The 136,940-nt window shown below is 31.6% G+C and overlaps 15 protein-coding genes and 2 non-coding genes across 24 annotated transcripts; 7 read left to right on the top strand and 10 right to left on the bottom strand.

The window, feature by feature from the left end:
• Positions 1-7,976: 7,976 nt before the first annotated feature.
• LOC112743390 (protein GLUTAMINE DUMPER 6-like) lies at positions 7,977-8,387 on the top strand. The gene has a single exon (XM_025792603.1). The coding sequence runs from the start codon at positions 7,977-7,979 to the stop codon at positions 8,385-8,387; it is 411 nt and encodes a 136-aa protein (XP_025648388.1).
• A 13,706-nt stretch (positions 8,388-22,093) lies between these two features.
• TRNAL-CAG (transfer RNA leucine (anticodon CAG)) lies at positions 22,094-22,174 on the bottom strand. Its single transcript has one exon. It is a non-coding gene; the product is annotated as a tRNA-Leu (tRNA).
• Positions 22,175-22,489: 315 nt separating this feature from the next.
• LOC112744678 (light-harvesting complex-like protein OHP1, chloroplastic) lies at positions 22,490-26,253 on the top strand. 2 transcript variants are annotated; one of them, XM_025794378.2, is made up of 3 exons: positions 22,490-22,928; positions 23,075-23,197; positions 25,861-26,253. In XM_025794378.2, exons 1-3 carry the CDS (start codon positions 22,758-22,760, stop codon positions 25,867-25,869), a joined length of 303 nt encoding a protein of 100 aa, XP_025650163.1. In that variant the 5' UTR covers positions 22,490-22,757; the 3' UTR covers positions 25,870-26,253. The 2 variants fall into 2 exon arrangements, with proteins under 2 accessions (XP_025650163.1, XP_025650162.1); XM_025794377.2 differs by lacking the exon at positions 25,861-26,253 and adding an exon at positions 24,129-24,329.
• A 2,966-nt stretch (positions 26,254-29,219) lies between these two features.
• On the top strand, positions 29,220-30,008 carry LOC112744677 (uncharacterized). Its single transcript, XR_011871517.1, has 2 exons — positions 29,220-29,316; positions 29,407-30,008. It is a non-coding gene; the product is annotated as an uncharacterized protein (transcript).
• Positions 30,009-33,021: 3,013 nt separating this feature from the next.
• On the bottom strand, positions 33,022-36,073 carry LOC112744673 (6-phosphogluconate dehydrogenase, decarboxylating 2). The gene is made up of 2 exons (XM_025794372.3): positions 35,761-36,073; positions 33,022-34,760 (listed from the first exon to the last, which is right to left on the bottom strand). Exon 2 carries the CDS (start codon positions 34,748-34,750, stop codon positions 33,290-33,292), a length of 1,461 nt encoding a protein of 486 aa, XP_025650157.1. The 5' UTR covers positions 34,751-34,760; positions 35,761-36,073; the 3' UTR covers positions 33,022-33,289.
• An 8,099-nt stretch (positions 36,074-44,172) lies between these two features.
• LOC112744676 (uncharacterized) lies at positions 44,173-45,154 on the bottom strand. The gene has a single exon (XM_025794374.3). The coding sequence runs from the start codon at positions 45,036-45,038 to the stop codon at positions 44,364-44,366; it is 675 nt and encodes a 224-aa protein (XP_025650159.2). The 5' UTR covers positions 45,039-45,154; the 3' UTR covers positions 44,173-44,363.
• A 20,771-nt stretch (positions 45,155-65,925) lies between these two features.
• LOC112744672 (pentatricopeptide repeat-containing protein At3g02330, mitochondrial) lies at positions 65,926-72,873 on the top strand. Of its 6 annotated transcripts, none has more exons than XM_025794368.2 (3): positions 65,926-67,561; positions 69,155-72,159; positions 72,291-72,873. In XM_025794368.2, the coding sequence occupies exon 2, from the start codon at positions 69,384-69,386 to the stop codon at positions 71,946-71,948; it is 2,565 nt and encodes an 854-aa protein (XP_025650153.1). In that variant the 5' UTR covers positions 65,926-67,561; positions 69,155-69,383; the 3' UTR covers positions 71,949-72,159; positions 72,291-72,873. The 6 variants fall into 6 exon arrangements, with proteins under 6 accessions (XP_025650153.1, XP_025650154.1, XP_072071355.1 ...); XM_025794369.2 differs by having other exon boundaries at positions 68,710-72,159; XM_072215254.1 differs by having other exon boundaries at positions 68,215-72,159.
• Positions 72,874-73,490: 617 nt separating this feature from the next.
• On the bottom strand, positions 73,491-75,334 carry LOC112744671 (F-box/kelch-repeat protein At3g23880-like). Its single transcript, XM_025794365.2, has 2 exons — positions 74,035-75,334; positions 73,491-73,814 (listed from the first exon to the last, which is right to left on the bottom strand). Exons 1-2 carry the CDS (start codon positions 75,143-75,145, stop codon positions 73,741-73,743), a joined length of 1,185 nt encoding a protein of 394 aa, XP_025650150.1. The 5' UTR covers positions 75,146-75,334; the 3' UTR covers positions 73,491-73,740.
• A 3,898-nt stretch (positions 75,335-79,232) lies between these two features.
• On the top strand, positions 79,233-81,399 carry LOC112744670 (F-box protein At5g49610). The gene is made up of 2 exons (XM_025794363.2): positions 79,233-79,413; positions 80,176-81,399. The coding sequence occupies exons 1-2, from the start codon at positions 79,252-79,254 to the stop codon at positions 81,259-81,261; spliced, it is 1,248 nt and encodes a 415-aa protein (XP_025650148.1). The 5' UTR covers positions 79,233-79,251; the 3' UTR covers positions 81,262-81,399.
• A 456-nt stretch (positions 81,400-81,855) lies between these two features.
• Positions 81,856-85,763, bottom strand: LOC112744669 (WPP domain-interacting tail-anchored protein 1). Of its 2 annotated transcripts, none has more exons than XM_025794361.3 (5): positions 85,600-85,763; positions 84,923-85,439; positions 83,445-84,508; positions 82,701-82,805; positions 81,856-82,200 (listed from the first exon to the last, which is right to left on the bottom strand). In XM_025794361.3, the coding sequence occupies exons 2-5, from the start codon at positions 85,389-85,391 to the stop codon at positions 82,000-82,002; spliced, it is 1,839 nt and encodes a 612-aa protein (XP_025650146.1). In that variant the 5' UTR covers positions 85,392-85,439; positions 85,600-85,763; the 3' UTR covers positions 81,856-81,999. The 2 variants fall into 2 exon arrangements, with proteins under 2 accessions (XP_025650146.1, XP_025650147.1); XM_025794362.3 differs by having other exon boundaries at positions 84,923-85,450; positions 85,600-85,746.
• Positions 85,764-89,035: 3,272 nt separating this feature from the next.
• On the bottom strand, positions 89,036-92,679 carry LOC112744667 (ATP sulfurylase 2). Its single transcript, XM_025794359.3, has 5 exons — positions 91,882-92,679; positions 91,187-91,592; positions 90,643-90,903; positions 90,441-90,527; positions 89,036-89,353 (listed from the first exon to the last, which is right to left on the bottom strand). The coding sequence occupies exons 1-5, from the start codon at positions 92,433-92,435 to the stop codon at positions 89,216-89,218; spliced, it is 1,446 nt and encodes a 481-aa protein (XP_025650144.1). The 5' UTR covers positions 92,436-92,679; the 3' UTR covers positions 89,036-89,215.
• A 1,431-nt stretch (positions 92,680-94,110) lies between these two features.
• LOC112743388 (putative UPF0481 protein At3g02645) lies at positions 94,111-95,794 on the bottom strand. The gene has a single exon (XM_025792601.3). The coding sequence runs from the start codon at positions 95,792-95,794 to the stop codon at positions 94,130-94,132; it is 1,665 nt and encodes a 554-aa protein (XP_025648386.1). The 3' UTR covers positions 94,111-94,129.
• Positions 95,795-96,412: 618 nt separating this feature from the next.
• Positions 96,413-100,193, top strand: LOC112744666 (pentatricopeptide repeat-containing protein At3g29290). Its single transcript, XM_072215253.1, has 5 exons — positions 96,413-96,557; positions 96,824-98,478; positions 98,680-98,929; positions 99,108-99,313; positions 99,782-100,193. Exons 2-3 carry the CDS (start codon positions 96,859-96,861, stop codon positions 98,839-98,841), a joined length of 1,782 nt encoding a protein of 593 aa, XP_072071354.1. The 5' UTR covers positions 96,413-96,557; positions 96,824-96,858; the 3' UTR covers positions 98,842-98,929; positions 99,108-99,313; positions 99,782-100,193.
• Positions 100,194-100,363: 170 nt separating this feature from the next.
• On the bottom strand, positions 100,364-104,199 carry LOC112744665 (uncharacterized). Its single transcript, XM_025794357.3, has 4 exons — positions 101,749-104,199; positions 101,439-101,655; positions 101,114-101,298; positions 100,364-101,014 (listed from the first exon to the last, which is right to left on the bottom strand). Exons 1-4 carry the CDS (start codon positions 103,794-103,796, stop codon positions 100,756-100,758), a joined length of 2,709 nt encoding a protein of 902 aa, XP_025650142.1. The 5' UTR covers positions 103,797-104,199; the 3' UTR covers positions 100,364-100,755.
• Positions 104,200-105,364: 1,165 nt separating this feature from the next.
• LOC112744663 (uncharacterized) lies at positions 105,365-110,992 on the top strand. Its single transcript, XM_025794354.3, has 12 exons — positions 105,365-105,856; positions 106,101-106,186; positions 106,817-106,896; positions 106,996-107,051; positions 107,572-107,620; positions 107,801-107,947; positions 108,104-108,199; positions 108,354-108,467; positions 108,637-108,767; positions 109,030-109,274; positions 109,492-110,328; positions 110,417-110,992. Exons 1-12 carry the CDS (start codon positions 105,480-105,482, stop codon positions 110,464-110,466), a joined length of 2,268 nt encoding a protein of 755 aa, XP_025650139.1. The 5' UTR covers positions 105,365-105,479; the 3' UTR covers positions 110,467-110,992.
• Positions 110,993-111,006: 14 nt separating this feature from the next.
• On the bottom strand, positions 111,007-121,810 carry LOC112744662 (DNA-directed RNA polymerase 2B, chloroplastic/mitochondrial). Its single transcript, XM_025794353.3, has 19 exons — positions 120,568-121,810; positions 119,897-120,115; positions 119,670-119,803; positions 119,506-119,572; positions 118,376-118,434; positions 117,883-118,000; positions 117,618-117,731; positions 117,384-117,515; positions 116,880-117,296; positions 116,391-116,441; positions 116,198-116,268; positions 113,815-113,899; positions 113,460-113,612; positions 113,297-113,371; positions 113,090-113,179; positions 112,718-112,765; positions 112,327-112,441; positions 112,136-112,239; positions 111,007-111,758 (listed from the first exon to the last, which is right to left on the bottom strand). Exons 1-19 carry the CDS (start codon positions 121,465-121,467, stop codon positions 111,648-111,650), a joined length of 3,063 nt encoding a protein of 1,020 aa, XP_025650138.1. The 5' UTR covers positions 121,468-121,810; the 3' UTR covers positions 111,007-111,647.
• Positions 121,811-124,479: 2,669 nt separating this feature from the next.
• On the bottom strand, positions 124,480-128,693 carry LOC112744664 (uncharacterized). The gene is made up of 6 exons (XM_025794356.3): positions 128,024-128,693; positions 127,654-127,690; positions 126,766-127,002; positions 126,628-126,675; positions 125,002-125,444; positions 124,480-124,910 (listed from the first exon to the last, which is right to left on the bottom strand). Exons 1-6 carry the CDS (start codon positions 128,323-128,325, stop codon positions 124,838-124,840), a joined length of 1,140 nt encoding a protein of 379 aa, XP_025650141.1. The 5' UTR covers positions 128,326-128,693; the 3' UTR covers positions 124,480-124,837.
• Between the last annotated feature and the right edge of the window lie 8,247 nt (positions 128,694-136,940).

Raw genomic sequence — 136,940 nt, 5'->3', positions numbered from 1 at the left:
TTATTAATCTTTAAATCATAATACACAATTTTTTGACAGATCATATACCAATTAATAAAATTTATGTGTTATATGTGCAATTTTTTTTTATGTTATATTAATAAATTTTTATATTATCTAGCAAAATTTTATGTACTACAAAAAATACGTAATGCATACACATTAACTTTTATTAAATTTATATCAATTTAATTAAATTTAATTATTAAAAATATTTATACTTGTAACATCACCGTAATATATATATATATATATATATATATATATATATATATATATATATATATATATATATATATATATATATATATATATATATGCTGTTACTTTCCCAATTTATAATGACAAACCAATTTAATTTCTTAACCAAATTAACCGGTTTATCTAACATGTATACATAGGTTAAAATATAATAGAATTAGATTAAGTGTAAAAGAAAATAAAATAAATAAAAGTATTTATAAATTATAATTGATTGATCATATTATTAAATAATATTATTTAAATTATTTTTTATTAATTTAATATTAATAATAATTAATTGTGATAGAAGTAGTAGAATACATAAAGAGTATATAAAATTAACCACAAAATATGAAGAAGGGGAAGTTAATTATTGATTTTGAAAAATCTTGTAAGCAAACATGGTTACCAAACATAACAATAATAGTAGGTAGTTAGTCAAGTTATTAGTTCGTTACCAAATATGATAACTTGTTAAGAAAAGTCTAGGGGCCAGTAACTTTGTTAAATTCTAGCCAGCATGTAATCAGCAAAGAAAAGTGAACCATTGGATGAAATCTCACACTAATCTCACACCATTAAAATCATTATTGATGGCTATTTAATGGCTACAAATCACAAAAGTTGCTGACCCTCTAGCATTCCTCAATTTACTATTAGCGTAAGGGGATGCTTCATACCATACGGCTAGAGAGCTATTTGATTTGGTTCCTGATAAGGTGAAAACTACGTGTTAGAATACCATGATTGCTGGTTATGGGAAGAAGGGTCACTTCCGGGAGGCTGAGGAAGTGTTTGAGCGGACACCGATAAAGGATTTGGTTTCTTACGATGTTAGCCGGGTATACCCAGAATGGTAAAATGCATCAAGCATTGCAGTTTTTTGAGAGGATGACCAACAAGAATGCAGTTTCATGGAACTTAATGATTGCTGGGTTTGTTAACTGTGGTGATCCTAGTTCTGCTGGCCAGTTGTTTGAAAAGATTCCAAATCCTAGTACTGTTAATTCTCGGGTTACGATGTTGTGTGGATTTGCAAGACACGATGTACCTTATCCGCGGGTACTCAATCCGACCTTACTCAATCCGCAACGGATAGGGTAGGGTGCGGGTAGGGTTCTCATGCAGGTCGGGTAGGGTGCGGGTTGAGTCTCAACTCTATCCGACCAACCCGCACTCTATATATGTTTATATTATATACTTATACAAAAACATGTTTTAAGTGGATATTGAATTAAATACCTCTCACTAAATGTAAAAGATCTTTAATCACTAAAAGAAAATTATTAATTGATAATTTAATATTCTTTTTTACATAAAAATCAGTTCTATTTTAAATTATCATCAAGTTATATAATAATATTGTATATTTTTTGTAACCCGCGGGTAGGATCGGGTACCCTCGGGTTAAGAGCGGGTAGGGTTAGGGTTGGGATATTCTCAACCCGCGGGTAGGATAGGGTTGAGTTTATATAAAAATCTCAACCCGCGGGTAGGGTTAGGGTTAGATCCAAACCCTACCCATTGCCACCCCTAATAAAATTATGTGTTAGGTACCAGATAAATGACACAACAAAATATAAAGATGAAAAATTAGAAATTTGTATAAAATATGAAAACAATTAAATAACTTTCTTTGAAAATTACAACTTCTTTCTATCACAAAGAGATTATAATAACACTCTCTCTTGACAAAAGAGAACACACTTATCTCTATCATATATAGGAAAAAACTACTCAAAAAAATATTATGTTATTCTATCTGGATGACTTGATTGAAATAAATTAAAAAAAAAACTCAATTTATAGGTGAGTCTCTTCAATATGAATAATTTGTCAATTAGAGGTATATAATTTTTTGCTTTTTCAACCATTAAAATTCTAAAATTATAAATAAAATTATTTATTACCTATCATTTTGTTTAGTTTTTATTTATTTATTTATTTTCTAAAATTAGATTTATTAAGTTTTTTCGCATTATGGAGGCTAGGAAGCTTTTTAATAGTATACCTGGTAAAAACGTGGTCTCGTGGAATGTAATGATTGCAGCCTATCTCCAAGACTTGCAAATTAGTGAAGCTGTAAAGCTGTTCAAGGAAATGCCAGATAAAGATTTGTGTCATAGACTACAATAATTAATGGGTACAAATGCCCATCAAGAATGTAGTTTCGTGGAATACCATGATTTCCGGGTGTACTCTGGCAGGGAAGATGGATCGAGCAGCAGAGATCTTTCATTCCATGGAAGCAAGGAATATAGTTTCTTTGGAATTCTCTTATTGCAGGTTTTCTACAAAATAGCTTAGCTTATACTTGGAGAGTTTTGTTCTCACGATAGTTATTTTGAATAGTATGAATGATGTTCATTTTTTAACTCATAACCCATTGTATACATTGTACAAATATTCCATTAGCTCCCTAACGGGATTCGACCGAATTTATTAAGTTCTCGTCTCTCTAATTACTTTTTCTCTCCCTCTCTCTGTATATCGTCTCTTATCATTTGTGGTTTGTTTGAACTCTGAATTTAACGAAAACTGATCAAAATTGCTTAAATTATTGATGAGACCATTCTATTGAGAAAAAAAAAAATGCATAATGTATGTACAGACAAACTTAGAAATCAAGCGATCATGCATGCAATAGCCGTTACATCATACTTTCAGCTAGATCATTATTATTACTTAGAGCTAAAGAAGTGTTGAAAAAATTATTGATCAATAGAAAATAGTTTATTGGCTAGTTCATTGTTTATCATATATTAAATAATCATATATATAACATACACGTATCAACTTAAATACATATAAAATATTTAAAAAAAAAAAAAACTCTCATTATCTATTTATCTTATCACTGATTGATGATGTATCTTTCTACTAGCTAGAATGATATATAAAGTCATCATTTAATCCCCTCTTGAGTCAAAATCTTAAACCTCTTTCATAATGAAAAGAGTATATGTATTCTCTGGCAAGAGAGATTTATATGGAATGAAGAAAGGGAAAATTTTGCAACGACACGTTTATTGGGGCCCAACTATTGAATGAGCATTAATTAAGGATGCCCTTAAATATTAGTATATTTGATTTATGTTGGTTGCTTCATTCATATAACATGAATGGTTTCACATGTTGCCACCATCACACAATAAAATGTGATGCTTAAACAGTGAATACCAAACCACAAGTTATTTGTATGAAATGAGATCTACTGACCAAATTGGTATACTGGTATGTATGGTTTTGAAGGAGGGAGATGTAGTGGAGCTGAATTTTATTTTAGATAAGTTTGGTTTACCTGAATAGATAGTTTAAGATTTAAACATAGATATGTTATTGTATAGTTTTTTTTTTTTTTTTTTTTTTTTTTTTTTTTTTTTTTTTTTGAGTTTGAGTCCAATCTGTTTAAAAGTCCGAACTCATAAGTCACGAGTTTATTTAAAAAATATGTTTCATAAATTATAATTTAAAATAATAAATTTAAAAAAATTTAAATTAATCTTAAATGTATTTTAGACGTTATAATTCATAATTTATAAAGCATAATTATTTATATCAATCTTTAATCGCATATCATAACTATATTTATATTTTATAATAATAAATATTTCTTTTTAAAAAATTTTTTTGACTAATTTTGATTATTAATTTTTTTTTTGTATAAGTGAATATTAAAAGTTCAATCTAAGAATAATTTATTTTTACAAAAAAAATATTTTGACGAATTTGTCTAACAAAATTCGTAGACTTTTTTAAAGCCTATGACTTAGTATTTTTAAGTTTTAACTAATAAGTTTTACAAAAAATTTAAGACATAATAAAATGAATCGAGTCAAACCGAACCGATCCTTAAACATATTTTAATTTATTGAACCAGCCACCCCACAAACTTTTATTGGGTAGTCCAATTCGCTTCCTTCCCCTAATGGTGTGTTACGAAATATTTGCCTGCTTCAAATCATATTTTAATTTATCAAAATTCAGTTTTAATTTAAAAAATAAATAAAAATAAATAGAAGAGAGAGTATTTTTAATAATTTATCTTGTTGTCGAAAACTCAACAATATTTTTAACAACCAATAATTGTTAAAAATTCACTATCAGACATATGATGTCAATTTTATTTCTTATATAATTATCAAGAACAAAAGTTAAGTTACTTTAATCAATGTTGTGGTTTTCATATATATATATATATATATATATATATATATATATATATATATAATCTTTCGGAGACCACCTTCCCTGAATCCTCCACTCGACACAAAAAATATATATAAAAAATTAAACCTTCAAAAAATGTCCAAGAAACTTTCATGGAAATATGCCAAGAAATATGATGGTCTATAACCACAAGAAAAAAAAAAACAAATTTTATATTCAATCATACTTCAGGTTTAAGGCACCTTTACATATATACGCTAAAAATATAATTATTATATATTTTTTTTATCTTTTTAAAATTATAGAATAAATAATTTCATTATATAATATTAACTTTTATAACCAAAAGATATTTAGAAAAAAATTATGACTCAATTAGAGAATAGTAATTAATGTAATATTCCAAATTTTTAAAAATTAAATAATTAATTATTTATGAGATAATATATTATATTAAAATTTAATCTAATTATTATTTATTCTATTAAATTTAAATTATTTTTCAAAAAATAATTTAATAAAACAAAAATTAAATTGATTTTTATTGTTGTTATTATTATTACTATTATTATTATTATTATTATTAGGGTAAAGTATATTTTTTGTCCCCAAAGTTTGATAAAAATTTTAAAAATACCTCTAAGTTTTATTTTGTTTCAATTTTGTTCCAAAAGTTTTCGATTTGCATCAAATATACCCTCAGAGGCTAAATTTTCAAAAAATTTAAGACTAATATAAGAATAATGCATGAAAATTATGCTTGATTTATTTGTGTTGATGGGTTGTTCTTATGAAATTGTTGTTGAATCGATCTTAAATTTTTTGAAAAATTATTCGTCAGGGGTATATTTGATGCAAATCGAAAACTTCTAGGACAAAATTGAAACAAAATAAAACTTAGGGATATTTTTAAAACTTTTGTCAAACTTTAAGAACAAAAAAATACTTTATCCTTATTATTATTATTAAAGTTTAAAAAAAAAAAGAAAGAGAGCCGAGAGAGGGGAACGAAACCGTGACCCCACCAAGAGTTTTCGACTTCAATTTTTTGCGATCCGTAACTCAAATAAAAAATCTAATTCGGTAAAAGTGTCCGTATCCTCCTCTTTTATACGTTGGTGTTACTTTTGTCCGGTAGAAGTTGGCAGTGACGTAGCTCCTCTTCCTCTTGAGTTCGGCCAATTGGAGTTCTAGGAGGCACATATGTTTTTTTCTTTAGCAGCTCGGTCAGAAAATTTCTCCAAAATTTTTGTTGATTCTGATTTCATACGAAGGTAGGGATTTCATGTTGAAATTAACTGTTTTTAATTTATGAATGACATGGAAGTCTAGTGGATATTTGTAAATAATTTGCGATTGTTTGGAATGACTGGATGATAAGTTTGAATTGCATTTGTGACTGAATGTGATGAATATGTATTTGATTTGTTGGTATTGAACTAAGATTTGAAAATGATTTTTGATTTTGGAAATGTTTGAAAAGAGGTTGAGAATGGTTCGGTTGGGACCCGAAAATGGTGGCAAAGTTCGAGTTTTAGGGGAGATGCTGTCGAAATTTTATTATGAAACTTAAGACTTTGTTTGAAAAATTTAGAAAAAGGCTAGACTTGAAAAATTGTATTATTTGGCTTTTGATTTATTAAGAAAAGATTTACGTATGTGTTTGATTTATTAAGAAAAACTTTATGTTTTGAGTTTGACTGTCGTCCTCCTTAAAGTCTCGAGACCCTACCTTGAGATTTACTTAATAAATGATTCTTTTAAAGAGGTTTAAATCTGAAATGGTTTTGAAGTTGGGTTGGGAAAATCATGGTTAAGAAAGAACTGATTTTTGTATGAAAGAAGAACTTGTTGTAAGTAAAGTGGTTTCGGAGGTTTGGAAAGGTTATAAAGAGAGGTGTTGGTTTTAAATAAAAATGACTTGAATTCGGTTTATTAAGTAAATGGACATCTGTCACAGAAGAGTAGAGAACAACGACTGAAAAGATATTGAGTGTTGTTGGACATTAGTGCCAAGTGTCTAGTAGGACGGCGATATGTAACGCTCACTTGACACAATAGAGACGGCTCAGTGAGGACGGCGATACGTAACGCTCATTGGAGGCCATGGGCTTTATGTGTGAATGATTGTGCGGGAATGCCAGTGTGTATGAAATGGCTTCCAGGAGAAAGTGGCACATGCTTCAGCCGGAGAATTAGCGCCTGCAAGTACTTGCAGAGGTCATGTTCGGCATATTTCAGCTGGAGAATCAGCACCTGCAAGAAGTAAAAATTTGCAGAGGTTATGCCACTGGAATTCCTTATCTGACTTGCAAGTCGGATTGCGTCGGGTGCAGATCGAAACCGACAAATGAGATCATTACCTGCGACAGGACTAGACATGCATCATCATTATTTGCACATTTGCATTTGATTGTGTTTGCTTATCTTGTCTCTATGTGATTGTGTTGTTTGTCTTATTGCTATTTGTTTGTCTATTGATCTGTTTTCTGTACTATTAATTGGTGTATTGAGGTGACTGAGAACTGAGGTTGTGATTGAGATTTGTCTTAAGTTCGAAAAATTTAAAGAAGGTAATTAATTATATAAAGTAATAGTAAAAAGTATTTTCAAAAGGTTTGATAAAAATATAGTTTTATTGAGTAAAGTTAATTATTTGCATTTTATTTCATTACTCTTACGGCATTCCCATCCCCTACTGAGAACACGTGGTTTGTTCTCCCCCCAAAATCTTCCACCCTTTCAGTGACACAGGTTCGAAAACTCAGTTTAAAACGCGGGCGATTATTAGTCTTATTTGAGTTAAGTTTATGTGTTTAGTCGCTTTCCTAGAATTCTCTCGCCTTTGTTAGTTAAGAGTTAAGATTTTATTTTATACGGAGGAATAGAAGTTGTATCTGAGTTTCATTTGAATTCTTTTGTATGATATTTATTATTAATAATAACTATGTGACTAGTATTACTTGGAGATCTTTGATATATGATTTTAATTAATAGAAACAAATTTTTTTGGCTTTTTCCTGAAAATTGAAACGCTATTAAATAGTAAATACGGAAAACAGGTCAGTAATACCTCACCTTTTATACGATCATGACGTGCTAAAAATTAAAGTGTTATGATTGACATATAAAAGTAGTATTATTTTCACTCCTATAAATTTCACCTATAAACTTCAAAAATATATTAGAGAAAGATTTAACCTTTTAAATAAAGATTAGAAACCAAAACTAATAACTTTTATTCTAAAATTTTTCTAGCTCAATTTATTTTTACATTCAACCAAACATAAGTTATTCTTAAGAGGGAAATAAATTCATTATTACAGGGTATTTAAGTAAATTAAGAATACATAGTCGCAATTCCATCGTTTACATATCTAATGTAGTATTACTGTTGTATTGTACGTAATTTGTACTCTATAAATCCCACACTATCTCTATCTTCCACCGCATCCAAAAAAACACAAACTAAAATCCATTCTCAAAAAACAAAGATTACAAAAAAAATATATACACAGAGAGATATCAAAATAATTTTGTGAGAAAATTCAATTATCAAGAACATGAGAACTACTCCATCATCATCATCAAACAACTCAACAACTTCGGCAGATTCAATAAATGATTTCAGAAACTTCCATTCTCCAACTCCTTACTTGTTTGGTGGGTTAGCCCTCATGCTGCTACTCATAGCGATATCGCTGCTCATCCTAGCTTGTTCTTTCAGAAAGAGATATTCTTCTTCTTCTAATAATTCTTCAGCTTCTGGTGGCGACGAAGAAAATAATAATAATAATAATAATAATATATCAACAAAAATAGTGATGGATTTGGAGCCTAACATTGTTGTGATTATGGCCGGTGAGACTAACCCTACTTATTTGGCTAAACCGATTATTTCATCAGTAGCTACAACCACAGTCACAGCTGTAACCACCGCGAGTCACTCGGAAAACCAAACTCCTTTAAACTAAGTACTAGTTAGTAGTTACATAGATTAAACGATACCATGTATTAGCCAGTATAAAAAAAATATCATAATTGTTATTCATCTTGTAGGCTTCTTGTATTATCCTTTATGGTGCACTCTAATTTCTAGTCCATTATCATATATGTAAATTAAATTTTATGGTGTACTCTAATTTTCTAGTCAATTATCATATATGTACACCATTTTTGTAGGCTTCTTGTTGTTCTCATCAACTATATTAAAGAGTAACAATGTTTAGATGTTATTAATTAATTTCTTATATGTTTTATTTGTATTTTTTTTTTCTTTCTACTATATTTTTTTCTTTTTGAATTTTGGCTATTTTTTCCAATTTTTTTTGGATCGGATGGGGTAAATTAAATTTTATGATTCGTAATGAAAGATTGGTTGGACCAAGCAAATTACATGAGTTTTTAATTAATTATCCTCGCTGAAATATATAATAAACACATACAAAGAATAATATAGCTAGATATTATTAAATAAAATACTAATAGTATTAGCTAACTAGTTATAGTGGAACTAATTAATTATCCGTTTTTTGTGTATAGGTCTCTGTTTTTTAACAAACTTTAATTTTTAGTTTGAAGTTAAACAAACTCACAAATACACAATTAATTAAAGCTTGATATATAAAACTACTTTACTTACAATGCAATCAGAACTAAGTCTTATTAGCTTATTATTAATTAAATTTTGTTTATTAAACAAATGTTAATTTAATTTATACAGGACTCTGATTTCTACATATATAGACTTAAATGTGAAGTAACGTAAGCAAAAACCTCACATAATGCTACATAGCCCGCATAGAAGTAAAATGAAATTGAAAAGGGCCTCAAATGCGGTGGAAGATACGAGGGAGTTGTAGCAAAAGGAAGATGGGAGCGTTCTACCATTCAATTGAATAAAATATTATTGGAGATTGGTACCCTAATTAACAAGAGAAGTTCAATAAAAATGGGTCAATCTAGATGTTTCATCACTGAAGCTATATTTGGAAAGGAAAGTGAAATTGAGAGAGAAAGATATATTATATTTGGTTTAAAAGATATAAAATTAAATTATATTTTAGTATTTTATTTAATTTAAAATAAATATAAAAATAAAATAAAAATATATATTAAAATATATATTTTTAATTATTAAAATTTTAATTTTAATTTTTTAAATTTTTAATTTTTATATTTTTACTTTTTAAAAATATTGAAAAGACTGAAATTTTGTATCACAAAATTAAAATTTTAGTTTCAATTTTTGATCATCTAAAAATTTGAAAATAATATCAAATTTTAATCTTTTTATCCGAGTTCTAATAACTGAAAACAATATTAAGGATAAGACAGAAAAAAATAAATTAAAAGACTCTTCATGCAAGTCTTTCCATATATTATAATATTTAACCATTTATAGAAAAAATTGAAATTAAGTTATATTAATACTACATGATAGAATAATGAAATAATAAATATAATTTTTCTTTTAACTAATGGTATCAGTTTTAAATCGTTTGCACAAATTAAATAACTGTGAGAAAAGAGTACTCATTCCGCCAGTAATTAGTTTTAAAGATTTGAACAATTATACAAATTAATTTTTAATTAATTAATATCAGTTATTTTTTATTATAAAATATATATTTTTATTTTTATGTTTTCAGAGAATTTAAAATTTAAAATACAAATTTTATGATTTAAAATTTAGAATTTAAGATTAAAAAAAATAAAAAAATGACTAATATTATACCAAAACAAAACACTAGTTGATGATGATGGCATGTAGAAGCTATGCTTGTTTGCATAAGCACTTCTGATGATGACGTGTGAATGGGATTTGATAGTGATCAATGCTTATTTTCTTCTAAGTAATAAGAATATAGAACCTAATTGTCATCATCTATTATATTGTGTTGGTTAAGAAGTTTGAGTGCATGACCAATATTATTTCCTAAATTAAAGTTGGATAGAAAAAGATGTAACTAGTTACATAATAAGCATATTTTTCAAATTAAGACAACATACTTTAACATATATTTTCTTCCTTTGGTTGAAAATTTATTTCATTTAGTAGATAGATTAGTACAACAAGACGTGGCGTCTCGGAAGTGTGTATTCAATATATATATTCATTTGGAATTATTTATTAATTAATTGATGCAAATTAGTCTAAGGAAAATTCAAATAGTAGCAACAAAACTAGCAATCAACTCCACAACAATCTACATCATCTTCTTTTCGTAGTGGGAGACAGATGAGAAACATTATTATATTATTTAAATTTAAATTCGTGATGATTTCATTTCCAATGGTGACCACTATTCCAACTAGGTTTCACATTTTTCTCGCTGAGTTTGACATTGGTATTAATTATTTGATAATTAATTTGATGCGTGGACACTAAATCAAAACCAAAGTTGGTTGGTTTCTTTCTTATTTTTGATTCATTTGTGGCCGCATATATATAGATAGCCCTCAATAATCAAATCCAATGGGCTAGCTTAGACAATCAATGCATAAAATGATGATAATATCAAATGATTGTTTTAGTTTGTTTAAAACAAACTTAATTTATTCAAAATAGAATCAAATTTGTTAATTAGGGTAAATAAGTTCATTTTAGTAGGATAATTTTGTTATTATTTGTTTATTTTTATAGTTTTCATCTAAAATATGCAATTATTTATATATACGGAGCACTTACACTGCTATTACATGTTATTTATTAGAAGGGAAAGTATGAGGAGCTAATGGAATATTTGTACAATGTGTACAATAGAAGTTTATGGAGTATTAGAGATATAATTATTAGTGTTACCTTTTTTTATTAGCTAAAACTTTTGGGATGAGTGGTATCATGACATGGTATTAGAGCGATAGATCCGAAAGGTCAGTTTTTGGGAAGATGTTTATTATCCCTAGTACTCATATAGTTATTCTAGATAGCATGGAGGATGTACACATTGTACAAATAATCCATTGTCTCCTAGCGGAATCTTTATTAGAATTGAGATTTGTCTTACATCTTAGTTTTTGAGTTAAACCAATTTAATCAATTTCAATTTTAATAATATTGTTAGGTCATTTATTTACTAATGTGAAAAAAAATTTAATAAATATATAATAATGTACCAAAAAAAAAGTTTTAAATGTGAGATTTTTATTCATTTTGTGAGGAGAGAGAAACATGTGGGGCTTTTCAATAAATTAAAAAAAAATTCATTACAAAAGATGTTACCCTTGAAACATTTTTTTATTAATTAATTTGGAATAATTGAGATAGTATATATTTAAATTAACATATATTATCACTTATTACAAAGAACATAACATGCACAAAGAATATATTTCTTGCAAGACAGAAAGCTGTTCCATAATAATCTCCACATTGTCCTTCTTCAAATGTTTCTTTCTCATGACAATACTTCTTGCAACAACATATATATATAATACAAATTAGATATTCCAAAACATCTTTAGTAGTTGAAGCAAATATCATCTTTAAACAATATCACCATTTATAACATATATGTTTTATTGAGTGTCTGAATGTTATTGTATAATAGAGTGTGATAAAAGAATGATTTCATTGTAATTTTTCAACTGCATTAGGAATAGCTCCTACCTTTTTTTCATGTTTTCAAAATTAATATACAGCTTAATTGGGAAAATATTTATTTAAAAATTACTAAAACTATAAAACATTATTTGCACATCAATTAAAACTGTTCAAAAGTTAATGTAACATCTTTTATATCACTTACAAACAACATAATGAAAAAGAATACATAGGTATATATCTTTTTTGTTTTCCACAATGATAATGACTAAATATATAAATTAAGCAAGCAATGAAAGATTGTTTGAAAGAGAGCAGCATGAGCATATATAAATATACACTGTACTCACATCGCAATCAAATACACGTTTGATTTCAATGAATGAATTCCTTTCAATCTCAGGTGACTCATTATTCATATTCTTTTTTGCCATTAACACTACTCTTATTAGCTAATAAATCAAGTAAATATAATAATCCTATATAATCCATAGTTAATTGTTAGCAGAGACTAGTAGGGAAAATAAAGCATTCGAAATTCGTTTCCAAATTGGTTTCTCTGTGGGTTGGTGGACGCGACAACCGGGGTTCGCAAATTATAAATGTTGACATTACTACTTTTTTTTATTATTATTATGAGAAAAATTTAAAATAGTCTCTGACAATTACTTCGAAAGATGGCGAAGTTCTTGATAAAAAAAAAATCAACCCGACTCTTGGCAATTACTTCAAAGGGACAACCAGGCCTCTGTGCTAAAAAAAAGTCAATATTTTTTTTTTGCACAAGAGCTAATCAGTCCCAAAAAAAGATCAAAAGCCGAATTAGGTATTTTTTTTTTCTTAAAGGTCTCGTTGTCCTTTCGAGATAATTATCAGGGTCGGATAGAGTATTCACTCTATTATTATTTGGTGGCTACTCCAATGAAGATTTAATGATTGTCATCATGTGAAGATATATCATTTTGACCATTGGATGATAGATTGTAGGGCTTGATTTTATTTGAAGTAAAAGTGTTACCTTTATTTAAAGTGTTGCAAAATAAATAAGTTACACTTTTTAAACAAGAATCATCATGAGAAGATGTTTTTGACATCTTCATGGGAGTAGCTGCCTTATTATTTTCCATACAATAATGATAATTATTTGACAAGCATGAATGACTCAGATCCTATATCAAGTGGTGGCTGTGATGCCCTTTCAGGACATTATTTTTCTTCACCCCTTTATTCAACAACAATAAAATAATTTCCCACTCAAAATGTTGGATTTTATGGTAAAATAAAGTGGCTTTTTGAGATATGAGAAATTATTTTTTTTTTTATTTCTCATGACCTCTTTTAAGTTAATGATTAATTTTTTACGAATTTAGACTCCGTTTAAGAGTTTGTCGTAAATTAATAAATTGTTACATATACAAGGCGAGATTCAAAATGTCGACACTTTCTTGAACGGACAAATAAATTAACAATTTGTTCGACCAACCCAAGTTAATTTATCTAGTAACTATTATTAGTAGTAAATAATAAATGAAGCACAGTCATTTTTAAAATTTTTGAAATTTTTGAAATATTAAAAATATTTATTTTAATTTAATTTCATACACTATAAATAATGATGTTTTTTAAAATAAAAATAAAAAAAATAAGGAATTCTATGTTATTACAAGTGATGGTTCTACTGATTTAATTTGCTAACTCTACATAGAAAGGATGATAAATTATATTTTAAAAAAATGAGATGGTAAATAGTCAATCTTTTAAGAAAATATAAAATTAAATGTTATCATAAGTCTTGCAAAGTAAATGAAATATACAATATATAAACATGATGACTAGATAGATGACAAGCATCTCATTCATGCACATACCTAGTCATACGTACGATATTATTGACCTAATTCAATATAATTTAATAGTAGGTTCTTATATATTGTATCGTTCATAATATAGTACCGATCCTAAGTTGTTCAAGTACATGTATCTGAATTTGAGAAGAAAAAGCAGTGCAAAAGAATAGAGAAAATATAACTATATAAGTAAGAAATGTAATGGATATTCCAAGGAATATTATTTCCAATAGTTACCATTTTATAAAAAATAAAAATAAATAAAAAAAATCTATACTCACTACTCACAGAGGGGCCAACCTCTACAGTTACTCAAAGCTAATTAAAGGGAGCAGCGAATACCATGTATGTTGGGATAGAGAATTTTCTTTTCTTTTTTTTTTTTATTTAAATATATTTTTATTTAATTTTACTTTTAAAATTGTATTGGTTTAATTTGGAGTTTGGATACTTGTTTGGTTTTGAGAATAAGATAAAAATAAAATATTGAGAATAAGACATAAAAGACAAAAATATAAAAATTAGAATTTTTATATTTTGTTTGGTTTTGAGAATAAAATAAATAATATTTTTATTTTTTATTTGGTGAATAAATTATGAAAATTTAATTTATTTTTATTTTTTTATAAAAATTAGAAAAAAATATAATAATAAAAAATATAATTATAAAAATAATAAAAAAATAAATTATATCTTTTATTAATATTTTTATATTATTTCAGTCAAAAAAATATAAAATATATAATTTAATATTTTAAATATAATATTTTTATTTATATTTTATCTATTAATTATAATTTTATGTCTTTATATCTGTATTTTAAATTTTTAATATCTCATATCTATAAATAAATGTAACAGACTCAAAGTAACCCTTAGCTTTATTCTAAAATTTAAAGGTTTAAGAATGACTTCAGCTCTATCATTCTTCATCAACAAACACCTAAATTTAAACTAATAATAAGTGCAGATATGACCTTAAATAATAATTATTATGAAGCTAGGGAACTGAGATGACAAGTATCTAATTCTTGTGTGTTCGTCTCAAGATAGAGAATGTATGTGTCATATATATGTATGTGTGTGTTCAGTAACCATTCGTGCGTGTAGATAATTTAATTTAAAGATATTTTGCTTTATTTCGTACTAAGAATCAAAGGGTTTTTATTTTAAAAATTATGAAAAATTAATATAAAAAAAACTTTATTTATTCTATCATAAACTAAATCAAGCTCAAGCATTTGCTTTTTTAAAAAAAACCCTGGTCATCAAGAGATAGCTAGATATAATTATATTTTAAAGTTAAATTAGTCAAATTTTTAGTATATAATAAAATTGTAACATTAATAGTAAAATATTAATAATAATAATAAAATAAAATAAAATAAAAAGCAGCTCAGAAATTGATGAGTATACTAAACTCCAAATTAAAATAGTATAATGGGTTCATTTGTTTAAATTTTCAGAGAGAAAAAACTTTTTGTGAATAATAAGTACTTATATTTTTAGTTATATTTTTTGAGAAATATTATTTGTATACTAAAATCAGCCACTAAAATCAGTCACCAATGTATTTTTGTATAAATACATGTATAGTTTAATTTATTTTCATAATGTATTTGTATTCCAACATGTATTTTATACTGATGGCCGACTTTGGAGGCTGATTTTGGTGTACACATAACATAACCCATATTTTTTTTATTTCTAAAAAAATAGAAAAAGTTTCCATTTTATTTTATAACGTGATTCTCCTAAAGTTGAACCATGCACCTTATTATTATTATTATGGCAGTTAATAATTAGTGTTTTTTTTTATTTCTTAAACAAAGACAAATTTATACTTCAATTCCTATTTACACAAACTCATTTGCCAAAGATGAATATAGTGACAAATCGCTAGCAAGTTCTACTTATGTCAATTTGAGTTCCATGGTTGAGTTGACAATTTGATCATGACTCATATAAATTAAATCCTGTAGATTATGACTTATTATTAGTCTGAAAGTCACTCTTTTTGTAGCAAAATGATTGAAAAGTCCATTTTAATAATTAGATCAAACAAAAAATAGAGCAAGGTTTTTTAATTTCAATCTCTTTCTACCTACGAAGTACGGACATTTCGCTGAATTGTCGTATTCGGGTGTCGAACACATTTCGGACACGACACTCACCGACACTCGTCCGACAATCATGTCTTAATAAAAAATAAAAAATATTCTCCGGACACACTTGGACACACCTAAATACCATCACGTGTCAGTGTGTCCAGTCTTGTTCTTAACATATATTCTTAAAATAAATTTAGATATATATAGTATATATTATTATAAATTAAAATAAAAAAATATTTTAAATACTTAATATAATTAAAATAAGACATTAAAAATTATTAAAAAATTAATTTATATTTTAATATCAATAAAATATTAAAATATCATTACGATTTATCTAAAGATACTTTATATTTTATATGTATGCGTGTCTCCATATCTTATAAAATTTTAAAATGTACGTATCAACGTGTTCCGTGTCGTATCGTGTTCCGTGTCGTATCGTGTCCCGTGTCCGTGTGGGTGCCGGTGGATCGTAGCTTTCTACACTTCTCAATCCTGATATTGATTCCTGACCAATCTAGAGGCCTCTTTAACAAATAATAAGATTTTTATGCCTCGTGTCATATTTTGGTTAGATAAAATAACTGTTTCCAAATAGTGTTTAAATATATATTATGTTTTTTAATTAATGTAGTAATGGGATATGATGAAAAAGAAATAAGAGAATAGTAAGTACTATTTCATAGTGCATATCTAATGTTAGGCACTTTTTTTCCATTATTATTATTATTTCAAAACATTACAACGTGCACAAAATATCTTTGACACAAATAGTAAAAAAATAGACTCAAAATATACTTTAATTTTGGTTGAATGATTGATGCTTATCGTAAATAAGTGTTTTCTATTAAAAACAAAGGTCAATGGTTAATTAAAATATTTCTTAATCAAGAAAGAAATTATGTGCGAATCAATTCAGTGTATTCGAAAGATCAAATTAAAGTCTTAAATTAAATTATATTAAATTAATTATTTTGCAAATTAGATGATGACATGTCATAAAATAATTTAAGTAATCATGTGTCATTATCTAAATGACTAATCTTACTTAAATTGTGTTTTATAATGAGAGAGAAATTTCAATAAACATGTTTAAAATGTCTTTTTTTTTAAAATGTTTGTTATTAACTAAAATTTAATACATATAATTAATTAAACTATATTATTTTTGTCAAAATTAGATCAGACAAATTGATTTGTTAAAAAAATAAGTAAATCAAACCTTGAACCGATTTAAATTAATATTTTTTATAAAAAATGACTACAATAATATTAATATAAAAAATAATTAAAATATTTTTATTATATATTTTTTTAAATTTCAAAAATCTTAAATTTTAACCCTATAACGACACAAAAAAAAAGGGTTAGAATTTAAGATTCTTAAAATATATATATATATATATATATATAAAAGAATATTTTAGTCATTTTTTATAGTAAAAATATTATAATTATTTTTTATAAAAAAATATTAATTTAGACCGATTCAAGGTATAATTTATCGATTTTTTGGCCAAATCAATTTATCTGATCTAATTTTGATAAAAATAACATAATTTAATTAATTATATATATTGAATTTTAATTATTTAAAAATATCTTTAAAAAAAATGTTTTAAGCGTCTTTATCTAAGTGCCTTCCTTATAATTAAACCAATAATTATTTGAGACATATGAGTTTTCAAAAATTAAATCTTTCAAAAATTATTTTAAAGAAAGAAACAAGTACAATGTGTTGCAATTGACATCATTTGCATGAAGCATCTAGGCAAGCACAAAAAAGTATAATATAATCTTGCTTGAAAGCCAAAAGGGTACTTTTGTAAATCAAGGTGTATAAATTGCACTATAAATTCCCCCAACCACCACCTCACCCCATTTCAAAGCCACATAGAAAGAGAGATTAAGAAAGAAATTAAGAGAGAGATTAAGAGAGAAAGAAAGATATGAGGCCATTAAGGAGTGAATCATCATCATCATCAACATCATCACCACTAACCAATGGAATCAAAGTGTGGAAATCTCCAATTCCATATCTCTTTGGAGGCTTAGCTCTAATGCTACTTCTTATTTCTATAGCATTGGTCATCCTTGTTTGTTCTTATAGAAAGCATTCATCAAATTCTCAATCATCATCTGAAGAAGAAGAAGAAGAAAACAACAACATGAAACAACAATCAACAATGATGTCAAAGAACATGTCTGAGCCTGAGTTACTTGTCATCATGGCTGGCCAAAACAAACCAACCTACCTTGCCAAACCAATCATCTCTTCTTCTATTTCTTATTCTTTTTCTTTACCATTATGCACATGTGAATCTCAACCAACTTCAATTACCACAATTACCCCTTCTTCATCAAGTCCATCAAACTAGTCATGAACAACCAACTGCAATTGCAGTCGCAATATTATTGTCAGTATGATGTAGGACACATTATTATGTCTACATCGTGGTGACGATTGCGACTGTAATTGCAATTTAAAACCGTGTCAAAAGACAAAAAATCAATAGATTAATAATGTTCTTTTGATATAGGTAGAAGCTATAGTAAGAAAAATTTTGGTATATGTAGATAGAGAGTTATTAGTAGTTGATGAATTCCTTTTTTCATATTTCAGTGATTTTGTTGAGCACTGAATATGAATACCGGAATGATTATTATTATTATCATTTGTGATGAGTTGGTTCTTATAATTGATCACGGAAATGTTTGGTAACTAAAGAAAATCAGCTAAAAATAGTCATAACATAACTTGTCTTATTTAACATTCATTAATTGTTGCGATAATTAATTAATGCTAAATAAGGCAAGTTTTTGCTGTTTTTTTTTGTCTACCTAGCATTATCCAATTGATCACGGCTTGTTCGTTCTTCAACTAATTAATTAATTGATGCATTAATTAATTACAGATGTTGCTATGCTAATTATGCTTATTATTATTCATCTAAGTAACCTTGATTATGAAATATAGAATTGAATGGATGATAATATGGGAAATTAAACAAGAAATTAAATTAAGCAAAAGAACAAAGCAACACTACCTATTAGTACCTAACTACCAAAGCACTGTTTTTTTTTTTTATATTCTTTTTTTTTTCTTTGGATTTGCTATCTTTGAGTCATGGCATGGAATTTCATTCTGTTTAACATAGTCCGTGCATTATTAAAAAAGGGTATAAATTGGCATGTCACTCAAGAAAAAAAAAAAAGAAAGAAAAAGAAAGAGAGAAAGAAGAAGAAGGGTAATTTTATCTATTTCCTAAACTTGATTTCATTTCCACCTTCTACTTTTTTGTGTTTCGATTTAGCATATGATACCATTTGTTGTTCTTTTAGTTCGAGAGAATGTCATGACAAAAGACGAATCCATGAAAGCTAGAAAAACTATACTAATAATAATCTTAGAAAAATTTAATTTAAAATTGCAATTTAATAATCTATTATTATTATTATACTTTTGATTATCCTATTAGTTTTTCAACTTAGCACATCTTCACCAATGATAATTAAAAAAATATTATACACTAATTATATTATGTACATTAAAAAATAATTATCAAATTAATAATATATTTATATATGAATATATTTAAAAATAAATTAATTATAATGACTAATTTAATTACTAATTTTTAATATATGTATTTAATGTACGCCTCTAGTAAATAAAAAAAATAAATTAAGTCTGTAAAACGTAAAATTTTAATAAAATTTAAATTTTAAAATTGTTAGATCTAGTATAAATTTTGTAAAATTAATTAATTCATTTAAAATTATAATTTAAAATAGTGTAAGAGTTAAGTCGAGATTCTAACTATTATATTAACCAACAAAAATACAAATAATATTATAATGCTCCTTCATGGAAAGATGAACATGCTAAATATAAAATCAAGAGATAAAAAAGAGAGAATAAATATTAGGTGGTTGGATGAAGCAAAAAATAATAATAATAAATAATAATAATCACCGGCTACCATTTAAGCCAAAAGTTAAATGAAAGTGAGTAGGCACTAAAGAAAGTGGAATTGGATAGAAGGGCATCTAGGCATGTGAAGGTGGGAACCCTCTCTCCTTTTATGTTTTTAGGCAATGCTTTTTTACTTTCTAAGTGCCATCAAGTTTTTGACATTAATCTTCAAGTAGGGCAGCGGCGAAACGTAGTTGTTTTTCTTCCCCCTCATTTAAAAAAGTGCTTTTTAGTACCAAAAAAAAATAAAGTGCTTAATTTTTTTTTCTTTTTTAGGTTAATTACCTGATTTCTGGTTGTTAATTTGTGAAATGTGATGCGGCGGGTTGGAGTAGCATTAAAAGGAGCCACTATATATTAGGTCAATGGATGGTCCACTACACTTGAAGCCTAATATTTATAGAAAAGTATAGGTAAACGATGAAAATATTAAACAATGTAAACAATAGATATATTGGATGTTTATTTTATTAGTGTACGGATGATTATTTTAATATTAAAATTTAGAGGATTAATTTGGAGGTGTAGTATATTTTTATTTGATTGTTCAACAAAATTATTGTCTCCCTAGTATTTTCCAATATTTATATGTGAGGTTAGTTTTAAACTAATCTCTAAAATTAATTGTATGTATTAAAATAATTTTTAAGATTTTAATTATTATATTAATATTGTATTTTAGATTGAAAAAAATATATCATGTTAATTTCTAATAGTATGATGATCAGTTAATAAAAAGTACCAAAGAATTAATATAATATATTTTTGTCAATTTTAAAAATATAATTAATATAATTAAAATTTTAAAAGTTATTTTATGTATGTGAACAATTTTTTAGAACTTAATTCATTTATATCTGTATTTTTATATTATATATTTTTCTTAATATATCTTTCATTATATATAATTCATAAAAAATAATTGTTTTTATTATTTCTAAAATTTGAATTCAAAACTTCTTAGTTAAATTATAAGTTGCTTGTTATCTCAACAAACTTCTTTTTATTACTTTTACATATTAATGAATCAATAGACATGTCAATATGATTTGTAAAGGAATGAAATTAGGTTAATTATTATTAAATTTATAACTTCTATTGTATGTAAAGTCCACAATTTTAATTTAAAAATTAAGGTAATTACACCGTTTTTTTCTCATTTTACTAATATTTTTCATTTTAGAGGAATTTAAATGAATATAAATAGTCAAATACACAAGTTGCTTTGGATTATTAAATTATTCTAAATACTTAATTTAAAATGTTTAAATGCTAATGAAATTTATAAAGACTTATTCGTTTTAATTGGATTTTTGCCCCACTAAAATATATTCATATTTTTTATTTTTACATTTAATTAATTAATATATAGTCACAAAATTTATCCCTGTTAACCGTTTAACTTCTTTTGAGTAGACTTTTTTTGAATTTAAGAAGGATTTATTAACAAAATAGTTCTGAAATGATTAATATTCTAAGCTTATATCTTTCTATGACTAAAATAGGATTTCGCTTAATAATAAATTAATAATATAAGGCAAACAATTAAAAAGCTATATACATTATTGTTTTAACTTTTAAGTGATTGAAAATTTTATTAGGTGCTAGTTTTTCAAGGTGCCTGTAGCTACTAGCTAGCTACGGTAACAATCAATATCAATAATCAATATATGCTAAAGAATATTCTAAGTATAATAAAACAGTTGTATAATTTCTAATTGAATTTTATCCAATTAATTATAATAATTGATTAGTAATTTAATGTTGTTATTAATCTTTCAGTTCTTACATACATGATGGGGAAAGTTTGTGAAGTAATTACTTTTCTGATAGAAGGAGAAAACTTTAGCAAACTATTTTAGTCAGTTCTAACATATAATTTAAAATGGGAAATCAAGAAAAAGGAGGAATTTAAAGTAAGCTAGCTAATTAGTAGATTAGAGAACCGGATCCCAGAATTTATATCTTTGAATTAGATTTAATTAAGCACCTTAGAATTGAAATCTTTTAGTTAAACGTATTTTAAAATAAAAACATAAGAACTAAACTGATAAATGATAATATCATAGAAGCACATTGCCATAGTTATGGGTAGATACATCATATGGAGGTGCAAATTGCCGTAGTTATGGTCTTATGGATAGATTCATAGATAGTTAGATACAAAAGCAAAATATGAATTGAAAAATTTGAATGTCAAGAATGGGATTCGAACCCATGCCCTTTCGGACCAGTACCTGAAACTGGCGCCTTAGACCAACTCGGCCATCTTGACCTTATTGATAGTGCGTTTTCACTTTATTTTATTTATAATATTATTATTAAAATGCATAATTTTTTGCCTTCAAAATTCAGTGAAAGCTATGACACGTAGTTATACAAAAAATATTCCTGTGTTGTGTCATAGGGTCATCATAGCTCTGTTACAAAATTATTCCTCTTTTTGATCCGTTACAAAATTATTCTTTATTCTATTTGGTATTGGAACGGGCCAAAAGCCCAACTCAAATGCCTGGATTTTTTCATATGCTGAATTTAATCGTATTTGGGCTCATTCTTAAAATGGTGCAAATGTGACCAAATTCCTCTCAGATAGAGTGGCATATAGCCTGACCAAAAAAACAAAAAAAAAAGAGTGGCATATAGGAACCGCTTCCATAGTATTGTATATTAAATAGATTATTATTAATTAACAAAAAAAAGGATTATTATTATTATTTTTATTAATACGACCCACTCCGAGACCCCCAGCGTGTTCTAATCTGAACCACACAAAAATAAATGGAAGTTGAAAAGCAGAGAGAAAGAGTAGATAAGCCCAAGGGTGAAGGAAATAGTGGTGGATTTCAACCATAATCATGGTCATGGCTTCTTCATCAACCATATTGCCGTCATCACTGATCGCGGGAACAACCCTTTCAATTAAATCACCAAACAAGCAACTGTTGTTCCTTCCAAATGGTTATAATAAGAGGTTACAAAAGAAGAGAGTTTCCTTCACTGTCACAGCAGCCAAGCCCCCTGCTGGTGTAAGCGCTTCTCTTTTTTTTTTTTTTTTATGTTTTTGTTAATTAGGTGATAAGAATACTCTTTAAAAATTGAATAAAAAGTTATCTATATTCAATGAAGCAGTTCTGTGTATTATGTGTGTTTATTTTATTTTTTATTTGTTCAGGTGGAATTTCCAAAAGTACAGCCACAGTTTCAGGCTCCATTTCTTGGGTTCACAAGGACAGCAGAGATATGGAACTCTAGAGCTTGCATGATTGGAATCATTGGAGTTTTCATTCTAGAATTTGTGAGTGTTTTTCACATCTTCATTTGCCATTATAGATATTGCTGTCACTCAAATAGTAACAGGATGACGCTTTATTATTGTTATTATTTGAAAATGGTTATGCTTAATCTACTCCAATATAAATTAAACTACAATATATTTATACATAAAAATATATTAATAACTGATTTTAGTGACTGATTTTAGGATACAAATACTATTTTTAATTTACAAATTATAATATTATTTCTATTTTTTATAACGTCACTCTGTAGAAGACTTTTTTTTTATATTGTATTTTGATTTTTAGAGAAAAAAAAAAGTTACATTATCATAATAGGACGATAATATAAATTATAGACTAAAGTACTCTTAATCTCTAATCTAAACTAAATTCTAATTCCTTTCCTAACATTTGCAATGTATAAGTCATGTTTTTGTTTTTAACATTTACAACGTCTTATTTTTATTTCACATTTTATTTTGTCCTGTTTTAGGACTATAATCAAAATTAAAAAAATTCTCTTCCAAAAATACTTTTTTTTCTCTATTGTTATCCTGTTTCTGTTATTATTTTGTCTCTTTTACTCTCAAATTACTACAATAGTCATTATGATCACTACAATTATAATTTTGTCGCTATCTAGTAAAAAATCATAATGGAAGAAGCGATATTTTCAAAAGAAAAAATTTTAAGTTTGACCAAAAAACTAAATTAGGTCGAAATAAAACGTTTGGAATAATAATAGGATGTTTCAAACATTATAAATAAAATTAGGATTTAGTTCAAATATTAGAAACTAAAACAATTTTTTATCCAAAATTATAATATATTTTTAGATTTTTTCTCTCACCTTTAACATTTTTCATTCTAACTACACTATTGATTGCATAACTAAAGCATTTTTGCTAAGTTGGATTATTATGAAATGTTGGTATATATATGTTGCAGATAATAAACAAGGGAATACTTCAAGTCATTGGAGTTGATGTTGGCAAAGGCCTTGATATTCCTCTCTGAACATTTATGAAAAACTTTTGTCAAAGTCAATTTTTTCACTTTATTTTCGTGTTCTCTACAATCAATTTTCATAGTGATTTGTTATTTGGTACTACACGTTTCAAAATTATGGGATAAAATATGAATTCAAAAGTAAGAATGTCAAGAATGAGATTTTTTTTTTTGTCAGTGAATTGGACAACCTCAATTCTAGGTATTTCAGGTAGATCGGACAACCTCCGATCCTAGGTACAACACACACCCACACGTTCTTCACATACTTACCATTTTTTCTTCTTGAATTGCTATTGGTAGAAGTTGAGCCCGAGACCTTTGAGATGGGGAGGAGACGAAATGCCATGTGAGTTAAGACTCGTTGGCGTAAGAATGGGATTCAAGCCCATGTTGTGTCATAGGGTTATCATAGCTTTGTTACAAAAAATTACTCTATTTTTTTGGTATTGGAACGGGCCAAAAGCCCAACTCAAATGCCTGGATTTTTTCATATCCTGAATTTAATCGTATTTGGGTTCATTCTTAAATAGTTTGGGATAATATTGGGCTTCAAAATCCACAACCCTAGAAATTGTAATTGAAAAAAAATGTGGTACTAATCCATCTGACCAAAAAAAAAGAAAAAAAATGTGGTAAAAAATGTGAAGAGTATGTGGATATGTTGTGTATCTAGGATTGGAGTTTGTCTAATCCATTAGGGTACCTAGAATTGGGGTTGTCCAATCCACTGATTAAAAAAAAAAAAAAACAAAAACAAAAACATATAAAGATTTTAATAGTAATTTAGCTTTTGTTACTACTAATTTGCTTCTGCTATGGTCAGTTAATTTTGTTTAAAGACTCAAGGGTTGACATTAATTAATGTAGAGAACGAGTTAAAGGTAAAAAAATTCATATCAACATCATATCGTCTAATTTCATTATTATTGTTGCTTGCATGAAAATATTTTGTTGTTGTTCAATTCGAATAATTCAAAGCAAAAAAGAGAAGCTATAAATTGATGTTGCCTTTTGAAATTTGAAGAATTATTGTTTAGGATAAATGGCCTTGACCAATTTTATTGTCGTTTATACTTTAAAAAACCACTTCTATCTTCTTCCTTTTTTGTCATGGTTTTGTTTGTATTGTTAATTTGTTATAATGCTATTAGTTGATTGATTCCATTGCAAAGTCGTTATTTATAGTTGTTCTTTACAGCTTTCATCAACTACTCAAATTAAAGTACTTCTGAAATAAACATTTCATGATTTTGGAAGCATTATTATAGTTGACTATTAGATGAGTTGTTAAACTTATTATACTCTTTTTAAGAGAGAATTGTCATTCAAACTTTGAAGAAAATAACTACTCAAACGTCGTTTTATTTTTATATAATCTAAAAAAATAAGTATAGAAAATTAACTTTGAATTAGTTAGTGATAACTAATTTTTTATTCTAAAATTATTTTTTAGCTCTTATTTTTTGGAAAATTTATGATTTAGAATTTAGGATTTAAAATTTAAGATTAAAAAAAATTTCCTGATATTGACTGAAAAAGATTTATTTTCTAATTGGACGCCATTAGCTTGTTTTAGTTTAATTAAATAAACGAACTCTTATATTATATACCATTGTATTTTTTTTTATTATTGATTTATTTATTTTTGAAATTTTGGCAAAATAAATAGGACAACTAACATGGTTTATGGGGTGAGGCAGCTTAATTGTCTAAGCAAGAATTGTGATTATTATTATTACATTCAAAGGATATGGAGCTAGGTACCTTATAAAGCCAAAAGATGGTTCAATTCAAGAAGAATAATGATTGATTACTCTTACATTGTGCTTGCTCAAAAGTTAAGGAAAAGGAAAATTATTGAGTCAAATCTAGTTGAGGACTACTTAATGCAAAGATCAAATCTTCAATTGCTTCGCCTATACTTTATTAACCTACATACATTCACCCTCTCTCTACTCCACTTCCTATATTATTACTTGTAACATAAATTAAATTTAATGCACTGCTCTTCTTATTACCGTTACTTGTCCAATAAAATAAATTAAAAAGGTTTCCTTTTGTATGTCTGTAATTCTATTAGTAGCAAGTTTAATTAAGTGATGTTAAAAATTTGAAACCAAGCTTATTTTGCTCATTGATTATTTTTAACTAAAAAATAATAAGTAAATGATCAAATTAATTTTCGAAAGATTATTTATTTTTTAAATTAGTCTTGGAAAGATATCAAATTCACCCTTTAAATATTTTAAATTAGTTATTTTAGTCATTTTGTCACTTCCGTTACTAATAGTGTCAAAATTTGTTGATATAACACGTTAAGTGACATCGCAATACACACCTAGTACTCTTAATTAGTGGCTAACATGATAAGTTTATGAAATTAGATCAAATCAACCACAAATTGAGGGAATCCAATACCTCAAGTTCTCTCTCCAATTAGGTTTTGATTTGATCTAATTTGAAATTAGATCAAATCAACCCCAAATTGAAGGATTCCAATACCTCAAGTTCTCCTCCCAATTAGGTTTTGATTTGATCTAATTTCAAATTAGATCAAATTAACTCCAAATTGAGGGATTCCAATGCCTCAAGTTTTTTCCCCAATTAGGTTTTGATTTGATCTAATTAATTTTATAAACTTATCATGCTAATAGTCAATTAAAATTTCTATTCGTGTTTTATAGTATCACTTAACGTGTCACATTAATAAATTTTGGTACCGTTAATAAAGAAAATGATAGAAGGACTAACGCGATTAATTTTAAACCTTTGAGGACGAATTTGATTAAAAAAAATCTTCTAGAGATTAATTTGAAGAACGAATGATCTTTCAGAGACAAATTAGGCCATTTATCCAAAAAATAACCTATGTCTCACTTATGAATTAGGGTTAAGTACGATTTTGGTCTCTAAGGTATAGGTAAAAAAAAATTTTGGTCCCTAACTTTTTTTGCATACAAAATCGTCCCTAAGGTTTAAAACCAAGTTTTAAAATCATACTTTTTACGTAAATATTAAAATTTTAAACCAAATTACCCATAACAAAAAAATTATAAAATAAAAAAAAGAGAAAGAGAGTGTTTCTGCTCCTGTGAAGGGGAAGAAAAGAAAAAGAAGGAGAAAGGGAAGAAGAAGAAGCTATTTACGATCCACCTTTACTTCCGCTTCTACTGCCACCTCCGTATGATTTTGGTCCTTAGGGTAAAGACGATTTTAAAACCAAGTTAAATCTTAAGGACGATTTTATATACAAAAAAAAAAGTTGGGAACAAAAAAAATTTTCAATCTATATTTTAGAGACCAAAATCGTACTTAACCATATGAATTATGATCAAAACTAAACCACAAAAAATATACCCAAATTATTTTTATGCTGACAAAAATGCTTCTAAATTTTATTGTTAAAACAAATATTTTTAAACTATTAAAAAATGTGATAAAAATGTTTTTTTTCTGTTAATATAAAACATCTTAGTTCACAAAGGGTGTATTTTTGACATATTTTTATTAATTATTTGAGAATATTTTTGTTAATAATAAAATTTAAAAAATTTTCTATCAATAATAAAATAATTCTGGTGTATTTTGGTAGTTTACCCTAATTATGTTCAAGCTAGGACTTATGATTAAATTATATAGTTGTTGAATAAAATAAATGTATTTATCCTTTTACAGGAAAAGGCACCAGAATAATTCACTAACCGGTAATTGATATTAAAAACAAAGAGGTTTTGTAAAACTCAGAGAAATAATACGAACTAATTAATATAATACATTAATGGTAGATTAGCAACTCAAGTTAACATACATGTGATTATAATAAATATTTGACAAAAAAAGATGCTTTATTTTGATGAATTTAGTTCCCTGTCTCATAGGATTAAATGCCAAACTTAGTAGGCTTTTCAAGGGTGGTCTAACTTTGTGGTTAGCATGATCACATCCCACCTAAACAAAGTTTAGCCAACAACCCTTTACCAACAATGACCTGCCATCATATAATAATATTCATATTAATTATCATTATCATTAACATATGTATACACACAAAGTTTGTAGACCAACCAATCTATATTATATTAAATTAAAAACAAAAAAGAATTATTTAATTTTTAACTAAATTATAAAAAAATATTTGTGTTGTTTAAATTAGTGAATAATTGAATAAGTGCATTCTTGTTTTTGTGATGATCAAGAAAATGAAATTAATTCATTAGGTTGATGAGTTTAATTTTGATTCTTGAACCTTCTCATCCAAGAAGATACTCCTTTATTTATTTATTTATTTTTATATTTAAGATACAGAGAATAGAACATACATTAATATTAACAAACACATGTACTTGAAAAAGAAATAGATTAGCCTGTTTACTATAGACAAGACAAAGAATTTTTTTTGATGCAATCATAGACACATGCATAACACAAAGTTAAAAATAAAAAAAAATAAAAAAAAGTGGCACTGCTATAATTAATAGCATATTCAAGGACCATGATTTTACATTCTTTTTCTAGTTGTCAACCTTGTGCAATGTCCAACTGTATTATATGCAAAATTAAATTAAGAGAATAGGACAAATAGATCCTGACCTTTTGTCCCGCGGATATTTTCGTCCTTGACCATTGAAAAATACTTTTAAGTTTCTAATCTTCACAAAACTTGGACGGATCAGTCCATCCGTCCAAATGCCTCCGTCAGAGACTGATCCGTCCAAATGTCTAATTTAAAAGTATTTTTCAATGGTCAAGAACAAAAATGTCTGCGGCACAAAAAATCAGGGACATATTTATTCTTTTCTCATAAATTAAATTAGAGAGTTTAATTTTGATATAAATATATTTTATTTTTCTAATTAACATGACAACGACAGAGGTTAAAAACAATTATTATTTATAGATACGTTTTATGACCAAAGACTGCAAGCCCCAACATTCCTTTTGTTTATTTCATGCTCCCAATTTTTTTTTTTTTTCATTTTTTATAATTTTCTTTTTATAAGGAACCTTCCTGGTTCCTCCCTTGAATTTAAGCCTTTTGGAGCAAAGTGCTATGCATCTACCACATTTTTTTTTTTTCATTACCACCCTTTTGGACCCTTTAACTTTTGAAGCTCTATCTATTAATGTAAGTTTATAGTTCTATCTTCATTATTCTTATTATGCTATAGTTCTATCTATCTATCTTCTCATATTCATATTTTTTTTTTCTATTTAGATATAATTATTATTATGGATTCATATAAACAAATATGGGGTGGTGGAGCTGAAGGATGTAGCAGTAGTGAATCTGGTTGGACTATGTATATTGAATCTCCAATGCAAGAAGATGAGGATTATGATGTTGGGTGCAGCAATGTTGAGAATGTTTATGATCATCATCATAATCATGATTATGTTAGTAATAGTAATAATAAAAATAATAATAATAATAGGAGAAAAGGAAAGAAAGTTGATGAAGAAGAGAGTGATGATTCAATGGCTTCAGATGCTTCCTCTGGTCCAATTCATTACAACAACAACAACAACAACACATTTTCCAAGAAAGATAAACATCAAGATCATCATCATCATCACCATGGAAGCAAGAAGAAGAATTCAAGCAAACAAGAGAAGAAACGTGTTGACAACAACAGAAGTAAAAAATGAGTATTCTTATTCTATTCTATTCTATTCTTTTTTTTTATTATTATTATTATCTTTTTTTTTTCTTTGTATATGATGCTGGGATTTTATTGAACCATGCATCCTCAAAATTTGAATTTGTTTGTATGGAAAAGAAGAAGAAAAGAAAAATTGAATTTGTTGATTTGTTACTTACTCACACATCTACCTCAAAAAATATTATCTTCTAACATTTTTAAGTTTTGTTATCATAAAGTTTTAGATTTTCAGTATTATTATTTGTAGTGAAAATAGGACATTTTCTAATGTTGTTCAAGAACATGATAACACTTTTCCAGCAATAGAATTGATGGTTTCAACTTGAAATATCAGAGTTCCAAGAATGATAGATGCTATGGATTAGGATAACTAGGCGAATTAGTTGGTTATTAAGATTAGTTAGTGATTACTTAAGATATAAATAAAGTCTAATAATCAATGTAACTTAAGTTGAGTTGAGTTGAATAGTTAATTTCAGGAATTTTTTGTAGAGTTAATAATCAAATTGGAGATATTGTATGATAAGAATAACCCTGAAAGATTTTGTTTAATCTTTTTAGTAACACCATCTTCAGATTTTTATTGAATCTTATTAGTTTGAAAATAATGGAAATGTTCATGCCAACTGTGAAGAGTATGTCATGTCATCCATCAAGAAAGTGACACGAAAATGACAGTTAATTCTTATTCGATTGTGTAGGGTTGGTTACATGAATCAAACGAATGTAAAATTTTTAAAACTATAGGGCTAGAAGTTTAAAAAAAAAAATCTATACAAAGTTAACTGCTGCTAGAATCTTCAACACAAGACTTCAAAATACATTTATTGATTAGTATACGTAAAGGTCTTATTGAGTTGGGAGATAGAAGGAACAAGAAAAATGACACATAAAAATAATTGTTTTCTTTTAAAAACAATTAAAAAAAGAAGTTAGAGATGTGGCCAAAAGATTCTGGATAACAAGAACACAAGGGAAGAAAAAACTTCAAAAGAAAAAATTGTATATTTTTCTATGAATAACTTAGGCAATAATAATTGGGGTGTGTCATGTGGTATTTGTGCTTCCAAATTGCAAATGGCATGAAATGGGGCATATGCTTTGCTGGAAAGAGGGTAAGTTTTTTTTATAATTAAAAAAAAAAGTTTCATGGGAATGACAACTATGTTATGCAATAAAAAGGTATTATGATTTGTTTCAGTGACAGGGCATTGGGGTGGTTTGGTTGGTTATGGTCTTTATGTTAATTTGTGAATGTGTTTGTGTGAGAGAGAAAGTGATAATAAAACTTTGTAATGTAAAGGAATGAATGAATGAAATGAATGAATGAATGAATGGGACAGAAGATGCAACAGCAAGGCATTGCTAAGTTTCAGGCTGTATGATTGACATAAAAACATGATGCCACCACATAGACTTTCAAAAGAATCATACAAAAAGGTCACACACTCCTCACTTCTATATATATATCTATATATAAAGTAAGCATCCAATTTTTTAAGTTCTTGAATGATCCATGTGATATTAACTTTCTTTCTGAAATTAATATCAGAGATGTTTTTGAAGATCTTTTTTATTTAAAAAAATGACAAATTCATCTGTCACCATTTGATTGAAAGCATGTAAATTATTAGATTACTGTCACTATTATTAGATTAATCACAGAAAATTTAATGGAAGTTTTGCTGGAATTAGGATTGAACTGCTTAGTTTCATTAGGTGTTATGGAAAATAGGTAGTCTTATGTAAAAAATTTTTTAATTTTATACAATATCTCCCAATCCGACAAGTTAATGAATAATCAGTCTAATCTGCTGCAAATATGAGTTTTATTTAAAGGTCTGTTGTTGGCTAATATGTTGCTACATACACAAGGCGAAATTTGAACCTTTTACAAGTGGACGAGTGAGTTGACCACTCGATCAACGCGAGTTCATTATCTTATAGGGATCTTAACAAAATGTCATGACAAGAAATTATTTGTTGAAGCAAAATGATATGAGCCAATGCCTTTAAGCCAAAAAAAGCAAACCATCATAGGCTTTTCTCAATTATTGAGCTCAAATAATTTGGCACTAGAAACCATTACAGGGCTTCTCAATCTTAATCATACAGCATATTATTGGCAATAAAAGATCTCAAAGAAAATTTAACAAATATCAAGTAGGTCAATACCAACAAAAAGATAACAGACAAGGATGTAAAGAAAGAAAATAAAGAAGGTGTGAAGATATTATTACATATGAAAGGAAAAAAACAAATCATAGTTTTGTTTTTCCTGAAAGAAAAGCTAACTCATACAGGGACTGAGTGACTTAAAACCTGTAGTGGTTGGTAGGGCCTGAAAATGATGCAACAGATTCACAAATAGCAAGGCTCAAACTAAGAAAAGAACAGATAAATTAATACTCTCTCTGTTCCAAAGTAACTGTAAATTTGGAATTTGGAGTTAGGACGAATTAGTAGATTAAGAAGTCAATATATTTAGACATGATATGTTGATTTTTCAATGGATTAACAGTTATTTTGATACAAATATAGTAAAAGAAAAGTATGTACTTTGTTTTCTTTAAAGAGCAACAGATTCCATAAGTTACTTTTGTTCTAACCAGAACTAACAAAAGGAGTTAAGTGGAGAAATTGGGAAACAAAAGTTGTTCATCTACTTTCTTACCTTAGCAAGGTACCAACAAAAAACAAAAAATGTTTGTCATCCTCCAATGAGAAGTTCCAACTTCCAAAATGTATGCAAGATGCAACTCCCATTACCAGTGAAAAATAAGGTGTAATCCTTTCATTCCTTGTTGATAGTTGTTTTGATATCTTTTAACTTTCATAAAACGATGTATCTACATACATTGAGTTATGAAAGCATAAAAAAAAAATATATCAAAACGACGATCAATGAGAAAGGAAGGCAGTAAAAATTGCACTGTCGATTCGTAAATTAATGAATGACAAATTTTTACCATTCACTTTCATCTGGGGTTGGGTGCAGATATGCAAAAGATGTTTGACTAAGAACTAAGAAATAGGCAGGGATAGAATGAAAACAATAAAAGTTTTTGATCCGCTGCTTTATAATATCTTCAACATATTTTGACTAAACTCTTTTACATTGTAAGCAAATCATAGATTAAATCCAAATAAGTAAATTGTTAAATGAAAAGTAACTTCCAACAGGGAACATCTTATTGAAATGTGAAAATTACAAAGGCACCATGAAATGGAAAATTTTGAACCAAGCTAACTGCATGATCAGCAAAGATGCAAGAATCTTTGGAAGACCAAAATCCAAGCAATTCATAAATGGATATATATAATTCGGGGGTAAAAAATCACCACATTGTAGCAGATATTTATGCTCAGCTCAGCACAAAGTCTTGAGCACAAAACAGTACATTTATTAGAAATTCCGATTGGTCCAAATACAGTAATCTAAATTTTTGATTGCTTGGCAAGCTTGAACCATTCGGTATGGTACGATCCCTCTATATCGATCCTTTCATACGTATGAGCACCAAAGTAGTCACGTTGGGCTTGCACCAAATTAGCCGGCAATCTTTCCCTTCTGTAAGTGTCAAAGTAAGCAAGACTAGCAGACATACCTGGGGTGCTGATACCAGAATTGATGGCAAGGCAAACAACTCTCCTCCAGGCAGATTGGCGATCAATTATTTCCTTTGCAAACTCAGGATCAACAAGAAGGTTTGCCAGATTGGGGTTCCTGTCGTAAGCCTTCTTGATTCTGTCAAGGAATATTGCTCTAATGATGCAACCTCCTTTCCAAATCCGGGCCAGTTCACCCAACTTCAAATCCCATCCTTTTTCGATACTCTTTGCACGAATCAAATTCATTCCCTGAGCATAGCTACAGATTTTGGCCGCATAAAGTGCTTTCCTAACATCATCGATCAACTGCTGCTTGTCTACGGATTGATCAGCCAAGATATCGCCAAAACCAGCTGATTTGAAGACCTTAGCAGCTTCAACTCTCTCTTCCTTTAACCCGCTAAGGAACCTAGCATCCAAAGAAGATTCAATAGTGGGAGCAGCTACTGATAACTCGGCAGCTTGCTGAACAGTCCACTTACCGGTACCCTTCATGCCGGTTTTGTCAAGAACCTTGTCAACAAGATATCCATCTCCTTTATCATCCTTAATTCCAAATATATCAGCAGTGATTTCGATAAGGAAACTCAGAAGTTCTCCCTTGTTCCATTCTGCAAAGACATTGTGTAGCTCCTCATTTGACAACTTTCCAACTGACTTCAGTACATCATAAGCCTCCGCAATCAGCTGCATGTCACCATACTCAATTCCATTATGGATCATCTTCACGAAATTTCCAGATCCACCTTTGCCAACATATGTAACACAAGGTCCACTGTCAGGGACTTGAGCTGCCACCTTGAGAAGAATGTCTTCTATGTATTTGAAAGCCTCAAACGAACCACCAGGCATCAAAGATGGACCATTGCGAGCACCCTCCTCACCACCTGAAACTCCCATCCCAAGATAAAGAAGTCCTAATTCAGCCACTGCTTTCTCTCTTCTTTCAGTGTTCTCGTACCACTCATTACCACCATCAATAATACAATCACCCTTTTCCAAATAGGTAGATAGAGTCTTAATGGTCTGGTCAACAGGTGCGCCGGCCTTAACAAGCATTATTATCACCCTTGGTTTTTGAATGGAGTTAACAAAAGCTTCAGGGTCATGGTATCCATAAACCGGAAGATTTCCTTCATGTTTTGCTCGTTCAACGGTCTCATCTACCTTCGATGTGGTTCGGTTGTAAACAGAGATGGGAAAGCCTTTCTCGGCAATATTGAGAGCAAGATTCTGGCCCATGACAGCCAGTCCAGCAAGACCTATTCTTGTTTTCGGTTGAGCCATAATGAACTTCCTGTTCAATGGTTGATAAGGATAATGCATATGAGAATTAAAGTAGGAAGGTTCTGGAGGAAAACAAAAAGCTGTAAACTACAATCACAGAATACTGCAAGCATATAAAAAACTTTCAGCTTTATGAATGTTGGACTCAAGATGCCATCAATAAGTAAAACTTCTACCAAGTTCAATAGGAAGTATAATGAACTTGAACATGTTCCAAGAATGAAGACTATGATACTGTCGAAATGTGATCACTAATCAAACAAGGAAGACCAATAAACTTGATCATCACACTATCTAAACATTGGAGTAATGTTACCCAACAGATTGAGTTCTTAGGTTTCCCAGTCGAATTCCCTGTCGAATGTCGATCAAATGTAAAATTAGCATCCCAACTACCAAACAAGATTTATAGTTTCCTAGATTTGCAGTTTCTGCCTCGAAATTCACAGGCATGCAACTTTTACAGGATCTCACATTCCAGTTATCTTATTTTTCCAAAAATGTTACAACACAAACAGCATAACCCCAAAACCATACTCCCTCTAGCTCAAATTAATTGTCAATTTTGTCTTTTGTACATTCATACATCAATATATCTGGATTGAATTTGTATCTAAAAACATTAATTAGATTTATGAATGTACCGAAGAAGGTTAAAATGACAGTTATTGTGAACCGAAACTACTATCAACTGTATTTACTACTACATGCAGAGCAGTATCAGCAAGATCAAGGTTCAACAAAATAATCTTCATCCCACAACTAAGTAGTGTTATCAATCAGTAAGAAAATACAGCACAGCACAGCACACAGTCCTAAATTATCATCAACACTATGATCAAAACCAAGAACAAGACCAATAAATTCGGTAATTCGGTAAAAGTAAGAAAAATTGCAAATTGAAATTCTGGGCAAGCAAATTAAGTCCATGATAAAGCACCAAAAGCAGAAAAATGGATCCCCAAATACAAGAAATAAGAACATAAAAAAGGGAACTTGAAAGTGCAGACCTGAAACTGGAGTCAAATTACAGAGAAAGAGAGATCTGGGTATGAAAAAGAACAGATTAAAAGAGAAGGGTAGGTGAACTATATATAAATATAAGAGAGGGAAAAGTTACCAATGAAAAAAAAATGATTTTTTTAATTTAATTTTAATAATTCGGAGGTTGAAATAGAATCGATGACGGCTTAAGAGAAGAGACCAACAACCACCAACCAACTTTTTAAGCGGGTCAAATTTGTTTTCTAACAAATGCGAAGGGAGGATTAGGTGAAATGTGATCAGAGGGAATGAACACCGTTGATTAATTGCTTTTTCTTTGTAATTTGATTAAATTATTATTTTTTATTGCTTCTATTTTTTTTAAGAAATAAACTTTGTGCTATATGAGAGAAAAATGTCTAACAATTTTTTTTTAAATATCTTTTAATCGAACAAGTCAAAAATAAATTCATCACAGATTAAAATTTTATTTAAAAGATATGCTATTCGTTAATGAGTTACTATATAAAAAATAATAAAATTTAAACTCTTTACATTTAATTAGGTAAACGAACAAATATTTTATTCTTTTAAATTAAATAATAAAAAATACACATAAAAGTGAAAAAGTTCAAAGGTGTAATTAAAATTTTAAAATATTTGTTACTCCTCCTAGATCATAATCATAGTGTTTTCTACTTTTTTTTTATTTTTAGAGAAAATATCACCTGAAACCAAGATTTTTGTTTTATAAGCAATTTGAGTTAAATTAATAATTATATTACTAGTTTATTTAAGTAAATCTCGAAAATTTAAATACTAATTTATTTAAATAAATATCAAGAATTTAAATTTTATTTTGTGTATATAATAATTCATTGGTTCTTAGCCAAAAGAATATCGTTAAAAAAAATGTTTTATATACTAAAAACAAAGATATTTTTTTTTACTTTAAATATTTTTGGACAAGTTTTTCGTACTTGTTGGAACATCTAGTAACTTATTTATGGCTTTGATGTTTTTGTCGAATGTCTGTTATTGACTATTTTCTATAGTTCAAACTTGGGTCATGATCAGGCCCAATATATAAGAGATCTAGACTAGAATAAATGGATTAACTGTATCGGTCAAAAATAAAAAAATCAAATTTAGTTGATTTAGTAGTTAGCTCATTAGTTTGTTTAAGCAAATGTTAAAGGTTTGAATTCTACTTTGTGGGTGGAATGGAGCTTACTTGTTTAAGAGGGTCACTCACTTTGTGCCTCTGCAGTATCTGAGGGATTAGTCATTAGGCTTCCGGCCTGATGGATACCCTGGTGCAAACAAAAAAAAAGGTTTGAATCCCGTATTATACATGCAATAATTTATTGGCCAATAACAAATCCTTAAATAGATTTCTGATTCGCGACAAATTAGTCATTGACCCGTCAGATTCACAGATACCGTAGGAAAATAAATGAAAGAAAAAAGAAATAAATATGCTTCTGTTGTTCTTTACTTCTTTCCCATTTTAGCATTCACATTTGAAGTCAATTGATAATGAAATGAAATCAGCATGATGGATTAATTACGACAGAAAAACAAAAATCGAAAGAAAGATTTAAATATTTTTCACTAAAGAAAAAAAAAAGCCAAAGAATGTTCTAAATATTGTTAAGAAGGTTAAAATGAAAATTTGACTTTTTTATGAACATGTATAAAAACAAAAATTCTATTAAAACTTTTTATTAGTATTATTCTTATAAATCTGGTTAAGAATATTTGCTAAGGTGTTATCTAAATTTTTTTTATTAACAGATAAAAATTTTAAAATTTCTAATATTTTATAATATATTTCTTGAAAAATAAAAAAATAAAATTATTTCTCCTATATATAAATAATACTATTAACAAGTGTCATAGTAGTAAAACCATGTTCTTAATACTATTAACAAGTGTCATATTCGCAAAGCCATGTTCTTTGAGTATTAATAATTAATCGCTTTAGGATTTGCACCTATTTTATATTGGTGCACCGATCGACCAGGTCCATTCAATTATGTTAAGCTCAGCTAATTTATTGAATGATATTCAACACAAATTTTGTCCCCATACATGCATGATTTTTTGTTTTCTTTTGGGGGTGTCTACATGCATGTAATGAAATTAAAAATGTTAAAGTATACTTAACAAAACATATACTAATGTTTTTTTAGTTAATACTTAATACTAGCAATTAGTACCCTGAATTGATCTGAATAATATGCAATTTTTCATTTGCCACACTCATGTTCTATATCCAAAGTTCAAAGTAGTTGCTCAGAGATTTAAGAGTGCTTATAGATAAGGTAGAGAAAATAGAAATTTTATGTAAAATATAAAAAATAAATTAAGAATGAAATAAAATTGTAATAAGATTTAAATTGTAAAATTATTAGATTTAGTATAAAATTTATAAAATTAATTTACTCATTTAAATTGTAATATCGAAAAATTTTAAAAGATAAATCGAAATTTTAATAATTCTATTTTGTTTATTAAAAAAGTTGACGATTCTGGTGATACTATAATTTAAAATCTCAAATATTGAATCAACTAACTACATAAGTTTAAGATCTAGCCCAAAAAGTATAATTTGTTTTTTTTTAATATATTGTTATTTTCTTATTTGAAAACAATAAAGATGAGTATAATATATACATAGTTGTATGAAATTTATAGTTTGTCACATTTTCTAAAAATTTATAAGATTCTTAATGAATAATAGAATTGTAATGAGTCACTATGTCTAAAAATTGTAATGATTCACTTATTTTAAAATGATATATATATATATATATATATATATATATATATATAAAACGTTATACTTCTTGGACTTGATCTTGAATATGTGAAATTTGGTTGATTCAATACCAAAATCTTTTTTTTTAAGTAAACAAGAGTTCAACATAATAGGGTGGAAATAATAGGGTGGAACAACAGAAAGATAAGTAATAAAGTTAACTCAGTACAACTCGTCAGTAAACAACTCATAAAGTAGAGCACCTTCTAGTCATCTTTAGTATTGCCATCAACAATCAAAAGGTTCACCAGCACTCCACTCGTCAGAGAGCATAAAGGATCTGTTAATATCCCCCACACCTGAGTCTTGATTATTGAAAACTCTATTATTTTTCTCTAGCCAAACTGCCCAGATGACAGCAAAAAATCCAATCAACCACTGCTTCCTCTCATTCTTTTGTTGTGAAGCATTCGTCCAACTCTCAAAGTGCTGCTTTAATGTGCCTGGCACAGTCCAAATCTTTCCAAGAGCGAACAACCAAGCGCACCACACCTGCCAAGTGAGCTCACAGCTAATAAATAGATGAAATGCAGACTCAACAGCCTTACAGCATAAAACACAAATATTATACAGCTGGTCAATGACACCTAATTTACACCGTCTTTCTTTAGTATTTACCCTTTCAACCAATACAAACCAAGTAAATAACTCAACTCGTGGTAGAACAAAACCACTCCAAATAACACTAATAAAACTATAGCTTGTTATTTTCTCTAGGAGAACTACTATCTGCATCACCTGCACAAAAGAATTAGTCGTAAAATCTATTTCTTCTAAGGTTTAAGAGTCCCCATGGTTCTCTAATGTTAAAATTTGTGCCTTTTGCAATATAAAAAGTTCATTAATTTCTACGAATTTCTCTTGTCTAAGCCATGCATATTGCCAAAAGAAATATCCATAATTTGACGACTAAAAGACAAATAGGTCCCTGACCTTTTAAAACGGGGACATTTTCGTCCCTCAAGATTGGAAAATACATTTCGATCCCCCACGTTTTAAAATGGGAGACAATTATACCCTTCCGTCCGTTTTGGGCCAAAAACGGCAACGGAGCCAGCTGACATGGAGGGGCAGTGAATGACGTGGCCGTTACACTCGCTGAGGTGGATTGGGACAAAATTTAACTGGACAAATTCGTCTCTGAAGTGCCAAACGACGCCGTTTCCACCAGTGAGCCCTATTTCATCCAAACGCAAGGTGGAAGTCATGGCCGCTGCTTGTGCGATCGTCCATGATGAGCGAGGGGGTTCTTCATGCACAAGATCTCTCACAATAAGAAACAGTTCAAAGGGGTTTGATCCTCCTCCACCTCCTAGATAATACTCATTGGTTTTCTTCACAAGCTCCATGATCCTAAGGTGTTCATCTTTCACAACTTTAAGCTCCTCCTCACATTCCTCTACAAACCCTTTCATTTCCTTAACAAATCCACCTCTCTCATTGTTCTCGCCACAACATTTGGTTACAATCTCTCGAATTTTGCTAACACGAGCATTGAGAATGTATAACATCCTAATGAAATTCTGATGATCAATTATTGCTGCTTTCTTTACTTCAGATAACTCATCCTTTATACCTCCCAATAACACTTGTAAACCAAGCATCAGATACTCTTTCTCTGTCTCATGTTGCACAAGGCTATTATTGTTTTCATTGGAGTTGCTTATATCACCGTTGATTTTGGAAATATTATGCTTTTGATTCATAGCTTCTCTTCTTCCTTTTGACTGAGCCACTTGCTCTACAATGAAGTGTAGCAAACTAGCCTTTCCATCAATGCTTTTCACATCAGAAAGCTTCCTAAGAGCACTTAGGTTGAAACCTTGTGCATTTCCCCTAGAAGTTCTGGCATTCATCCGGTTTCCAGCTTTGAGAATTGCCTCAAGAAACTTCAGTAATAGGCCACTAGCCCTCATCTCCTTGCAACCCTTTTCAAGAACTTTGGCTTCAATTGGTTCTTATGACTTCCGTGAAGCGCACAAGCTCCAAAGGCGCGTGAAGGATGGTGACATTGCAAGATAACTTAGAGAGCAACCAAACTCTCAAACAGAAAGATAAAACAAACACAACTTTACCAAATCACCAAACCATGAAGAAGATCAACATCAATAAAATGAACTCAAATTCATCATATTCAACAAAGATCCATCAAATTCTAAGTCAAAATAACGAATCAAACAACCCCAAATCAAAACAAAAACTTCTTTTTTTTATCTATTTTGGAAAAAGATTAATAGAAAACTGACCCTGTAGAGTGTGTTTAAGCACTTGGAGCAGCCACCAAGACCAGGAAAGCCATTGACATTGTTGGTTCTACTAATGCAATTCTTCTCTAACCTTCTCACAGTTTTATCCCCAACAAGTTCACCATTTTCATTAACTGAAAATGCATCTGGGCAACTCAGAGGGTGAAGCCTTATCCCACAGAAGCAGAATACAACATCACATGTCTCATTGGGTCTTTTCAGTTGAATCCCTCTCACTTTCAGTGCATTCTCTAAGTCATTTACATATGTTTCTGAGTCATCTGGTAACAATGGCATCTCATATGACAATGATGATGTGTGGGTATGGCTATGGGTTAATGCAGTGGAAGAATATACATAGTATAACCATGATGCAAGAACAGGGCAACACCGTGTGTGGTGGAGCTCCATGTCAGAACCACCACCACCACCACCTCCACAAGCATTCTTTATACCGTCAAAGAGTTCATCTGAGAGTGTCAAGGGGCAACCTTTGACATCAAATTGTTCAGGGAATGCAGGAATGGTTGTTGTTGATGGATGAGATGGGCCTGAGCCTGGGCTTTTGTTTGGGAGGATGGGCTTAAGGATTTGAAGGGTTGTTGTTGATGATGAGTCATTGCACATGCAGCAATGGAAGAAGAAGATGATAATGCAGAAAAGGAAAAGGGTTAGTGGTAGTGGAGCTGACATGGTGTTTGATGAAATGTTTATGAGAGAAAAAGAAAGAAAGGGTATAATTGTTCACTAAAATTTCGTCCCAATCCACCTCACCAACTGTAACGGCCACGTCATTCACTGCCCTTCCATGTCAGCTGGCTCCGTTGCCGTTTTTGGCTCAAAACGGACGGAAGGGTATAATTGTCTCCCGTTTTAAAACGTGGGGGATCGAAATGTATTTTTCAATCTTGAGGGACAAAAATGTCTCCGTTTTAAAAGGTTAGGGACCTATTTGTCTTTTAGTCTAATTTGACCAATTGTAAGTTTCTATTCGCAATGTGCCTTAATGGATAAAGTATATATATACAATTATACACACTACCAATACTTTAGTTATTTTCTAATAATATTCATACAAGTTAGCACCAATAAATAACGAGCTAATATTTAATTTAATCTCTGAATTTGTATAAATATTTTAGTTTAATTTTTAAAATTTTAATTATCTTTATTTAGTTTTTAAATTTTATAAATGTAACTCAAATTAATTTTTAGGATAATTTTTGACATACAAACGTTAATAAAACACTAATATAGACAATCACATGCCATGCTAAAACTTATAAAATTATACCGTTTTAGTTTTAGCGTTCACATAGCTCAAAAAACGATACTAAATCACTTGTTTTGGAAGATAAAATTTTAAAACACACCACTTATGATTTTTTTTAGACTATTTGATTGTCAAAACTAAAATAACATATTTTTACAGAGTTCATTGTGACAACTGACTGTCTATTTCAGCATTCCATTAACATCTGTGTATCGAAAATTGTTCCAAAAACTAACATAAGTCACATTCACAAAATTTGAGGACTAAATAGAAAAATTAAAACTTTAAGAACTAAATTAAAACTCACATGTTAATTCAAATATTAAATTGAGTATTATCTCAAAAAAATTATTAGTTTAAAATCAAAATAAAATTAAATATTAAAAATAATAAAAAATTAATAAAATAATAAAAATAATACTTTAATTATCCTTAAATTAAATTAAAGTAATAATAAGAATTCACACCTGCATGATAAAAATTATAAATTTAGGAATAATTAATAAAATATTAATTTAACACTTTATTACTATTAGTTCTTCACTTTATATATGTATGGATAGTAATCAAAACATGAAAAAAGGACAAAAAAAAAGGGTTAAACTTTATTTTACGTCATTTTTAATGTATATGATAACAAGCTGAATTTTTAAATAATTTCACAAATCTTTTTTGATTCCTTAATCACATATTTAGTAAAACACTTACAAAATATTATGAAGTTATTTACTATTACCAAATAATATTACATATTTCTATTCTTCTAGAAAAGAAAATGACATTAAATTTTTCAAAATAAAATAAAATAAAATAAAATAAAAGATAGAGTTACAAGAATTAATTTTAGTGGGTAACGGGTCCATATGATCTACTTTTTCTTGCAACCAACTTTTGTATGATCAACCAATTGCCACTACAAGACACTCTTTTATGTCTATGCGTCATCTTCAACTCTCTCCCCCACCCATTTTCACCTGACATTATTACTTCTATTATTTTAATCAAAGGAATAATTAATTAATACATCATATATATAACATTGGATTATTTTCGCTTCACATACATTTTCTTTAATTTATTATTATTATTATAATATAATGTTGTTGTCGCTATATATATTATTATTTTTCTTTACCTATGCTGGAAGATGAGGTCATGAAGGAAAATTGAAGGCTTCTTTTTCTATATTGTTTTCTAGCCAAGTATTATCATAATGGTGTGTTATATATTGAATCTCTAAGTGCCCTACAACTTATTGGTTGGTGCTAAGTGCTAGCAATTAAGCTAGCAAGATTATGGATAGCTCTTTAGCCACTTTGACGTTTATTATTGTTTATAAGCCATAATATATATATAGAATTTACAGTATAAAATAGTTTTATATTATATCTAATTATATAATACTATATCAATAAAAATAACTTCTTTTGATATTAACTGTGTGAATAGTTATAAAAAAATAGATGTAATTATATGTTTATATAAAACATTTTATACTCTCAGTACATCAAAATTAAACTCTAATATATATATATACCATCAAAACTTACAATAATATAATACTATAGTATTATTATTATATATAGAGAAAAGGCAGCAGTGTCATTTCGTCACAAAATATGATCCAAATAATAATATACTCAGAACTTGATATTGTCGTTTGTGGTTTCATTTCTTCTCTTACACTATTCTTGACTTTCACCCCATAAAAGAATCAAGAAGATGAAATATTTCAAGTGGTATATATAATTATATATAGTAATACTTATTGAGATTGTTTAGTTTAAAATGCTTGTTAAGAATTAATTAAAGGCCCGTAATAATATTGACATTTCTGTTTTTTTATGACGCTATTCCGCCATTATATATTTGCACGCGTTTATAAAAGTGATAATATACATTTTCTTATCAAAATATATGTTTTATATAGCGTAATTGCTCAATTCTTATTATCTCCTAAAAAAACAAATGACGTAAGACCAAAAAAAAAAATTATACAAAAAATTTATGCATATTAACAAAAATTCGTACGTATTAATTTATTATTGTTGGGATGAGTGATCTCATGATAATTCGAAAAAAAAAAAATACAAAATATGCAAAATGTCTCTATTATTTAATTGCAGAATAAGAAGCAATAAAAACAAAGACAAACTCTTAGATTCTAATTTATCTCGATTTCTTGTTTTCACATTTTGTCGCTCTTAAGACAATTAGCAAACAGAAACAAAAACAAGTAGCAATAATATATATTCAAAATCTTAACCTGTTGGGGTTAATTATTAATTATCCGAGTAGGTTCATAGAACTTGTGGTGTTGGATTGGTTTGAGGAATCATCATCATAGTTGAGATATTCTTCTTCTTCTTCTTCATCATGATGAAAAGGACTCAAAGGAGGAGGGCAAATTGGACTATGTAGCTGCATGTCACAAAGCATTTGGCGAAGTTCTGAAGCCTCTTCTCTCAATTGAACATTCTCTTGAACAACTTTATCATGTGACTCTGAAACATTGTTTAATTTGTCCAATAATTGGTGATTCTCATTCCTCAGCCAAACAACCTGTGACCAAAGCTCATCAAGGTGTTTTTGCTTTCTCATCCGGGACCGGCGAGCCGATTCCCGGTTCGATATCATCCTCCTGTGTTTCCTCTCGTTCAGGATAAGGCTTTGTTGTTGTTGTTGTTGTTCGTCTGCTTCATCTGAGGTTGAGTTGTTGCTACTTATGCATGATGATTGAGTAGGACTATTGTTGCCAAGAATAAATTCTGGTGGAAAAAGCATTTGATTAAGGAAATTATTATTGCCATTATAGAATTGGTTCTTGTTGTTATTGTATGGATGAAAAGAGGTAAGGGTATTGTTGGTATTTTGCATCATGGAGGTAGTATAGTTATATGTTTCTGAAGGGAGAAAATAATTATTATTAAGGCCTGTGATTTCATCCCTTAAGGCTTGCATGGTGTGGCAATAATGAGGGAGATTTAAAAAAAAAATTGAGAAAAGGTTTATTAATTTGTAAGATGATGGTGAATTGAATTGAATTGGTTTACTCTGAGAATTGAAGGAAAGAAGAGGTGGGAGAGTAGGCATTATATAGGGAGAGAAGAATGGTGATTATAGTTTTTTTTTTTTTTTTTTTTTTTTTTTTTTTTTTTTTTTTTTGAAAGCATAGATTATTAAAAGGTATATGTCATCCACATTCCCATGTATGTAGTGGCATAGCATTGTACTTGATTATGCCATCTTTTTCTAAATGTATTAGTTTTGATAATTTTGTAGAAATATTATGACTACACTATAGTTAACATAAAGGAGTCATTGTAAGTGGTATTGGTTTTTCATTTATAAAAAAAATAATACTAGCTAGTGAAAAAATATAAAATAATTTTGACTACACTTACACTATAACAAAAAATTATTTTTAGTGGCAATAATATAATGATCACTATATGTATTTATTTAATTTATATTTTTGTATCAATTGTATATTTGCTGTTATTATTATTATACGTACGTTATAATGATAATTATATATTTTTTATAGTTATTAAAAAAATTTTACTAACAATTATATAATTACTGTTAAAATTTTTTAGCGACAAAATATAAGAAGTTATGCCTAATTACCAATAAATATATTAATTGACTGTTTTTATTATTGTTAAAAATAAAATAAATAATTGTTAAAAGTAATTTTTGTATTAGTGTTAAGAAAAAAATATAATAGAAATGAAGATACATACGATTGAAAACACCAATCAGTGCACTAGCATATATTTATTTGTTATGTGGGACAAGGTGTTTATATTTGTGTTTGAATTCATGTGATGGTGATGAAGAAATAAAGAAAAGGGAGGGGAAGATGCAACTTGGATATGTGGATAATCATCTATCTCTTATTGGGACAAATTATATGCTTACATCAAATTAAATACTGGCACACGCAGTTCATATCATGGGGTATTATTATTATTATAATTCTAATGGCAAACTGTTTAGACAAAAGCAGGCACATAAGAGAAGTTCCATGAAGTCAATTTATTATAGAGTGTGAGTATGATGATGAGTGCTATATTTCCAAGCAAACTCTCTTTTGGATAACAATATATAAAGGTGTGTTTGTTTTTTAAAACAGAAAAAATAAGATATTGGGAATAAAATATAAAGAATAAAAATATAAAATTTTGTATTTTTGTATTTTGTTTAGTAATAAATTAAAATATATTATAAAAATTTAATTAATTTTTATTTTTTATCTAAAAATTTAAAAAAAATATAATAACATAAAAATATAATTATAAAAAATTAACAAAAAAAATAAAATATAAATTATGTTTTTTGTTAGTATTTTTGTATTTTTTCTATTAGGATAAACACAAAATATATTATTTCTAGTCATAATATCTTTGTCTATATTTCATCTGTTAAATACAATTTTGTGTTTCTATATCTTAGTTTCAATATCTCTGTAAGCAAACGTGACCTAATAGATAGTAGTATTTCACTCAAAGCGACATAAAAAATTGTATGGGAAAATGATACCAATTAAGAAAGGTTCCTTCATTTTTTTTATGGGATATAATAAGATATTATATTGATTTATATATTTAATATACATTGTCTTTAATATAAAAAATATATTTAGAGTTTGAGAGAGTTCACCATAAAATAAACATAAAATATTTGTATTTTTGAAACCTCACAAATAGAAATAAAAGCGATATTTTTTTAAATTTCTATTTTATCTCAATAATTACTAATTAAATATAGTTTAAATATTACAATATTAAATAGACTGTAAATTTAATTTAAATAAAAATATATCTTATGAAATGATAATAAACAGAGTGTAACTTAATATCTTATTAGCTTGTACAAAAGATTTTTCTTTCTAAATTCATTAAGAGGGAAGGAAAGAAAGGTTAAGAATTTGATGACTCAAGAACCACTCTTGTTGGGACCTCTAGGCTCTAAAAACAATAATATATGTATGGGTTATATAGAAGCCAAATCTTTGATCACGCCCCACTCCTGGCCTGTAATTTTTCTAAGCATGGTTAGGTACAAATCAAAGTCAATTACGCAATAAATCAAGAAAAACTGAAAAAGAGATTGTTAATTATATTACATTCAATAATATAATATAGAATTAGAATGAAATTAGGGTTTAATTTAGTTCTTTATTTATTATATTTTATATTAATAATTTAAATTGTAGATTTAGATTTTAGAATTTAAAATTTAAAATTTATAAATATTTTTTTATTTATTTTTTTTTAATTTTAACACTTAAAAGCAAGTTAGTTAATTTTTAAGAAGTGCAGTGTAAGATCCCACATCGATTGGGGAGAAAAACGAAGCATGCCTTATAAGGGTGTGGATACCTCTTCCTAGCATGACGTGTTTTGACGAGTGAGTGTGGGGGGTTTTGGCTATTATAGATGGTATTAGAGCCGGAGTCCGGATCGATGTGCCAGCGAATATATGCAACATTTTTTTATTTTCTTTAAAGCATATTAACATTTACTAAAAAGGAGAGTACTAAATAAAAAACAATTCTTTTAATACATATTATACATGTATAGTGTTAATGATGACAATTTCAATAATAATGGTGATCAAAGAAGATTGAACTATTGTAAATGGAAAAGTATAGGTAAACAATGAAAATATTAAACAATATAAACAATAGATATATCGGATGTTTATTTTACTAGTATACGGATGGTTATTTTAATATTAAAATTTAGAGAATTAAATTAGAGGTGTAGTGTATTTTGATTTGATTGGTGGTTGTTCATATTGTTCAATAAAATCATTGTCCCCCTAGCATTTCCCATTGTAAATTATGAAGCAGAAACGGTTAATGAATCAGCATGCTGTGTCCCATTCACAGATCAGAGCTGCTAATTAAAAAAGTTATTAACATAGGTTTATGTTTGAGAATGATGTTCTATACAATTAATGTGAGGTAACTGTGCAAATTGATAGTCACATTATTATTATTAGGACAAGATGATGTGAAAATGAAAAACAGGTTCCATGAAATTATGCTTGCATTGTTACTTCAACAGTTCATGTTTCATCACCACTTATGGCATATTCTCATGCTTATTCCTCATACTAGCTAAGTAGCTATAGCTAGCTACCTTTAATTACTTTTAACAAAATAGTATTAGTTTTATTTTCACCTTATTATTAGGACTTGATAAATTTAGCATCTTAGTCCATGGTAAAATGTGTTTAATTAATGAAACATATAGTATTATGAGCACTAATAATAATTGTAAAATATTTGAAACAATTACTAGTCAAACAAAAAAAAAAAAAAAACGGTTAAAGTATATTTTTTATTCCTAAAATTTATTAAAAATTTTTAAAATATCTATAAATTTCATTTTGTTTTAATTTTATCTTAAAATTTTTTTATTTACATCAAATATACAACGGATAGCTAAATTTAAAAAAAAAATTTTAAGACCAATCTAATAATAATAGATAAAAATTATGTTTGATGTACTTGTATTTAGGGTTGTTCTTATAAAATTGTTGTTGTATTGATCTTAAATTTTTTAAAAAATTAGTTCCAAAGAGTATATTTAATATAAATAGAGATTTTTTTAGATAAAACTAAAACAAAATAAAATTTAAAGATATTTTTAAAATTTTTACCGAATTTTAAGAATAAAAAATATAATTTACCCAAAAATAAATCTATCGCCACAAAAGGATTATTGCCATAAATGATGACAATGATCATAATCAGTTCTCTTTGACACATACTAATAAAGTTTGTTTTCATCATTTGAACTTGAAAATTAAATACATTGTTAGGCCTTATGGAGAAGCTAGGGAAAAGGTGAGCAAAATTACAAAATTTTTGTTAGTGGTGTTGACAAGTTGTTCAATATCCAGTCAGAAAGGAAAGCCAATGTTTCCACAATAATCCAACACCTTCCAACATTGGCTAATTTTTTTTTTTTTTTTAATAAGAAATTGACACATTCATTCTTTTGCTTACCACAACAATATCATACAATTTTCCTAATTGCTATCATAGTGATGTATGTTATGCTTGATATATGAAAATAAAATAAAATAATTGATTTATTTGAAATTATTACTACCATACTTTGTGAGTTGTACGTGACACTATAAAATAAATTAAAACAGTATCCTTTTTTTACCCTCCTGATTTTGATTATATGGTTTTCCCAAAAAATGAAACACAAATCCATTCTCTCATTAAGAGAGAAAATATATGGAATTAAGTAGATGGATGATTTTGGACTTAACCACTCAACTTTAGTTAGTGGAACCGAAAAAATTAAAAATGATATATCATGCACAAAAATATGGTGCGTGTGTGGAAATTAGTGAATCAAGAGCATTCATTATTATTATTATTTTAAAAAGGGTTCTAAGCAGAAACAAGAAGGAAAACTATATTATGAGGTGGGGAAAAAATAAATTTATCTTGAATAAAAATAACTTGTTTATTTAATATTTATTAAATATTGTTAAAATTAATGAATAATAAATAAAACAAATTTTCGATAAATATGTAGCATCCGAATATTTATTTTCTTATATTGCATCATCCACTTAACCAAAAAAATAATAATAAAAAAAGAAGCTTATATCAAATTCAGAAGTATGGCAATATAATCATAAAAAATATAGTTGAGACTTGAGAGGAATAAATGCTTTTTTTCCCAGCACTTGTTGTGTGAGGTATATGGTTTATGTAGTGGACTAAATGGTCAACAATATCATTAGACAGATTAGGACTCACCTTTCTTTTCTTGTCTTTTGATTGTTATCAAATTAAAGGTGTTTGTATATACACCAAGAGACCACTTATTATCAGTATATTTCTTTCATTTGACCAATCAATTTGTACTTGTATAATACTTGTGCTGTACTATAATACTATATCAGTATCATAAATAAACCAATAGGACATAATCGACCTAATTTCACACCTAGCTATTTGCCATTTTAATAATATTTATATATATTAAAATTAATTTGATTCTATTTCCCTCATTTTCTTTTGGTCAAGTTGATCATTATTGTTGTTGGCTTAGTAGTGCATGTAACTGGCAAATGGTTTATATGAGGCTGACTCATATACATGTCAACGCGCCCCTAATAATATATATTAATGTAATTTCTTTTAATCGGAATAAATTATACCCACCAGAAGATATATTTTTATTATTGGAAGAGAATTCAATTCAAATAAAAAATTTTAAATAGGGCTTGGTTAATAAGTTTTTATAATATTAATTTCTTTAATTTTATAACTATGGTTCAAATTTGAGAATACTATTAATTTAGATGATTTATCACTTAAATCAATTATGTATTCATTATATTGTTTTTTTTTTTTAATTATTATGTACATGTACACCAAAAATCAAAGACAAATGGCAGAAATAAGTCAGCTTGCATGAGATTTTACATGATTAAGTCAAACGAAAAAATGAGACATAGATCAACCAAAAGCATGTCTCTATATAATTCGAATCAACCGCATAGTCCGCATTCATATTAAGAAGCTTAGTAATTCGAATCAATCTTGTTCGAATGCAGTCTTAGTAATTTGAATCACCCCAATTCGAATTATGCATGGGGAGTTCGAATCTACCTGATTCGAATTACATGGGGAGGAATTCGAATTATAGTTCGAATCTAGCTGATTCGAATTATGTGTATGTAATTCGAAAATTGCTGTTTGTGCATTGTGTCTTGCTGTCACCGCTTTTTATAATACTCCTAACAATTTTTAAGCTATTTTTTAAAATTATTTTGCATAGAATAAAATATTTTTTGTAACATAATTTAAATAAATTTATTAAAAAATAAATAATTTAAAAATTAAAAAATATATATTTTATTCTATGCATTAAAAAAAACTAACAAAATATTTAATTACGATATTTTTTAAAATATTCACGAGCTATCAAGAATAGATGGAACGGAAGAGTACTACTGTATGAAATTCGAATTGATAGCTCATAAACATTTTGAAGAAGTCTGATAATTAAATATTTTGTTAGCTTTATTTTTAATGCATGGGATAAAATATATATTTTTTAATTTTTAAATTATTTATTTTTTAATAAATTTATTTAAATTAAATTATGTCACAAAAAATATTTTATTTCATGCAAAATAATTTAAAAAAAATGGCTTAAAAGATGTTAGGAGTACTATAAAAATTTGTAATAATATCCTCGTGACTTAAGTAAATATTCGAACTGGGGTGATTCGAACTTCTCCATGCATAGTTCGAATCAGTATGATTCAAAGTATTAAGACTGCAAACACCCTCACTAATTCGAATAGTGTTGATTTGAATTACTAAGCTTCTTAGTTCGATAATTCGAATTATATAAAGACATGCTTTTAGTTGATCTATATCTCATTTTTCAGTTTGGCTTAATCATGTAAAATCTCACGCAAATTGGCTCATTTCCGTTATTTACCCAAAAATCAATTACTATATATATTTCTATATAAATATATATCAATTAGCTCATTTTTAATATGTGTTATTTTAATATATATCGTATATAAATAACTGATTTAATAACTAATTTTTAGTATACATATAGCATAGTTATTTTTTTCTAGTCTATAACTAAAATTATATGAGCTTACTAGAGATATAATTTTTTTTTTGATAAGTGACGGGGCCAAGGCCCAAAGGAAGAGAAATCTACTGCACTACAATTCTATTGAATTTTATCCCGCTTGCATCAGCAAGAAGATGATGGAACAGACATGGAGGTGGCTGTTCCCAAAATTTAATTCCCGGTTCATGTTCCTGTCCGAGTTTAGCAAGAGCATCAGCACAGAAATTCGCCTCTTTGTAGATTTGTCTAACTTTAACATCTTCCATCTTCACCAACAACTCCTTGATAGAACGAATGAAGGAGGAGTTACCATGGATCTCCGGTGACATCTTCTGAGTCAACGTTATAGCGTACTTTGAGTCTGATTCTACCACCAGCTTCCTAATCCCCAGCTCAGATGCTAGTTTAACCCCAACATACATGCCCCAAATCTCAGCCATGGTAATAGTACAAATTCCAATGCTCATCGAGAAGCCGGCAATAGTGCGACCCGTCCAATCCCTAATGAGACCTCCACAAGCGTCTTTACTGTCAGGTTGGTTAACCGACCCATCTACATTCAATTTGGTCCAATTCCAATTTGGCGTCTCCCAACCAATAAGCTCCTCTCTGGCAAGGCTTAGTAAACTATTGCTCTTTTTCATAATTTTCATTGCGCCATTGTAATTCTCTGCCAATCTTTTTATCATTTGGAGAAGCTGATTGTTTGGCAGAGTCTCATTCCTGAAGATGAGGTCATTCCTGCACTTTCAGGTTATGTTGCAAGCTGTGACAAAAGTTATGGGCCACGGGATCCCACAGTGCTTTCGAGAGACTAAGAAAAGGTTAGTACTGAGCCAATCTTAAAAAGATTGAGAGAAAAAAATGTCCTGTTCGTCTCTGTTTACTATGCTAATCCATGCCGTACGGATGTAGGGACAATTACGTAGGACATGAAGCAAAGTCTCCTCCTCTCCACAGCATCTTGGACAGTCGCCATCCGTGAAAAAAATGATATTATGAGATAATATTAAAATTAAAATCTAGAATTTGATCGATCTTTGTTAATTTTAAAAAAAAAGTATAAAATAAATTAAAAACAGAAAAATACTATATATACAAAATTCGTGCAAATAAAATAATAATAATATAGAGTCCTACTTTCTAATAATTACCACTATTTTATGTTATTGGTGGTAACTGGTAAGCATGCTTGAATTATCCATGTTTCTTGTTTTATCCTAATGGTAGCTCAATCCATACATAATCCACGTTTATTTTATTAAGAGTTGTGGTTTAACTAAAGTGGATAACTTGATGAAAAGTTCAACTCAACTTGGCAACAACAAGTCAGTATAATTTTAAAAGTCAACTTTTATAAATCCTCCCACCATAGCATGATTATTTTCAAAATGTGATTGTCGTCATAGAAACTATGGAAATAAAATAAAATAAAATAAAACAAAATAATTAATACCAATAAGTTTATATCATCTCTCACTACTTTGCCTAACATTATCATATGAAGAAAACACACATACATAAAAATATTAATTCTTTACAAATATGAGGCTTCACAAGCACGTGAATACGTGATGGGCTCAAACATTATAATCTATATTAGTTAATTAATCCGCATTCTCAATCAAGCTAATGAGTCTAGCTATAAGCCTTTATTAGATACAAAATTAATTAAACTACCTAGTTTCCTAGAAATAAAAAAAGACTAAATGGCTAATTCAACTTATTTATTTATTAATGCATAGTAGTGAATAAAAAAATTTGTTGTATTCTATATTGATTTCTAAGTGGGTTAGTTACTGCTGCACTGCTCTTTATTTGTCTGTATTATTATGTTATAGTATAACAATAATTCATAATTAATCTAGATTTTGCTATATAAATATAAACCATTGTACACACATATGAAAAAGTGATTAATTACTTCTCCATGCTTAATTACTTTTTTTTTTCTAATTTATGGGGTCTATTATAAATCACAATTATTACAAGTACTTGTTGCCTTGATCATCACAAAAATTGAGAGCATATTGTTTACCCTAGCTAATTTGTGAACAATAATGGTGTTATTATTTTTTATATGATAATGAGGCTTTGTATAAGTTTATTAATGTATATGATAGGTAGGTTTGGTTCATCACCTGTTAACATATATAATGTTGCGTTTGGAAAGGAGATTGAGACTGAGAAATTATAAAATAGAGATTAAGAAACTGAAATTAAATTAAATTTTTATATTATATTTGATACAAAATATATTAAATTGAGTTATGTCTCAATATTATGTTGAATTTAAAATAAATATAGAAATTGAGGGATAAATTTAGAATTTAAAAGTTAACTGAAGATATTTTTAATAAAAAATATTATTAAAATTTTAGTCTTCATCTCCAAAATTTTAGTCTCTTGTGTTCTTACTTTCTGTAGGTACTGAAGAGACTAAAATTTTAAAATTTTAGAGACAAAAAGTCTCTAACCACCAAATACAATACTGAATCTCAATCCTCAAATTTCAATCTCAGTCTCCTAATAATCAAATGCTATCGTAGCATTTGAAAGAGAGACCGAAACTGAGACTAAAATAAGTCTCAATATTGTATTTAGTGTAAAGTGAGAGATAGAGACTGAAATAAGAATGAAATTTTAATTTAATTTGCACAAATAATAAAATTGGAATTAATTAATTGCAATAAGAATATTTTGGATATAAAATGTTATTAAATTTTTAGTTTCTATTTTCAAAAATTTTAGTCTTTCGTGTCTCTATTTTTAAAAATACTAAAATACTGAAATTTTAAAAATAATAACTGAAAATTTAATACCAATTTCTAAACCGATAAATATAATACTAAATTTCAGTCTCCATTTTAGACCATCTCCAGTAGGGAACTCATCCTAGTTCCTGTTTATGGCCCACCTGTCATAAAAAATAACTCCACATCAGCTTTTGCGTCATAAACAATAAATAGGAACTCAAAGTATCTTTCTCTTCTCCATTAGGAGGAACTAACTTTAGTCCCTATTGTGGTCCCACTTAATTAATTAATTAAAATACTTAAAATTAATATAATTAATTTTTTTCAATAATATTATTTAAATTTATAAATTTAAAAATAATTCATTATTAAAAGATATTAATATTAAATAAATTCATATATAATAATAATACACAATATATAATTCGAGATTATACTAATTTATAGTTTTGTGTTTACAACTACTAATTTTAATAATATCATTAGCATTTTAAATTTTAAAAATAAAAATAACCAACTCAACTAAAAATTATTTTATAAGGTATAAAAATTAAATTTATTTTTTAATGTAAGTAAATTTAATTAATTATAATTTAATATAATAATATAAATAATATTCAATATTAATTATAATATAAATAATTAATTAAATAAAAACTTAATTATTTAATCTAATTAATTATTTAATTAATTATTATTTAAATAATTAATATAAATTATTAATTAAATAAAAATATAATTATTTAATATAATTTTTATTATAATTATTATTAATTTAATTATTATTTAATTATTTAATTATTTCAGATTTTATATTATTATTTTTTTATAATAACTTGCCAAATGGCAAGTTGTTATTGGTTAATTTGAGTCCCTGCTTAGAGGGACTCCCTTACCTTGATCCTTGTGCGGGAACTCACTCCTTCTCTCCTCCAATGGTTAGAGTTCCTATATGTCAGAAAAAAGTCAAAGAGGAACTCACCATTGGAGATGCTCTTAATACCTCAAAACAAACACCGCGTAAAAGACATCTCTCTTTACTTATCAACCATAGATATATGGCTTAAATAATGGAAACTTAATAAACATTTGATAGGTGCAATTAATGTGATATTTCTTTATAAGCTTTTATATATATCATCGTCTCATTTAAATTTTTTATATATATATAAAAGTAGTTTTATAATATGATATTAAAGTTTTTATAATAAAAAAATAAAGTTCAATTCTTATTGATATAAAAAAAATCAATAAAAAAAAACACATGCAAAATTTATACAAATTGATTAAAAATAAATTTTTATGTAAGGAGACGTATTAGCAAACAAGTATACTCCTACCCAATCTTTTAATACTTATTAATTCACTAGCTAGTTAGTGTTAAGTTGATTATTTATCTCCATGTTATATGTTTAATAATTTTTTTTTTTTTGTTTTATATATTGTGCTGGCTAGCATAAAAAGTAGTATATATAACAACATTTAAGATGCATTATCATCAGATCATGAATAACAAATTGATTAATTATTGTCTTCTTTATGAATTATTTAAATATATATAATTGAAGAGGCTGCATGTATAACAATATTTGTCAATCAAATTAAAGTAAATCTCTTTAAGAATTATTAGTTTCATCATATATCATACCACATTGAAATTGAAATTAATCAGAGGATGCCACCTCTTGCATATCTTACCTGCCTTCTTAAAAAATAATTTCCATAATAACCATTCCAAATAATTTATTATGCACGTTCACCTTATGTCTTAAATAACTAGAAGGGTATAATAATATATTTGTGAAAATATAATTAAAATTAAAATTAAGAGACATACATGCCCCAGCAAAAAGTTGCATATATATTGGCATGGGTCTTTCTTGTACAATCACAAGGGTTCTTGATTTTACCACTGCCCATATCACACCAAACATGTATAAATAAATAAAAGTATAAAACCAAAGTTATTTCACATCCATATATTATCATGTCCTATGAAATAATTGGAATTATATATATTAACAAAAATAATTTTATATTAACATATAAATAAGTATATAAGGAAATAACAAATAAATGTTACACAAGAATGAAGAAACATAATGGACTAATGGATGATAGAAGTCGGTGAAAAATGGTGTAAAAGAGGTTTGGGTTAGGCGCACGATAGGTGTCATATTGTAGGGTCCATGCTAACAAGCACGCATGGTTGTCTACCTTTTTTTGTTCGGTATTCTCTAATTCAAAATGTCAAAAATTAACGGTGGAAACTCAGGTGTAGTCGACTTCACGTGAAGTTGATACTTAAAAGTCGTTAGATGATTTGACTGATTTGACTAAATTTTCATCTAACGGCTCTGAGATATCAACTTCACGTGAAGTCTACTTCACATGAGTTTTTACTAAAATTAATTTGGTGTAGATTTGAGCTTTATTTAAATTAAGATTCCCTCGTAGATTAACAATTTGCTATATATATACAAGATAAATTTAAATCTTATATTTGTTTAAGTAGACAAATAATTGATTCTTCAATCAATTATTTTTTTTATGATACAATTAATTATTAGAGTAAAGGACAAATAGGTCCCTAACTTTTTTTTTGCGGACATTTTCGTCCCTAAGGATTGGAAAATACATTTATGCCCCTGACCCCTCCAAAACGCGGACAAATTTACCCTTCCATTGAAGTGACTTCGTTGGACTCAACAGAAAACGCTGACGTGCCTCTCGTGGTGCTGACCTGGTCGTTACGGGATGACACGTGGCATGTAACTTTTTAAAACAGGACATATTAGTCCTCTCACACAAAAAATGTGTAACTTTTCAAAATAGGACATATTAGTCCTCCCACCCCAAAACGACGCCGTTTCTCCCCCACCCCTCTAAACACACTTTAATCCTGTTTTGCATTTCCAATCAACAATACTTCACCAAATCCAGAAGCAGCAAATTCAGCACTTCTAGTTCTGCAATTCCAGAATCATCAACAATGCATCCAAAACACACAAACAAAGAATCAACAGAGTAACAAATCGCAGCAACATTAGCGAATTTCAAGAAAAACGACAGGCAGGAGTCTAAGTAAATTCAGATTCAACAAGCAATTCAGCGACATATTCACCAACAACAGAGCACAAATTCAATTTCACAGGCTCAATTCACAATTCAACCAGTCCAGATTGTGCAATTTATGAAGAACATGTAAGAACTCCTCATAATTCTGAAAAAATTGCTACACTCTCAAATAGAATCAGCAACTTACCAGAAATTGCATATGGAGAAAACGGATTTGGCCGAGGAGGAAGTCGCCATCCAGGACGGCGGAGCAACAACGGAGGGGTTGAATCTCCCACCGACAACAAGCGACGCTGGCGAAGCTGCAGTTCTACATCGAGGCAGCCGTGCCGAGGTCAGCGCCGTCGCAAAGGAGGAAGGAGAGGACACCGTGCATGATGTGCCGGGTGGGGGAGAAAACTTATATAAGATGATCCCACCCGACGAAAGCATCGCGGTTCGCAGAGAAGGCGTGAAATCTTTTTCTCCCTAATGTGTACGATCATGATTCAACAATTAACTCCGCCCTTCTTCTTCTTCCTCTTGTGATTCACTCAACCTCTCCGCCCAATTTGGCCATGTCCGCATCGCCGTGGAATTCATAGACTCACTCTCTGCTCTTCAATTCCACTAAGTAATTCTTCTACAAATGGCTGAAACTCCAAACGCCTCAACGTCCTCACCAAAATCCTCTACCATGGACCCTCAATCATGGCTGAAACTCCAAACCCCTCAACGTCTTCACCAAAACCCTCTACCATGGACCCTCAATCCCAGCCTTCCTAAATTCCACGGGTGTGCTTCGCGGCGACGTTGTTGCGACGTGAGGAGCACCGGACGGTCATGTGGAGGCAGCGCTGAGTTCCAACGGTGATCCTTGCAGAGGTTGGTTCTGTCGTGCTTCTTTAATTGTGGCCAAGCCACCACTACTGACGGTGGCGGTCTTTCCCTGAGAGCGCGAGGATGAGACTAGAACAGAACAGTGGGACACGGTAGTTGTGAAGGGTGCGCATGGGGAGGGGAGTAGAGTGTGCTAGGGTAAGCGAGGGAGTGAAGAGGGAGGGAGATGGGGGAAGGAGAGGAGGGGCAGCATGGGTGGTGGTGGAAGAGGGAGTCAGGGGATAGGAGGTGGTTGGGGTTGGAGGTGGCTGATTAGGGCTCATAAATGTGAATGATTGGGGTATGGGTGAAAAGACGTCGTTTTGGAGTGGGAGGGCTAATATGTTCTGTTTTGAAAAGTTACATGTTTTTGGTGTGAGAGGACTAATATGTCCTGTTTTAAAAAGTTACATGTCACGTGCATCCCGTAATGGCTAGGTCAGCGCCACGGGAGCCACGTCAGCGTTTTCTGTTGAGTCCAATGGAGTCACTTTAACGGAGGGGTAAATTTGTCCGCGTCTTAGAGGGGTCAGGGACATGAATGTATTTTTTAATCTTTGAAGATGAAAATATATGCGAAAAAAAATTAAAGACCTATTTAATTACCCTTTACTCATTTTTTTTAATCTTTAATTTAGAGGTTAGATGACACGGAAGGAATAAGCGCATGGCTTGGGTTGTCACATAAATCATGCGTGTGCACCCCACTATCACAACCCACATATATATAATTGTTTTTTTTCCTTCTTTTATCATTGTGCATGAATGACAAGAAGGTTGATATTTCATCAAAACATATATGTATATATAGGTAGACATTTAATTTCAATTATCAATCAATTCATTTCTTTTGTTTTATATCAACCAAATATACCTAATTATCATAATCGGAGCTACAAACAATATTTGAAATTATTATATTGCATGTTACTTTTCTTCAAGATTTCATTTGTTTTCGACACGTATTAGTATGATTTTTTTTTTTCATTGCAAGAGTCTCAAAAAAAAAGTGATTGCATTTTTTTTTTACTTGTAGAGAGGTTATGGCTGGACATGATTTCGGATAATTATTTTCTTTTATAATTAACAAAAAGCAGGCACTTAAACTAAGATATTTTGCTTAATTGGTGCATCAATAATTATTTACTACATGCAGCATATGCTATAATTTATTGGCTTGCTTACGTACTTGTCCGTAGTTTTTAATTTGGGCCACTAATTAATATAACAAATCACAATATATAAAGAAATTAAACTAGTGGTTTATTCTAATTAATTATGCTAAAATAAAATTTCTACATAGTATCCCCATATAATTTTCTATAGGGATAAACTAATAATAATAATAATAATAATAATAATAATAATAATAATAATAATAATAATATAACTCAATTATATATGCTATAGCTGCTATATATGGGTTTGCTAAGGTCATTTGTCGTAGATTATCCAATCATAGTTAACATGCTCTTGCCACGTGTCCAACTCCAATTTTCTTTTCTTTTCTTTTTTTTTTTTTGACAGAAACTTCCATTTTCAAATCTTTGGGTTGTGAGTTGTGACAAAACTTGATTTGATATTATTTATTTATTTATGGCTAAGTGCCTAATAACGTCTTCCACTTAGTTAATTAATTTGGTTAATATATAGTAATACAAATCATATGGTAGTGCATTAACTGTGCTCAAACCAATATAATTGTCTAATTGATGAGTTTCATCACCAAAGTGATCACTAATAAAATAATAATCTAATCAATGGAAAACAGCAAACATGATGGTAGATATTTTTGAATTTTTTGAATCCTAATGTAGAATTAACAATTAAGAATTGCTCTAATAAATAAATAAATAAGAATTTCACTTCAATTTAAATATAAAAAGTATTTTGTGATCAATTATAATACACATGATCTGTCCTTAAATAGTAAAAATCTAAATAAATTCTTAGACATTATTATAAGATTAAGAAATTAAACTAGCTAGATAGTTTCTCCCTAATATCTGTTTATGTGAAACTTGCAAATTAAATAAATTAAACCATGCAATTAATAATAAGATGAAGAAGGAGAAATATTTAATTAAGAAGCTATATATTAGAGTTCCTCCTTTACCCTCCGATCCATAAAGAGAAGACGACACACCAACATATCAAGAATGTGATCATACCATAGAAATATTATTTTATTATATGATATGATATGCTTCGATATGCACCCCTTATGAGGATTTTGTTTTTCTTGTCTCATATAGACTCTCAATCTATATACTTCTATGGTTTTGTTTTTTTGTGTCTACCCTTCAACATTATATGTTGGATGTGTCTCTGCAATAATCTACATTCACACAAAATTGTTTTCATAATCCTTGATGGTTTCTTGACCAGATTTTTTTTTTTTTTTTTTTTTGGCATGGCTATGAGATTAATAAGCTAGCACTCATTGAAAGGAGGTAATAATGCCTAATAATCTCTAGTAATGGATAAGCTTATTATTACATAATCATTATTAATTTTATTTCTTTTTCAACCAAAATTGATGGATCCAGACAATTATGAAATATTATTAGTGGGCTAAATTAATTCTTAGGTAGGTAGACAATAATGAAATTTTGTAAAAATATACTTTAATTGTAACAGTCCAGACCACCCGCTAATACGATATTGTCCATTTTGCTATATAAAGTTTCACAGTTTTGTCTTTGACGATAGAGATGAAAGTCGAAGCCCCCCACACTTACTCGTCAAAATGTGTCATGCTAGAAAGAAGTATCCACACCCTTATAAGACATGTTTCGTTCTCCTCCCCAACCAATGTAGAACCTTACATTAATCGAAAATATTAATATAAATTTTTACTGTTGTCTTATAAATTTAATGGCAAGACAACCCTACTCCAAACAATACAAGAATTTTAGTTCAGAGTTAGAGAGAGAAAATAGAGCTAACGAGCATTCTTTTAAAATTGTGAAGACTCGTACAATTATGTATTCATGTAAAGTTGGTAGTTGATAACTGATAAATAATAATTTAATCAAATTTATCAAATCAACAACAGTTTTCAAATATCAACTTCACATACATGCGAATTTTCACCTATTAAAACAGATAAAAAAATTAGAGAATAAATAAGTATAACAATTTTACTAGCTAACTCAACTTCTCTACAAATACTCATATAATTAAGTACTTGTTTGGGTGCCATTATTTTGTTAAAAAAAAGATATTTTTTCAATGAAAAAAGATTTTTTTTTTAATTTTTTATCATGTTTGGTAAATTTCTAGTAGTAAAAGTAAAAACACTAAAAAAATAAAAAAAAAAACATTTTTTTGAGAAGCTGTAATTTACATATTTTTTTAAAAGATCTTTTTCTCTTAGAAAAAAAATATTTTTCATGTAATAAATAAACAAAAATGTACTTTTATATTGTTATACCCAAACATAATTGATAGATAAAAAGATATTTTTATATGAGATATCCAAATATAAAATTATTTTTACTTCTCCATAAGATCTTTTAAAAAAAGATAACTCGAAAAAAGATTTTTTCTTAAAAATTCACCTAAACAAGCTCTTAAGTCCTAGAGACAAGTCTAATGAGTTAATTATGACAATGTACGATAAAAATTGGATTTATGTAGGGTTAAAATAGATGAAATTTATGGATTGTAGAAAGATTTGTGTTGGGTTGAGGCTAGCCTCACATATGTGTTGGGTGTGCTAATTAAGATGGTGATGGTGGTGGGGGCATAATGCACCTCTTAGCTTAGACAAAAGGAGCTTACCATAACAACATGGGAAGAAGCTTATTAAGCTAAAGCTATAATAATCACATAAATCTAAAACAAACAAAATAAAAGGAGGGGCACTAACTTATTAGAGAGGGAGACCCTTCTTCCTATATCCTCATTTTCAAACATAGAATCATTCAAGTAATAATGTTTTTTAGTCCCCACTACTTACCCATTTATATATATAAAAAAATATTAGAAAGACAATAAAAAATTAATTTAAAATATTTTATTTTTGTATTTTATAATTATTGTTAGAATAATAATAATAATAATTTAATTAGTTAATATAAAATATAGTTATTTTTATAAATGCAATAATATATGGCTAAACAATTATCTAAAACCTTTTTATATATATTGATCAAAATATATAAAAATTAAATTTTATAAAAAAAAAATAAAATGGAGGAAAAATCTTTTGGGAGAGCCGTACTTGGTAGAAATGATGAACCAAAGTCACTCTCAAAGGTCACACATAGCAAAGGGTTTTTTAATTTCTAGAGAGAATGATGATAATGAGTGCACCCTTTAATTGTGAATTTGAAACTCTATGGAATCAAGATAGGACTAATTAATCCTTCCCCCATTGATGAAAATGACAAGCTTTTGTTTTTATTTTTTATTTTTTTGGTTTCCATATCTCCAATTGTTAATATTGTTTAATAAATAAATCTTGAAAAAGTAGATGTATAGGTAAAGTAATAAAATCCACCACCATAAGATCTGGGGCTTTTTATTTTTAATATGGAGGAGAGGTTGATGTGTTGAAGTGTTATGGAGAACACATGAGCTTTACTTACATGTGGTGTCAGGGGAGCACAACTCGGACCAAAGAAGTTGAATACAGGAATACTAAGAGTCCGTTTTCTTTTATACCAACTCACATATTCAAAAAAAATATTTTTTATACCAATTCGGAGGGTCCGTTTTCCTTTTATATATATATAAAAAAAACTAATCGGACAGTTCGATTAGTTAACGGTAAATTTTAAATTTTTTCTCTTTCACAACTCGGTTCATCCGATTTGGTAATTCAATTTTTTTTAACAGAATTCGAATGGTCTAATTTTTACTGTCCCACATCTATATATAGCACCCCATCCTCCATATCAATGCATATAACACACACTTATGACATATCTAAATTTTTTAGCTTAAGATCTGGCACATATTAAATTTTATTTTATTACTATTATTTCTTTTGTGTATACGTATGTTGATTGCATTTTCCTATGATTTATGTAACGTTTACTGCTGTAAAAAGTGACAACCATTTCATTCTAAGCCTCTCAAAAGATTCTTTTATGATTATGTAATAAAGTAAGATTTTGACATCTCCACCAATCAATGAAATGACACAAAAAATTAACCATTCAGGTAAAGGCACAGAAACATTCTTAGATATACTATTGATGATTCCACTCTGACTCTGACTTTTACATTAAAAAAAAAAAAAAAAAAACTTAGGGTATGATTATTACTTGGAGACATTTTTCATAAGTCCATAACTCACATGGATATTGACATGACATGTATTGAGGAAGGGTGATTACTTGTATGTCTCCAAATTTTGAATCCAAGATTTATAATCAAGTCTTACACTCTAATTTTATTTAGAGTAAAAGTATCGTTTTTGTCCCCAACGTTTTGGGTAAATTTTATTTGTGTTCCTTTAAATCGTCCTATTTGTATCTCTAATGTTTGTAAAAGTGATTTAATGTTATCCTGCCGTCAATTACACATCATGAGCGCTTTAGTTTGAGTTTTAAAAATCTCTTCTTGAAGTTAGAATACAAATGTCTGGGATAGAATTGATAATCTATTTCGAAAAATAACTCATCAAATGTTGAAACTAATTCCGACAACATTTACACAATTCACTTTTCTAGGAACATAATTGAATCTAAACACAAATAGTGGGTATAATATTAAAATCGAACACATCCAAGTGAGAATAATTGAAAAATATAATCTGATTTGTTAGTATAATTGATAGTAGGATAACATTGAATCACTTTTATAAACGTTAAGGATACAAATAGAACGATTTAAATGTTAGGGACACAAATAGAACTTACCCCAAACGTTGGAGACAAAAATAATACTTTACTCTTTTATTTAAATTCTTTTTTTTTTCTGTAATTCTTTTTTTATAAACCATGCTTTATAAAATTCTATAATCTATATACTATTTTTAGATGTATTTTAATACGTGAGTGAGAGATTTTGCTGTTGTCTTTGTCATCAAAAAATTAATTCAGAATGTCAAAAATAATATTAGAGTTAGTGTTCGAATCGATGTACTATTAAGGATGTTGAATTTCATTTATTATTTATTTTATGCTTTTATTTAATCTCAATTCTCATGATTTCATTGTTATCATTGTACTTTCATTAAGTTGTGGCACTGGTTTCTTGAAAAAGAAGTCACATACTAAGGCATTTTGTGCAAGGGCTTAATTTCAATTCCCTTGTCTAGGTATTTTTCAACTTTTCATAATTCAGAACACAAGTTGGATGAAGATATTTATTTTTGTTGGAGAACCACCAAGCCAGTGGCTTCAGGTTGTTGTAGCCATAACAATGGTATTAGCAACTGCTACAAACTAATTGATAAAATTCCATAGTAAAAAATATGGTCTTATTTTTTATCATAGAAATCTTTTTTAATAAATAGGCAAAAATACACACAAAAACTATAAAAAAAAAACAAAAAAGTATTCTAAATAATCCAATACATCCCAAAAAGTATTTTGCAGGTCAAAATAATTTTTGGGTCATTTTTTTTCTCTCCAATTTTCATGGTGTTATTGGTCTTAGTCTCTTAGAAGATGATAAATTTGACCATCTAATCAAAAAATGTCTTTTCAGAAGAAAGGGGAAATTTATGGTCTCTTTCTTTTCCCCTTGCTTATAGCTTCATGCCAGTCTTCTAATAAAAAAGCAATTAGATTCTGTGCTTTTTCTTAAGTACTTTAAATTAAATTCCAACACTTTCTGATTTTGATGATTGCTAGCCTATAAAATATTTGGTTTATTATTTGCTATAAGAATTGGCTAATAATGAAAACTAATGTTGTGTTATACGTCTAACCTAATTATAAATTAGTGTTTGATATGGTGTTTATATATAATTATATAATTTATAAAAAAAAGATAAAAAATAATTTAAAAATATAAAAATAAATAATTTTTAAATATTAAAAATGTATCATAAAAGGTAAGTTCGACAAATTCGACACTAAATTTATAGGCACCAAAGAATTTGTCGTATAAATTTTATTATTAGATTATTGTAAAACAATATTTCAAGTAAACCAATAATTCATATAATCAAAACAAAAGCATCATAATATATCCTGGAAAATTACTTTTATGTTCAATAATCAAGATAAAGAAGTCAATGAGTTATAATTCAAATAACATAATTTTTTCATACTCACTTAGAGGTTGTGGGTTTGAGTCTCGTATCTTTGGTAAACAAAAAATCAAGATAAAGAATAAGCCAAATTAAAAAAACCAACTTAAATTTAGCTAGTAATTAATTCATTAGTCCGGTTAAGCAAGTATTAGAGGGTTTGAATCTCGTCTTTTGTATATAACAACTCAATTTTCAACGACAAATTTGTAAATAGAGCTTAGATCTGCGACGGATTAATATTTGACCTATCAAACTATTCGTGAGAACTGAGAAACCAAAATAAAAAAGAGTAGTCAAATTAATTAATTTCAATACGATACAATACTTAATATCAATAATATTTGTTTGATCAAAATTTTTTTTTTGGTCATATGTCTGTTATAAAGATATCGAGAACCGACGATGTCAACAGTCCACTCCTATATCCAAAACCGCCAATTTAAAAACCAGCCAAAAATCACTGAACCGGTCAAGAATGGATCAGTTGGATTGGACTGGACCGATTTTTACTGAACCACCCTATTTTGCTTGATTAAAAAAAAAAAAATCAAACAACACGCGTGAGCCCCCTCTTCCGCCAACCCCCCTCATTCGTGACATTCATTGCTCACTGCTCAGCTAAGAAAGGGAAAAGCAAAGCCCTCAAACCCAAAACCAAAACCCTATCTTCTTCAACGGTTCCACCGCCGCCGTCCGTGATTGTCGGCGCCTCCGAGGATTCCCTCTTTGCCCTGTCCCAAACCCAAACCCTCGGCTCGACGTCCATCCTCCTGTGGCTTCTGTGTTCGAGCTGCTCTCTGTCGTCTCGGCGCTCACTGTCGTCTCGCCGCTCTCCGTCACCCTCCACGGCTGTCGAAGGTTAGTGGCAGTGTTTATAAGGATTTTTCCTTTTATGCGCTGATCTGATTTATGATTTCTATAAATTTATGGCATTCAAATACTGTGCTATGTATTCTGTAGATGTTTGCACTTTAGGGCCTCGACTGTTTCTTCAAGAACTTGTGTTTTGAATTATTATGGTAGTGAACGAAGTGGTCTTGTTTATGTCGCTGCTTCTATGTGTTTATACTTTATACAGATTTTGCTGGCTAGTTCTTTCATTGTTATCAATATGAGCTGTTTATTTGTAAATTTGTTTTAGACACTGCGGTGATAAACTAGATGAGAATTGAGAAATATGGCACGCCATTTTGCGTCATACTCCCAAATCTCTCTCTCGGTTGAATTACGGTTAGATCGGCTGAATCAGTGAATTAGTAACTAGAGCGGTTTAATAAATTGTTCGGTTCTCAGAACCTTGGTTAAAGATAGGCTTGAAATACCCAGATCCGACTCGAAGTCCTACAACCATGATTCAAATCCGACCCGAAAACCAACTCCAAACCTGACATGTTTCCAGATTCCTCTGTTTAGTAATGTTCTAAAAATCGGACCGGATTAGTCGGTCGAATCGGTCAAACCACAAACCGGCGGTATTAACATTCGGTCAGGCATGAAAACTGCTGAAACAAAAACCGATAAAAAATCGCTAAACCGGCCCGGTTTGAAGGAAACGGCGTCGTTTGCAACTTTGGCCTACTGATTACTGAACTGAACCACTTCACTTCTCACTCCTCTCAGCCTATGTTCTGCTTGCCCGAATCATTCACTCTCCCTTATCCAACCCTAGCTACTCTTTTCGAGCCACTGCCGCCTCTCCGTCGAGCCATTGCCGCGTCCGTCCGTTGAGCTCGGCCGCCGTCCGTCCGTGTAGTCACTGCCCCCAAGTCTCCAACTCCCCTGCCCTCTTCTTCCGCGAGCTCTCCCCGTCCCCTACTCTCTGCATCTTCTTGCCATCGGCTTCATCTTCTTGCCATCGGCTTCATCTTCTTGCCGTCGTCTGGTCGGTGTCGTCCATCAATCAAGGGTCTGTGGGCGTCGTGTTCGAAGGTCAGTGAATGTCTTGCTCGCTTGTTCTTCGGTTGTTCAGTTGTTCTTCGTTTTTTTTCTACTTTTTTATGTTCTGTTTTTGTGATTAGCTCTGGTTTTGTGTGTTGCGATTTTATTGATTAATGAATGTTTTGTGATTAGCTCAGGTTCTTTACTGATTAATAGTTTTTTACTAATGTTATTAAACAGCATGGCAGTTAGATTACCTCCAGATACGGTGCCAAGAATTGGGAATCAGCAATATTTTTTTTATTTAGGATTTAGGATTCAATCAAGAATTGGCTTTGGTATTATTTAAGAGGAGATTGCTGTTTTTGGCACCTGTATCACTAAAAAGTATTTAAAAAACAATCGTGTATGAAGCTGAAAGTGAGTGACATATTGTTTTCCTGGGTAATTCAGTTTGCTGCATTGCATTACTAAGTATGTCTTTTCTAATGAATAAGAAAAAGATATGAATCGAACAGGTTCTCCTCTTGTGAATAGGTTTTGCACTTGACTATGGAATAGGTAACTGTTATTGTTGAAATTATGGCTTAGAATGGATTTGTTATGCTGCTGCTGCTATAAATTAATTTCTTTCTAGCTCTTGACCTCTTGTTAGGAAGTTTCACATGCCACATACTTAATTTTGTGTTGCATGTATTGCAAAGGGTACAATGAAGGTAGGCCGGTTAGCAAAGGAATTAGCAGCCGATGTAAATATTAAACGCAAAGCCAAAGGACTGCTTCCTCGTGTAACAATTAAGTGTCAATTTTAGTTGTGTCATTCCTTTAATAATTATTTGGCAAAAGAATTTCTCTTATTGCTCAAAAGAATTCCTTTTCTTAGCTAATATCTATACATGGAAAACATAATTTAAATAGTAATTTTGTACTTCTTTCTTTGTTGCAGCATTCTTATAACTCCTAAATGATATAAATATAGTGAAACACATTGTTTGAGTGAAAGTTTGGATCAATAAATTGCATAACCAAAATAATCTATCTGATTGCTGTGTATAATCTTTAGGCTATTTCTTGCGTTTTTCATTTACAAAAATAAGTTTATTTTTCTTTTTAAGTTTTACACTAGTTCTCACTCTTTAGTACTTGTTTCAAATGAATATAACTAAGTTGAAGTGAATTATTCATGTCACTGTATAAAGGTTCGAGCTGGAATAGTTGGATACCCTAATTTTGGAAAGTCATCATTGATAAACCGTGTACTAAAGTGAAGAATGTGCCCTGCAGCTCCAGACCAGGAGTTATCCTAATTGTTCATGAACTTGTATTTTGGTAAAGTTGAAATTAATGGCTTCTAATGTTGAGTACTTAACAAGTTTTTGCGAATTTTGATGATTGATGACAAATTTTCATGTTGGAATTTAATATTTAGATATTTCTTTTTACTATTTAATTTTTGAGTTTGTATTTTGATAAGATCATATAGTTTTGGTTGATGACATTTTATGCAGTGTTTTAAATTTGGAAGATATTTTAAGATTTATATTAGATTATAATTATATTTTAGGATGTTTATTTATACTTTATTTATTATTTTATTTTAAAACGGTTTTTCCGGTTGAATCACGGTTGGACTGGTTGGACCAGTGAACCAGTGACTAGAGCGGTTCGATGACCGGTCCGGTTCTCAGAATCTTGCTGTCAAGCTCCTTCCATGGCCGTTTAGAGCTTAGACGTACCTGTGGTTGGTCCCGCTAGAAGCAACGCATAAAAGAGTCACTGGACTTCCGATGAGACTTGGTGCTGCGGCACTTTGCAAATGATGTCTTGATTCTCCTAGCCGTGGCCCATTTTCTACTGATCCCTTGCTATTCCAATGAACCCAACCAAGAAGTTAACATTTTCCCACATTTTTCAAAGATGTTCCTCTCTCAGAGCCCTCAATCCTGGAAAGCAAGCCCATGCCCAAATGATAGTAACTGCTTTTGTGCCTAGCATCTATGTTACCAATTGTTTGCTTCAATTCTACTGTAAATGTTCCAATATGGCCTATGCATTCAATGTGTTTGACAGAATGTCACAAAGGGATATAATCTCATGGAACACCATGTTGTTTGGTTATGCTGGAGTTGGGAACGTGGGGTTTGCACAGTACTTGTTTGATTCAATGCCAGAGAGAGATGTGGTTTCTTGGAACTCTATGCTTTCGTGCTATTTACAAAATGGCACTAATCGAAAGACAATTGATATTTTTATTAGGATGAGATCACTGAGAATTCCACATGACTATGCTACCTTTGCTGTAGTTCTGAAAGCATGTTTAGGTATTGGAGACTATTGCTTAGGTCTTCAAGTGCACTGTGTTGCAATTCGCATGGGTTTTGATAACGATGTTGTAACAGCTAGTGCTCTAGTAGATATGTATTCAAAGTGTAAGAAGCTAGACAATGCTCTTCAAGTTTTCTATGAAATGCCCGAAAGAAATTTGGTATGCTGGAGTGCTGTAATTGCAGCCTGTGTTCAGAATGATCAGTTTATTGAGGGTTTAAAACTGTTTAAGGATACACTGAAAGCTGGTATAGGGGTGAGTCAATCAACCTATGCTAGTGCATTTAGGTCTTGTGCAGGATTAGCTGCATTCAAACTAGGTACACAATTGCACGGTCATGCTTTAAAATTTTCTTTTGGATATGATACTATAGTGGGAACTGCCACCTTGGACATGTATTCAAAATGCAACAGAATGTCTGATGCACGAAAGCTTTTCAACTCATTGCCCAATCCTACTCGGCAATCTTATAATGCCATTATTGTTGGATATGCTCGTCAAGACCAAGGTCTTAAAGCTTTAGAAAATTTTCAATCTTTACAGAGGTCACATCTTGGCTTGGATGAGATTAGTCTGTCTGGTGCTTTGACTGCTTGTGCAGCAATCAGAGGCCGGTTGGAAGGGATTCAGCTACATGGATTAGCAGTCAAATGTGGTTTAACGTTTGATATCTGTGTTGCAAATGCCATTTTAGACATGTATGGTAAGTGTGGAGATCTGATGGAAGCTTGTGTAATATTTGATGAGATGGAAAGAAGGGATGCTGTTTCTTGGAATGCAATCATTGCAGCTCATGAACAAAATGAGGAAATAGAGAAAACACTTTCACTCTTTGTTTCAATGCTGCGCTCAACAATGGAACCAGATGATTTTACTTATGGTAGTGTTGTAAAAACGTGTGCTGGTCAGCAAGCTTTAAACTATGGTATGGAGATTCATGGACAAATTATTAAGTCCGGGTTGGGGTTAGACAGTTTTGTTGGCAGTTCCCTTGTTGATATGTATTGTAAGTGTGGAATGCTAGAGGAGGCTGAAAAGATTCATTACAGATTGGAGGGGCAAACAACAGCTTCGTGGAATTCAATGCTTTCAGGATTCTCATCGCAAAAGCAAAGTGAAAATGCTCAGAAGCATTTTTCACAGATGCTGGAAATGGGTATCATACCTGACAACTTCACCTATGCTACAGTTCTAGATATTTGTGCTAATTTGGCTACTGTTGAACTTGGAAAGCAAATTCATGCTCAAATCTTAAAGCTACAGTTGCATTCAGATGTGTATATAGCCAGCACTCTTGTAGATATGTATTCAAAGTGTGGAAATATGCAGGATTCCAGACTAATGTTTGAGAAGGCACCTAAGAAGGATTATGTGACTTGGAGTGCTATGATTTGTGCATATGCATACCATGGTCTTGGAGAAGAAGCCATTAAATTATTTGAGGATATGCAGCTTTTGAATGTGAAACCGAATCATACAATTTTTATTTCAGTCCTCAGAGCTTGTGCGCATATGGGTTATGTGGACAGAGGGCTGCATTACTTCCAGAAAATGCAAAACTACTATGGTTTAGACCCACGGATGGAGCATTATTCATGTATGGTAGATCTTCTAGGGAGGTCCGGACAAGTAAACGAAGCATTGAAGCTTATTCAAAGCATGCCTTTTGAAGCTGATGATGTAATTTGGAGAACTTTGCTTAGCAATTGCAAGATGCAAGGGAATATAGAAGTCGCAGAAGCAGCAGCCAGTTCTTTATTGCAGCTGGACCCCCAAGATTCTTCTGCGTATGTCCTTTTATCTAATTTCTATGCTATTGTGGGGATGTGGGGTGAGGTTGCAAAAATAAGAAATATAATGAAGAATTATAAACTAAAGAAGGAGCCTGGTTGTAGCTGGATTGAAGTAAGAAATGAGGTACATGCGTTTCTTGTGGGGGACAAGGCACATCCAAGATCTGAAGAGATATATGAGCAAACTCGTCTACTTGTGGATGAGATGAAGTGGGATGGATATGTTCCAGAAATTGATTTCATGGTTGATGAGGAGCCAGAAAAACAAGATTCTTATGAGGGTCTCACAGTCACAGAACAGCAATTAGTTGCAGTGTGAGGTAATATAGAAAAGATTTTGATCCCTGCCTACAATAGCTTGATGGATATTTCTACACTTCTATGTGGTTATAAAGTTTTGGAAGAGGAAAAGAAATTGCCAGAGTTTGAAGATAAACTTAAAGCCAAGCAGGAAGGAGTTTATAGGCAATGCAATAGAAAATTCGAAACTGAAATTTAGTTGCTTGAAGGGAATCCAAGGAAGTTATAAGGTAAGATTTTGTTTATTATTTGTAGCTCTTTAGTTTCTGCCTGTAATGCTTCTAATGGCTGCTATCGCATATGAATTGTGTTGGTCTATTGACAAGCTCCTATGTGCTTTTTTTTTTGTTATGAACCATAGGTTTTGCTGATGTTCTAAAAGACTAAAACAACATGAAAATTTGCCTATTTTCTCTATGTTATCAAGCTGACCACCAAGACTGCAATTTTTGATACTTTAGCATATTGTATTTAAGCCCTCATTCTCATGGAATGCTAGAATTTTACTCAGCCATTTCTTGGGTTGACCATTACCTGGTGATAAGGAAACCACCATAGTGATGTTTCTACAGGTTCAATTTGTTTAGTACTACCTCACTCAAGACAGAAAGTACAGATTCATTGAAGTAAGAACTTTATTTGGAGAATGAGATGTTTGTCCATGTGCTGTTGCCCCTGAATATCTACAAATTACATTCTTGTGTTGATTGAGGATCATGTCCTGGATCCCTAACTCTTGAAGGAAGAATAAAGTTGCAATGCACTGTTCCTTGCTGGATCATTATAATTTCTCAAATTCCAGCACCCACTGTACATATTTTCTTAAAAAAGAAATGTGTAATTTATCTGTTGAGACATCAAAATTTTATCTGTGTAAACTAATACATGTGGTGTTTCCTGAAAACCCTACAAAATCTAATTCAGTTAACGTGATTTCCCTTAAATATTGTATTGAGTAATATATCTCGAATTCACCTTTTGAGGAAAAATAATGTCACTAAAATTAATAATGTCACCTGAGTTCTTGATACTAAAGGTTTTCAACGAATGGTCTAGTTAGTACAACAACATATTCACTGATCATGTTAGTTATTGTCATTTCAAAATGCATGTTGATTTCTTAACCTTTTTTTTTTCTATGTACTATAAATCTCGAAGTACTAGTTTTAAAACTGAGTGAGTTTTCCTTTCCTTGTTTATTTAATAACAGGGTAAGACTAGTTTTATGATATTTAAGTAGAAATAATTATGTCAAAGGACCTCAGATATGCAACAATAATGCTGAAGCAGGAAAGTCTGATATTATTATTCTGTAACATTTCAGCATTTATCACCTCCTATTATCAGCTCTTAAATCCCCCCCCCCCCCCCCCCCCACAAAAAAAATAACATGCTTAACTTTCCTACCAGAAAACTGAACCCTGAATAACAATCCACTTTTGCTTGACTTATCGTCAAGATGGGTTATATTTATGTACTTGTATGCAGAAAATGGAACTTAATGGTGCCAATACATCTCACTCTTGGCAAATAGAAAATCATCCAGAAAAGTGAATTGATAAACTGATAAATCCACAATTTTCAAAGTGGAGTTCACATGTTAAATCTCACACTAAAGTGTGATATTCTGTGTATACATTGCACAACCTGTTACATTGCTTCCATCAATCATCAATGCATAGAAGGAAAGGCAATTAGTTATGTAAGCCTTTTAGAACCATTTAAAGAGGTAATAGTATTGGAAGAACAAGAGTTTTGAGAAGCTTTTTTCCTGCTCAACTTCCCAATGCTACATTTTGTTTACAACAGAATCAAGTGTCCAAGTTGTTCTCTTGCTTACCCCTGTTTCCATTCCCTTGTTTGACCTCTTTTTGATTCTGACAGCCTGCGTAAGATCAACCAGTAAAACTCACCGCATTAGACTCTAAAAAAGAAATAATATTAATATTTAAAAACCTCAATTGTTGCAAGACATGGTTTAATGGACTTCAAAACTCACATTTGGTTGCAACTTAATGCATAATCCATCCTACTTTTCTTTCTAATCAATCATAATGCAGGCAAAATTAACTGCAACAAAATGGTGCAAAGCACACATTACATACCCTTTTTCATCTTCTTATCCTTGATGCTGCTAGAGACCGCCATGAGACTGTTCGCATGCACAACAAACTGTATGCGGTTGGGAAGCACACTATAACGATACCAAACATATTTGAGCAGCACTCCACTGACATTATATATGTAGAACACTATTTCATTATTTGAAGGACGACATCTTCCAATAATATCCCCATTAGCAGATAAGCACAGAGCCTTAAAGAAATTGAGAGGAATCACACAGAGTAGGGTCCAAGACGACTGCACTTTGTATTCTTTCATCACCCATATCTCAGTTTTATCCTCTACATACGAATACAAATACAAGGCTAGGCACCCTCCTAGCTGGACAATACCGGGTCTAAACATGTCTCTTTTTATCGCTTCTATCTTGGAGAAATTTCTTTCCTTCAGATCAAAGACAAGAATGGCATCCAAGACCCCATAAGTAGACCAATGAATAGCCCCGTTACAGAACACCCCATAAGGTTTCAACTTAGACAAATTCAATGATTTGGGGAGTTCAGCATCAAGATTAATCCATGAATTGCTTCCCAAACAACACAAATCAAAATGGTTTTTGCCGTCTTTACCCTTATATGCTACAACTACTACATAGTCATCTTGTGACGCATCGTAACCAAAGCCATATAGAAGCGCAAAGAACTCACCATTGCTTGTTGCGGTATTATCGATATGAGAGTATGAGATTGTTTTGCTGGAACCAGTGAGCGGGTTCCATTGTATAAGAAACTGTGGTTTGCCATGTAAGAGTACGAACCCTCTGCAGGAACCAAGAAGATGGTATACAGGTGGTGCCTTCTTGTAAATGGGAGAGATCGCTCTTGTATTGTCATGGAGCAGTGCGTCGAGGTCAACGGAGTAAGCTTGAGATTTGTCTTGGAGGAAGAGGCATGTATGGGAGGGTGCGAGAGAGTGATCAAGATGGGATTTTGCAAAATGGGGATCGGAAATGAGTGTGTTCCATAGCTTCGAAACGAACCTGAGGCGCGCAAGATGTTTGATGGGGATCCTCAGAAAGATTTCTTCTATCAGCTCGAGAGGAAGGAGGTCGTTGATGCTCTGGAGCTTCTTCTCCATGCTCGATTGCTCCATTGATTGGTTCGTTAGGGTTCTTGGCAGGGAAGAAGATTCACATGCCCTTTCCCTCAAGCCGTTTAAAGAAGACGAGGATTTTCCCGCGTTTTCGTTTTTCTTTTCAGTTCCCACTTCCCAGGTCTTTTGAAACAAAAAATAACGGAATAATGCAACTTTGGAAACAGTTATTTTAGAGAAGTGTTGAAGCAATTTAGGCTAATTTTGTTTATATATATGAATGGGAATGGTTTGTTGTGTATTGTTATTGGGAGGGTAGGGTTGGTGTTGTTTTTTTAATATGAAGTTATTTTTTTTAAAATTGTTATTAAGTATATTAAACGGTTTGATTTGTTGAGGAACCAAGAGTAATACGAAATTGAAGAGTCCGATTTCAGTAGAGACAATTTTTTTGGACACCATATAAATTGATGGATTTGATTTTCGTGCAATTTTTTTTTTCAAATTCAAAGATAAATTTTTTAGTTAGATTTGTGAAAAATTTGGAAGTGAAAAAGATGGAATGTGATGAATAAAAAGATTTTTTTGGAATATGCAAGAGAGAATTTGTGGTGGCTTTAGCGTATACACGACACATATTGATGATATAAATATGATCGTCTAATTTTAATATTTAATTCTGATGATTCGATTTTTATAATTCTAATCATAATCCTAACTATTTAATTTGTACTCAATTGTCTACACTTAGTATAATATTGGAGTAAACTTGTCAGAAAAATCTTATGTGACCGTTATCGGCGCTGATGTGATGAAGTTGATGGTGTTGAATGTGCACTTCCAAAACCATTGACAATTGTAGATTATTGGAGAAACTGAACGCCAACTTCAAATGATACAGCTTCTAGAAAGCATTGGTTTGGAATTGAAAAAGTTGAAGAAGCTATTAGTGAACTCCAACAAGCTCCTCTTTCTTTGAGCCTCCACTTCACACCTCACCTCTCTTAAGGTGCTCGACGCCTGCCTCGACTGCCTTCACTCCCTCCTCGACAGCCTCGAAAACCTCGTCAGCCTCGAAACCCTCAACATCAGCCTTTCACTTCCTCTGCTCTCTCCCTTGCTCCGTTGGCCTCCTCTTCTCTCTCATCGAGCTTGACATCAGTTACAACAGGATCACCTTATTTTTTTCCATTGTCTGCCTCAACAAGCTCTAGAAACCCTGCATATGTTGATGGTAATCCCTTTATGTCGCCGCTACTGAAAATGGTGGAGCCATAAAAGGGTATCTCTGCTAAAAAGCAGGAGTAGTGGGAGCCATGAAGAACAAGAAACTTTTATAATGACAAATTAATGAAATTATATATCCTTCAATTCTTTTTTTTTTATATTTTTTTTAGTGTCATTTATAAAATTAATAATAAAATATTATATTTTATTTTTTTAAATTAAAAAAATTGAGAGAATTTATTTTTATTATTATCCTCAACACCTATACAATTTAATTTAATTAACGTGGTTTTTCTTAAAAAAAAATATTGTCTTGATACTTTGATAATAATATATCTCAAATTTAAAATCATATTATTAATTTAAGAATGAAAAAAAAAATTCACCTTTTGAAAAAAAATAATGTCACTTTAAAATTAATAATGTCATTCTAATTTAATAAAATTTAATGTACTTTAAATTATTCAACTCTCATCTAATTTTATCTTATCTAATATCATAAGAAATTGCTAACTTTTAGCATTCTTGCTATAAAAACACAAAATGTTATTTTTACAAAAAAAGTTATAAAATTAATTAGTAGATATTTTATATTTATGTATATTATTTGTAGGCTCATCCTTAAACGCTCTTTGCTAAATATGGAGTGCTGCACACCTTGTGAATTCGTAAATCTAAACTCTCCATTTATTATATTTTATTTGAATGGTCTGGATTTAAAAACGTAACCTGTTAATCAGGTTAATCATTTTTTGATAAGTTTTAGATTTTTTTTGTAAGTCTCAGGTATTGGGCTGAAGTTCAAAATAAAAAAAATAGTATATAAATATTAAAAACAATATGTCTGTAAAAAAATTATTGGACTTTAGAATTAAAATAAATAATACATAAAAAATAAGTTGAAAATTCATGTACTAAATCTAGAAAAAAAGATATATTGGAATCTTAAAAAAAATAATATTAAATATATATTATGTATATAATATTAAAATTTAAATAAATTTTGTTTTGTGTGAAATAAAATTATAATATTAAATATAAACACAATGCTAAAAAATTTTGTATTTTATATATATATATTATATGTATATAATATTAAAATTTAAATAAATTTTGTTTTATGTGAAATAAAATTATAATATTAAATATAAACACAATGATAAAAAATTTTGTGTTATATATATATAATTTTATTTTGTGAGAAACAAAATTAAAACATTAAATATAAACAGAATGATAAAAAATTTTGCATTATACTAATTTAATTAAAAAAATATATATACAACGTAAAAAGCAAACAAACATATAATAATTTTATTTTGTGCGAAACAAAAATTCATATAAGTTTTTATTAACAATTTTTTATTGAAATATGTCATTTTACTATATTTATAATATATTATTTGGGATAATTATATTATTTTAGTTAATATATATTATTTAAAAAAATATTTAAAATTTATTATTTTGTATTAAGAATATTATTAAAAATATATTATTAGTTTTTCTTAAAATAATACTTTCTTTTCTTTGGTTCAAATACTACGACAATAAATTTTTTTTTAACGTAACTGCGTCTACTCAATAAATATTATATTTATTTATTTTTATATTGTATGTAAAATAAATAATTAATGTTTAAAAAGTTAATAAAAAAAGTATTATTTTTTTTACCAACTTTTAGGTGAATATAGAGACTATGTCATTTGAGCTATAATTCGTTGGCAAAGAAAGAAATACTCTTAATTATATATTAAATAAAATAATTATTTATTAGACTCATTCTTATACAAATAAAAATTTTTCTTAGTTTTATATATGTAATATTTTATACCAATTAGTTTCAAAATTTAATTATTTTTTGAATAAATTAATAAAAATAATACAAATAATTGTTTAAATATAATTGTATTTTAATTTTTCATTCTATTAGGTACACGTTGAGGATAATTTGAAATAAAAGATAATGGACTTGTTGTAACTGTCATGTATTTTGTGCTTTGATTGCGTTGTCATCTGAGAATCATGGCGCCTTCATGGAGACCGGGTTCTTCTACAGAATCAGTTTTACGTTTGGAGTTTGCCAACCAGCAGTAGCGACAGACAGCGTCTTCCTTTTCTATGGCAGCAATTTTTCGGGCTTTGAAGGTTCATTTATGGTAGATGTGGGATGGGGTGGGTTCAAGAGCGTCAAAATCTGTGGCTAGACAGAACAATAGTAGAAGCACCTGTTAGCAAACAAAACAGTGAAAATGCTTGAAGACATCACATCAACAATAACAGAATAACGGAGGAAGTCGATCAAATTTTTCTGAGTACTTTTCTGGTGTAAAGACAGTCCTGTGTTAAACGAGCAAATTAGTTTTTTTTGTTAGTGCCGGTTTGTTTGTTCAGCACATGACAAAAAAAATAACAATAATAAATAAATTTAATTTACCTAATTACTTTTGATAGCAGGTTAACTTTTAAAGAGTGTTGCACTCCCTACTTTGCCTAGAGTGCACTAACTTTCGCCATTATTTGTACATATTAATTTATATATTTTCAATTAAATAATTATTAATAAAAATAATCAAACATTCTAAAATAAAAATAATTAATGACTAATTTTATTGTCTAAGTAGTATATTTAATAAATATCTCATTTTAATTCTTTTTAGTTTAAATTGATTTTGTTTAAGTTAGATTGGATTTAAATTTTAAATAAGGTAAAGATTAGGGCGTACAGTTATTTTCATGTAGAATTAATAGTTAAGAATTATTAGATGATAATTTAGTCAAATTTATCCAATCATTTATAAAATTTTCTCAAATATTAACTTTACATACCAACAATTTTGTATGCGAGTTTTTACTTTTAAACAATTCTATAAAAACATGAAAATTAAAAATATAATTTGTTAGACTTGGCGCCCAAGAATCAGCCACAAGTGTCGTCCATGGAGCTGTACTCACTTTCAAAGCGCCTCCGCCACTTCACCGCCGCACCTACTCAGCCCATCCGTCTCTCCTCCGACAAGTCATACCTCAACGGTCGCACCGACACCTCGCGGCTCTTGGAATCACATCGCTGCTCCGTCGTCTCCGATCCTCAAGTTCCGGTGAGTTCCTATAGTTCCGCCTTTTACCCCAAACGAACACGCAATTGTTTTCTATTAGGGTTTGTGATCGACACACAATCATAAATTCAGATTGCGTATCAACTAACATACGATGCAAAGAACCCTAGAAATGATCCACATTATTAAGCCAACATTTGCATGTCTGCTTAAAAAAAATAAGTGAAAAATATGATCTTAAAGGTAGACTATATGCTAGCTGAAAAAGTTTGTTGGATATATATCATACGTGTTTGCTTTGGTTACTTAAACTTTCTTTTTTTGTGGTTTGTGTGTATGCAACATATAATTGTTCATCTCTTTTAGCTAAAAATGGTAAATTGACGTATTGAAAATTTAATTATCTTGTATTCATACAACTTTTGATTATTTTACTATAAAAAAGATTGATTCTTTGCTATGGAAATTTTAATCATTTAATGGTTAATTATTTGATTAAATGAAAGAATATGTAACACATGTAGATATACACAAATATATTGGCTGATCTGTGGTGTTAATTATAATATAGTATATGGGAAAGTGATATTGTTATTTTCGAATTTGATATTAGAACACCTCTTTTGTATGTTTATTATTTTATTCCTCAAAGTGATGGAAGAACTGTTTTGTTGTGAGAATAATTTAGAATTAACACATAGTATAAAAATGACATTATCAATTATGGAGCTAAAGTATTCGCTCTCAAAACTATTTCATCTCTCAGTATGTCACAGTTTATGGCTTTATTTTTTTATGTTTTAGAGAAGGGAGTGGGATGCTGACATATTACTCAACATTCTGTTCCGGCTGGATGTGAAGTCATTGACTCGTTTCAAGTGTGTTTGCAAAGATTCGCAACACAACCTTGGGAGCCCTTTATTCCTGAAAAATTATGTGCAAAATAGTGTGCTGAGATTAACCGGTTTCATCGTTCAGCCAGATATGTACCTGATCCAATCTAGCTACATCCGCGTGGAGACAAGTGGAACCAATATGTGGGAGATGTTCCTAGGTGGTCTTCCTGAAGATGTTCATATCTTGGCATCATGCAATGGCTTGCTCTGTTTCTATAGCATTTCACAAGAACCAGCTTTATATATATGCAACCCTGCAAACAAACAATGTCTTAAGTTGCCGCCATCTAGCGGCGAATACATAAGCATTGGAATTGCTTTTGACTATGAAGGAGGATCCATTGACAGTGCCACCAACTCTGCCAAGTTCAAGTTAGTTAAAGTTGTTAATGCTCAACCAATGATTTCTACTGACTTGAGATTTCAAATTTATTCGTCGGAAACAAGATCTTGGAAGATGTCAAATGCAACCTGTGAAGGCGGGATATTGTTGAAGAATAAAGGAATTTACTTAAGAGGTGTCTTATATTGGCTCGGCAAATGCAAAAGAATACTGGTTTTTGATGTTCGGACCGAGTTAGCGTTGTGGATTCTTAGGCCTCGTGCTGCCAAAGATACTTGTTCGTCGTCATCATGCATCGGAGAGTCTAATGGCACACTGCATTATGTCTCACTGACAAAAACATTAGGTCTTCGTGTGTGGAGTCTTCAGCATTATTTTGGAGAATGGACTCTTGAGTACAAGATGTCTTTTGAGGATTTTAAAGAACAATGTGAAAGTACTTTTCCCAATTTTTTAGTTGATAAATCGGCAGTAACTCCTCTAGCCTTCAAAGACTGGGTGTTGCCGCTGCTAATTCGTGGTAAAGATCAAGTAATTGTCTATGATTTTAAGAACGGAAAGATGACTTGGGCGTGCAGCTTGAAACGTTATGACCTAGGTGCAACAGTGTTTTCTCATTCCATGAGCTTGGTTCCATTGAATGATGCATAGCTTGGTTCCATTCTGCGCCCATTTCTTTTGGTTTTGTATTAGCATTTTTTTTTATACATAAAAGAAAGCGGAGATTTCTTTGTACTTATTATGGCTTATTATGATGATATTATTTTCTGCAGTTTGCTGTTGTTATTAATCCTGTGTTAGCTAATGCATATGGACCATCTTTGTTTGCAATGAATGATTTAGATGTGTGGTAGAAAAACTTCATGAGAAAATTTTGAAAGGGGACAAAAATTCAAGAGGAATGGATATTTTTCTTTGGTGTCTAAGAGGAACGGATATGAAATCAAATTCTATGAGATCATTCAAGCTGAGGAATTAACTTCTGCCCCTAACTATTTTTTCAATATATTATTTGGAATGTGATCCGTTTATTTCTTTTTAAATAAGTTTATCTCCTTAATAATAAATATTATAAATTTTCATTTTGGTGCCTAAGTTTTCAAATGTTTGCTTCAATTTTGTTTATTGGCAACATCTAATATGCAAAAGGGTTTTTAGATTGAAAAAGGATATACCTATCATATGGTTTGGGAAAGAAAAATGTGTTGTCAAAAGTCAAAACTAGTTTCAGGAATCAAGAGAAAGGATCCATATACTCTCGGTGGGAGTAAAATTTTGATTCAAGACCAGAAAACAAAATTTGATTACTACATAATGATTTGCATCACAATTTACAATCCCATTACCAATGGCACCTCCCCAATTCCCTTCTGATAAGTGATAACTCAATTATAGACCGAAATCAACATTCACATCCTTGAAAAACTGAAAAGCCACAGCTGAAACCAGTACAACAAGAAACGATTTGAACAAGAACTTAAAACCAAGAACTCCGGCATCTATTCTCCTCACTGACCCGGCATCCGGCAGAGAATCCCCAACCTTGGTTTTATTATCATTCGCAGAAAAATTCATCCAACACCTGTCCGCCTGGGAAATTAAAATAGGAGCGATAATTAGAGTGTAGCTGAATTCAACTTTTTCTAGGTTCTTGAGATTATTGTACTTTGAAAATTTTTAAATTCTTTTAGCTCAAATTCTCAATGCTCACATCTTAAACTGCTATGAACATAAAAAATTGAGTTCACAATAATGATAACAAGATCAATGTTCTTTTTTTATTCGATATATATAGTAACGATATTATATAACAGTAATTGGAAACATTGAAAGGGGACTGAAAAAGTAGACCTAGTAACATTCGGCATCAAATATTCAGGAGTTTTTCTTTCCATTAGAATGATATTTTATGGCAAGTGAAAATGACTTGAGGCAATATCTAGAGGAAACAATTTTCACTTCAAAATATATTGATCAAATTTCACATATAAGATACTTGTAATTATAAAAGGTTATTCAACATATGACATATCCCCCTTAGAGGTAATGAACAAATAAGAAACAAGTTCAAAAAAGTCTGAAGTACTCACCTCATAGTCATTCGCTGACGAAGCATTAGATTCTGGAAAAATACCATTTGCAGCCTGCTTTAGCTTTACCGCCAAAAATTTGTTCTCACTTGCTAAGGAAGAAAGCTGCAGATAAAATGCAAATATTTTCATATTTAAACAAGCAAGGAACTATACCTTAAGAACTTAATATATTTAGTTTGCCTTTAGCTAAGCTTGAATTCTTAATACCAAACTATCTTCTTTGCTGATCCAAAAAAAATTCAAGCAGATTTGGTATAGTCTTTTGCTCTTCTTTTTTACTTCTTCAATTAAACAACTTGAATGTTTTAACAAATAAATATTCTATCAACTCAAACATCCCTTGAGCCAAGTACACTACTACTAAATTTTGTTCCTCTGAATTTTTATTTAACAAAATTTAATGGAACTCCATGGACCAAATAAGTTCTTTTTTGTTTAATTTTTCTTGGGGAAAAAAGGGGGTCAATCTTCAAGACAGTAGAAAATCAGAGAGAGAGGGAAAAGAGTTTCCTCATTCACTTGTTACTCACAAACTGACAACAAACAAAGCATCACAAACTGCAATGTTCACTTATGATGCTACACAGAACAGTCAATACCATTCAAAATCTTACTCGTTTCTGCTGATTGATGCTATGAATAATGAAATTAAATATCACGCAGGCAAGAGACCTAGCAGCGTACGATATGCCCTGCTATGACAGGTCATGATGGTTTTATGAGTTAGTTGCATGGCTTTACCTGCTTATTAAGACGTTCTCTTTCAAGAGCAATCTGTGTTATCAAATTCTGGAAAATCATTGTCCGCTTTCTGATGTCCTTTGCAGTTGCCACTTTGGCTTCCTCCACCAGGTGCAATGATCCCTCCAAGCATTCCAATCTGTTTCGCAAGAAGCTTAGCTCCTCATTCAACTCTGCGTTAGTTTCGGATATTATGATACACTTGTCCTCCGCACTGTCAGCCCGTATCTCAGCTTTAGAAACCTTCAACTTCAGATCCTCTATCACAAGCTCCATATCTTTAATTGTGGAACATAACATACTTTGCTTCTCCTGACTAGCTTCAACAGATGCGACTGCTTGCTGGAGTCGTAAATCATATTCCTTTAATTGCTTCTCAAGTGGTTCTACATTCTCAGATGTGCAACCGCCATCTTTCGGAAGAGCCAGGTTTTGATTGAGTTCGGAGTTATTCTCCGACGATAACATATGTTCAGATTCTGCAGCTTTAGCTCGACTTTCTGCATTAGATAGTTTTTCTTTCAGCTCAAAAACAAGGTTTTCCATGTCTCTTATTTCGGAACACATTGCAGTATACTGTTTCTGATATTCATCAGCAGAGGCCTTTGTATTCAGGAGCTGAGATTCATATTCTTTTAGCTGCTTTTCAAGTGAAGACACCTTATCCGAATTGCCGCTTTCAAGCTTAGCTCTGAGCTCAGATTCTCTCTGATTTAAACCATTCAAATTGAACTGAGAAATCTGGAGCTTGCCTAACAGGTCTACTGAAATTCCCATCAAGATCTCACGTGCATTGTCTGCCTCAAACCATCTTTCACAAACATCAGCAGCTTCTTCCTCCGCATGAATTAGCTCTTGCTCTAAAGAAGCTATCCTAAGCTTTAGCGTTTCTTCAATTTGTCTTGACTTATTGATATTCTTCTCAAGATCCATTTCACTTGCTAAAGATTTCTCCAACATCCTCAGAATATGTCTTTGTTGCTCAATTGTTTGCATGTTTATTCCTGTTTTGACATCCGAAGAGTGGTCATCCTCTGGGATTTTCACACCCTCTTCGGCATTACCTGTTCCATGGAAATCAATAAAAAAAATATACATCAGAAACGGATAATTATATAAAAAAAATTATTCTTATTGGTCACACATTGACACATTCATGAAGAAGTAACAAGTTTGAGCCAATCAGTTCGATGGTCTTAATGGTTCTTCTTAATTCTTTTTTTTCCTCTGATAAAATAATAATCAACCAAATTAATTCATGAGAGGAATTCCCTCTGAAATTGTACAAACAACTTCATATGGAAATTGAAGTGGACCCCTTATAAGGAAGGAGACAAAAATATGAAAGAAAAAATCCTAACCACTTCAAAAAAACCACAATTTCTATAAATACATAAGAAAAGTCAATTGATAAATGTGTAAACAACCAATAAGGAAGAATAGAAACAAAATCAATCAATAAGATTCTCTATCCTTACCACTTTCTTCTCTCTTATAAGAAGACAAAGTCCTCTGAAAATTAGTAGATTGCTTCTTAATCTCAGAGAACTGCTCCTCAGATTGCTTGAACCCTTCCTCAGAAACTTCCAACCGGTTCCTCCAAATGCTGCTGCTAGAAGACACAAACTGCTCAGCTTCAACAATCTCAGCATGAAGGGTCCCCAAAAACACACCCAATTCCCTCACCTCAGAATCCAACACTCCACACAACAGATCAAACTCAAGCCCCTTCTCAGCACATTCCATGTCCATTACCATTCCATCAATGCCATTTTTTTCCAAAATCATTGTCTCCAATTCACACTCAAGGGTCTCCAAGTTCATCACAAAGATGCCCAAGTTTGTAACTTTCTCTGAGAAACATGCAAGATTCAGCTCCAGCCTCATCAGCATTGTGGAAACAGCAAAATGTAGATCATAATCATCTTCTCCACTCTGAGTATCCATGGTTCTAAAAAAGGAACACTCCAAAACTTGTTGTTCTTCTCCCGGAACCTGAGTTCGAACTCAAAAACCCAATAAAAATGTCAGATTTTGAAGCCACATAGTGAAAATTTGTTGGAAGGGACGAAAATAGAATAAATAAACAAATTGGGAGAAAAATTTGAATGACAAATTTTTAGAACTGAGACTATTGAATGGAGTAGAACTATACCGATTGAAAAGTGCAAGAAACGGGGGGATTCGGAGATAGAAAGTTAGTGGATTTCGATCGAAATCATGAATTTGGAAGATTCACAGTACGGTTAATCCCTACTTGCAAAATCAAAGACAGAAACACGAACACACTGCACTTCTAAAACGCAGCGTTTTGCTTCCGAAAATGTTTTTTTTTCCTCTTTAATTTAGTATACTATACATTTTCGAAAAATAAAAATTGTTTCAAAAAAACGTCAATCTATAATTATTAATTGGTGAATGCTATGGTGCCTTTAAAATTGTACATAACTTATCAAAAAAGACAAATAGATAATATTTAATAAATTTTAAATATTTTACTTTTTACTTTAAATATTTTATTTTTTACTTTTAAAAGTAAGTTAGGTAATTTAAACACCATAGTAAAAAGCACTATAGAACTCACCTTATTAATTATTAACAATTGTGGACAAACTATTCAAATATGAATTTCTTTCCTTAATTTGTGGATGATTCTATTTTTTCTTCTCGTTTTTGTTTTACAAAATGTTTCTTGTGTCAATAAAATTTGGAATTTTTTTATTTAAATTAAAAATATATAATATTTATCGATTTAAATAAACGTATAAGTATTTATTAAAATATAGTTTCAGTCACATTTCAGATGTACTGCTACTGTGTTATAATACACCACGTGCACCTGAGATATGAACAAAACCAGATCTCGGATACAATGCATCCGAGATATGGCTTTAATCAACTTAAACCCATTACATCTGAGATATGTACATTTTTGTTGATCAAGGACAGCACATCCAAGATACGGTCAAGTGTGCATGATAAATTTTATTTATAAATGTAACAATATTTAAAAAAAAAAACATATTCACATGAATAAACAAGTCGAGTTATACATTTGGATATACTAAAAAAGAGTCATACATGTGATGGAAGTCTACAAACATAAGTAATAAGCAAAATACATATAGCAATAATGGTAACTAACGCCGTCCAGCGGCAGGATCCAAGTGGTGTCCAGTCTCACATCCACGAGGACGGGACACCCTAGGAGGACGGTATGGACGAGTACAAACAACTGGCTGACTGGAAGTGGGCGGTGGACGCTGGTATGGTGGCGGAGGAGGAGCTGATACAGTCATGGGAGGAGGCATAGAAGGTGATCTCCAGACAGTACCGGACGGTGGAGTCGGCGGTGGCAGGGATGGAGTCCAATAGTGGGGTGACGGAGCAGAACCTGACTGGTGCGGTGGTGGAGGAGGAGTCTGATAGTGCCCTGGAGGAACTGTCCCATGCCGAATGGAAACACCGCTCGACATCCCAGGAATGTCGGTGTCGTCTCTCCTGCGGCAATAACGACTGGCCAAGACATCCATCGCATCACTGGGTGCCCCGATGATCTTGAACATGTCATCGATGTCTATCATATCATCGGATCCAATGTCGAACTGGTGCTGCTCCCAAGCTCTGTCATTAGTCGGGTGGTGAGCAGGGGCTGAGGTACCTGGCATAAGCCTCGCAGCAACGTCAGCCTCATGGGCAGCGAAAAATGCATCGGAGGGATGCTCTGCATGTGCATCGGGAATGGCATCCTGATGTACCTCCTCCTGTCGGGCGTACTCAGCCTCCTCGTCTGACAACTGCTGGTCTCCATCATGAGGATTCCCACCGTCCCTACGGACGTGCGGACCACGTGCCTGCTGCGCTGGTCTCCGGCACAAGTGTAGCCAACTTGTCCGTATCTCGGATGCACTGTCCATGATCAACAAAAATGTGCATATCTCGGATGCAGTGGGTTTAGGCTGATTAAAGCCATATCTCGGATGCATTGTATCCGAGATCTAGTTTTGTTCATAACTCGGGTGTATCCGACATATAACTAGCACGTGGCGTAATAACACGGTAGCAGTGCATCCGAAATACGTTTTTAGTGTGATTTACCCCACTGCATTTGAGATGTGACCCAAAACGTATTTTAGTAAATACTTATACGTTTATTTAAATCGATAAATATTATATATTTTTAATTTAAATAAAAAAATCCTAAAATTTGAAACTAATGTTGATATATGGAACATTTTTAGTTAGTTAATTAACATATTTTTTAAGGAAGGTTAGTTGTTTTTTTTTTTTTTTTTTTTTTTTTACTGAAAATAGAGAGATTCAAACTCGCAATCTCTAAGTGAATATGAGAAAACTATGCCATTTGAGGTAAGCTTATTGGCCAAAGAAGGTTAGTTGTTGATGATTTATAGGGGTTGCAAAATGGGTCGAGCTCGTCGGGCGGATCCGCTAAACCCGCTAAAAAAGGCAAGTCGGGCTAGGATTTGGAGCTCGCCAAATAAAAAAAAAACCCGCCAAATCCATACCGCCAAAGTGGCGGGTTTTGGCGGGGCAGGGCGGGCCGGTCTGTCGGGTCGAAGATTTTTATTTTTCTTTTTTTTTATTAAATAGAAGAGTGATTATTATTATAAAATTAATAATTATAGAATTTTTAAACACTTTTTTTTCATTTTTTGTTTTTATTCTTCTTTTAGTTATTAACTTTATTTATTTTATTTTATAATTTTGTATATATGCTTAAATTATGTGACTTATTTTTTAAAATAAAAATGATTCTATTGACAAATATTATTTTGAACAATTTTATTGAAGTTAAAAATAAAAAAAAAATAGTAAAAAAATTATATTATAATTTAACTATTTTTTATTTGTATTTGATTTTTTAATTATTATTTTTTGGTTAATTTTAATGAATTTTATTTTTCAAAAAAATAAAAAGAGACAAGTGGGCTAGCCCGCTAACTCGCCAATCTGCCATAACGGATTAGCATTTTGAACCCATTTTAATTGGCGGGACGGGCTGGTCCGCTCCGTTTATAGGACGGGCCTAGGTGGGGCATGACGGATTGGGGCGGACCGACCCGCTTTGCCACTCCTAATGATTTATATTGTGTCGTCTTAATAAAGTTTAAGTGAACTAAAGTCAAAGTAACGAACAATTAAAAGGTCAAATAGGTTTTTCTTTTTGGGGTGACTAAATAGGTTTATTTAATAATGAGTTGAGTATTGATTAATAAAAAATAATTTAAAAATAATTTTCCAAAAGTTCCTTTTACAGAATGCTTAATGGCCTTAAGACAAAAGCATGAAATTTACTATTATAGATACAATTTAGTTTTAATGTAATATATAAAATATTTTACACAATCATCTAATTATATATATTTTTTTAAATAACTATTTACGTGATTAATATAAAATATTATTATTTTTATTGATATAATGTTACATTATTAAATACATATAAGAAATTGTTTACTAATTATACATCAAAAATAAATTCTATAAATAATATTTATTTTGAAGCATGTTTCATGCAAAACTAATTTGAAATTCAAACTCATTTTATACAGAAGCTACCACAAACAAAATTCTTAAAAGCATAGTACTAATTCCTTTTGCAAAGATCAAAATGATACACATATTAATTCAAATATGATTGCCCATTCATGATATGATTTCTTGATCATGAAGGCACTCCTAAAACTGTGATTCTAGAATCTTCCTTTATATATGAAAACAAAAATGCAAAACATAACAGTTATGTGAATCTATGCAGATAACACTGCAGGCTGTTGTGGTGACTCTTCAGTTTGCAAACTTTCATAGTACTTAAGAAGAACCTTCCATCCATTAGGACACATAAAACCATCTGGTGGATTCTCTCCACTTTTTGCATAAGCCCTCATCTGAACAAAACAAATTATTACCAAAACATGTTACAATTTTATACTCTATATGAGATCCATTTTCTTAATATAGAACTTAGTTCAAGTGGTATTATTATGATTTAATTACTCTATTGGGTTCCTATAGTTTCACCAAATTTGCAATTAGGTCCATATATTTTTTTTTCTTTTCAATTAGATCCCTACACTACTTTCAATTTTGTAATAGGTCATTTTTATGTTAAAAATATTAAAATTAACAAAATATTTCTCTCAAAAAATATGTAATCAAAGATCTAATTAGGTTCTTAGTTATAGATATCTTCAATTTGCAGAGAAATATTCAATTAACTCTAATACTTTTTACATTAGAAATGATCTAATTACAAAATTAAAAGCAATGTTAGGAATTCAATTGAAAAGAAAAAAAATATAGAGACCTAATTAAAAAATTGGTAAAACTATAGGGACCAACATAGTAATTAAATTGATTACTATTTATTAATTATTAAGTAGCTATCCTTTGGTTAATTGCATTGGCAGTTAATGACAGTTAATTATTTTTTTATTCTCTGATGGAGAGAATGTATATAAGACATAAAATTTGGTCTTTAATTATGACTATCAAAAACATTCTGGTTCCATTTGATTGGTAGTTGATGAATTGGAAGTTCCAAATTTGATCAAGAACAAGAACAAGTATGAATTGAATCAAGAACATGATTGGACAGGCTATGGCTGGAACTATGTCAATTACTTGTGTTCAAAGAAATTACTTAGAACACATTTTTAAATTTCAGTTAATACAATGCACCAAGATTAATTTGGTGCATGCATGCATGGTATAAATTGAATAGAAATTGTGAAATGTAAAATCATATTGTGATCACTAAATTAGCATAATGCAGTAGTGTTTAACTTGGTGAATCAGAGAAACATAACAAGTTTTAGTAAAACTATGAAGGTTTATTCTTCACTCTATGCTCTTAGTTGTTCCAATATGTAACATATATGATACTTTGCTTAAGCTGTAGCCAGTTCTAAGAAAGAAGAGTGAACCAATGGCAGTGGCAGATGCAGAATTGCAGATTCGAATCGAAAGAAATACCTTTGTTCCGGATATGAAGAGAAAATCCTTGGCGCGAGAGGGATCGAAAAATGCCATCTTATTCTCACTAGTGTCATATGCTGCTACCTGCAATTTGAGAAAAAAAGAATGTGATAAGTTGAATGTGTAAAAGATGTTTACTATTTACACAAATGAAATTGATCTCTTCAACTATATGAATACTAAATATAATGTTACTTACCCTAAATGGCAAAATATTAAGCTTTTCTAGGCCAGGTGCCATGCTTAACACCTTTTTACCATGATCAGGATCATATAAATCCCTTTTCTCAGTTGGGTGTCCCATGCCAGCTGGATCGCGGCCAACAATATAGAAGTTGGCACCAGCATTGATCCTAGCCTTGGCATGCCACTGCACCTCGGTTGGACCGGCATAGTGCATAGGTGAAGGAAATATAGCCACTATGGTGGTCTCAGGATCAAGAACTCCATCTTCTAAGACCTAAGAAGATACAAAAATATTTACCATAAGAACAGTGCTTAGATGAGTATAATGGCATGACCAAAGGGTCAATAATGATGTCACATTAGCAGCTAAATTTAATGAAATCACATTGATTTTATACTTCAATTCTCTTTTATCTATCACTGTTATCCTCTATACATTCTTAGATAAATATGATCCAAAAATGTAGTATAAAATAACGGTGACAGATAAAAGAAAACTGATGGATACTACTAAGCATCACACATAAGAAAAACAACAATGTGAAATTGGTAATCACCTTGCTATGTTGTTCCATTCTAACACTCAAAGGCACATCATCAGCTTTTGTGAAACCACCAAGAGGATGAAGCAACAAAATTGGATTTTTGTATCCCATTTCCAATAGGCCCTTTCTAGTATCATTCATTAACAAGGCATGACCATTATGTACAGGGTTTCTTAACTGAAAGGCAAAAACTGCATCGGCTTCTCGCCGGTCGAATTCCTCACGGAGTTGTTTAGGAGATAGCCTGTAGTTATCAAGGCCATCATTGTACTTGATAGGCTTTAGCACTTCCAAGTCTCCTCCGAGAAGCCAGTTTCCGGCCGGGGTAATCGCCTCCTCTACATATGGCAGCCCTGCAGCAATTGTTCCCCATGTTCTAGCTATTCTTTCTTCCTTGTTGTGCTTATAGATTTCAATGCTGCAAAAGGAGTTGAATGGTTAAGAAATACCAAGTAACACCATGAAAGATAGGTTTATTAAGACATAGCCTTTTGGCAGTGAAGTTTTTAACAATCATACTCTCAAAATGACTGCATATATATTAGATTCAAAACAATAATATTGATTAAGTGATGGACAAAACACATATACAACTTATATCATGGCCACAAAGAATTGAAAACAGAAACAATTAGGTATCAATGAACACTAAGAAGATAGAATATGATGAAAAGAAAAGAAGAAAAATGTGAGATTTGGTGAGTGACCTTCTAAGAATAGCAATGCAATCTCCACTGGGACCAAGCAACCCAACATTGGAGGAATTCCCAATTTTCTCCTTGGTCTGATCATCAATTGCCAACACAATTGGTAGTGACATGTTCACCAAAGATCCATTTCCTTTCAACCTCAAAGCATTGAAATGAAGGCTTTGCAAGTACTCATCTTCCCTCATGAACCCTCTCAAGGGGCTAGCCCAACCTTCACTAATCACATGCACCCACTCTATATCAATCTTTGTGAGCTTTACCTTTGGAAGTGCCTCAGCTTCCAAAATCTTAGGACCCCTTTGAGACTCTGACACCACAAGGTCCACCAATGCACCCCCATCTGGCTCAATCAATGAGCTCTTAATAAAGGGTGCACCATAGCAGCCTAAGCTCATTTTTCTAGACCTACTAGTTGTTATGATCAATGGGTTGGAAGTGTAAATTGGTTTGGTTCTAATGTTACTTGTGCTAGTGTTGGTGTTGGTTTTGGCATGGTGGTTGAGGTAATTTAGATGGGAAGTTGTTACATGTAACTTAATGGAGAGAGACATTGTTGTTGGTGTTGGAGATTACTGTGTGAGAGAGAGAATATATTATGTTAGAACAAGAGAAGTAGTTGTGTAACAGAGTTGAACAAGAACCTCTAGATTTGGGAAACATGTTAGAGCCACCCAAGTTGGTATCTTTGTGCCTTTTTTGTGTTTGTGGAGGAGAAAAAGGTACTAGTCCATGTAATTAGTAGCAAGTTGAAAAATTTGGGGACCCTTACCAAAAAAAAGAAAGAGCACAATGAAGAAAGATCTTGTCTTTTGATGCATATAAGAATTAAAATAGATTTCAACTTATTAATTAACCATCCTTGATAAAGAGAAATGTTGTTTCAAACCATAAACCATATTAGGGAGACTATTATGCACATCAACATATATAAATAATTGACAATTATTAATTATTAACAGATTATTCATGGAAGTAACATTTTAGGGAACACTATTCAATGTTCAATTTGTTCATCATTCAACACACATAATTTTGAGAAAGTGCAAACAGCTGGTATGTTGGCTAAGATTGAAAAAGACAAAAACATGCATCCAAATTGAAAAATGTACAAGCTTAATTTGAGGCAAAAATGACAGATTCTTAGGCATTATCTTAGCTGAATTAATGTCTGTACTAATTTAGGCAAAATGATTTCTGTGCACTTGTGGCAATTGGCATGGTGTGCCAAGCAAATTTGACACTAGCGAAAACCTCAACCACTCATTTCCTTATCTTCTTTACTATATTTTGCACTGCTCTAAAAGGGAAAAAATTCTTAAAATTTTATAATTTGAGTTATGGGAACGAAAAATTTGTATTGAGAGATATAATAGAATTCTTGATAATAGAATCCAAATACTAATGACAGAGATATAAAATAATATTTAATACGTATTCTTTGGTTTTCTACGGTATCTCTCAACTCGACAGGTCAAGGACTAATCCGTGGCAGATTTGAGCTCCATTTAAGGGTTTGCCGCTGGCCAAAAGATTTCTGCATGCATAAGCCAAGATTCGAATCCCGACATTTGCTTAAGCAGAATAGTATGAATGAAATGAACATAACCATTTATTTTAACCGAAAAAGTTGCACGCTTTTCTGGTACTATTAGTCAACTACTACAGGACATGATTTGAATCAGTTAATAGTGAAGTTGAACTCTCAAGATCACTCACTAAATAACTTAATTAACACAAAACTAACTGATAAATAAAGTTAATTACTACCAAATAAGGGCAAAGATAACATATGGCTCATCATGACCTTTGGTTAAGATTGAATCACTAATCACATATGGTTCATTTTAGAAGACTTATATTCAATTTTGCAGATAATATATGAAAGAGGAGATTCTGTATAAACCAAAAAGAAAAGCAGATTCTGTTTTTCTTTAGATCACATATTGGAAAGATCAGGTTGCAGATTCCCATGCCAACTGGGGCTGCAGTCATGACTTGATGCTGAAAATTTTGGCTTCATCATCATCCCCTATAAAGTGCAGATTCCCTTTCTTTTCAGAACTTAGTGCTTTTTCTTCTTTCTTTTTTTTTTTATTATAATTTTTTAAAAGTAACATTTCTATTTATCAAGGCACTATTTGTAGAAATTAGAATCTGTGAATTCTCATTTCACTTACATGTTATTGGTTAATGGATATCTTAGGAAGATACAAGATATGCTTACAACTTGATCTAATAAAAATGTTCATGCTTTTATGAATTTATAGAAAGTGAAAAAGACTTGCAAGGAGATCAAGAACAAGAGGAATATTGCTGCAAGGAATGTAAGAAACTGCCATGAACCAAACACATAAACCTTCACAAATTTCCAAACCTTAATACTAACTCTACCATTATAATACTGATTAACATCTTCAATGGCCTTATCCAATAATGGCACCCTTGTCAACTTAATGGACTTGCTCATCCCATTCCACAAGTTTGCCACCTCTTCATCACTCTTTAAGTGATTCAAAATCACCCCTTTTTCTCTAAGGATCTTTGCATCTTCCTCAGTGTCTATGATCCCATTCATCAATTCAGTGTAACGCGTAAAAACCAATGGCCCGGATGAATTTGATGCCTCATAAGCAACCAAGTTTCTTAACAACACTTCAGTGTTTATGTCCAAACCAACTTTTGGAAGATAGAGTGTTTTTGTTTTAACATCAAATCTAATGGTTGATATGTTTCCATTAGCAGCAATGAAACTAACCCCGGATTTCGTGAGTTCTGTGACTGATGGAATTGTGATTTCTTCCATTAAGGGTGACTTGTTGATATTTGAACTTAAATTACCATTTTCTTCATTTTTTGTTGGTTCTTTGTCTTGATTAAAGAACAAGTACTCAACTGGTTGCTTTATGATTCCGAATCCAGGTAGGTTAGAAATGATTGTCCAAGGCACCCTAAAGATCACTTTCATAGCTCTACATGTTAGGAACATTTTGATACAACTTATTGATGCTTCAACCAATCTTGAAATCATTTTCCAAACCCCAAATAGAAATTGCTTAGCATAGTTCACTAACGAATTTTCGTGGCGCTCGCCATCTTTATGTCGATCCTCTGATTCTGCTGGATCGGATTGTTCTTCCAATTTAGGCACAATCATGTCATACAAAAAATCTAGAAGATGTGCACATTCTGAGACAAGGATTTGGGGATAGTCCTCCTCCTCCATGGGCGAAAAAGGCGAAAGATCTTTAAACAATCCTATGAACATTGAAAATAGCATGTCATCTGCTAACTGTAGTGATGAGAATTTGAACTCCAACATCTTTCTCAATACAAATAATGGGATTTGATTTTCAAGCATCACAATATCCTTCAAGATTGCATTGTGAGCTAATTTTCTACCTGCATAATCCAACAAGTGAGACATTCTTGAAGAAACTCCTATTGTCATTGTTCCATCATGGTTAGCAAAAATTTGAAGAAACTCTAACAAGAATGCAGCATCAACTACCATCATCCACGCCAACGTTTCGCCGTTAACATTCAAGTACTTATGGTAGCACCCGCGAATCCTATGTTCAAACCTTATCAATTGGACAACAATATGCTCCAATTTAAGGCTTTGCAGCTGATTTTGGAACCGTTTCGCGGCCGCAAGCTTGTACCTCTCCATTTCATATAGCTCTTGGCGCCAATAATGGTAAGGTCCAATTGCAACTTGTTGAGGAATATATGAATCTTGATGAATGGCCATAAGGGTCTTAGGAACATTGAAGATTGATACAGATAACTCATCACCATAATCTAGATCTTCATCAAGGATTTCGCGGATTTTAATCACCCACCTAAGTTCATCAAAGTTGGATGTTGATTCATCTTTTGGCATCATTGAAGGCCTAAAATAATGTGACATGTTTTTGGAGAAATTAAGTACAGTTGGGATAATAAGCTTGCTTTTAACATTATTCAGTAATTGTGAAGAGTGTGTAAACTGTTAAGATTTATGGTTTGATTATCATTAATTAATGGTCTTTAGGAGTAAGAATAAACGCATTTCCTATGATTCAATGTTTATGAGTTATATGTTAAGTTATTCTTCAGAGCATAGTTAGTTTCTAACTGTTTATTTGAAGTTATAAAATTTGAAGACTATGCATGCTTTTCATGTGATTTTGATATACCATTTTTTATGATGTGACAATATATGATTAGGTATTTCATATTTGTGTAAAAAAATTTTTATTATCAGTGTATAAAAATTAAGTTTATATAATTTATATTTCTATATCATATATAATAGGAATATAAGAAAGGTTAGTGCATAATTTTCTTTTGTAAAATAATATTCATTATCTATATATTAACCAATAAAATATTAACACAAGATTCAAATATTTTAATAAATTGATTATATAAGGTAAAATTTTAAATGATATTGTGCAAAAAAAATATAAGAAATTAATTTAAATGTGCAATTAAATTTATAAGAAATTGTTTAATTTCCCCTTCATATTAAAATATCTATGCTTTAGTAGGCATTGGACTTCAGCTTCAGCCTCAATCTTCTTCTTCTTCACTCCAAAACGCAGCGTTTTCATTCTGGTTTGGTTTCGTTCCTCTGCTTTTTGAATGTTGTATACTCTGTTCTGTTCAGTTCGATTGTTTCGTTCCTAAAGGTACCTCTTTTAACTTCATCCTTTCGTTTTGGTTTGTTATATTTCACTAATTACATTTGTTTAATGTATATTTCAGGTAACCGTTGTTATTATTATGTTGAATTTGCTATTTCAGTGTCAAAAGCCTCTTACTTGTTGCATTCACAAACCCTTTCTTGGTAATAATGCCCAATTTCAAACAATTCCTTACTTAACAAGAACACACAACAACCTTATTAGCAACATTGATTCCATGATGTCACAACAAAAGGTTTGTGTGCTTTCAGTTAGGTCAACTGGGTCCCCACAATTGTCTAAGGACATGGCTAATAGTTTTGAATTTGGTCTTTCTGAAGAAGAGGAGGAAGAACAATATGTTGATGATAATGATGATGAAGAAGAATATGTTAATGGTTATGAAGAGGAATATTTTGAAGAAGGAGAAAAAAATTATAGTTCGTTTGTTTCAAAGAATCATTTGCCTCCATGGGGAGAAGTAGAAGTAAAAGTAGTAGAAGAAGAAGACAAAAATGATGATGATATTGATGATGGAGGGAGAGAAGCTGATGAATCTTTTGTGCTCAATAATGATGATGATGATGATGAAGATGAAGATGAGGATGAAGATGATGTTGAAGGAAGAGAAGGAATTGATGCATCTTTTGTAGGCAAGAAGGATTTACCACCCTGGGGAGAAGTGGAAGGTTCTAGGCACTGGCATTCTCGAATTGTCGATGTTACTCGGTCAGCTTCGAAAGAGAAGGGACTTGTGAATGAGCAAAGAGCTCTTTATTTGGAGGAAACGGATGAGAATGTTCTTTCTAATAGGATTTTGGTGCTTAGTAGAACTAACAAGATTAGAAGTGCAATGGAATATTTTAGGTCTATGGAATTATCAGGCCTTTGTCCGAATATCCATGCTTGTAATTCTCTTATGTCTAGCCTTATGAGACATGGGTGGCTTGACGATTGCTTCAAGGTGTTCAGGTTCACGAGAACTTGGAAGATTACTACTGGGCATACTTATAGCTTGATTCTTATGGCACAGGTAAAAGCTCAAGGTTGTGACTCGGCCATAAATTTCTTTAGAGAACTAGAAAGCGAATGCGATGTGAGAAAGGATTTTGATGCAATTGTTTACAACACTATGATATCAATTTGCAGAAGGGTTGGCAATTGGAGTGAGATAGAGAGGGTGTGGAGTGATATGAAGGCAAATGGATGTGTAGGAACCGAAGTTACATATCGACTATTGGTCACTAGTTTTGCACGACGCGGTCAGAGTGAGCTTACCCTTTATGCTTACCATGAGATGATTCAGAATGGATTTGTACCAGAAAGCAACACATTGAACGCCATAGTTAGTGTATACGCGAAGGAGGGAAAATGGGATGCTGCATCAAATGTCTTTCAGAAAATGTTGAAGAGTGAACTTAAGCCAAACATTATTGCATGCAATGCATTGATTAACTCGCTTGGAAGGGCTGGAGAACTCAAACAAGCATATCAGGTCTATAATACAATGAAATTGTTGGGCCATAAACCAGATGCATATACATTCAGTGCACTACTTAGTTCTCTTAACAAGGCTAATAGGCATCATGAAGCTCTGCAGCTTTTTGAGATGGTTAAAAAAACGGAAGCGTCTCAGTTCAATGTACGTTTATACAATACTGTTTTGATGTCCTGCTCCAAGCTTCGGTTATGGGATAAAGCTCTAGAAATTCTGTGGCAGATGGAAGCTTCTGAAATGTCTGATTTGACAATGTCGTATAATCTTGTTATCAGGACCTGTGAGCTTGCAAGGAAGCCAACAATTGCTCTGCAAGTGTATCAGCATATGGTTGACCAGAATTGCATTCCGAACACATTAACTTATCTGTCCCTGGTTCGATGTTGTGTTCGTGGAGATCTCTGGGAAGAATTAGAGGAAATATTAAAGGCGAGTAAAAAGCATTTTTTAACTTTTAGTTACATTGTACTAGCATATAAAATTGTTATGTTAATGCTATGAACATATCCATTTTGTCTTTTTTTGCACACAAATAATTATGAATGTTAATTAAATTGAGTATAACTGAGCTACCTCCTTTTCCGATCTGATATAAGCACTTAACCTCCCCAATATCTGTTCATTTTGCAGCGGACTATGCCAAATGCCACTCTTTATAATGCTGCTGTGCAAGGGATGTGTTTACGTCACAAGGTTAATTTGGCAAACAAGGTTTATGCAAAAATGCTAGAGAAAAATCTTCAACCTGACATCAGAACACAAGTACTGATGCACTCTATGTTAAGGAAGTAGCTAGTAGACTGTTAGTTGCTATAGCTACAGTATAGAGTTTAGAAACAATGACAAATGCGGTAGAGAACGAACACAACATAATGTTTCTGTAAGTATGGTATAGCTTCCAAATTATCATCTGCATACTTTCATCTTTCCTTTGATGCCGAAGGATGTAAAGTGAACTTTATATTAATGGCATATTAAATAGTTCTAGCCTACTCCAGGGCACATTTTTTGCCCCTTGCAATTAGTTTCTGAAATATTCTTAGTGTTATCTCTTGCAGGGTTCATAAATCTCAAATTCAGCTTGTTATGCCAAATCCACTCATATATCCTCGAAGTCCTACACTCAAGCTCCTCTTGGTTTAACTGCAGCAGTGGCTCTTCTGGTATTCAAAATAGACTATAAGCTTTTCAGCTGAGCAGAAGAAATCCCTTGAATACCAGATCCAACTTGGAGGTTGGCATTGGCCTGCTTCGTTCCGACATGGTAATTTCACTTAATACCTTTTTGTTTTACTTATTCCTGTTAGACTATGCTGGTATATTCAATAAAATTTTCTTCTTAGTTGTGAGTGTAAAGTCAAGGATTTGGGAATTGGGATGTAGCATACTTCTAGTTTCGACTTCAGATCAGTAGAGTAAATGATTTCAAGTATAACTATGAGAAAAATTGTATGTTTTCGTAATTTAAATTTTAAACACTTGTTCCACCTTGCTTGTTCTTCGTCAAGGCTTTTCATTTATGTACATAAAAACCTAATCTTTTGTATTACATCAGCTGAGGAATGTATATTATACTCCTGATGGTTATTTAATGTAGTTGAAATCTCTGTTCAAACAGATTCACATTGATCATTGCATTTCTGTGGTGCTGTGCTGAACAATGAACATGAAGAGTGCATATGACTTTTTACTTTATCTTTTTTCATTTTTGGAATTGTTCATGCTACTACAGGTCATGGATGGCAGTTACTAATTAGGTGACTACTACATTGTGAAACCTGTGATTCTTCAGAACCTAATCCTAGGGGCATTAGCCATGGAACCACCACAGATGACAGATCCAACCTCGGATAACTCAAGAACATATGTGCATTACTCAAATGGATCTTCCAACACGAAACTTGTGACCTGATCATGTATAAATCTCCACTGTTAATTAATGGTAAAATTATGTGAAAAAATTTATGAGAGATTGTGCATCAAGTTTAACTTGAAAGTGTGAAGTAGTATTTGGGGTGTACATGTATTTGGAAAAGGTTTTGTGACTTTTGACTTCTGTAATATTTTTGGGTGTAACGACAATTTAAGATGTTGACTCCTTATATTCTGAAGTTATCAGAAAATACATCATGCAGTTGGAAGTAGATCTGCATAATATCTTTCAAATATTCACAAATCGATGTAAATAATATGCTGTCAAATTGTGATTAGAAAAACGCATCTAGATTGTAATAAGCAGCATATCAATGTTTTGAATATACAGGAATATTATATATAACTATGACCATTTGGAATAAAATTAAGGGACAAACCATTTGGTGCCAAACTTTCCTTCTGTAAATCACTTGCTAATAGACTTATGGATCCATTGGACTAAAATGAAGGATAATTAGAGTATAAAATGATCATTCGTTATTTTAAACTGTCTCTAACAAATATTTTCACAAGAACCTTCCCCACAATAAACAAAATAGGGGAAGGTTAGAGACATTTAACCTGTAGGTAGGCCTAATATATATATATATATTACAAAAGAGTGCTACTTTATGCTTACAAGGGGAATTGATTCTCTCAATTGCAGAATTCAATTGAGAGAATCAAGTGTTGTGTTTTACTGTATTGGGTCACAAGATCCAACACATGATCCTCTCAATTGTATTCTGCAATTTTGAGGATCTGTCCCCGGCTTCTACAACCCTTTTCTTTTCAAGGGGCCTGCAAGCTATATACTAGACCAGAAGCAGTAGGTTCAGAAGCAGTAATGCGATCATGCAGAACAAGCACATTCAGTGTGCTTGATTTCTTGAGCCATGCAGCAACCAAATATCCAGGGGATGTGAACCTTCCAATGTTAGACTCAGCAATCTTGAAAGGTGCTCCGATCCCATTCAGAAGAGCTTCGATTTTTCTCTTCAAAGCTCCATCGCCTAGCACTTTGCTATGCTTTCCCCAACCAGTTAAAATACTGTATATAAAGGATATCATAAAACACACACATTAGTCACGTCAGTAATCCAATGCAAGGATATAATAACAATGAATCTTAGGGTGGGAAGGTGCATACCTTAACAGCTTTGGCAGTTCAGATCCTTCAAAAACAATTGATCGAATGTTTAGCAACCAATCGTGAACCATCGCGCATGCAGCTCCACAAGACATCAGGTGTAGATCCAAGCACTCAATGGACCAGTCGCCAGTCCACACATTTCGGTTTCGCCCTTCAAGCACAACCAGCTGCGCTCCACGTTTCTATGGTCAAAATTAATTGAGAAAAATGAGAGTGATAGATCAACACAGTTGAAAGCTGCATCAGTATGAACTTCTAACCTTAACCATCAAACTGATGAGACATGTAGGCAAGTAGCAACTTTCTAGTTGCACAAATTTACCTGACCAAAGTTCCACAGCATGTCAGTTAGAGCATTATAAAAGGCAGATGCTGTCAAATTATCCATGCGCTTCATGTCATCAAAGACAGCTTGAGCATGGAGCCATGTGTTTTCCCTTGAACCCATGAGCAGTCCATGGGCTACACCATACACCTGGTCATTGAACAGGCGGAGCTCATCCAACAGCCTTGAAGCATCTTCAAATGAATTGCAGCGGCTGCATCCAAGGGACCACATTAATGTATGTCTTAATCAATGACCTATTCACATAAGAATATCAAAGTATGAGAAATCTTGGATAACAATTTACCTGCAGGCATTCAGAATCGCTGAAAATGTGACAACATTTGGTTTAATTTCCAGCTCATGCATTTTTCTTAAGAGCCACAATATGCTGAAATCTTGTTTGGTCCTCAAATCCTTCTTTCCATGTCCTGCTTTCTCCACAGCAAGTTGCTCGAACATCTTTGAGATTCGGTCTTCTTTGTCAGATCCCGTCTGATTCTGGGATGACGCCGCAATAAGCATAGAAGCTGAAGATTCAGTCTGATCGTCATTGGCCCGAAAAGAAGTTTTAAACCCGAGAGCTGAAACGTCACCAAAGGCATCAATCATGGAGTTATAGGTGACCACATTAGGAGTGATTCCATTCCTGGTCATCACATCAAGCAACACCATAGCAGATTCCACTAGCCCATTTTTACAGAGAGTATCAATAAGTTGACTATAAAAGACAACATCAACCTCCAGGTCATTCTCCTTGAACTCTCTGTAAACTTCCATTGCTTCCATGTACATTCCTCCTTTAGTATAGACATTAATCAATGTAGAGTAAGTTAATGTGTTTGGATAAATGTGCTTTCTTTTCATCTCAGTAAATATTCTCTTAACTTCATCATACATTCCATGCTTCCCATATCCACCCAAAAGAGCATTGTAAGTTACAATATCCTTTTTGTAACCACAGATCTCCATCTCTTCGCTGGCGAATAGTGCGTCCTCAAACAAACCAAGCCTTCCATAGACTGCAATCAGTGTATTATAAGAAACCTTATCAGCAGGAATATCTAGACGCTTCATTTCATCATATAAAGCAAGAGCCTCTTCAGATTGGCCAGCTTTCGAATAGCCATCCATCAAAATACTATATGTTACTGCATTTGGAAAAACATTATTGGCAGACATATCTGCGAAAATGCGTCTGGCAAAATCCAGCTGACCACCCTTACATAAGACATCCAAATACGTATTATAAGTATACACATCCTGCTCATGCCCTTTATTCCTCATCTCAGCAAACAAATCCCTAGCTATCTCCCAAGCACCCCCTGGGACACAAACACTAAGAAGCGAATTATAGGTAATCCGATCAGGCATGATCCCATTCGCCACCATCTCATCAACAAACTTCGCAACTATACTAAAGTCCACATGCCCCTTAGCTCCTGCATCAATCAGGGCATTATAGGTAATCAAATTTGGTTCCATTCCCAATGGCCTCATCGACCTATACAAGCGCACGGCATCATTAAAACGCCCATTATGCCCGTAAGCATTGATCATAGAGGAATAGGAATAGACAGTGTTACCGAACCCTTGGCTCCTGGCCACATCAAACACCCTACAAGCATGCTCAATTTTCTTCATTTTACCAAGTTGACTAATCACAGTACTAGTCAACTTCCCCTTGTAAAACCAGTTATAATGCTTCCTCCCCATAGCAAAATCATAGGTCTTAGATACCTGCAAGTACAGGTCCTTATTGCCACATTCCCTAATAAGGTAAATATAATCCTCAGGATCATACATCTTACTCTCATAGCTAAGCAAAACATTGTCAACAGATGCAACATCATTACCAGACTTTTCAAGGCACTGCTGCACCTCTTCAGCAATAAGAGAATGCTTTGTCTTGTTATTGTTGTACCTCAGCCTCCCTGAGCGCATCCTTGCCGCGAACCGTGTGGTCCTTCTGCCCGAAAACTCCAGGCCCAGAGTGGACCTCCGGCCACCGAGCATCCCCAATGCTGATGAAAATGCAGCAGGTGCATTGTCACCAGCAGCAGCAGCAGCTACAGCTGCAGCAACAGCAGAAGCTGAAGCAACACCAGCACCAGAACCTGAACCTGTGGCATTAGCATAAGGCAAAGGTGAGTTATTTGCAAAAGAACCATAACCATTATGGTTCCACCTTGACTGTTCTTGCCTCCTCAGTCGGCTATTTTGGTGGTTATGACGGTTGTGGTTGTTGTGGTGGCTGCTATGCCTATGGTTATGGGTGCTCCTGTTGCTGGTAGCATTAGGCCTAGAAGGGACAGAGGAACAGTGTGGTGGTGGTGTGGGAGGAGCAGAAGCCATAGGTCAAAGAGAGAGAAGAAGAAGAAGAAGAAAGAAAGCAAAAGGGTATCGGAATCAAAGGGAAAGATTGAAACTTTTGGGGGTTTTGGATTGTACAAGAGTGACTGTGTGCTGGAATGGATTTGAAGTGAAGGAGACAGTGGTTTCATTCAGGTGACTCTGGCTTGGATTTGAAGTTCTCCCTTTTAATCAATACAAGATTTTTTCTTTTTGGATGAACAACACTACCTGCCCCCACTCACACACAGCACTGTTGTTCCAGCTTCTGAGAGTTTGAAGAAATAGGATAATGTGATGGGTGTAGAAGAAACCCTTTGGAGACTTTTTCTCTCTTGTTATATTGTTATTAAAGAAACGCATATTTTTTCTCCCTTTCCAATTTTTAGTCAATTTTTTAATGGCTAGTTATGTGAAGATAATTTGACGAGTTAATATTCAATTTATTCTTTAAATTTGTATGTGAGTCTCGTAATTTTTATTAGTTTTTGGGATAATTTTTGACATACAAATATTAATAAAAAGTTGATATAAATAACTATAAAATTGATAAGATAATATTATTTTGGTTTTAAAACTCAAATAATATAAAAATAACGATTTATCACTTTTTTTTTAGAGAAAAAGTTTTACTAAATATTATTTAAGAGTTTTTTTTAGATTATTTTAGTGTCAGAACTATCTGTTTGTTTGGGCGCCATTATTTTGATAAAAAAAAATTTTTAATTAAAAAATATTTTTTTTATTTTTTAGCGTGTTTGGTAAATTTCTAATAGTAAAAGTAAAAGTACTAGAAAAATAAAAAAATATCTTTTTTGAGAAGCTGTAATTTACATCTTTTTTTAAAAGATCTTTTTTTCTTAAAAAAAAGATTTTTTTCATGTAATAAATAAACAAAAAAGTACTTTTATATTGTTATACCCAAATATAATTTGATAAATAAAAAGATCTTTTTGTATGAGATACCCAAACATAAATTTACTTTTACTTTTTTATAAGATCTTTTAAAAAAAAATAAATAAAAAAAATTTTTTTTTAGAAACTCACCCAAACAAACCCTATAACAATGTTATTTTTACAGAATAGAATATGATATTCTAACTGTCTATATCAGTGTTTGTTTAATATTTATATATCAAAAATTATCTTAGACACTAATATGAGTTACATTCATAAAATTTAGAGATTAAATAAAAACAATAAAAATTTTAAAAATTAAATTAAAATTTGAATGCAAATTAAAGACTAAATTAAGAATTATCTCTAATTTTATTAATATTTAAGTGAAAATTATAATTGTTTGATATAATATATGTTAGTATGTTACAAATTTATAAAGATATAATTTAATTTTAACTAGTTATACATAATTGTAAAGCATATTGAAAACCTATAAAAAATTTATTTCAATTTTTAATTTATGTTATTATTCATTAACATATAAAATAATTAATATAAAATAACCTGAGAGCCAATTTTTTTTAATTTCATAGTCAATACCCAATAGTCAATAGTCTCGTTCTTACAATCTTACCTTCAATTTTGTATTTAAAAAAAAAAAAAAACTTCTTTTGCTATTCTAATTATTATATTGTTATAGTTGTATCTGTGTTTTGTGCATAAACCGAAAGCAGTGAGAGAAGACAGTGACGAAGTGTGTTTTTTTTTGGTGCGTTTTTGACAAACATGGCTATGCCTCCCCCACCTCCCAGAATCCCTAATCCCTCTTCTTCTTCTTCTTCTTCTTCTTCTTCTTCTGATGAGAAGAGCGTGCCAGAAACCGCAATATCAGAACCGCCACCAACTACTACTACTACTTCAACCGATTCAGCAGCCATGCCTCCTCCTCGAATTCCAGAACCACCTTCTTCTTCCAATTCAGACGATTCAACTGAACCTCGACCACCACAACAACCGCCTCAGCCGCCAAAGCCATCGTCTTCTTCTTCTTCTTCTCAGGGCATACCGATTCCCTACAAGATCCCTCCATGGAGCTCTGCTCCCTGCCACGAGTTCTGCCTCGAGGTCCTCAAAGATGGCGCCATCATCGACAAATACGACGTGTTAGTCTCTCTCTCTTTCTCTCTCTCTCTAGTGAGGGAAGTTAGTTACTGTATTTTGGAGTTAACAGCTGAAAGAAAAGATTGCTTCTAGAAGTTTATTTTTTCTTAAATGTTTTTCTAGCTGATAAGCTGAATGGGATCGAACTGAATTGAATTTGTGTTTATTGCATTTGACTCCTTTTTTTTTCCTTTAAGCTTGTGGAAGATTTGAGCTTATTGTTTTGGCTATGGTGTTACCACACAGGCATGAGAAGGGGGCGTATATGTTTGGGAGATTGGACCTCTGTGATTTTGTACTGGAGCATCCCACCATTTCGCGGTTTCATGCAGGTATGATGCCGCTTAACTAGCTAGCCCTTTCAGCGAAAATTTTAGTGATTTTATCAACTTTAAGACTAGGAGTGGAATGCTAGTGTGTTGATTTGAAGGTTTGGTAGAGTTGGAGACTGGGAAATTGGTTACTACTTTTGTTTGTTTGTTTGTATCAGTAGTTTATATGTGTGGCTAGTAATTTGGCTTGTATATTGTGAATTATTATTATTATGAAACATTAGCTATCTAGCTATGGTAGAGTGTAGACCAATCTGAAGACAAGGGGTGTGTGTGTGTGTTTGGTTTAGGGTATGATAAATAAAAAGAATTATTTTCCCCTGAAATAATTCAATTCCAAACATGATAAAGGTCATGGATTTGTGACTCAAGAAATATTTGTGTGAAACCACCTTTCATTGAATAGAGCTCATTGTGATAAACTGCTATGTTGGTCAAAAGTTTCCTTCTGACTTCAGGCCTTTTATGCTTAATATGAATAGGAATTGGAAAAGGCACTACTAGGTGACTTAGGATCAAGTGACCAATTACCTTTAACTGGGTTAGCATGACTCGTGAATAGCGTAATAATATTTACTAAAAGAAGTTTGTCCATGATTCTTACCGAGTTTTTATTATGTTTTGATTTAGTTCTACAATTCAAGAGAAATGGTGATGCATATCTGTATGATCTTGGGAGTACACACGGTACTTTTTTGAACAAGAATCAGGTAATAGGGTTAATGGATATGTAATCCCGTTTTTGATACAAGAGAGGTATAAGTATAATCCCATCAGACATAAATCCATTTCTTTTCCTATTGTCTTAGGTGGAGAAAAACACATATGTTGACTTGCATGTTGGTGATGTCATTCGATTTGGCCAGTAAGTACTTTTCCCTTTTTCACTTGCTAATGAATAAGTCTTTTCCCTTTCACCTTCTCCTATGTCTTTACTGTTTTTTTCTGATTACGTCTGAGGCTGTAATAGATTTATTGGTTTAAATCTCTAAAATGAATTGTGTGCTGGACTGCTAGTTATGAGTTATCTATTAGGACCTATGCCCTAGTTACGAAGCCATTAGAAAAATAAGGAATTGCAGCTTTGTTGAGGAGCTCTTGTTTTTTTAAGTGATGTGCAACAAATTCAGTTGAATTAGGATGTTTAGTGTCCAATTTAAATTGCATACCGTATTTTTCCCTCAATATCTATCAGATGTTATGTATCATGTGCGGAAGTTCTGAGTTCTAAAACATTTGTAGATGGTATGCTTATGACACTTATGTGGTGTTTTAGGTTCCAGTTTCCTTTGGCAAACATTATGTAGTACATTGAGTTATGATGCATATACTCAAATTTTATTTATCTATTTGTTCATCTTTTTATTACATCTACACTTCTACAGGTCATCTCGCCTGTTCATTTTTCAAGGGCCGTCTGAGTTGATGCCTCCAGTAAGATCTGCATTCTTTGTTTTTTATTATTCTTTTTTTTTTTGTCTCCATGTCTATCTTGAAAAGAAAAAATGAAAAAAGAACAAGTAAAGAAGTCTCCTAGTATTTATATGATTGAGTTAATAATTTACAGGATGAAATGTGTATTGCTATAGTGGTTCATGTGCTCTTATTTTATAGGAAATCAACAAAAAATTCATTCGAGAAATGAAAATGCGCGAAGTAATGCTAGACAAGGAAGCTTCACTCCAACGAGCAAGGCTGGAAGCATCTCTCTCTGATGGTGTATCATGGGGCATGGGTGAGGATGCTATTGAGGAAGAGGAGGTTTGTGGAAACTTATATCCATGAATATACTGCATATGATATTATGATCTATGGAATTTTCCCTCTGAACTAACATATATGTTACTTATTGAGAACCTGCTTTTTGTTGAAAATACAAGTTTACCATTTATGCCTTGGCTTGATTCAAATTTTCAGGACGATGTGGATGAAGTGACTTGGCAGTCATATAAAGGACAGCTCACAGAAAAACAGGAAAAAACACGTGAGAAGATACTAAAAAGGATGGAAAAGGTGATCAGAGTTAATTTTGTTACTACAATCTTTCTTTTGAATTATATAATTCATGAAGAGCTTAACTCAGCTACCTTGCCAGAATAATTCAGCTCTGTATTAACCATGCTGATTTAATCTTTCTCCTATACTCATGCCGATTTTCTTTGTGCAGATTTCAAACATGAAGAAAGAAATCAACTCTATACGAGTTAAAGACATTTCTCAGGGTGGGCTGACTCAAGGCCAACAGACTCAAATTGCTAGGAATGAGCAAAGAATAACACAGGTAATGTTGTAGAAAAATAAATAAGACAAGAAACCATCTCACAAATATTCTGTGATTGCCTGAGTTTTTAAAATTAGATGTTGGTTCTCATCAACCCTTCTTGTTAATTGAGTACATTCTAATGTCTAAGCATGTCAATTGTAAGCTGATTTTTTTTTTTTTTTGGCAGGTATTGGAAGAACTTGAAAACTTGGAAGAGACACTGAATGACAGTATACGAGAAAGCATAGGTGCTCGTACAGGAAAAATATCTCGTGGAAAGAAGAAAGGTGTTGTGGAAGATGAAGATGAATATCTCAGGTATGATATCACCAATAGAAGGAAATTCCCAGGAAAGTGAGATTTATTGAGGATTTCATTTTTGAAATTTTGACAGAGGATATACTCATAATCTGAACTGCTTAATGCTATTTACATGCTTTTATCTCCTTTTTGAGAAGCTGCTCTTTTAGACTGTGGAGCAAATCTGATATTTCATGTGCTATCTTGGTTTATGTATACCATATGTATAAAGTGATGCACTAAAACTAAAAGCACTATGGCTATTACTTGCATTGAATAGCGACGGTGACGATGAATTTTTTGACCGCACAAAGAAAACGTCTTCTCGCCAGAAGCCTGGTGACAACCAATCTATTGAGACTGCTGATACTCTTCTGGATAAAAAAGATGCCATTATCCAGGAGATGAATGAGAAGAAAGAGTTGCTTATAATTGAAAAGAATAAAATGTCATCAGAGTCTGCCAAACAAGATGAAGTTGATGATTCCCTTGATGCTTACATGTCTGGACTTTCATCCCAACTTGGTAAGAGTTATATTTGTTTGCTTTTTCTGGTTGCTTGCTTATATTTGCACATATTCATTGTATGCAATTGTGTGCTTTGATGTGTTTGGAAGTAATACTAGAAAATGAGTTGTCTCGTTCCTTCAAACTCTAACTTTATGTGCAATTACAAGTCTTAAATTGGACATTTCATTAGCACACGTTAGCTTATCCTTGCTGATTTCTTTGTTGCTGTCAGTTCAAGACAAAAGTGTGCAGCTTGAGAAGGAATTGTCAACTCTTCAGTCCGAGTTGGATAGGATTTGCTACTTATTGAAGATTGCTGACCCAACAGGCGAAGCTGTCAAGAAAAGGGAGTTGAAAGCACAAGAACCCAAATCAAACAAATCTCAGGAAGTTGCCTCTAACATAAAAAAGAAACCACAAGCAAAAACCCAGAAAATCAGTGAACCTTGTATTAAGGTCGATAACAAGAAACCACTTGTGGAAACCCAGAAAATCAGTGACACTTGTGCAAAGGCAGATAACTCCATACAAGAAGGGAAACCTGGAGATGCAACTATGGATTTGGACAAGTCAGAACCTGGAAGTGACAAAGTGGAGGGTGAGAATGTTGTATACACGGTTCCAAAGCCCCAGTGGCTTGGGGCTGTAGAGGACAGGGTTACAGATGATAACCAACAACCAATAGCCCCTTTGCATGATACGGACGAGTCCAACCAGTTCGTTGACTACAAGGACAGGAACAAAATTTTGGGTTCAGGTGATGATGCAAAGACTAGAGAATCTAATATTGAGTCTGCTGCTCCTGGTCTGATTTTAAGGAAAAGAAAACAAGTTGAGATGACGGGTGCAAATAGTAATGATGTCACTCGGCAATCGACTTCTGCTCCTGTGGGTGAAAAAATGGCTGAGGATGCTGTGGCTTTATTATTAAAGCACAAAAGGGGATTGTATGCAACTGATGATGTGGAAAACCAAGATGAGGAGAAGAGGAAGCCTAAAAGAGTGCTTGGGCCTGAGAAACCATCATTTTTGAACGATCAGACAGATGACACATGGGTTCCCCCTGAAGGTAAGCATAATTGGTTTCAATGTCCTTACTATATGATTGGATTGTCATTTTTTCAGAATGTTCATATTTTCCTGTATCGTGTGTGCAGGACAATCAGGTGATGGACGAACTTCTTTGAATGACAAATATGGCTACTGAGCAGATTTGTGCATAACGTTGCCGATTTCGAGAAATAATGGATATCGATGGAGGATTCGGAAGAACCTGGTAAGAGTCATTGAACCTGCAGAGTTGGTTGGACAACTCATTGACCTGCGTCCTTTTATCAACTGGAAGTGGAAGGATGACGATGAGGTTACTTGGTGTTTAAGTTACAACAGTAGTGTATTTAGCAGACATGGCAAGTTGAGATGCACTTTACCATTGGTACAGCCACAGGATATCAGAATGCTACTAACAAGTGACTTTCTTTCTTTTTTTTTTTTTAAGTATAGAATGGAGTCATTTGGAAAACAATTTTGTTGCTGCCACTGTAAAGGTTTATTTGAAGTAGGTGTGTGGTGTTAAGAGGATTAATGGAGGGCTCCATTGTGATAGGGAAATGACATTTCAATATTTCATCATGTTAAAGGTGGTTTACAAATGTAGATGCTTATGAAAAATCTTCATTGTTTTCCCATATCCATGAAGATGTTTATTTAAGGAAGGAAAGATTAGTATTTCATCTGGTCTCTGAAATTTCATGAGCTAAAAAGGGCTCATATATTCTTTTTCTATTTTTGGTGCATATAATGTCTACAATAAATTATCTTAAACATGTTATAAAATAATAAAAAAGAATGTTTCTTTTATATTTAGTTATTTACAAAAGAAAGCTGGTACAAAATACACATGTAAAACCTTATCTAAGGTACACATTCGCTATTCTCTTGATATCAAAGACGGTCTTGCAACTATCCCTGGCATAGTTTTCATGGAGACTTGTGAGCTGAACTTATTCGCAGATCTCTTCCCAAATTCTTGAAATCAATAACTACTACACTCACTAACTAGCAATGCCAAGCTTTATCCCTTGGCTATTTTTTTCTTTAAAGCATCATGGTTGTTGCAAAAGCTACGAAAGCTTCTATCTGGTGTTAAGGTATATACCCTCAAAAATTCCAGTGGAACGGGTGAATTTATATTATCATACCAGACAAGAGTCCTCCTCAAGACCCTGGATGCCTTCAAAGATATATAATGCCACTGAGGAACGGCCTGTATCGCGAGCACATTCGGAAGAACTGTTGTCTGCTACTATGCACATGCCGAAATAACTCAGAATGCAGTCAATAAGCCCTAAAGAAAGAGTCCATGCCCTACAGAGGGCTGCAGAAAGATCAGTTGAAGAAATATGGTGATTCTAAAACTTCCCTTAGGTCGAAGTCTCCCCGATCCGGTAATGGGGGGAACATTAATGTTGAGAAAGACCCCTGGAAGCTCTCCAGTAACTGCTCACAAATAAAAACAGGTTAACAGATCTAGTAGTAACCTAGAAACTACAAAGAGGCTATTTATACAAATATAAAATAAATTAACCATTAATATCAACCTTTGCATCTCGTCACATAAGTTTCCCCATCTACTAAAAACATAGAATGGTTTTTCCCGTCATTTTTTTTTTTGAGAAATTCAAACCAGATTTCAGGTTTCAGAAAACAAAGCACAAAACCAAAAGAAGTATCCACTATTTAATTACACAAGCAAGTATGAAAATACCAACGAAACTAAAGATAATAAAATCAATTTCCCCTCAAATATTCCCAAGAATACCAGAGATTAAAAATAATAGCATATCGTGTAAATGACGTTAACATCTAAACCATACATTTTCCAGTACTGGGGTCTCATAGAGTTCAACAAACTTCTCTCTGAGTATTCTGTTCATTCTATCCACATCACATGCATGCGTCCAATATGAGTCATGAACCCCTAAATGTATGAACAGAAATCATTCCTTGTAAGCATTTTAATCATTATAAATCAAATCTGAATGAAAAGAACCTAACTAGCAAAAACCTGCAAAATTCAAGCCTTCTTTTTTGCAGGCCACCGCAGTCATCATCATATGAGTACCATCAAGTGAGTGAACAAAATTTGGGGGGAATGCTGTCCTCTGCCTCTTTGTCATGACCTAGAACATTCATAGAACAAAACAATTTCATATTATTGTTAAAAATTTAAATCCTAAGCTGTTATTTAGGTCATTGAAGGAGTACAAATTTCTGAATAGTTTCAATGTTATTTAGCTTCCCTATGTTTTGAATCTTGGTGTTATTTTCATATCATAACTTCTTATAAATTATAATCAATAGGGATGCCTTGGGCAAAGGATAAAATAGTTAATAGATAAAATCTAATTGCCTCCGAAGTAAATGATCCAAATATCTATACATGATGTTAAGCTTACCTTATCTGTTTCTCGTTGCAATGTCAACATCTGAAGTGAAGTTTTGACCTGTAACCCATCACATAATAATAGCATTAACCTATATAAAACCATAAACTCAGAATTTGAGGGTATATTTGGCATGGAGGATTTTGTAAGGGATGACGAATTGAGGTTTAAAGTAAACAATATTTTGAAGTTCTTTTTTTAAAAATTGAAAGAATAAAACGATGGATTATGGTAGAAACTTTATTAAATCGAGTAACTCCCTAAATTCCCCCCCCCCCCCCCCCCCAAAAAAAAAAAACTAAACTCTTTTTCTGTTTCTTTCCGAAATCCTCCATCCAAACATATCCTGAGAAGTATATTTCATGGAAATTCTACTATACTTACAATATGCCTTCCAAGTTTCCGGTAAGGTTGCACAACAGGAAGTCCAAGAGGAGTGGTCCAGCGGACTGGCTGATTTTCAGATGCAATTACCTATTCAAGGTCATTGTCATACCAATTCTGTTACTAATACGACGACGACAACAAAAGGACGAAACAAGAATCAGAATGTGCATCACACATTTAGGTAGAAGGAAGATTGTAACATACTTTTGCACAGTCACCAAGCCATTTCATAATATTCCGTGCACCTTGAAACATCTCCTCCAAGGCAGTTAAGGTGACCTGAAGGAAATGAGATTAAACAAGCAATACATGTTATGCTACAAGGATAATATATATCTATAATACAGAGTTATTTTCACCCTCTCACCTTTGCAGCATAACAAGAAGCGCCAAAGAGTTCGTCATCATCTAAACCAGATTCTCTTTCTTTCAACCTCCTCTTTATCTGCTCCCGCGCACCAATGTAAGTGACACCATATACTGATGTCATCACTGTCTGCTTAACCAATTTTCTATCCACCTAACAGTATACGAGATCAGATCAAAATCAGCTTCTACACGAGAACAAAAAACATAAATAAATGAACCATAATTGCTAATTAGAAAATTTATTTTCAAATGCCTTAAGAACCTAAGATTCCAGATGAAATTGTAACTTATTCTTTCAAAAAACACGAGATTGCATTTATGCACCAAGTAACACCAAAAGGATGGCATAGAACCTGATTAACTAGTTTCCTTGCATGTAGGGCATCGGGAAATATTGCAGGATCTTCCTGAGCATCCCTTTGCATAATGTGCAATACTCTGCATGAAAATGACATTTGTAAGACTGAGTTGTTTATTGGGCATTTCCTCTCTTCCCTGAGGAATTTCAAGCCCGAAACTTAAATTAATTTAACCTTTTTTTGTTCTTTTTAAGCTCTGCAAATATCAGAATATGATCAATATACACAAATAAAATGCAGATTAAGAAAGAGCATAACAAATGTAGTATGGAGTAGAGGTTGTCTATCGGAAGAGAGTAATGAGGAGAGGTAAATTATGACAATATGTTAAGTACCTAAGGAAAGTGGGGAACTGCACCTTAAAAAGGCTAGTTGTTAAGGAAAAGAATCACTCTCCTTAAATACAACATCAAACATTCCATATTACTTGATGTGGGACATTGGACACCCCATAATACACAAGTCCCTAACAATTCACCGGCCCTAGAGACCCGACATCCACAGCGGCTTTACTTTTTTCACACTGACCCATAGCCAAGTGGCTGTCGGCTATTAGTGTTCAGTATCTATTCTTCTATTCTTAATATATAAAAGTAGATACATTACTTTTGAGATATTTCTTTCCTCCTTCTGATGCCATGTCAGCAATATTGCTTACTTGGCACAACTTTAGAATCAACCACTCAATTCTTGCCAAATCAACTATTATTTCCAAATCAGCAAAAAAATAAAATATACAAATAAAAAACTAAAATAGAATCCAATAAATTTGTAACCTACAAATACATTGAATTCATATTCCTATATTTATTATATCTTACCGTTATAAACAATACAATAAATTTATAACCGCAACAATTAATTTATTAATTTTTATAAATAACTCACTAAAGGTAATAAATATCCATATTACAAATGTCATAATAATATTATTAATCATAATAAATTTTACATTATAAGTATTTAAATTCCATACTATTTAAACTACATATATAAGTCTCTTATCACTATTCCTTCACATAACATCAAATTTAGCACAAAATTTATTTCCGAACTGCACGTTTCAAACTTACTCAATAGAGCATCATTCTTTCAGAGCAGAACGATTAGAAATCGAATAACTATCCAAGATCTAATGGCCATGCAATGAGAATCTGATGATCAGGTATGACAAAAAAAATCACAACATGCATCATACATTCATACTTAGTCAAATACCATATACCTAATGATAACATAAATTGAATATTGGAATACGAAAAGATCTTCACAATTTTAGCAACTATAAACGAAATTGATGACAAATTAGGATGAAACTATGTTAAATGTAAAAAGTGTCGGAAGAAAGCATATTAAAAAAAAAAAAAACTACATTTGTGGCATATGTAATCAAACACCACAATATCCAACAATAAGGTAACTCTATATACTTTTCATAATCTCATCTATCAAATTATTAGTTGCTAACTCGATACTTATTTTAGGTTCAGAATTCGATTAGAGGTTTCAGATCAAAGTGTTACAACTTCTTTTGTACTATTTGATGGCGACGCAAAAAACTTATTGGGCACAACTGTTTCAAATCTAATGACATTTCAAAAAAAATAATGACATTGAAGCACCACCCCATCAAGAGATTAAGGAGAAAGAAAACCATATAAATTCAAGACACATCTTCGGAAGAAGAACATACATACAAAGATGGAACCAAATAACACAATAGAAAGTGCATCAAACTCAACAATTCATAAAGAACATGTCTTCACAAGAACCTACGACAAAAAGAAGAAAGCAGCAACTCTAACAACCAACAAAAAAAGGAGGACGAGCGCCACATAAGATGACTAAGTCCATCAACTAAAACAAATGCAAAAATCAAACCACCAAATAAAAATGTCACTTTGTATAACTCCAACATCCAAATCTTTTGTACTACAAATTATTTAAAATAAAACACCTTTTAAATTTAACTTCAATTTACACAATTTAATTTATTTCTACAAAACATAACAATTTTTAATATTTATTATATACTATCATTAATTTACCGTCCCGTCCATCGCGCGGGTCTCATTCTAGTTTTATCTTAATCTAGCTTATAGGTAGCCTTTTCCATGCTGCCGACAACCTAAGCACTAAATACCATTGTTAAGTACCCAAGGAAAGTGGATAAATACACCTTAAAAGCTAGCTGTTAAGGAAGAAGAAGCACTCCACTTAAATACAACATCAAGCATATTGTACTACTCAATTGGAACTTTGGGGGCGCCATAATACCTAAGTCCCTAACGCAATCCAAAAAACATGTATGCCCACTTCAGCATTTTGAATTTGAATCTACATGTAAATTACAATTACACTGCACAGAAATACTCACCTAGTAGCAATTCCGGAGTAAACATCTGCGGGTTTCTCTCCAGCAACTAGATTGACAGCAGCAGCCCCTAACTGGAAGGGGATAAAATTGTAAATTACAATGAAGACATCTCCAACTTGATATTAAATATTTGGGACTAAAGAACTTAGAAGAGCGAAAAAAACAAAGTGCCAAAGCCACAAAGCCCTATTACCTTGTCTCTTCCCAAGGCAGCATAATGTTGTAAGCCATTACAAGAGCCATCCTAATACAGAAAATCATGGTATAACACATCATAATCATAATAAATTATACATATAATGATAACTGTGAGCATTACAGTGTAAATGGTGATGGATATCAAACATCAAAGAATCAGCATAAAAAGATAATGATTTTTATATGAACTAATTAAGTGTACGCCCATATAAAGAGGACCAATCAACAAATTAAATCTGCAAATGAATTCTACTCTAGCAATATAAAAGCATCCTGTCTTATCTCCCGCAACAGCTGGGCAAACAATCAAGATAGCTTTTGTAATAGTTAGGATAATTCCCACACCATAACTCAACCATGAATCACAATTATTTATCATGAGTTTGTAGAATGGAAAATTAAGTAATGGGGTCAGTTTGAGCACGGGTATGACATCCCTAGCATATTTCAATATCCCAAACTTATATTTACACAAAGAAAATACCTGATGTATTGGAGTATGTGAAATGAATGTTTCTGGGGAAGAGCTTCTTAAAGCATCGGCTAAAGTTATGCATGCAGCCAAACACTGCAATGGATCTTCTGCATTCAACCACCACCGACTACCTTCAAGAGGTTTGTCAGCTGAATCAAATATGTCATCCAAATGATTTTCAGTGAATGCAATACGACCCTCATGAGATAGTTTATCAACACCGCCGGCATACAGATTTGCCAAGTGTATCTTCAGCCAGTGGAGGCCAGACTTTCCAAGAGGGCGTCCCTCGGCAAATTCTAATATACCACGACATAAATCTGAACCTAGGTGATTCAAGTGTGGGTGCATGGGGTATGCACGTCCTCTGAAATCAACGTTGTGGGGGTAGTAAAAACCTTCTTCATCCTTCATTTTCCGTGCTACCTGCACTCACGGGAATAAATGGCTGTGTTACCACAAAATAAATGGGGATTCATAATTGATCGGTACATAAAGTTCAACCAAGCTTACGGCCAGTTTAAGCTCAACATCACAGCGTTGTGAATATCTCTCCCTATTCTCTTTCCTCACAGATTTGGCCTTCCATCTCCATTTCTTAATCGTAGCTTCATCATCAGTATCTGGTTCCTCAGGTAAAGGAACCTACAAAAGAAAGTTGATAAACCATCCCAAACTGTAGTCAACCTCCACACACTTTTATTAGCACAAGTCCAAATGCAAAAAGAAGAAACCAGATTAACTTACATCATTTCGGTCCACCAAATCAGCAAGTCGTCCTCCACTAGCCCATATCCTGTCTATAACACTCAGTACCCTCTTATTTACTCTCCATTTTGTGTTCCCAAGTGTATCCAGAGCCTAAACAAAATGTTTTGTATGGAAATCCATTAAGAGATACTACAATACCAAGACAAAAGGAAAGTGAGAGAGTAACTGTGCATGCGAGCAATCGTGCATTTGTGTGTGCTGGTGTGGCTGGGTGGGGTGATGTAGTACATATAATTCAGACCTCAAATACAGGCTCAAGTTGCTTCCTAGGGGCCCTCCTAACTGCCTCACGTTGTTGCCTGACTCCATGGGTACGCATGACATAGGAGGGTAAGAACAAATACCCACCTTTGTCATAACTGTTGAGTACAGAAAATGGAAAATCTAAGTGTCAAAAACTAAGTGTGCCCTTCAGCCAAACGAAGAAAAACAGTAAATCCTACTTATTATGAACATTGAAATTGTAACTTGATAATGCATAAGGAAAAATCTTGATCCGCATTTTGAAGCCAACTGCAAAAGACAGTTGCTTATGGAGCTATATTTTCTCATAAAAAATCATCAAAAGGAAAACCAAATAGCATGCTAATTATTGTTTTTACATTGGTTGGAGTTGAACCATCTTTTGGTGCCAATTTATTACCTTAAAGAAAAGGTTTCAAAATCATATACCAATCATAGAATTGAAAAAACAAAATGGAAGCAAGGCAACAATAAGATGCAAGTCACCATACCCTGTCCAGTTGATTGGTGGAACCAACATAGGCATGTAGGGAATGACCATATTTTTTGCCTGTTGAAAAAGCAAATAATAATAATAATAATAATAATAATAATAATAATAATAATAATAATAATGAATGTAAAACCCAAGGAAGGGAGAGGATGCGTTATTCAAACAAAAGTATGCGCACAATGTAAAACACAAGAAACTATTGTGAACTCGTTGAAATAAAATCTACATATAGTAGAGCTGTAGTATAGTAGTAAGTGAGTTTTCTACTGAAGTAAACCCAATCACATCTGAATATAATAAGGATCATAGGTCATAACCACGGGCCAAAACATAAAGAAAAATATATCTTAAAACAGAAACTTCTGATATGCCAAGTGCATTGAGCAAAGTGCCAACACAAAGAGGCTACCACAAAGCTTGCCATAAAGCCATCATGTTTGAGGGATCTCCCTTAGTGGGCAAATCAAGGAATGACACTTGTGGAGTTAAAGATAAAGACCTATCATAAAAGATAAAGATATGCCATATGATTAAACCAAAAAAACCACACGGCAGAAAAAGCTGCAAATCTCCATAAAAGCTTTTCATCAGAATCACACTTACTCTATTACTTTCGATAACCAAAGGTTTGGGATCTTTCCAGAAGCAGGGATTTAGTTTATTTTAGGATGATATTTAAGGTACTAACATGGTAATTCGCTATACAGCCTTCTTACAAAGAGGATCGAATGTGCACCTCAGTTTATCTGTATAACATTATTTATGAAATTATCATGCATTAAATCAATGAATTGGAAAGATTTTTCTGTAGCTGGATTCTCACTTATATCCTCCATTCTTCTACAGTTCTACTACCCTAATATGTCTTTACCTATCTTCATCTGCACCTTATGGTTATTCCTGTCCGGCATTGCCATTATTACATGTTTAAAGTTTTTCTAGCCCAAGTCCAATTCAGGAACTAAATTATTAGTCAAAAAGAAATCTAATGACAAAACTCTCCTTTAAAAACTAAAGGCTCTACAACCTACCAAATGACAATAACAAAAATGCTGCTAAATATATCGCTAGTGGTGAACTATTGAGTTCAAGATTTCCAAACAAACAGAAGATGATGAATATACTTACAGTTCTTTCGAGACCTTTAAGAACTATAGGGTCGCATTCAATAACACCATATTTTTTGCTTGTTTTCCTATGTAAATTATTTTTTAAAAAACAGTTAGGGCATCAATATAAAGTACTGCTGGAAATTTTAAATTTAAGCATGTGAAGCAGAGATTAAACCTCACATTGACTCATGTGTCATTGTTTTAAATGAATGGACAAATGCAGGTCGGATATCAGGTGGACAATCCACTAATTGATCTGATGGTGGTTGTATATAGGCTGTCTGCACCAAAAGCTCAACTAAACGGCTTCCTACCTGTGAAGTGGATGGGTGGATACCACCTTGTGAAAAAGGGGAAAAAAAAGAGCAAAATGAACATTTAGAGAATGTAGGTGAGGCTATTCAAACCTTTGACTTAATGATTGGTCCCCATGGCTTTGCATCATCCTGGCTCTTCACTATCCCCTTCACTGCGACAAGCTTCTGCTTTTTCATCAAATCAAGGACTTTTTTCCGCAGCTTTTCCCCTTCTTTGTGGTCAACAGCAGACTGATCATCTGCTTCATTTTTCTTCCCTTTACGACCTTTTTTCTTCTGGGTTTTCTCCAAAAACTTGTGTATTTTAACCTGAACCAGAAATTAGTAAGCAGTGAATAAGGTTACACTCATAGGCCATAGGAAGACAGTTGTTCAGAAATAGAAGTAGAGGCCTAAGGAAGTTAATCGTTCAGACACCATCCAAACTCTATACTACTTACAAACCCCACATCCTTCTCCAATTAGATAAAAAAGCCAGCAGTTACCTGACAAAGTTAGAAGTGCTTCAACAACCCCAACCCCAAAAAATACTAAATAAATCCCCTTTTGCACCTCCTCCACACTACCATAGGTTTCTAAGGGTGTTACAAAAGGCCTGAGTTTCTATCTTTGAACTAACATATAGCAACACTATCAAACATTTTAAAAGGAAATCATAATATTATGAATAAACAGTTCAAACTATATAGGTCATGATATCTGTGCAATCAGTTCAAAATAAAAGGACAATGCAACTATCAAGAGAAAGGCAATATGCCTACCTCTTGTTCAATGGCATCACCTATGCTGCAGACAACCTGCACAACCCTGGCAGTGCCAAGGGTTCCACGTTCACTTCCAGTCATCAATAACCCCATCAACTTATGCATTGTGATAACAGCCATCTTATCGGCCGGCAACTGATCAAAGTAAGGAGCGAAAGCTGACTTGTTCTTCCCCTGCCTGAACAATTCCTGCTCCTTGGTAATGGCATCACGCAACGGCTCAAACCAACCAAGAAACAGAGACTTCATGTACGGCAAATTGGGTGCAAGCTTCTGCTCACACATATCCAACAAGAGCTCTCTATACTCCTTTGCCGCCTCCTCCCACACTTCGGTCTCAATCTTAACCTGCCTCCTTCTCAACTCCTGTAACTTGTACTGTGTCATACTGCCCCTCCTATTCGAATTATCACGCTTCCACCTAAAAGAAGCAACATGTCTCTGCTCTTCCTTCTTCATCTCCTCCAACAATTCTCGAATTTCATCCACCACACTGGCATCTTCCTCAACATAAGTTGAAGATACTGTCTCGGCAACACTACCATATTCTTTGACACCAAATGGAACTGGAGAATCATCTTCCACATCAGTGGAAGAAGAAACCGCCTCAGCAACACTAGCATACCCTTTATACAACTTGCCATATCCAACATCATTTGGTTTCCTTGCAAAACTCAAAATTCCCATCCTTTTTTGGAAGATTGAATTCACAGGGCTATTGGGAGGGTGGAAGCGAAGGTGGAACCCCCTGAAAGTAGCGGAAAGTGCGTGCTTGGCGACGTTCCGCCACATGTTCGACGAAATGCTCAAATGGGCAGGCTGGAAAACAACGTGTTTTTCAAAAGGGTATTTAAAATCGAGACCCTTGTTGAGGGAACTTGTGGTGGTGCTGCACATCAAATTGCTGGGAAGAAGAATAGAAGAAGCGAAGGGGAATGGGAATTGAAGTGAAGAGAAAAAGACGGGGTTGATGAAACAGGTGAAGTTCGAAGGAACAAGTATAAAGGAGGTTCGAAATTCATAGGAGATATCAAATGAGAGAGAGAATATAAAGTGCCGCCGCCTTCAAAGGCTAAAAGCTTGATTCTTCGTTCTTTGTTTCTGAGTTCGTCCTGTTCGGAAGATTTTGAGGAAGACGTTGATTTTTTTTTTTTTTTTTTTCTTTAGTGCTTGGGAAAAACCCTTTGTGGCTTTGGGGTTTTAGAATCACACGGAGTTTTTATTTTAGGAAATTATTTTACTTAAAAATTCATCCCTTCAAAATTCAAATTCTTTTAATACTTCAAAAAAAAATAAAAAAATGCTTATAAGTAATTTATATATTAATTTATACATTTTATAATGTGAATTACCTTTTGAAACCATTTTACAATAAGAGAATTGTACTTAATATTTTTAAGCTACAAAAATTATTAATACATAATTATTTACTACTAAACTATATATTAGTTTTATAATCATATTAGATATCCCCTAAAATCAACTAGAAAAATTAACTAATAATATGAAATATAAATATATATTAAAAATAAATTAAATAATATATATTATTATATACAAATATATTGGTAGTTGTTTTTTTTAGGGACAAAATTCGAACTTCAGACATTTATTTAAGCGGACTAGTAAACTAACTACTAGATCAATGGGTAACAGATTTTGATTAAAAAAAATAGATTAAAAAAAAGTTAATTTTAATGGATAAATTGTATTCTTGTGTGTGAGTCACTTTGAGCAAAAAAATCGATTGGATCAAGCAAGTAGCCCAAACCAGTGCAAAAACAATCATTGGGCATAAAGCTCTTAAGAGGAACTAATCATTGTCATTGACTGTTATTAGATTTTAGGAGTGTTTATAGATCGGATAAAATTGGATTTGTTCTGATCCAGATTCGACTCTAAATATATATCGGGTCTATCTTTTAGATCCTAATCCGGTCCTAAATCCGATGAAACCCATATATTTTCGGGCCACAACTATACTGGATCTAAATCGGGTGAAAACCGAGTCTTAAAAGCTTTAACAATAATTTATAAAGAAACTTATTTATGATGCACTTATTTATAAAGAAAGAATTTGTTACCGAAAAATTGATATCTATATTTGAATTTAAATTTATCCATAAATTCTAATTTGATGCTTCTTTGATCTATTTTTTTATTCAACAAGTGTGATTAAAAATAAAACAATAAACTTATAATTAATATAACATGATATTAAAATTAATTTAAAACATATATATCTATTTTAGTTCCTTTAGGGTGTACATGGGTCGGGCGAAGTCAGGTTCGTCTTGACCCGGATCCAGCCCGAAATAATGACCGGGTCTATTTTTGAGACTCTTACTCGACCCCAGACCTGGTGAAATCACACCAAATTAACCCCTAAAATATTCGAGACCAGGCCGAATCTTCGGGTCGGACGGGGCCATACACACCCCTACTAGACCCCCAAAAAAATAAAAAAGACACACACATTACCATTAATACTCCAACTTCTTGTTTGTTTTGCCTCTTTATCAATGATAATACTAATATAGAAACAACAATTTGTGCACCGCAAGGCTTGGTTTAGTGGCAACTATGTTTGCGTTGCTAAAAGGTGCACCGAATTTAAGTTCTCGCCATAATTAGAAAGTTGATATATGGAACTCATGGAGAAGGGAAAGAGAGTATGTGTGTGTAAGGGTGTAACTTGCCCAAAAAAAAAGGAAGAAACAACAATTTGTTAAGACGTACTTTTATATAAAGCTAAGTTGCTTTCTATAAATTGTTGATCGAAGCACTCTCTTCCTTTGCATGGTTTTCCAAGGCAATAACTTCATTATATATGTTATAGGTTGGTTCATATATGCTCTTAATACATTTGTTTTTTGGTCCAATTCTCAATTAACTAGAAAGTTTATGGGATCCCTGTAGAGAAATAAAAAAGGTATTTGTACTCATTTAATATGCAGTACTGTGTTCAATCATAATCCATGAGAATACACAATATTGTGTATTTGTATTGAATATTATTGAATATTGATCATTGAATGAAATTCAAACAAGGTCCAACCACGGATGGACCAAAGTTATGGTGCATGAGGGCATAGGCCCCCTACTAGAATTATATTTTTTCCGAGTTATAATTGTTAATTGAAAAATGTTAATCTTGGAATTATATATACCATAATTGTTAAATGTTCTCGAGTAATTTATCCCCAAAACAATGTTTATCAAGTAAGAACAAGCAATATTTAGTATTATATTTGTTCTCATCTGTTGTTTCCTTCGTGTTTGCTTCCTTGGATTTAAATTCTGGTAAAAACTCACATACAGTTATCTTCATTTGAAGTTAATAGTTAAAAACTATTAGATGATAATTTAGTCAAATATATCAAATCATCTAATGATTATCAACTATAAACTTCACAAACAATTATCAACTATTAACTTCACATAAAGACAAGTATATGTAAATCTTCACCTTAAATTCCCTCTTTATTCCTTTTTTTCAGATAAAAACTATACATTAAATTTTAGATCACAAACAATTGCAAGCCATTTTATTTTGTTTTATTTTTCATAAAATGTACAAGAATTAATGTTCGGTGAATACAACATTAAGATTAGCCTTTGCACTTTGCACGTTAATATATTTTGTTCAAGATTATCTTGTTAGCATCGTTTAAACAGAAAATGAACATATAACCAAAAAAACAAAAGACAGAAAATGAAGAGAGCCACAGTTGGTCAATTGCTATACAATTAGCTGGTAAGTTATATTGACACCGATCAGTTAACAAGCTCATAGAAAATACTACTATATTAAACAATACTTTTGGATACACCGAAAATGATTGCGTAAAGCGTTGTTTTCAGATTTCAATGTGTTTTACATGAGGAAAAATGTTGATGTAACTCTGATTATATGCAAAAGCCGAACAAGCAAATATTATTTAAAAAAATTACACTTTTGTACGAGGGAAGCGTTGTTCTATATAGCTTCATCATTCATCAACACCAAAGAATACAATTCACTACGTTTAGGTCCATGGTAGAATGCCAAAAACAGAGGTGTTAGATTATGAACTAGAAGGAAGACTTAGTGGCACAATATCTACTTGGCTAAGTTACCTTTTTTTTTCTTTTCTTTTCTGATCTATTTCATTAGAAAAATAAATTGGACATTATGGAACATTTTCCCATCAATACATACCCTTCAACCAATAAAATAATTAATGAGAAAATTACAACCTCAATGTGTAAGCTTTATCACCATCTTTTATGCATGAGTTGCCGTGGGCCTGAAACAATCAATATTGCACAATCCAACTGATCTCACCATCTCTCCGAAACTGCAAACCATAACTCAGAGAAAACAGTGTCAAAAACAGAATCAGGGTAAAGAAAATGACTTCGCAACATTGAATATAATTCAAAACTAACCGGTCAATGCTATTCCTAGCTTTCTCAGGCAACTCAGCTCCATTACACGGCCTATCAGGACGGTCTACACTCTTTCTTGATTTATCTCTCTTATCTGCAGTTCTTGACCTCTCTTTATGGTCTGTGCTTGCCCTAGGCTTTTCTTTGAAGTCAACACTGCGTCTAGAATTCTCCCTTTGATCCATGCTGGATCTAGGTTTCTCCCTAAAATCTGTGCTGGTCCGAGGTTTATCTAGTTGATCTGATATAGATCCCAATCCAGAGTTTTGTCGCGATGACTTCTCAATAGCTGCAATGAATTTCTTGAGATGCTTTATGTATTGAGGGTAAAGTTCCAGGTCACAATGGTTTCCTCCCTTAACCCACAAGGGTTCATATTTTTGTTTACAATGTTCCCAAAGTTGCTTCCCATGGGAGCAATCCACTACATCATCAGCAGTTCCCTGAAAGATAAACAGTACATCTTAATATATATACATTCTTGAAACACTGATAGCGTTATCCAAATAGTAGACACATTTAAAAACAGCTGACCAATGACACGAGTGTTCTAACTCATTACTACATTAATTCTATATTGACAAAGTCATTTTCACTTCAGATACATTAAGAAATTTTTCATGACTTATTAATAAGGAATGGAAGGAAAAACATGTTTTACTGGTACCAAACTTGCTCAGGTTGGCTACAAGTACATTCCAAAATGTGCATCAACGTGCCAATGTGTAATAGAACCTCAACTAAGCATATTACCATGTTGATGGGACATTAATAGGGTAGGAATCAATTAGGGTAGTATATTTTGAAACAAAGAATATGGCAGGCACGCAGGAATCTGATTCTGTTGGTGATGAGATAAGAAGGAGAATGAGGAAGGAAAAATAAGAAGGTTTTAGGTGAGGATTGGGAACGGAGGAAAGTAAAGAAAGCACATTTTCCCCTGGAGATTGATATGCAATACTGCAGTGATTTTGTCATTTTCCATTTATGTTACAAGTATCGGTCATTAGTATTTTGTACTAAATACTAAACCGATGGACTGATACAGATAACACATTGATATGAACACTATTCAGCACCAGAAATAACTCTTAGATTTCTTAAATTATAATAGTGTTCCACTTTCATGTCCTATCAAAGAAATATAGCACAACTGCCGTAACTACATTAATAATGATTGAGAAATATTAATACAAAGCTCAAATGGAGTAATGGATATCCACAACATGGTAAATGAACTTTGTAATCAGCATGGCTACCAGGAATATATTAACGAACAAAGCCATACAGCTGGATTTGGTTCAAGCAATTGATTATCAAAAAAGATGAATGTATGTACAAAAAAGTTACACAATTTATATTAGTTTTAATCAGAGAGGGCCCACAACTCATATTGCAAAAGAAAAGAATCTCATAAAGTTTGTTAGTCGAAAAGGGGAGGGCCTACAACTTAGATAGCAGAAGAAAAGATTCTCATAAAGGATGAGTCACCAAAAGAAGGTTAAACGTAAGGATCAATATTACCATTTGAAAAATTACTACATAATAGTAAGTTCATGCGTACAATATAACAATGCAACACAACAACACAACTAAATTTTTAATTAGGAAAACAAGTATACTCACATGAATGACCAAAACTGGACAATTTACCAAGGGAATTTTGTCAATGTTCTGCACCAAACATCCAAACATCATTAAAACTAAGTTGCAAACTTGATTGAACATTGTGAATAATCAATTCAGCATTGATAGAGATAAAACCTTATAAATGTCAAACCAGTATGTCCGCTTCACAGGATACATGACTCGAAGGCCAGATAATATTGGACTGTGGAGAATAACAGCCCTAAGGTTTGGTAAACGGGTAGCCAAATCGGTGGTAGGTCCGCTACCAACAGATTGCCCATACAGGATAATATCTTCCTCTTTTGCTCCATAGTTCTCAATCAGGCACTTATAAGCAGCTTCTATATCTGCATAAGTGTTCTGCTCACTGGGCTGTCCAGAAAATAGCACATTGTTGAACTGACTCTCCCATTCACATAAAACAAATATCAAGCTATTATACTACACATAATGATCACTGATTAATCCACCTGTTTCTTTTTTCCATTGTTATTACTTTCAACTTCGGAAATATATATATACATAATGTCCAATAATCCATCAAGTTAGGATTGTAAGAAGGAATCCTCTTTTTCTTTCTTCTATAATTTAATAATTTTGGTTTCTAAATAGAGGATGCTTATTGAAAAAAAAAGGGGGGGGCGGGGGGTGGGGGGTGATCACTCTCTATAATTTTCCCATTATTTCTTCCTTTAAGAAAAGTAAACTAAAAAAAGAGGGTAACGTAAAATAAAAGTAAATAATTTCTCCATCCAATTTAGCTAACATATTTGAAATTCCAGTCAACTAAGAGGAAGTACTTCGAGCCTCAAGGGTCAAAACTTCCAAATACACAATAACCTCACGTCATTAAATAGAATGGTTAATTAAAACCAAGTCAATCCCAAAAATAGAAAAAATACATCCAGCTAAGATATAAACAAGCAGCTAATCCAACAACAAAACAACAACACAAATAATAATAATAATATTATTATAATAACAACAACATCAACAACAACGACAGCAACAATAACAGCATACCTTCCCAGATGACTGGCCATATCCAGAATAATCATAACTACAACCACAAAAAAGAAAAGAAAAAACAAATCATGAATTGGCCATAATAATAATAATAATAATTCCAATTCAAGCAACAAGCATTCAATTCGCATCACATCACATCAAATAAGCACACTACATCAAACAACTTCACATGGCAAGCAGAAACATAAAAATGAAACTTTTTTTTAAAAAAATCAAACAAAAATCCAAAACAATTTCATAAACAACCACAACAATAACAACAATAATTCAAATTCCCATCACATCACAAATTCACGATGCATAATAATTGGAGGATCACGTGAAGGGCACGTGGGAGGAAGAGAAGAGAAGAGCATACACAGACCCCAAGAGGTTGACCCGGAGGTGGAGGCTGAGCTCGCAAAAGAGGTCGTACATCTGGCCGAGATCGGCGGCGTTGCCGTGAGAGTAAAGGAGCGTAAGTGCGGCGGAAGGGTTCCTTATGTAAACGGCGACGATGCTGTTCCCTCTCCGCGTCATGAGCTTCAAAACATCGACGTTTTCCCTGGCCGACACTCCGCTCATCGTCGCCTTCCCCGTCGACTCCTCCACCACCACCTCATACGACGGCGGATTCGGCGGAAAGAACGCGAACTTGGCCGCCATCGATGACGTGACCGCCCCCATTTACGAAAGTAGGTAGCTAATTACAGTGAAGCGCTTTGGTGCGTGATGATTGTGATGTGATGTTATGTTATGTTAGATTTGTTAGGGTTTGGCGAATTTGGGAATTTGATAGTATTTGAAATTTGGATATCTGAGGTTTGGTGTGAGTGTGTGTTGGGGCCAACTGTGAAGAGAGTTAGGAGCGGCGTGGAAAAGGAGGCAGCACGTGTGAGAGAGAGAGAGAGAGTGGTGGTGATCATGGCTCTCAAGTGAGTGTTTTTGGAAGATACTTACCCTGCTTACTGCTTGACACGTGTCCCTATAGGGGTTGTGTTGAACCTTTTTCTTTTGCTGATCTCAAATTTCAATGTTGTGGATTAGTCAATTTCATCAACATCCATCATTCTATTCATAATTTGATATCTATCCCACTCAAATTGTATAGTCTTTTCATACTCACATAAAAAATTATAAATTTAAATTTTTTTATTTTCATTAAAAAAAAGTAAATTAACACAAATAAATAAAAATTTATGTTTTTGTTTAATAAAAATTTAATATATAATATTACATCAGTTAAAATAATTATTTTTTATATTAATTATATAAATATTTATTTAAAAAAATAAATATAATTATATAATTATATAAAATATTTTATATTATTAATATATTAAAATTAAATTCTTTTGGTTATGGGTGTTATAAATGAAAAATTTAATAAAAATGCAAACTAAATATTATATTCTTAAATTGTTTACACATTTAATGTATTGAAAAAATTAAAATTTTAGCCTGAGGTTTTTCTCTTTTATACTCTTATTAAATAATGTTTTTATTAAAATATTTAGCTCAATCTAATAAATATTTATTCACTAAATGCTAATATTGCTTTTATGAGATGTTTTTTTGGAAAAACCAATAATTCGCTATCTTTTATCTTACTCTTACTCTAGCCAAATTTTTAATTTTTGTTGATCTACTATTTAATTAATTGATCATTAGTTAAAAAAAATCACTTTTCTAACCAAACTATATTTTCTTATCAAAAGTTTCAGCATCAAGAAGAAAGTTTTGCTTACCTCACTTGGTTAGCCATACTTGATAGTTGATAGTGAAACCACTTAAAAGAGTTATAAAGGTTGATGTGATATATTTTGCTACATAAATATTTTAATTTGTTATGTTAGTATTTAGTTTGTCATATCAGTATTTTATAAAATGAACTAATGATAATTACCAAAATATATATAAACTTTTTAAATTCTATTGAACCAATTTTCTATTTTTCATTAAAAATATTTGTTTAATATTTCCCTGTATAAATAAGTATATCTAGAACACTTATATTTCAGTATTTAACATACACATATACTATTATACTAATATAGTAATATTTCTCATATTATTTCTTTGTACAGTTTTGTTAGCAATTCCCGTCTAAGCCGACATGACACACAATTAAGTGAACATGCTTCCCAATTATTTTATTTGTCACGTGAAATCTGCATAGTTATTATCTCCTCCAAATACATCAAACAAAATGCAACTTGGAGTAAACTGGTCGAATTATTAATTCATTCGTCTATTTAAATAAATATTAAAAATTTAAATTTTATTTTATATATATAACAATTTAATGAATAGAGCAATAAATTCTTAATTAAAATTTAGATCCGTAACGAATTAATTTTTAATTTTTTTAGTTATGAAACACTAAAATAAAAAAAATGCATAAAACAAAGAAAACGAAGCTTCCCACTTTGAAATTTACTGAACTCTAATTTAATATTGTTAACCAGTACTTTTGTAGGCCCTTTTTGGGATCCAAACTTTACATTTAAAAAAAAAAAAACTCTGGATAGTTGCTTTTCTCAACAAAAGCAATTATTTTAGGCCAGCCTAATCAATTATTGTGGTCCATCTGATGAGTTTAAACTTTGAACATCCCCAATAAATTGCTTTAATGATATACTTTGCCCCCACTACACTGCAATGGTTACAATTACATACATGGCTGCCTAATTACTTACCAGAATTGCTTGAAAATATGGTCCAATTTTCCAGCTTAGTACACTCTATTCTTATTTCTCATGTTCTACGAAGTATAGACATTTTGCTGAGTTGTCGTATCCATGTCGACACTTACCGACACTCGTCCGACACGCATGTCTGCTGTGTTCAATCGTGTCTTAATAAAAAATAAAAAATACACGTCTTGGATACACTTAAATATTATCACGTGTCAACGTGTCGAGTATTATTCTTAACATATATTCTTAAAATAAATTTAGATGTAGTATATATTATTATTTATTAAAATAAAAAATATTTTAAATACTTGATATAATTAAAATAAGACATTAAAAATTTTAATTTATATTTTAATATCAATAAAATATCAAAATATCATTACGATTTATCTAAAAAATACTTTATATTTTATATGTATGTATATCCCCGTATCATATAAAATTTTAAAATTCGCATGTCAGCGTGTCTTATGTCGTATCATATTCCATATCCGGTCCATGCATCATGTGCATCATAGCTCATATTGAGTTTGTTGTCCCGTTTAGTAAACGTGTAATTCATGCTTTAGAATGTAACTATGATTTAACTTGGTGTTTGACTTTTTTACAATTTTCGTTAGTTTCTAAAATATATATATGTATACTTTGCCATCTTATTAAGGTTCTGAAAATTAAACCCGCCATTAAATTACTTTAGTTATTGTTTATTAATTTACAGGGCTAATCGGTCTAATAGTAGTTTAACTAAAATAATTATTTTATAATAAAATAATAAATAAAATATAAATAAATATATTAAAATATAATTAAATTCTAACAAAAACCTTAAAATATATTATTCAAATTAAAAATATTACATCACTCAAAGTATTATAATCTTATCCAAGAACAAACTAAATAAATATCTAAATATCAAATATTCAAATATCAAAGATAAATATTAAAATTTGTTATTAATCATCAAAATTAAAAGACAAAAGCCATAGTCAAGAACCTTTAACTATTTCATTGGATCACACATTCCTAAATAGTAATTTTTTCATTACTCTTAAACATCTCTTTTAATTTTGTTAGGAACAATTCTTCAATTAAATAACTAAAGCACAACACAAAGAATATAAAAAATTAAGCTGCACACAACATAAGAATGCAAAAACAATATGAAAAATAGCAGCATGACAAACAAACAGCACTATAAAAAATATCAACAATAAAAAATAATAAGAACAAACACACCAGTGAACAAACATCAACAATAATCAAAACCATCAAAAACAGTAACAATCAGCAACAACAATAAACACAACACTGAATAATTAAATAAAAAAATACATCTGAACAACAATAATAGTTCCATAATTGTTGTAAAATAAAATAATCTAAATTACTAATAATAGAGAAACTTAAGAAAATTATTACTCATAACAAGAACAACTCAATAATGTTCAATAATATTCATTATTCATCATCAGTAATAAAAATTAGTATGCAATTAAATCATTAATCATGAATGAACAAACTAAATTATATTGATTCAAGAAACTTAAGAAAACTCAAAATAGATATAAGTAAGAAATTACTTACAAAAAAAATATAATGAACAAAACAGAGATTTAGGGTTTCAAATGAGGGAGAGGGAGCTCAGATGAGGGTTGAACAGCAGTGAAAGCTCAACCAAAACAGAGGTCGAAGCATGACAATAACAGCAGGCTGGAGCAGAAACGAGGACTTGAGGCAAGCTCAAACAAGCGACGAAGAGGGAACACTGCGGCAGAAGCAAGGCGATATAGAGGCGGCAGAAGCTCATAACAGACGCAGAAGTGGTTGCGACGGAGTTCGAGGAGCTAGATAGTGCCGGCGGGACAGTGGATGCGCAACGGAGGCAGGAGGTTGCGACGAAGTTCAGGATAGTGGCTTCAAAGTTCGAACGGTGGTTGCACAATGGAGGGGAAGAAAGTTGCGACGGTGGCTTTGAGGTTGCGACGGCGGCGGTAGTAAGGCGGTGGCTGGACGGAGAAGGACAAGGAGAGTGGCTGAGGCTGAGTGACGAGGGTAAAGACTGAAGAATGGCTTTGGTTGTTGCGCGTTAGGGACTTAGGGTTCGTGGGTTCCAATATGAGACTAAACACAAACCAAAACAACGTCGTCTAGATAAATTTTCAAAAAATCGGCCGAGTTCTGATTCGGTTCGACTGATCGATTCCTAGCCGATTCAACGGTCCAAAAACAGTTTCTAATTTTTCCAATTTCAATATTTAACCAATTTGTTTTTTGTTTCGGTTCACAATTTGATCGGTTCAAATGGGTCTATTCGAACCAATTTTCCATAATCTTGGATATCTTATTTAATCTTTTTTGAGATTATATAGAGAGATTTAATAATATAATGTTCACAACTTTTGCTATATCCTTCTTACCTACTGTTGTGTCATTATTATATTTTGAATTAACTAGGTAAAACATAAATTAGTTTAATTTAAAATTAATATATAAATATTTGATTTTAATTACATTTTTATCTTTTATTAATGATTAGGACACAATATTTTATTATCATCAGTAATCACTGTTGGACCACCATTACTATTAGACTACCTCTGATCGCCACCAAATCACTGTCGACCACCTCCTGACTTCTGTCGACCATTGTCGGACCTCTACCACTTCTTTCTTTCTTTGAATCCTTCTATTTTATATTAATATTTAGAGGTAAAACTAATTTTATATATTTTTAACACACTAAATTCTATAAAAAAAAAGTTTGATGAGTTTAATAGTTATAATGTAAATTTATGAAATTTACAATTCAATTCCTATTTGTTATCCATTATAAACATATAATTTAATTTTAAAATTAAATCAATTTAAATTTCATAAATACATTAAAAAAGATTGAATTATATATAATATACACTAAAATTTAGTCATCTGTATAGAATATATATATATTTCGTACTCAAAATAATTAAATAAAATATGTATTTATATAAAATTATATGATAACTAATTTGGTGCTAATTTTTAATGTGTATGTAATATTTAAAAAAAATATATTAAACTTGGATATAGACAATAATTTTTTTATCATAACATGTGCCTTGATTATTAAGAGTCCCACCAGAATATGGCCCTTATTACCGGAATATACTGCAGTAGTGCTTTTAATTAAAGCCTCACCCACAAAAATTTATGTTGATTTAAAACACCTAAATTCTGTGAATAACTTATTTAGTCTCATTATATGTACAGAAGTTATTAGAATTGAATTGGGTTGAGCTAGCCAATTGCATTAAAACGAATTTTCATAAAGAAACGACGAGCTCGTATCACGTATGAAACATGTTAAATTAAACTAGGTATATTTGGAATGTAGTTTATAAAACTACACTTATTAGATAAAGATACCTACCATTGTTAATTTAATTTGCGGTTGAAGGTTCTAATTAATTTCTAATCAGTAAATTAAATTTTTGAAAGAAGAACAGAAACACGTACTTTGTCAAAACTGTGTATATATATATGCATGCACAAGTCTTTTTTTGGGCGTGTACTCTTTTCAGCATACTAATTAATTCGATAACTAATAATTAGTTACCATTCAACTACTACACTTCCCGAATTAACAATTATCTTTATTTTTTTCGTCTTGTCCAAATTAACGTAGTTTTTTGGTCTTGCGTCTTGTCCAAATTAATTAACAATAGTAATACATATATGTATAGAGTAATGGGCCTTCATGGACATAAGTTGCTGATGGTTGAAACCGAATCTAAGAAGATACCTTGGAGCTATGTTCATCACAAACCAGAAGAAAGGAGAAGAAAGATTCAAGAATGTAATACAGAGAATACAAGACAAGTTGAAGGGATGGAAGGTAAGCTGACACAATGGATGTCAAATTTGTTGTATTTATTTGGGTTCTAATGAATAAAGAGATTATTTATCTAATTTACAAAGTCATGACAACGGTTATTAATTATATTTTTTTAATAGCTGTTGGGTAAAAAAATAGATAACATTGAGATTTGGGTCTTATTAAGGATAGAGAGTAATAGTGTACAAGAGCAGTGTGTAAAACTGCATTGTTGTCTTTCTTTGTATTGCTGTCTTTCTTGATTAGTGGCTAGTGTCCTTCTTGATAAGTTTCGAGTTTCAATAGTCACTAGCCATGTATATATATATAGCAAACTTGGCTTAGCAAGTGTGTGATTCTGAAATAAAATAAAACTTGATTACACTCTCATTACCAGTCTTTGTCTCTGTTTTAATTTTTCTTTTCCTTCCAAACCTATCACTGCTCTTTCTCATATAGCTGAGGTTACTATTTTTTTCTTTCTCTGAATCTTTTATGGTATCAAGAGCCTATTGCTTAGTTTCAGCTCTACAATGGAAATCATCCTTTCTGATTCAACAAAGAAGACCTTCTCCCCAATTGCTGAAAAGCTAAATGAAGATAACTATTCTACATGGAGGTACCTTGCAATTCTCACTATTAAGAGTCTTGGTCTTGAAAGTCATCTCGATCCCTCCAAGATCCCTGAGCAATTTACAACTGATGCTACCAAGAAAACAAGAACAGAATCTGAAGAATACAAAACCTAGCGCCAGAGAGATAGAACCCTCACAACATGGCTCGTTGCTTCCATGACTAATTGCTTCAAGAACAAAGTGATTCACCTCTCAAGATTTTCTGAAGTATGGGCAAAGATTGATGATTACTTTCAGGCAGCCTCTTCTGCTCGTGTTCAAAGTCTCAAGAGTCAATTGAGATTGTGCAAGAAAACAGGTTCCGCTGCTGATTACTTGTCCAAAATTAGAAGAATTGTTGATGTTCTATTTGCTGTGGGATATGAAGTGCCAGAAGATGATCATCTTCAGGCTATTATTGAAGGTCTTTCTGAAGAATATACAATGTATATTTCTTCCGTAACAGCAAAGAGAGGGTCTTTTAGGATTGTAGAGGCTGAAGCATTTTTGCTTTCCCATGAAGAAATGCTTGAACGCTTTAAGAAACCAACCTCTGGTATGCCTATAGCCCATTATGTGCAGAACCCTTCTCCGAATTTCGATCCCAATAGAGGTAATACTTTTAGAAGAGGGCGTGGAGGCAGAAATAATAGAGGAGGAGGCAGATTTGGATACAACAACAATAACACAAGAATGCAGTGTCAACTGTGTGGAAGGATGGGTCATGTGGTATGGAACTGCTATCATAGGTTTGATCAGTCTTTCAACCCTAATTCTGGAAACCCTAACTCATCTTCTCAGCCTCCCTACCTTAATGCTCAACCTCCACCACCCCCTTCCAGTTTCCATCAACCAACTGCATATCTCATAGGCTCTTCCTCCTCCATAAGTGATGCTGCCTGGCTTGCAGATTCTGGTGCGAGCCATCACTTGACCCCGATCCATCCAATTTGCTAACTTCCACTGCGAGCAACAATGACTCTGATCAAGTGTATGTAGGTAATGGGTCAGGTATTGCCATTCAAAACTATGGTTATTCAATTTTGCATGATCCATATGCTAATGTAACTTTTCAATTACAAAATTTACTCCATGTACCCCAAATTTCTTAAAATCTGCTTAGCGTTTCTAGGTTTGCAGCTGATAATGGTGTCTTTTTTTAATTCTGGCCTGATTTCTGCTTTATTCGTGATCAGGCTACCAGGAAATGTTTCCTACAAGGCATAGCTAGGAATGAGATCTATTCCTTTCACAATCTCAGAGTTCCTAGGCATGCTTCTGAGAAATCTGCTTTGTCTTACAACTCTACCTATTCTCCTAAACCTTTTAGTAATACTCATCCTTCTATTTTAATACAATATAATTCAGATAGGATTAGCAATCAAGAAACCAATCCTCCTAATTTTTGTGCTTTTAACAGTTCTTGTAATCAGAATAGTAATAATACAATCTTGTGGCATAAAAGACTTGGCCACTGTGTAATGAAAACAGTTCATATAGTAATGAATCAGTGTTCTATTTCTATCTCTAATTCTGGATCATCTTTACAATATATGTGTGAAATTTGTCCATTGGCTAAAATGCATAGACTTCACTTTAATAAAACTCAAACTACATATCATCAACCATTAGAATGTGTTTTTGCTGATCTTTGGGGACCTACCCCGGTTAATTCCAGAAATGGATTTAGATACTATGCATGCTTTGTTGATGGTTTTTCTAAATTTACAGTTATCTTCTTGCTTGAAAATAAATCTCAATCTTTACTAGCTTTTCAAAACTATAAAAGACTTATGGAAAAACAGACAGGACATCAGATTAAGGCTTTACAAACTGATAAAGGAGGTGAATTTTTATCCACAGCATTTGTTGATTTTCTTAACACTCAGGGCATTCATCATAGACAGTCGTGTCCCTACACACATCACCAACAAGGAAGTGTGGAAAGGAAACACAGACATATCACAGAAATGGGACTGTCCCTTCTTGCTTCTGCATCTCTTCCCTTCCAATTTTGGGAAGATGCATTTGTAACCTCTGTCTATATCATAAATAGATTGCCTACACAAGTTTTAGACAATAAGAGTTCTTATGAAATTTTATTCCATCAAAAACCAGATTTTGCCTTCTTTAAAG

This window comes from Arachis hypogaea, chromosome 14 (assembly GCF_003086295.3).
Source record: "Arachis hypogaea cultivar Tifrunner chromosome 14, arahy.Tifrunner.gnm2.J5K5, whole genome shotgun sequence".
Taxonomy (NCBI): Eukaryota; Viridiplantae; Streptophyta; class Magnoliopsida; order Fabales; family Fabaceae; genus Arachis; species Arachis hypogaea.
Note: the sequence above shows the minus strand (reverse complement) of the source record. Positions and strands in the feature narration are given on the sequence as shown.

Coding starts and splice junctions, on each gene's coding strand:
- LOC112744673 (XM_025794372.3), bottom strand. CDS start 34,750: ATGGCTCAACCGAAAACAAGAATAGGTCTTGCTGGACTGGCTGTCATG.
- LOC112744678 (XM_025794377.2), top strand. CDS start 22,758: ATGGTCATGGCTTCTTCATCAACCATATTGCCGTCATCACTGATCGCG. Junction 22,929..23,074: donor CAGCCAAGCCCCCTGCTGGT/GTAAGCGCTTCT, acceptor TTATTTGTTCAG/GTGGAATTTCCAAAAGTACA. Junction 23,198..24,128: donor GAGTTTTCATTCTAGAATTT/GTGAGTGTTTTT, acceptor TATATGTTGCAG/ATAATAAACAAGGGAATACT.
- LOC112744664 (XM_025794356.3), bottom strand. CDS start 128,325: ATGGGGGCGGTCACGTCATCGATGGCGGCCAAGTTCGCGTTCTTTCCG. Junction 125,445..126,627: donor GTCCAGTTTTGGTCATTCAT/GTGAGTATACTT, acceptor TTTATCTTTCAG/GGAACTGCTGATGATGTAGT. Junction 124,911..125,001: donor GCTAGGAATAGCATTGACCG/GTTAGTTTTGAA, acceptor TATGGTTTGCAG/TTTCGGAGAGATGGTGAGAT.
- LOC112744663 (XM_025794354.3), top strand. CDS start 105,480: ATGGCTATGCCTCCCCCACCTCCCAGAATCCCTAATCCCTCTTCTTCT. Junction 106,187..106,816: donor CATTTCGCGGTTTCATGCAG/GTATGATGCCGC, acceptor GTTTTGATTTAG/TTCTACAATTCAAGAGAAAT. Junction 109,275..109,491: donor TGGACTTTCATCCCAACTTG/GTAAGAGTTATA, acceptor TGTTGCTGTCAG/TTCAAGACAAAAGTGTGCAG.
- LOC112744672 (XM_025794368.2), top strand. CDS start 69,384: ATGAACCCAACCAAGAAGTTAACATTTTCCCACATTTTTCAAAGATGT.
- LOC112744662 (XM_025794353.3), bottom strand. CDS start 121,467: ATGTGCAGCACCACCACAAGTTCCCTCAACAAGGGTCTCGATTTTAAA. Junction 117,732..117,882: donor AACTTGAGCCTGTATTTGAG/GTCTGAATTATA, acceptor CATTTTGTTTAG/GCTCTGGATACACTTGGGAA. Junction 116,442..116,879: donor CACATACTCCAATACATCAG/GTATTTTCTTTG, acceptor TTTCTGTATTAG/GATGGCTCTTGTAATGGCTT.
- LOC112743388 (XM_025792601.3), bottom strand. CDS start 95,794: ATGTCACATTATTTTAGGCCTTCAATGATGCCAAAAGATGAATCAACA.
- LOC112744670 (XM_025794363.2), top strand. CDS start 79,252: ATGGAGCTGTACTCACTTTCAAAGCGCCTCCGCCACTTCACCGCCGCA. Junction 79,414..80,175: donor TCTCCGATCCTCAAGTTCCG/GTGAGTTCCTAT, acceptor TTTATGTTTTAG/AGAAGGGAGTGGGATGCTGA.
- LOC112744669 (XM_025794361.3), bottom strand. CDS start 85,391: ATGGATACTCAGAGTGGAGAAGATGATTATGATCTACATTTTGCTGTT. Junction 84,509..84,922: donor TTATAAGAGAGAAGAAAGTG/GTAAGGATAGAG, acceptor TCCATGGAACAG/GTAATGCCGAAGAGGGTGTG. Junction 82,201..82,700: donor CGTCAGCGAATGACTATGAG/GTGAGTACTTCA, acceptor TTAATTTCCCAG/GCGGACAGGTGTTGGATGAA.
- LOC112743390 (XM_025792603.1), top strand. CDS start 7,977: ATGAGAACTACTCCATCATCATCATCAAACAACTCAACAACTTCGGCA.
- LOC112744665 (XM_025794357.3), bottom strand. CDS start 103,796: ATGGCTTCTGCTCCTCCCACACCACCACCACACTGTTCCTCTGTCCCT. Junction 101,656..101,748: donor GCGATTCTGAATGCCTGCAG/GTAAATTGTTAT, acceptor CCTTGGATGCAG/CCGCTGCAATTCATTTGAAG. Junction 101,299..101,438: donor TGCTGTGGAACTTTGGTCAG/GTAAATTTGTGC, acceptor TTTTGACCATAG/AAACGTGGAGCGCAGCTGGT.
- LOC112744667 (XM_025794359.3), bottom strand. CDS start 92,435: ATGTCTCTCTCCATTAAGTTACATGTAACAACTTCCCATCTAAATTAC. Junction 91,593..91,881: donor TGCATTGCTATTCTTAGAAG/GTCACTCACCAA, acceptor CTCCTTTTGCAG/CATTGAAATCTATAAGCACA. Junction 89,354..90,440: donor TCTTCATATCCGGAACAAAG/GTATTTCTTTCG, acceptor TGTTTTGTTCAG/ATGAGGGCTTATGCAAAAAG.
- LOC112744676 (XM_025794374.3), bottom strand. CDS start 45,038: ATGCAAGCCTTAAGGGATGAAATCACAGGCCTTAATAATAATTATTTT.
- LOC112744666 (XM_072215253.1), top strand. CDS start 96,859: ATGGCTAATAGTTTTGAATTTGGTCTTTCTGAAGAAGAGGAGGAAGAA. Junction 98,479..98,679: donor AATTAGAGGAAATATTAAAG/GCGAGTAAAAAG, acceptor TTCATTTTGCAG/CGGACTATGCCAAATGCCAC.
- LOC112744671 (XM_025794365.2), bottom strand. CDS start 75,145: ATGGAGCAATCGAGCATGGAGAAGAAGCTCCAGAGCATCAACGACCTC. Junction 73,815..74,034: donor GGATAAGAAGATGAAAAAGG/GTATGTAATGTG, acceptor GATCTTACGCAG/GCTGTCAGAATCAAAAAGAG.